Source organism: Panulirus ornatus, chromosome 2, assembly GCF_036320965.1.
Source record: "Panulirus ornatus isolate Po-2019 chromosome 2, ASM3632096v1, whole genome shotgun sequence".
Classification (NCBI taxonomy): Eukaryota; Metazoa; Arthropoda; class Malacostraca; order Decapoda; family Palinuridae; genus Panulirus; species Panulirus ornatus.
In genome coordinates this window covers 65,805,129-65,922,975 of record NC_092225.1, presented here as the reverse complement: position 1 = coordinate 65,922,975, position 117,847 = coordinate 65,805,129, and the positions used below count along the sequence as shown (strand labels likewise).

The window sequence follows — 117,847 nt, the reverse complement described above, 5'->3', positions numbered from 1 at the left end:
CCCTCCCTGGCCACCACACCCTCCCTCACTATCACCACTACCTCCCTCCCTAGCTACTAGCTACCATACTCTCCTTCACTATCACCAAGCCCTCACTCCTTGGCCACCACACTCTCACTATCATCAACCCCTCCATTCCTGTCTATTGCACTCTCCCTCAAAACCAGCACTCTCTCCCTCCCTGGCCACTACACTCTTCTTCACAATCACCACTCCCTCCCTCCCTGGCTTTTATACTCTCCGTCACTATCGCCACTTTCCCTCCATGACCACCACACCCTCCTTTACAATAAACATCCCCCCACCCCACCCTCCCTGGCTTCTACACTCTCTCTCATTATCATTACTCCCTCCCTGGCTCTTACACCCTCTCTCACTGTTACCAATCCCTCTTTCCCTGGGCACAGCACTTTACCTCACTATCACCAATACCTCCTTCCCTGCCTACTACACTCTCCATCACAATCAACACTCCCTCCCCTTGCCACCACACTCTCCTTCACAATCACCACTCCCTCCTTCCCTGGCTTTTACAACCTCCCTCACTATCACCACGCCCTCCATTACTGACATCCACACTCTCCATCACTGTCACCACTCCCTCCCTCCCTCCCTCCCTCCCTCCCTCTCTGGCCACCACACTCTCCCTCGCTATCACCACTCCCTCTCTCCCTTGCTAATACACTCTCACCAATACACTCTCACCAATCCCTAGTTTTCTGTTATCTACACACTACCTCACTATCATCACTCCCTCCCTCCCAAGCCACCACACTCCCTCACTATCACCACTCCCTCTCTCCATGGCCAACACTCTCTCCCTCACTATCACCACACCATACCTCCCTGGCCAACATACTCTCCCTCATTATCTCCACTCCCTCCCTCCCTCCTTGGCCACCACACTCTCCCTCACTATAACCACTCCCTTCCTCCCTATCTAACAGACTCTCCCTCATTATCTCCCTCCCTCCCTGTCAACCACACTCCTTCACTATCACCACTCCCTCCTCTCCGGCTACCACACTCTCCCCCATTATCAGCACTCCCTCCCTGCCTGGCAACCATACTCTCCCTCATTATCACCAACCCTGCCAGGCAACGGTCTGGACATCAGTGTCAGCCAGTCAAGTAACATGGAAAAGAATATGTTTATCATGTATTTTTGCACGCTGAAGCCAAATATATTTTCAGACTTTCTGTATCACCCATAGCTATTTTGTTCCAGCATACTCGCATATCATTACGTGCAGTATATATATATATACCAATACTCTACAGAGCATTTGAAACATAAGGTTTTACAAACAGCTGTTTTCATCGTAAAAGTTACTCTGAGCATGCGCAAAAGGTAGAACTTACTCTGAGCAAGTGCTAAAGGAAACTTTTGGCCAGGCTTGCACTAGAGGTGAAGCTTTCTTTGAGCATAGGCGAAAGTGAAATTTTGGCCGAGCCTGCGCAAAAGAGGATTTCTTCCTGTAATATTTCACCAGTTACTGTATTTTACACTATATCTTTTTTTGTGATGTCTTAAGGGAGTCTTATGATTGATATTTTTTTTTTGTTTTTTAGAAATTAAATGTAAGGCTGGTTCTAAGTAGACTTGTATTGGAAGACATCCTGTTTTGCACAAACTCGTCGAAAATTTTTCTTTAGCACATAGAGTAAGATTCACCCCTTGCGCATGCTCAGATTGTGATTCACCCCTTGCGCATGCTCAGATTGTGATTCACCCCTTGCGCATGCTCAGATTGTGATTCACCCCTTGCGCATGCTCAGATTGTGATTCACCCCTTGCGCATGCTCAGATTGTGATTCACCCCTTGCGCATGCTCAGATTGTGATTCACCCCTTGCGCATGCTCAGATTGTGATTCACCCCTTGCGCATGCTCAGATTGTGATTCACCCCTTGCGCATGCTCAGATTGTGATTCACCCCTTGCGCATGCTCAGATTGTGATTCACCCCTTGCGCATGCTCAGATTGTGATTCACCCCTTGCGCATGCTCAGATTGTGATTCACCCCTTGCGCATGCTCAGATTGTGATTCACCCCTTGCGCATGCTCAGATTGTGATTCACCCCTTGCGCATGCTCAGATTGTGATTCACCCCTTGCGCATGCTCAGATTGTGATTCACCCCTTGCGCATGCTCAGATTGTGATTCACCCCTTGCGCATGCTCAGATTGTGATTCACCCCTTGCGCATGCTCAGATTGTGATTCACCCCTTGCGCATGCTCAGATTGTGATTCACCCCTTGCGCATGCTCAGATTGTGATTCACCCCTTGCGCATGCTCAGATTGTGATTCACCCCTTGCGCATGCTCAGATTGTGATTCACCCCTTGCGCATGCTCAGATTGTGATTCACCCCTTGCGCATGCTCAGATTGTGATTCACCCCTTGCGCATGCTCAGATTGTGATTCACCCCTTGCGCATGCTCAGATTGTGATTCACCCCTTGCGCATGCTCAGATTGTGATTCACCCCTTGCGCATGCTCAGATTGTGATTCACCCCTTGCGCATGCTCAGATTGTGATTCACCCCTTGCGCATGCTCAGATTGTGATTCACCCCTTGCGCATGCTCAGATTGTGATTCACCCCTTGCGCATGCTCAGATTGTGATTCACCCCTTGCGCATGCTCAGATTGTGATTCACCCCTTGCGCATGCTCAGATTGTGATTCACCCCTTGCGCATGCTCAGATTGTGATTCACCCCTTGCGCATGCTCAGATTGTGATTCACCCCTTGCGCATGCTCAGATTGTGATTCACCCCTTGCGCATGCTCAGATTGTGATTCACCCCTTGCGCATGCTCAGATTGTGATTCACCCCTTGCGCATGCTCAGATTGTGATTCACCCCTTGCGCATGCTCAGATTGTGATTCACCCCTTGCGCATGCTCAGATTGTGATTCACCCCTTGCGCATGCTCAGATTGTGATTCACCCCTTGCGCATGCTCAGATTGTGATTCACCCCTTGCGCATGCTCAGATTGTGATTCACCCCTTGCGCATGCTCAGATTGTGATTCACCCCTTGCGCATGCTCAGATTGTGATTCACCCCTTGCGCATGCTCAGATTGTGATTCACCCCTTGCGCATGCTCAGATTGTGATTCACCCCTTGCGCATGCTCAGATTGTGATTCACCCCTTGCGCATGCTCAGATTGTGATTCACCCCTTGCGCATGCTCAGATTGTGATTCACCCCTTGCGCATGCTCAGATTGTGATTCACCCCTTGCGCATGCTCAGATTGTGATTCACCCCTTGCGCATGCTCAGATTGTGATTCACCCCTTGCGCATGCTCAGATTGTGATTCACCCCTTGCGCATGCTCAGATTGTGATTCACCCCTTGCGCATGCTCAGATTGTGATTCACCCCTTGCGCATGCTCAGATTGTGATTCACCCCTTGCGCATGCTCAGATTGTGATTCACCCCTTGCGCATGCTCAGATTGTGATTCACCCCTTGCGCATGCTCAGATTGTGATTCACCCCTTGCGCATGCTCAGATTGTGATTCACCCCTTGCGCATGCTCAGATTGTGATTCACCCCTTGCGCATGCTCAGATTGTGATTCACCCCTTGCGCATGCTCAGATTGTGATTCACCCCTTGCGCATGCTCAGATTGTGATTCACCCCTTGCGCATGCTCAGATTGTGATTCACCCCTTGCGCATGCTCAGATTGTGATTCACCCCTTGCGCATGCTCAGATTGTGATTCACCCCTTGCGCATGCTCAGATTGTGATTCACCCCTTGCGCATGCTCAGATTGTGATTCACCCCTTGCGCATGCTCAGATTGTGATTCACCCCTTGCGCATGCTCAGATTGTGATTCACCCCTTGCGCATGCTCAGATTGTGATTCACCCCTTGCGCATGCTCAGATTGTGATTCACCCCTTGCGCATGCTCAGATTGTGATTCACCCCTTGCGCATGCTCAGATTGTGATTCACCCCTTGCGCATGCTCAGATTGTGATTCACCCCTTGCGCATGCTCAGATTGTGATTCACCCCTTGCGCATGCTCAGATTGTGATTCACCCCTTGCGCATGCTCAGATTGTGATTCACCCCTTGCGCATGCTCAGATTGTGATTCACCCCTTGCGCATGCTCAGATTGTGATTCACCCCTTGCGCATGCTCAGATTGTGATTCACCCCTTGCGCATGCTCAGATTGTGATTCACCCCTTGCGCATGCTCAGATTGTGATTCACCCCTTGCGCATGCTCAGATTGTGATTCACCCCTTGCGCATGCTCAGATTGTGATTCACCCCTTGCGCATGCTCAGATTGTGATTCACCCCTTGCGCATGCTCAGATTGTGATTCACCCCTTGCGCATGCTCAGATTGTGATTCACCCCTTGCGCATGCTCAGATTGTGATTCACCCCTTGCGCATGCTCAGATTGTGATTCACCCCTTGCGCATGCTCAGATTGTGATTCACCCCTTGCGCATGCTCAGATTGTGATTCACCCCTTGCGCATGCTCAGATTGTGATTCACCCCTTGCGCATGCTCAGATTGTGATTCACCCCTTGCGCATGCTCAGATTGTGATTCACCCCTTGCGCATGCTCAGATTGTGATTCACCCCTTGCGCATGCTCAGATTGTGATTCACCCCTTGCGCATGCTCAGATTGTGATTCACCCCTTGCGCATGCTCAGATTGTGATTCACCCCTTGCGCATGCTCAGATTGTGATTCACCCCTTGCGCATGCTCAGATTGTGATTCACCCCTTGCGCATGCTCAGATTGTGATTCACCCCTTGCGCATGCTCAGATTGTGATTCACCCCTTGCGCATGCTCAGATTGTGATTCACCCCTTGCGCATGCTCAGATTGTGATTCACCCCTTGCGCATGCTCAGATTGTGATTCACCCCTTGCGCATGCTCAGATTGTGATTCACCCCTTGCGCATGCTCAGATTGTGATTCACCCCTTGCGCATGCTCAGATTGTGATTCACCCCTTGCGCATGCTCAGATTGTGATTCACCCCTTGCGCATGCTCAGATTGTGATTCACCCCTTGCGCATGCTCAGATTGTGATTCACCCCTTGCGCATGCTCAGATTGTGATTCACCCCTTGCGCATGCTCAGATTGTGATTCACCCCTTGCGCATGCTCAGATTGTGATTCACCCCTTGCGCATGCTCAGATTGTGATTCACCCCTTGCGCATGCTCAGATTGTGATTCACCCCTTGCGCATGCTCAGATTGTGATTCACCCCTTGCGCATGCTCAGATTGTGATTCACCCCTTGCGCATGCTCAGATTGTGATTCACCCCTTGCGCATGCTCAGATTGTGATTCACCCCTTGCGCATGCTCAGATTGTGATTCACCCCTTGCGCATGCTCAGATTGTGATTCACCCCTTGCGCATGCTCAGATTGTGATTCACCCCTTGCGCATGCTCAGATTGTGATTCACCCCTTGCGCATGCTCAGATTGTGATTCACCCCTTGCGCATGCTCAGATTGTGATTCACCCCTTGCGCATGCTCAGATTGTGATTCACCCCTTGCGCATGCTCAGATTGTGATTCACCCCTTGCGCATGCTCAGATTGTGATTCACCCCTTGCGCATGCTCAGATTGTGATTCACCCCTTGCGCATGCTCAGATTGTGATTCACCCCTTGCGCATGCTCAGATTGTGATTCACCCCTTGCGCATGCTCAGATTGTGATTCACCCCTTGCGCATGCTCAGATTGTGATTCACCCCTTGCGCATGCTCAGATTGTGATTCACCCCTTGCGCATGCTCAGATTGTGATTCACCCCTTGCGCATGCTCAGATTGTGATTCACCCCTTGCGCATGCTCAGATTGTGATTCACCCCTTGCGCATGCTCAGATTGTGATTCACCCCTTGCGCATGCTCAGATTGTGATTCACCCCTTGCGCATGCTCAGATTGTGATTCACCCCTTGCGCATGCTCAGATTGTGATTCACCCCTTGCGCATGCTCAGATTGTGATTCACCCCTTGCGCATGCTCAGATTGTGATTCACCCCTTGCGCATGCTCAGATTGTGATTCACCCCTTGCGCATGCTCAGATTGTGATTCACCCCTTGCGCATGCTCAGATTGTGATTCACCCCTTGCGCATGCTCAGATTGTGATTCACCCCTTGCGCATGCTCAGATTGTGATTCACCCCTTGCGCATGCTCAGATTGTGATTCACCCCTTGCGCATGCTCAGATTGTGATTCACCCCTTGCGCATGCTCAGATTGTGATTCACCCCTTGCGCATGCTCAGATTGTGATTCACCCCTTGCGCATGCTCAGATTGTGATTCACCCCTTGCGCATGCTCAGATTGTGATTCACCCCTTGCGCATGCTCAGATTGTGATTCACCCCTTGCGCATGCTCAGATTGTGATTCACCCCTTGCGCATGCTCAGATTGTGATTCACCCCTTGCGCATGCTCAGATTGTGATTCACCCCTTGCGCATGCTCAGATTGTGATTCACCCCTTGCGCATGCTCAGATTGTGATTCACCCCTTGCGCATGCTCAGATTGTGATTCACCCCTTGCGCATGCTCAGATTGTGATTCACCCCTTGCGCATGCTCAGATTGTGATTCACCCCTTGCGCATGCTCAGATTGTGATTCACCCCTTGCGCATGCTCAGATTGTGATTCACCCCTTGCGCATGCTCAGATTGTGATTCACCCCTTGCGCATGCTCAGATTGTGATTCACCCCTTGCGCATGCTCAGATTGTGATTCACCCCTTGCGCATGCTCAGATTGTGATTCACCCCTTGCGCATGCTCAGATTGTGATTCACCCCTTGCGCATGCTCAGATTGTGATTCACCCCTTGCGCATGCTCAGATTGTGATCCACCCATTACTAAATAGTGGAGAGTATTTTGATCCATCCCTGCCTTTATTGTGGAGTGCGATGTGACCCGCCCCTGCCTATATCGTGCAGTGTAGTGTGATCCGTCCCTGCCTTTACCGTAGAATGTGATGTGATCCGTTCCTACTTTTATCGTGGAGTGTTGTGTGATCCGCCACTGCCCCCATCGTGGACTGTGCTGTGGTCTATCTATGTCTCAATCGTGGAGTAGGTTGTGATCTGTCCCTGCCTCTATCATGAAGTTTGGTGTGATCCTTGTCTCTATCATGGAATGGTGTGTGATCCTTCCCTGCCTTTATCGAGGATTATAGTGTGATTCGTCCCTGCCTCTATCGTGGACTGTGCTGTCATCCACCCACGCCTCAATCGTGGAGTGTGCTTGATCCGTCCCCTACTCTATGGTGGGGTGTGTTGTGATTCGCCCCTGCCTCTATCGTGCAGCGTGTTGTGGTCCGTTCCTGCCTCTATCGTGGTGCGGTGTGATCTGTCCCTGTACTGTGATCGGCCCTTGCCTCTATCGTGAACTTGGCTGTGATCGGCCAATGACTTAATCGTGGACTGTGCTGTGATCCACCTATGCCGCAGTCGTGGAGAGTGTTGTGATCCGTCCCTGCCTCCATAGTGGAGTGCGGTGTGATCCACCCTTGCCTCTATCGTGGAGTATTGTGTGATCCGTCCTTGCCTTTATTGTGGGGTGTGGTGCGATTCTTCCCTTCCTCTAGTGTGGTCTCGTGTGATCTGTCCCTGACTCTATGGTCGAGTGCCGTGTCATCCACCACTGTCTCTATCGTAAAGTGCTGTGTGATCCGTCCATGCCATTATCGTGGAGGGTGGTGTGATCCGTCCCTTCCTCATGCGTGGGGTGTGGTTTGAATTGTCCCTGCCTCTATCCTGGATTGCGGTGTTATCCGTCCCTTCCTCATGCGTAGGGTGTGTTTTGATCTGTCCCTGCCTCTATCCTGGATTGTGGTGTGATCCGTACTTGCCTCTGTCGTAGAAAATGGTGCGATCCGTACCTGCCTCTATCATTGAACGTGTTGTGATCTGTCCTTGCCTCTATCGTGGACTGTGCCGTGATCGACCCTTTCCTAAATCGCGGAGTATGTTTGTAATCCGTCCTTGCATCCATTATAGTGTTTGGTGTGATTCGTCCACGCCTCTTTCGTAGAATGTTGTATGATCCATCCCTGCTTCTACCGGGGATGTGGTGTGATCCGTTCCTGTCTCTATCGTGGACTGTGCTGTGATTTACCCACGTCTCTATAGTGAAGTGTGGTGTGATCCACCCTGCCTCTGTCGTGGACTGCGTTGTGATCCACCCATGGTTCAATCGTGGAGTGTGTTGTGATCCGTCCATGCCTCAATCGTTGAGTGTGATGTGATTTTACCCTGCCTCTATCGTGGAGGGTGGTGTGATCCGAACCTGCTTCTATCATGAAGTGTGGTGTGGTCTTTCCCTGCCTTTATTGTGGACTGTGTTGTGATTCACCCGTGACTCAATCGTAGAGAGTGTTGTGACCTATCCTTGCCTCTATTGTGGAGTGCGGTGTATCGTGAGGTGTAGTGTGATCTGTCCCTGCTTCTATCGTGAGTTGTTGTGTGATCCGTCCCTGCCTCTGTCGTGGAGTGTGTTGTAATCCGCCCCTGCCACTATCGTTGAGTGAGGTGTGACCTGTCCCTGCTTCTATAGTGGAGTGTGGTGTGATTTGTCCCTGCCTCTATCGTCGAATGTGGTGTGATCCATCATTACCTCTATTGTGAAATGAAGTGTGAATTGCCCCTTCCTCTACCGTGGGGTGTAGTGTGATCCGTCCGTGTCACTATCGTGTCGTGTGGTGTGATCCGTCCCTGCCTTTATCGTAGACAGTGTTGTGATCCCTCCCTCCCTCTATCAATGAGTGCGGTATGATCCGCCCCGCCTCTATCGTGGGGTGTGGTGTAAACCGTTCCTACCTCTATCTTGGGGTGTGATGTGATCCGTCCCTGTCTCTATCTTGCGGTGTAATGTGATCCGTCGCTGCCTGGATCTTGGATTATTGTGTCATCCGGTCCTGACTCTACTGTGAAGTGCTGTGTTATCCGCCCCTGCCTCTATCGGAAAGTTTGGTGTGATCCGTCCCTGCCTCTATCGTGGGGTTTGGTGTGATCCATCCCTGCCTCTGTCATGGAGTGTGGTGTAATCCGCCCCTGCCACTATCGTTGAGTGAGGTATGATCTGTCCCTGCCTTTATCGTGGACTATGCTGTGGTTCATCTAAGCCTTTATCGTGGAGTTTGGTGTGATCCGGCTCTGCCTTTATCGTGGTGTGTGGCGTAATCCGCCATGCCTCTGTCGTGTATCCTGCTGTGATCCACCCACGCCTCAATCGAGGAGTGTTTTGTGATTCGTCTCTACCCCTACGGTGGAGTGTGATGTGATTCGTCCCTGCCTTTACTGTGGAGTGAGGTTTGATCCACCCCTTCTCTATTGTAGAGTGTGATGTGATCCGTCCTTGCCTATATTGTCGAATGTGATGTGATCCGTCACTACCTCTATCATGAAATGAAGTGTGATCCGCCCCTTCCTCTACAGTGGTGTGTGGTGTGATCCGTCCCCACCTTTATCGTGGAGTGTTGTGTGGTCCGTCCCTGACTCTATCGGGTACTGTGCTGTGATCTGTCCCTGCCTCTATTTTGGGGTGTGGTGTGATCCGTCCCTGTTTCTATCTTGGACTCTGCTGTGATCCATCCCTGACTTTGTCGTAAGATGTGGTGTGATCCGTCCCTACATTTATCGTGGGGTGTGGTGTAATCAGCCCCTGCCTCTATCGTGGAGTTTAATCCGTCCCTGCCTCTATCGTGGAGTGTGCTGTGCTCTGCTTCTGTCTCTATCGTGGAGTGTGATGTGATCCGCCACTGCCTCTATTGTGGACTATTCTATGATTCGCCTAAGCCTCAAGGAGTTTTGTGTGATCGGTCTCTGCCTCTATCGTGGAGTGTGGTGTGATCCACCATTTCCTCAATCGCGGAGTATGTTGTGATCCACCCCTGCATCTATCATGGAGTTTGGTGTGATTCGTCCATGCTGCTTTCGTGAAATTTTGTGTGATCCGTTAATAGCCTCTACCTGGGATTGTGGTGTGATCCGTCCCTGCCTCTACTGTGGGGTGTGGTGTGATCCATCCCAGCTTCTATCGTGAGGTGTGGTGTGATCCGCCCCTGCTTCTATTATGGGTTGTGGTGTGATCCGTCCCTACCTCTATCGTAGGATGTGGTGTGATCCGTCCCTGCCTATATCGTGGGGTGCCGTATGATCCGTTCCAGATTCTATCTTACAGTGTGGTGTCATCTGCCCCTGCCTATATCGTGAAGTGTAGTGTGATCCGTCCCTGTCTTTATCATGGAGTGCGATGTTATCCGCGCCTGCCTCTCGTTGAGTGAAGTGTCATCTGCCCCTGCCTCTATCGTGGACTATGCTGTGATCCACCTAAGCCTCTAAAGTGGACTTTGGTGTGATCTGTCTCTGCCTTTATCGTGGAGTGTGGTGTAGTGTGATCCGCCCCTGCCTCTATCGTGTATTCCGCTGTGATCCACTCACGCCTCAATCGTGGAGTGTGTTGTGACACGTCCCTGGATCTACGATGGATGCCTCCATCATCGAATGTGACGTGATCCGTCCCTGCTTCTATCGTGGAGTGTGTTGTGATCCATCCTTGCCTCTATCGTGGAGCGTGTTGTGATTCGTCCCTGCCTCTATCATGAGGTGTGGTGTGATTCGTCCATGCCTCTATCGTGGGGTGTGGTGTCAACCGTTCCTACCTTTGTCTTGGGGTGTGGTGCGATCCGTCGCTGCCTTTATCGTGGACTCAGCTGTGATCCATCCCTTCCTCTGTCGTAGGGTATGATGTGATCCGTCCCTGCCTCTATCTTGGAGTGCGGTGTTATCAGCCCCTGCCTACACCGTGGAGTGTGGTGTGATCCGTCCTTGTCTCTATCGTGGAGTGTGGCGTGATATACCACTGTCTCTATCTTGGACTATAGCGTTTTCCCTCCCTTCCACTATCGTGGATTGTGTGATCCGTTCCAGCCTATATCGTGGATTTTGGTGACTCCGTTCCTGCCTCTATATTGGGGTGTGGTGTGGTTCGTCCCTGCCTCTATCGTCGTGTGCGATCTGTCCCTGACTCTATCATGCAGTGCCTGTATCATGGGATTTGGTGTGATCCTTGACAACCTCTATCGTGGAGTGTGGTGTTATCCGTCCCTGCTTCTATCACTGAGTCTATCGGGGACTGTTCTGTGATCAGTCCTTGTCCCTATACGGGAGTGTGGTATGTTCTGTCCCGTCCTCCATCGTGGAGTATGTTGTGATCCCTCTCTTCCCCTATCGTGGAGTATGCTGTAATCCCTCTCTTTCAGTATCGTTGGGTGTGGTGTGATCCGTCCCTGCCTCTATCGTCTAGTGTGGTGTGATCCGTTCCTGCCTCTATCGTGGGGTGTGGTGTTATCTGTCCCTGCCTCTATCGTGGTGTATGATCCGTCCCTGCCTCTGTCGAGTGTGGTGTGATCCGTCCCTTCCTAAATCGTAGAGTGTGATGTGATCCGTCCCTGCCTCTATCGTGGAGTGTAGCATGATCCGTCTCTGCCTCTATCGTGGAGTGTGGTGTTATCCGTCCCTGCTTCTATCGTGGGCTGTGGTGTGATTCGTTCGTGCCTTTATCGTGGGGTGTGATGTGATCCATCCCTGCCTCTATCGTGGAAAGTCGTGTGATCCTTCTCTGACACTGTCGGGGACTGTCTGTGACCCGTCCCTACCTCTGCCTTGGGGTGTAGTGTGATCTGTCCTTGCCTCTATCATGGACTGTGCTGTGATCCGTCCCTGCCTCTGTCATGAGGTATGGTGCGATCCGTCCCTGCCTCAGTTATGGGGTATGGTGCGATCTGTCCCTGCCTCTATCGCGAACTGTGCTGTGATCCGCCTATGCCTCTATCATGGAGTGTGGTGTGATCCGTCCCTGCCTCTTTCGTGGACTATGCTGTGATCCCTCCTTTCCTCTATCGTTGAGTGTGGTCTTACCCGCTATTCCCTCTATAGGAGAGGTGGTGCATTATGTCCCTGCCTCCATCGTGGACTATGGTGTGGTCCCTCTCTAACCCTATCGTGGAGTGTGGTGTGATCTGTCCCAACCTCTATCGTGGAGTGTGGTGTGATCTGCCCCTGCGTCTTCTGTGAGGTGTGATGTGATCCGTCCCTGCCTCTATTGTGGTGTGGTGCGATCCGTCCACGACTCCATCTTGGAGTGCGGTGTTATCCGACCCTGCCTTTATCATGGACTGTGTTGTGATCCGCTTATGCCTATATCGTGGAGTGTGGTGTAATCTATTCCTTTCTCTATCGTGGGGTGTGGCCTTATCTGTCCCTGCCTCTATCGTGGATTGTGCTGTGATCCGCCCATGCCTCTTTTATGAAGTTGGGTATGATCCGTCTCTGCCTGTATTGTGGAGTACGGTGTGATCCTTCCCTGGCTTTATCCGTCCCTGCCTGTATTGTGGAGTACGGTGTGATCCTTCCCTGCCTCTATCGAAGTGTGGTGTGATCCGTTCCTTACTCTATCGTGGGGTGTGGTCTGCTCCGTCCTGCCTCTATCGTGGGGTGTGGTGTGATTCATCCCTGCCTCTTTTGTGGTGTGGTGTGATTCGTCCCCGCCCCTATCGTTGGTTGTGGCGTGAATTGTCCCTGCCTCTAATCTGGATTGTGGTGTGATCCATCCTTGCCTCTGTCGTAGAATGTGGTGTGATCCGTCCCTTCCTCTATCGTAAAGTGTGTTGTGATTCGACCCTGCCTCTATCGTTGAGGGTGATGTGATCCATCCCTGCATCTATAGTGGAGTGTCCTGTTATCCGTCCCTGTCTCAATCGAGGAATGTTCTGTGATCCGCCCATTCCTCTATCGGGAAGTTGGCTATTACCCGCCCATGCCTTTATCGGGAAGTTGGCTGTGATCCACCCATGCCTCTATCGTGGAATGTTCAGTGATCTACCCAAGCCTCAATCGTGGAGAGTGTTGTGATCCGCCCCTGCCTCTGTCTTTAAGTGTTGTGTGAACCGTCCTACCTCTATCGTGGGATGTGGTGTGATCTGTCCCTGCCTATATCGTGGAGTGTGGTGTGATCTGTCCACTTGCTCTAGCGTGGAGTTTCGTGCGATCAGTCCCTGTTTAACTGGGGGTTCTGTGTCATCCACCACAGCCTCTATCGTGGGATGTGTTGTGATCCGTCCCTATTTCTATCGCGGAGTGCAGTGTTATCCGTCCATGCCTTTATCGTTGAGTGAGATGTGATCCGTCCCATCCTCTATCGTGGACTATGCTGTGATCCGCCTAAGCCTCTTTCGTGGAGTTTGATGTGATCCGTCCTGCCTCTGTCGTGAAGTCTGGTGTGATCCGTCTCTTTCTTTATCGTGTATTCTGCTGTGATTCACCCACACTTCGATCGTGAAGTGTATTGTGATCCGTCCCTGCCTCTACGTTGGAATGTCCCTGCCTCTGTCATGGAGTATGATGTGATCCGTCCTTGCCTTTATTGTGGAATGCGGTTTGATCCGCCCCTCCTCTATCGTGGGATGTGGCGTGATTCGTCCCTGTCTCTATCGTGGGGCGTGGTGTGATCCGTCTCTATCTCTATCGTGGAGTATTGTGTGGTCCGTCCCTAACTCTATCGTGGACTCTGCTGTGATCCGTCCCAGCTTCTATTCTAGAGTGTGGTTTGATCTGTCTCTGCCTCTACCCTGGATTGTGGTATATTCCGTACTTGCTTCTACCGCGGAACATGGTATGATCTGTCCCTGCCTCTGTCGTGTAACGTGTTGTAATCCGCCCTTGCCTATGTCGTGGACTGTACTGTGATCCACCTTTTCCTCAATAGCGAAGTATGTCGTGATCCACCCCTGCATCTATCATGGAGTTTGGTGTTATTCGTCCTTTCCTCTTTCGTGGAATGCTGTGTGATCCGTTCCTGACTCAAATGGGGAGTGTGATGTGATCCGTCCCTGCCTCTATAGAGGACTGTGCTGTGATCCGTCCCTGCCTCTATAGAGGACTGTGCTGTGATCCGCTTGAGCCTCTATAGCTGAGTGTGGTGTGATCCGTCCTTGCCTCTATCGTGGACTGTGCCGTGATCCCTCCCTTCCTCTATCGTAAAGTGCGGTGTTATCCGACCCTACCTCTATCGTGGAGTGTAGTGCAATCCGTTCCTGTCTCGATTGTGGGATGTGGTGTGATCCGTCCCTGCTTCTATAGTGTGGTGTGGTGTGATCCGTCCCTGCCTCTATCGTAGAGTGCAGTGTTGTCTATCCTTGCCACTATAGGGGAGCGTGCTGTGTACTGACCTGGCCTTCATCGTGGAGTATGGTGTGATCCTTCTTTTACCCTATCGTGGAGTGCTAACACACGCACTCAGCTGCTCCCAAAACACTTGCCTCTCATGATCTTCCTTCTCATGACCAGGGGCATAAACACCAATAATCAACCATCCCTCTCGATCCACTTTCAGTTTTACCCACAACAATCTATAATTTACCTTCATACACTCTATCACATACTCACACAACTCCTGCTTTAGGAGTAGTACTCCTCCTCCATTAGATTTTGTCCTCTCCCCAACCCCTGATTTTACTCCCAAAACATTCCCAGACCACTCTTCCTCTTTACCCTTCAGCTTCATTTCACTCAGAGCCAAAACATCCAGGTGTCTTTCCTCAAATATACTACCTATCTCTCCCTTCTTTTAATCTTGGTTACATCCACACACATTCAGATACCCTAATCTGAGCCTTCGAGGAGGATGAGTACTCCCCTTTTACCTCCTTCTTTTGTTTTCCTTTTTTAGAAATTGAAATACAAGGAGGGAGGGTGGGGTGTTTCCTGCCCTCCGCTCCCGCTCCCTTTAGTCGCCTTCTCCGACACACGGGGAATACGTGGGAAGTATCTTTTCCCCCCTCTTCCCAGAGATAAAAGCACATTTATCATAACTTATTTCGCACACCTGTGCCCAAACAAATGTGTTAGGTTTTTCCATAGAGTTTTCCACATCCATCATATGGTGTCAAAAAAGAGTGATGATAATATTCCAGGAGTAGCCTGAACAATTTTCATTCTGGGAAGTTTTCGTACAGACCCCAACAGGAACCTTGTATCAAGAGTAAGGAGCATCATGGGATATAAAATATAAACCAGCAAATACTCTCAATATATTATAATTGTGAACATTTTCACGCCAATTTGCTCAATCAAATGTCTCATGAGATCCCTCCACTGATCACATCCAATTTTACAAATCATTGTGCACAAGCAAATGCTTCTGGAGATCACATTTCTGTGAATAAAGTTTCCCACATTCATCACATCCAAATTTTTTGACACCACTGTGGACAGAAAAATGTCTGTGAAGATTACTTTTCTGCGAAAACAGTTTCCCACACTCATCACATCCAAACTTTTTCTCACCACTGTGCACAGAAAAATGATCTTTAAGATGACTTTTCCGCAAAAATAGTTTCCCACATTCACTGCATCCAAACTTTTTCTCCCCACTGTGCACAGAATAATGATCTTTAAGGTGACCTTTCCTCAAAAATTGTTTCCCACATTCACTGCATCCAAACTTTTTAACACCACTGTGCACTGACAAATGTTGCTGAAGACCATATTTTGCTGAAAACTGTTTCCCACATTCATCACATCCATACTTTTTCACATCACTGTGCACAGATAAATGTTTTCGAAGATAACTTTTGTTCAAAAACAGTTTCCCACATTCATCACATCCAAACCTTTTCACTCCACTGTGCACAGAAAAATGATCTTTAAGCTGACCTTTCCGCAAAAACAGTTTCCCACATTCATCACATCTATACTTTTTCACACCATTGTGCACAAGTGAATGTTTCTGTAGATCACTTTTCCGCAAAAACAGTTTACCACATTCATCACATTCAAACTTTTTCACACCACTGTGTACGGGCAAATGTTCTTTAAGATGACTTTTCAACAAAAACAATTTCCCACATTCATCACACCCAAAGTTTTTCACACCACCGTGCACAGGTAAGTGATTTTTAAGATGACTTTTCCGCAAAAAAAATTTCCCACATTTACTGCATCCAAACTTTTTCACACCAGTGTGCACTGACAAATGTTTCTTAAGACTACCTTTCAGCAAAAACAATTTCCCACATTCATCACATTCAAAATTTTTCAAACCACTGTGCACAAGTAAATGTCTATCAAGATTACTCTTACATGAAAATAGTTTTCCACATTCCTGACATACAAAATTTTTCACACCACTGTGCATAAGCAAATGTTTATTGAGATTACTCTTACATGAAAACAGTTTCCCACACTCATCACATGTAAGTTTTTTCATTTTTCGTAAATCTTCCACATCACTGTGTACAAGATGCTTCTGAAGATCTGTTCTATGTGGAAATGATTTCCCAGTATCAGGACAGCTAATTTCTTTCTGACCACTGAGCAAAAACATATGCTTCTGGAGATGATCCTCCTGTGAATATATATTTATACATTTCTCAGATGGAAACTTTTCCTCTCCGCTGGACATTGTCAGTTTCTTATGTCTTTAGTCTTGAGATACAATTTTATGCAGTACCTGAAACAAGGGAGTAGTTTTCAGAAAGTGTTCTCACAATGTGTCACATTTCACATTCTGAACTAATGAGATATACATTTTGAGTTGTATCAGAGTGATAGCACAGAAAGAATAAATGATTAACTTTGGAATTCTGTAAAATACAATTAATTTCAGGGGCACAAGGTACACAAAGATACCTTCAAATTAATGATGCATGCAGGAATTCATCAGAACAAAGAATGAATGTATATACATGGGGCTGAATGTCATTTTGGTTGAAGGTAAATCTTTTAAGCACCACAAAAAGCAATGACATGTAGCGGGGGCCGGGAAAATGCCCTTACAAGACTTTTTCACATTTCATACATTATGCATCTCTAATAATATAAAGAGCTGTCAGGCATCTTGAAAGACAGATCAAATAATAATGTTATGATGGGCACTCTCACTAAAAGAAACATGGGTAACTTCGCTCTAAGCAGAGCAGTAGGAATAAATAAGGGACACTGACATCTGAGAAACTTCATAAGAGACAGTATAACAAAGACAGCCTTCACATTAGCAATAAAGGCTCCAAACTCTAAGCTGTACTGTATATTATTGTCAAGTGACCACACAGCCACACTTAGGATAGGGCACAGGTCATTTCATGTGGGTGGTCAGGTCAGGTCAGGTCAAACTATAAGTCTGGCAGATGAGGTCAGACAAAGCCTAATCCTACAACACCAACCACCAGCTTCTCGGGTGGGTATGGGGCGCAAACCTAAATTCATAGAAGAATCACATGGATAAATTAAAATGGCTCATATGATTACCAAATCCATCCCAAACAAAATAGCTGAATTGCAATACTTAGTGAAAAAAGAACACATAGATATCACTGGATTAACAGAAACATTTCTAAACAAGAAAGACAGCGATCTTATTCATAAGTAAAACTTATTGGAGTATACGTTGTTTGCAAAAGATAGAGATGGACAAGGAGGTGGAGTGGCCCTGTATGCTCAGTAAAGTCTAAACCCCATCATATTTAAAAACAACACTATTCCTTCAAACAACAAAAGTACTATTACACCTAATTTTCAAAGGGCACATTTTAATATGTTGTGTAATGTATTAACCTCACCTGAGATGGTTCAGACCCAAAGGAATCATGCACATGTTTTATGTAACAGTTTATGCACCAGTAAGACAGATACGTTCCTACACATGACAGACATAGATATAATCAACAATCAGCCACAATGGTTCACCTATCTATCTATCTATTTTTTAACGCCTGTTCCTCCGGGAATTACCATCAAGGGTATGGACATGACAGAAAAGTCTTCACTTATCCCTGTCCTTATATGTGCTTCCCTCGCATACACCTTTCCTCACATTCTTCCACCCATTTCTCTCCCACCAGTATTCTTCCACTCTCTTTCCCCACGCCAGAATGATATTTCTCAGATACTGCAAGGGCAGTAAAGCATGAAAATAAACTCTTAAGAAATCAGGCGATGACTCAAATCTTACAAAGCAATGTGATATACCTAAGTGAGAGATAATGACTCATTAAGCAAGCCAAGAGAAAGCACAAAACTAGTACTGAAAGAGATAACACTAAAGATTCTAAAAGATATTATAGGAAGGTCAACAACAAAAAAACCCACAAGAAGTGGAATAGGAACCTTAGTAAACAAAGATGGGAAACCTATTGTGGATGATGAAACCACAGCAACAACCTCATTTCTTTTTCAGTTTTGTCATTACAGTGGGAAGCAATAACACAAATTAAGAGACAGTGATATATAGCATACATATGATGCCAGAATTTACTTTTACAGTTAAAGAAGTACTTACAAAGGCATAAGATGAAGACTAATAGAAGTCCTGATCCTGGTCATTTCTATCGATAAGTAATTAATAACTTCAAACATAAAATTGCTAAGCCACTTAACTAAATTCTCAATAAATCTCTCCTGGTTGGCATAATATGACAAGACTGGAGACTGGCAGGCCATATATTCAAAAATGAAAGTTGTGAAGTGCCTGGCAATTTCAACGTAATCTCCATCCTATTGCCTTACATCAGTTATATGCAAACTTCTGGGGTCATTTATGAGAGATAAAATCAAAGCTTATCTTGAACAACACAGTCTGATCAACAATACACAACATGGATTTAGAAAGTATAAATCATGCCTCACAACTCCCCTTGACTTTTATCATACATCATTCAATATACACGACAAGATGACAACAATTGAATATCATATTCATTGACTTCCAAAAAGCATTCGACAGAGTCTCCCAACATGAACTGATGCTTAAAGTCAGGGCTTTGGGGATTACTGATAGCAGAGGAACTGGATAGAAACATGGTTATGTTGTAATGAATAAGGATTGTCACCTTGGTCACCAACGACTAGGTGTTGAGTATTCCTGGAAAATTATATGAGAGGGTATTGATTGAGAGGGTGAAGGCATGTACAAAGCATCAGATTGGGGAAGAGCAGTGTGGTTTCAGAAGTGGTAGAGGATGTGTGGATCAGGTGTTTGCTTTGAAGAAAGTATGTGAGAAATACTTAGAAAAACAAATGGATTTGTATGTAGCATTTATGGATCTGGAGAAGGCATATGATAGGGTTGATAGAGATGCTTTGTGGAGGGTTTTAAGAGTATATGGCATGGGATGTAACTTGCTGGAAGCAATGGAAAGTTTTTACCAAGGATGTAGGCATGTGTACAGGCAGGAAGAGAGGAAAGTGATTGGTTCCCAGTGAATGTCGGCTTACGGCAGGAGTGCGTGATTGTCTCTATGGTTGTTTAATTTGTTTATGGATGGGGTTGTTAGGGAGGTGAATGCAAAGAGTTTTAGAGAGAGGGGCAAGAATGCAGTCTGTTGTGGATGAGAGAGCTTGGGAAGTGAGTCAGTTGTTGTTCGGTGATGATAGAGCGCTGGTGGCTGATTCGGGTGAGAAACTGCAGTTGATATTTTTGTGTTTGGCCAACAAATGAAAATTTACAAATGTTTCTCCCCTTCCTTAACAATTTAGTACCTTCCATCAGATTTACTGTAGAAAATGAAAATAATGGTATGTTACATTTTTTTGACTGCATGATCCATAGGCAAAGAAATAAGTTTAAGTTTAGCATATACAGAAAACCTACCAATGTATGCTCATATATCCATTATTACTCATCTCAACATGACAGAGTTAAATTATCATTTCAATCTATGTTCCTTAGGGCATTACGTATTTGCAGTCCAGAGTTTATTGATAATGAGTTTGAGAAGATATATTCTATTGGATCTGTTAAAGTACCCTAGATCTTTCATTGATAAATCCCTTAAGTTAGCAAAGAAATCATTTCATAGAGTTGAGCCCAAACCTTCCATTGACACCAAGAATCTTTTAGCTTTTAGTTCTCCCTTTTAATAATGATTTTACTTTACTTCACATGTTGCTTTAATCCTATGATGTAAATGTTGCCTTCAGCAACAATAATACTATAAAGAATATCTCAATCAGGAACTCGCCAGAAAATATTCCTGAGTGCATCTATAAAGTGCCATGTAGAAATTGTGATAATTTTATGATGGGCAGACTGGTAAGGATCTTTCTGTTAGACTTAAGCAACATAAATATAGTATAAAAACAGGACAAGAATCAAATGCCTTGTATAATCACGTTAGAAACTGATCATTGTATTGACTGGAGTAATGCCATATCAGTCATTAACTCTAACTCAATTACCAAGAGAAATATCATTGAATCTTCTATTATTCAATACACAAAGAATCATAATCTTAATATCAGTGATGGTCTATACAAATTGGATAACTTTATTGTCGATAAAATCTGTAAACAATTCACCTTCTTGTCCACATAATAAGTTTATGATACGCTCGTTGTCTGTCTTGGACATTCGCATGTTTACCAAATGGCGTCCTAGCTACGTCTCTTCGTTGTATATCAAATGACAGTTATATTTCTCTCTTGTGTCTCCCCTGATGATGAGATTATTACACGAAAGTGCACTTGGGAACTTATCGTTTCATTTTCCCCGTGGAATATACTTGAATATACATGTATGTACATACATGTCCACACACGCACATATACAAACCTATACATTTCAACGTATACATTTATATACATACACAGACATATACATATATACACCTGTACATAATTCATACTTACTACCTTTATTCATTCCCGTCGCCACCCCCCCCCCACACATGAAATGACAACCCCTCCCCCCCATACGCGCGCAAGGTAGCGCTAGGAAAAGACAACAAAGGCACCATTCGTTCACACTCAGTCTCTAGCTGACATGTATAATGCACCGAAACCACAGCTCCCTTTCCACATCCAGGACCCACAAAACTTTCCATGGTTTACCCCAGACGCTTCACATGCCCTGGTTTCATTGACAGCACGTTGACCCTGGTATACCACATCGTTCCAATTCACTCTATTCCTTGCACCCTTTCACCCTCCTGCATGTTCAGGCCCCGATCACTCAAAATCTTTTTCACTCCATCCTTCCACCTCCAATTTGGTCTCCCACTTCTCCTCGTTCCCTTCACCTCTAACACATATATCCTTCGTCAATCTTTCCTCATTCATTCTCTCCATGTGACCAAACCATTTCAATACACCCTCTTCTGCTCTCTCAACCACACTCTTTCTATTACCACATATCTCTCTTATCCTTTTATTACTTACTCGATCAAACCACCTCACACCACATTGGTCACTAGACAACGCCGAGTATGCGGTCTCAGCCTAACCAACAAGGAGAGGACTCAACACAGTCGTCCAAGACGACTTCGGCCAAGAGAGCTGATGGGTAACCTGTTCAAACTTACGGAAAAATTTAGTCACGTCACTTTCACAGAACCTTGATACAAAATCTCAGGAATATGACACAAGATACACTTTATCGGTGGGCAATGCCATGGGACAAGCCACAATACACTGTGACACTCGGACCTAAATGATAGAGGCAGTGCAAGACCGCATGGCGCCACTTTACACAGCGATCGTAGGCTACGGGTTTGAAACAGATGGAAAACCCACTTACCTGCTGGGCCTGCGGGGTAACTAGGAATCGTGGCTCAGCTGGCATCAGAGGTCTTTATTGAAGGGGGAGCGAGCCAGGAGAGGCCTGACCCGCCCTGCTGCCCTAGTCTCGGGTGGGATTGAAAGAAGGGTGACCCAGAGTGCCATTCCTGATTGGTTAGAGGCCTAAAGTCCGGCCTTCATCTTGCCTCAGACTCGGCCCCCATTTTGCATATGGCCAGACATTCTCCTATCCTGACGGTAACGACGATATTTAAGAAGCCATATTCCCTAGCGATGACCTCTGCTCTTGACCTCAGCCGTCTGGCGCCTCGGACGTAGGAGAAATGACAGACCGAAGTGTTGATGACCCGGCCAGGGAAGTGAATTCCAAGCCGAGATAACGGAGGCCCTGGCCCCTACTCTGCCATTCTATAACAAAACATCACTTACACCATAAACACACATGGGGCACACACATGTTCGTTACTATATATATATATATATATATATATATATATATATATATATATATATATATATATATATATATATATATATATATATTATACTTTGTCGCTGTCTCCCGCGTTATCGGGGTAGCGCAAGGAAACAGACGAAAGAATGGCCCAACCCTCCTACATACACATGTATATACATACACGTCCACGTACGCACATATACATACCTATACATCTCAACGTATACATATATATATATATATATATATATATATATATATATATATATATATATATATATATATATATATATATACACACAGACATATACATATATACACCTGTACATAATTCATACTGTCTGCCCTTATTCATACCCGCATGGGAATGAAATGTCAACCCCCTCCCTCAGCATATGCGCGAGGTAGCGCTAGGAAAAGACAGTGTTTAATGCACCGAAACAACAGCTCCCTTTCCACATCCAGGCCCTAAAAAAACCTTCCATGGTTTACCCCAGAAGCTTCACATGTCCTGGTTCAATCCATTGACAGTACGTTGACCCCGGTATACCGCATCGTTCCAATTCACTCTATTCCTTGCACGTCTTTCACCCTCCTGCATGTTCAGGCCCCGATCACTCAAAATCTTTTTCACTCCATCTTTCCACCTCCAATTTGGTCTCCCACTTCTCCTCGTTCCCTCCACCTCTGACACATATATCCTCTTTGTCAATTTTTCCTCACTCATTCTCTCCATGTGACTAAACCATTTCAAAGCACCCTCTTCTGCTCTCTCAACCACACTCTTTTTATTACCACACATCTCTCTTACCCTTTCATTACTTACTCGATCAAACCACCTCACACCACATAATGCCCTCAAACATCTCGTTTCCAGCACATCCACCCTCCTCCGCATAACTCTATCTATAGCCCACGCCTCGCAACCGTATAACATTGTTAGAACCACTATTCCTTCAAACATACCCATTTTTGCTCTCCGAGATAACGTTCTCGCCTTCCACACATTTTTCAACGCTCCCAGAACTTTCGCCCCCTCCCCCACCCTATGACTCACTTCCGCTTCCATGTTTCCATCCGCTGCCAAATCCACTCCCAGATATCTATAAACTTCCTTCCTCCAATTTTTCTCCATTCAAACTTACATCCCAACTAACTACTCTCAACTTTCTCCTATTAATCTATCTATATCTCTGACGCCCGTTGCCTCTGAAAACTCCCATCAAGAGATGGCTACGACAAAATAGTCTCAACTTATCCGTGCCCTGACATGCCTCTTTCGTGCACAACAATCCACGCATTCTTCCACTATTTCTCTCCCTCCAGTATTCCTCCACTCTATCTGCCCATGTCGCAGGTGGTCTTCCACTCACACCAACCCCTTTAATTATACTATCATACAGTCTCCTTGTAAACTTCCTGTCTTGCATTCTTTCCACATGTCTTAACCACCTAAAAGCATTTCTTCAACCATTCTACTACTCCACAATTCACTACCTTTGCATTCCCGGCCATACCACTTTTTCCTATCACACACTTTCCCAGACTCAGTCACTACTTCTGCAGTTTCTCACTCGAATCAGCCAATAGTGCTGACTCACATCCCAGGTCCCTTCATCCCCAACAGACTGCATGCTCACCCTTTTCTCCAAAACTCTTGCATTTACCCCCCTAACCACTCCATCCATAAACAAATTAAACAACCTTGGTAACATCACACACACCTGCAGCACATCAACCTTTATTGGGAACCAATCACTCTCCTCTCTTCCTACTCGTACACATGCCTTACATCCTTGATAAAAACTCTGCTTCTAGCAGCTTACCTCTCTCACCATATTTTCTTTATACTTTTCTTAATAAATTCATTCCTTAATCAATTCAACTGCAATACCATCCATCCCCGCCGCTTTGCTGAATTTCATCTTCTGCAAGGCTTTCACTACCTCTTATCTCTTCATCAAACCACCTTCCCTGAGTCTCTCATTGTGCACACCACCCCGACCAAAACACCCTAAATCTGCAACTCTGTCATCTAACACATTCAACAATCCTTCAAAATATCCCATCTCTTCCGCACTCCATTACTACCTGTTATCACTTCCCCCCTTGCCCTCTCCCCCCTCAATTATGTTCCCATTTATTCTCTTGTCTTTTGCATGTCATTAACGTCCTTCCAAAACACCTTTCCATTCTACCTAAAGTTAAATGATATCTCACCCCAACTCTCATTTGCCCTCTTTTTCAACCCTTGCGCCTTCCTCTTGACCACCAGCCACTTTCTCTTATATATCTCCCTGTCATCCGCAATCCTTCCTTGTAAGTACCGCCCAAACGCTTCTATTTTCTCTTCCACTAGCAACTTTACTTCATCCCACTACTCACTATCCTCTCTAATCTGACCATCTCCCACTTTTCTTGCACATGCCATCACTCCTTCCCTAAATACATCCCATTCCTCACCTACTCCCTTCACTTCGTTTGCTCTCACCTTCTGCCATTCTAAACTCAATCCCTCCTGGTAATTCTTCACACAAGTCTCCTTTCCAAGCTCACTTACTCTCACCACTCTCTTCTCCCCAACATTTTCTCTTATGAAAACCTCTACAAATCTTCACCTTCGCCTTCACAAGATAGTGATCAGATATCCCACAAGCTACCTCTCTTAGCACATTTACGTCCAACAGTCTCTATTTTGCACACCTATCAATTAATAAGTAATCGAAATAATGTCCGTTGACTATCTCTCTTACTCACATACGTATACTTGTGTATATCTCTCTATTCAAACCAGGTATTCCCAATCACCAGTCTTTTTTCAGCACGTAAATCCAGAAGTTCTTCGACATTTCCATTCACAACACTATATACCCCATGCGCACCAATTATATTCTCAACTCCCACAGTACTCACCTTCGCATTCAAGTCATCCATCACTAATATGGGGTCTCACGCACCAAAAGTACTAACACACTCTCTCAGCTGCTCCCAAAACACTTGCCTCTCATGATCATTCTTTTCATGACCAGGTGCATAAACAACAATAATCACCCATCTCTTGTCATCCACTTTCAGTTTTACCCATATCAATCTAGAATTTACTTTCTTACACTCTATCACACACTCCCACAACTCCCTTTCCACATCCAGACCCCTCCAAACTTACCATGGTTTATCCCAGACGCTTCACATGCCCTGGTTCAATCCATTGACAGCACGTCGACCCCAGTATACCACATCGTTCCAATTCACTCTATTCGTTGCAAGCTTTTCATCCTCCTATATCTTCAGGCCCCGATCGCTCAAAGTATTTTTCACTCCATCCTTCTACCTTCAATTTGGTCTCCCGCTTCTCTTCGTTCCCTCCACCACTGACACATATATCCTCTTTGTCAATCTTTCCTCACTCATTCTCTCCATGTGACCAAACCATTTCAATACACCCTCTTCTGCTCTCTGAACCACACTCTTTTTATTACCACACATCTCTCTGATCCTTTCATTACTCGATCAAACCAGCTCACACCACATATTGTCCTCAAATATTTAATTTCTAACACATCCATCCTCCTCTGCACAACTCTATCTACAGCTTATGCCTCGCACCATATAACATTGTTGGAGCCAATATTCCTTCAAACATACCCATTTTTGCTCTCTGAGATAATGTTCTCGCCTTCCACACATTCTTCAACGCTATCAGAACCTTCGACCCCTCCCCCACCCTGTGACTCACCTCCGCTTCCATGGTTCCATCCGCTGCTAAATCCACTCCCAGATATCTGAAGCACCTCACTTCCTCCAGTTTTTCTCCATTCAAACTTACCTCCCAATTAAGTTGTCCTTCAACCCTACTGAACCTAATAACCTTGCTCTTATTCACATTTACTCTCAGCTTTCTTCTTTCACACGCTTTACCAAACTCAGTCACCAACTTTTGTAGTTTATCACCCGAATCACTCCAATCAGTCGGCAGTGCTGTATCATCAGCAAACAGCAAATTACTCACTTCCCAGGCCCTCACATCCCCCAAGGATTTCATACCTGTACTTTTCTCCAAGACTCGCATTTACCTCCCTCGCCACCCCATCCATAAATGAATTAAAGAACCATGGTGACATCCGTGCCACAGGCCAAACCTTTCTTGGAACCACTCCCTATCCTCTCTTCCTACGCGTACACACGCCTTAACCCTTGATAAAAACTTATTACTACTTCTAGCAGCTTATCTCCCACGCCATATATTCTTAAAAACTTACACAAAGCACCTCTATCAACCTTATCATAATCCTTTTCCACATCCATAAATGTCACATAGAAATCCATCTGTTTTCCTAAGTATTGTTCACATACTTTCTTTAAAGCAAACACTTGACCCACACCTCCGCTACCACTTCTGAAACAACTTTGCCCCTTCCCAATCTGATACTCTGAACATGGTTCACCCTCTTACTCAGTACCTTCCCATACAACTTACCAGACATAAACAACAAACTTATACATCTGTAGTCTGAACACTCACCTTTACCCCTTTTGACTTGTGCAATGACACTATGCATGCATTCCGCCACTCCTCAAGCACTTCACCATGATCCATACATACATCCAACCAATCAACAACACATTCACCCATTTCTTAATTATTCAATTCAGCTGCAATACCATCCACTACAAGCACCTTGCTGCATTTCATCTCACACAAGCTTTCACTACCTTTTCTCTCTCTTCACCAAACCACTCCCCATGACTCTCACTTTGCATACCATTCCGACAAAAACATCCTTTACTGCCACTCTATCATAAAACACACTTACCAATCCTTTCAAAATACACCATCTCTTCCTCACTTCATCACTACCTCTTGTCACTTCCTCTTATGTGCCCTCTTAACTGATGTTCCCTTTTCTTCTCGTCTTTCGCATAAAATTCGCCTTCTTCCAAAACATCTTTTTATACTCTAAAGTTTAATGATACTCTCTCACCCTACCTCTCGTTTGCCCTCTTTTCCAACCCCTGCACCTTCCTCTTGACCTCTTGCCGTTTTCTCTTATACATCTCCTAATCATTTACGCTCCTTCCCTGTAACTAAGCCCAAATACCTCTCTTTCCTCTTTCACTAGCAACTTTACTTATTCATCCCCACCCCCCTTTCTAATCTGTTTACCTCCCACCTTCTGGATGCTACATGCATCTGTTTCACATGCCATCACTCCTTCCCTAAGTACCTCCCAGTCTTTACCCACTCTCCTCTCTTCATGTACTCTTACCTTTTGCCATTCTACACTCAATCTCTCCTGGTGTTTCTTCACACAAGTCCAATGTCGAAGCTCACTTACTCTCACCGCTCTGTTTTCCCCGACACTGTTAAGTCTTTCTCGAAAACCTCAACAAATCTTCATCCTCGCCTCCACAAGATAGTGATCAGATATCCTATCAGCTGCTCCTCTCACCACATTTACATCCAAAAGTCTCTCTTTTTCAAGCGTATCAATTATATGTAAATCAATAATGTCCGTTGACCATCTCTCCTATTCACATACGTATACTTGTGTTTATCCCTCTTTTTAAACCAAGTATTCCCAATCACCAGTCTTTTTACAGCGCACAACTCTACAAGCTCTTCATCATTGCCATTCAAAACAATGAAAATCCCATGCCCCACAATTATACCCCAATTTCCACACTACTTACATTCGCATTTAAATCACCCATAACTGATACCCAGTCTCCTACATCAAAACTGTTGACACACTCACTCAGCTACTCCTAAAATCCTTGCCTCTCATCATCTTGCTTTTCATGGCCAGATATTTTTTTTTCTTTTATCACCGTTTCCCGTGTTAGCAAGGTAGTGCCAGGAAATAGATGAAGAAAGACCCATCCACTCATATACACATATATACACACACACATGAACATTATTTTATTCATTTATTTATTTTGCTTTGTCGCTGTCTCCCGCGTTAGCGAGGCAGCGCAAGGAAACAGACGAAAGAATGGCCCAACCCGCCCACATACACATGTATATACATACACGTCCACACACGCAAATATACATACCTATACATCTCATTGTACACATATATATACACACACAGACATATACATATATACACATGTACATAACTCATACTGTCTGCCTTTATTTGTTCCCATCGCCACCTCGCCACATATGGAATAACAACCCCCCTCCCCCCTCATGTGTGCGAGATAGCGCTAGGAAAAGACACCAAAGGCCCCAATCGTTCACACTCAGTCTCTAGCTGTCATGTAATAATGCACCGAAACCACAGCTCCCTTTCCACATCCAGGCCCCACACAACTTTCCATAGTTTACCCTAGACGCTTCACATGCCTTGGTTCAATCCATTGACAGCACGTCGACCCCGGTATACCACATCGTTCCAATTCACTCTATTCCTTGCACGTCTTTCACCCTCCTGCATGTTCAGGCCCCGATCACTCAAAATCTTTTTCACTCCATCTTTCCTCCTCCAATTTGGTCTCCCACTTCTCCTCGTTCCCTCCACCTCTGACACATATATCCTCTTGGTCAATCTTTCCTCACTCATTCTCTCCATATGACCAAACCATTTCAAAACACCCTCTTCTGCTCTCTCAACCACGCTCTTTTTATTTCCACATATCTCTCTTACCCTTACATTACTTACTCGATCAAACCACCTCACACCACATATTGTTCTCAAACATCTCATTTCCAGCACATCCACCCTCCTGCGTACAACTCTATCCATAGCCCACGCCTCGCAACCATACAACATTGTTGGAACCACTATTCCTTCAAACATACCCATTTTTGATTTCCGAGATAATGTTCTCGATTTCCACACATTCTTCAAGGCTCCCAGAATTTTCGCCCCCTCCCCCACCCTATGATCCACTTCCGCTTCCATGGTTCCATCCGCTGCCAGATCCACTCCCAGATATCTAAAACACTTTAATTCCTCCAGTTTTTCTCCATTCAAACTTACCTCCTAATTGACTTGACCCTCAACCCTACTGTACCTAATAACCTTGCTCTTATTCATATTTACTCTTAACTTTCTTCTTTCACACACTTTACCAAACTCAGTCACCAGCTTCTGCAGTTTCTTACATGAATCAGCCACCAGCGCTGTATCATCAGCGAACAACAACTGACTCACTTCCCAAGCTCTCTCATCCACAACAGACTGCATACTTGCCCCTCTTTCCAAAACTCTTGCATTCACCTCCCTAACAACCCCATCCATAAACAAATTAAACAACCATGGAGACATCACACACCCCTGCCGTAAACCTACATTCACTGAGAACCAATCACTTTCCTCTCTTCCTACACGTACACATGCCTTACATCCTCGATAAAAACTTTTCACTGCTTCTAACAACTTGCCTCCCACACCATATATTCTTAAAACCTTCCACAGAGCATCTCTATCAACTCTATCATATGCCTTCTCCAGATCCATAAATGCTACATACAAATCCATTTGTTTTTCTAAGTATTTCTCACATACATTCTGCAAAGCAAACACCTGATCCACACATCCTCTACCACTTCTGAAACCACACTGCTCTTCCCCAATCTGATGCTCTGTACATGCCTTCACCCTCTCAATCAATACCCTCCCATATAATTTCTCAGGAATACTCAACAAACTTATACCTCTGTAATTTGAGCACTCACTCTTATCCCCTTTGCCTTTGTACAATGGCACTATGCAAGCATTCCGCCAATCCTCAGGCACCTCACCATGAATCATACATACATTTAATATCCTTACCAACCAGTCAATAATACAGTCACCCCCTTTTTTAATCAATTTCACTGCAATACCATCCAAACCTGCTGCCTTGCCGGCTTTCATCTTCCGTAAAGTTTTTACTACCTCTTCTCTATTTACCAAATCATTTTCCCTAACCCTCTCACTTTGCACCCCACCTCGACCAAAACACCCTATATCTGCCACTCTATCATCAAACACATTCAACAAACCTTCAAAATACTCACTCCATCTCCTTCTCACATCACCACTACTTGTTATCACCTCCCCATTAGCCCCCTTCACTGAAGTTCCCATTTGCTCCCTTGTCTTACGCACTTTATTTACCTCCTTCCAGAACATCTTTTTATTCTCCCTGAAATTTAATGATACTCTCTCACCCCAACTCTCATTTGCCCTCTTTTTCACCTCTTGCACCTTTCTCTTGACCTCCTGCCTCTTTCTTTTATACCTCTCCCAGTCATTTGCATTTTTTCCCTGCAATAATCGTCCAAATGCCTCTCTCTTCTCTTTCACTAATAATCTTACTTCTTCATCCCACCACTCACTACCTTTTCTAATAAACCCACCTCCCACGCTTCTCATGCAACAAGCATCTTTTGCGCAAGCCATCATTGCATCCCTAAATATATCCCATTCCTCCCCCACTCCCCTTACCTCCTTTGTTCTCACCTTTTTCCATTCTGTACTCAGTCTCTCCTGGTACTTCCTCACACAAGTCTCCTCCCACGCTTCTTATGCCACAAGCATCTTTTGCGCAAGCCATCACTGCTTCCCTAAATACATCCCATTCCCCCCCCACTCCCCTTACCTCCTTTGTTCTCACCTTTTTCCATTCTGTACTCAGTCTCTCCTGGTACTTCCTCACACAAGTCTCCTTCCCAAGCTCACTTACTCTCACCACTCTCTTCACCCCAACATTCTCTTCTTTTTTGAAAACCCCCACAAATCTTCACCTTCGCTTCCACAAGATAATGGTCAGACATCCCTCCAGTTGCACCTCTCAGCACATTAACATTCAAAAGTCTCTCTTTCGTGCGTCTATCAATTAACACGTAATCCAATAACGCTCTCTGGCCATCTCTCCTACTTACATACGTATACTTATGTATATCTCTCTTTTTAAACCAGGTATTCCCAATCACCAGTCCTTTTTCAGCACATAAATCTACAAGCTCTTCACCATTATGTACATTGTTATTGTCATTATAATACTTGATCGTCGTTTCCCGCATCAGCTAGGTAGCGCCAGGAATAAGACAAAGACATATCCACCCACTAATATACATACGTATATACATACACGTACATATACATACGTATACATATCAATATATATACATATACATACACATACACAGATATATACATATTCATACTTGCTTGCCTTCATCCATTTCCGGAACTAGCCTGCCCCGCAGGATACAGCATCGCCACCCCCAGAGTCAATGAGGTAGCGCCAGAAAAACAGACAAAAAAAACCACATTCGTTCCAGCCGTCATGTATAATGTACCGAAACCACAGCTCCCAATCCAAATCAAGGATGAAATGTGGCAAGGCAGCTGGAGTGGATGGTATTTCTCTTAAATTTATCAAGAAAATGGGTGACTGTGCTGTTGACTGGCTAGATAGGATTTTCAATGCATGTATGGATCATGAGGTGCCTGACGATTGGTGGAATGCATGTATAGTGTCACTGTATAAAGGCAAGAAGGATAAAGGTGAGTGTTCAAACTACAGAGGTATAAGTTTCTTGAGTGTCCCTGGAGAGCTGTATAGGACAGCAGGGATTGAGAAAGCGAAGGCATGTACAGAGCATCAGACTGGAGTGGAACAGGGTGGATTCAGAAGTGATAAAGGATATGTGAATCAAGTATTTGTTGGAGAATGTGTAAAAAAAAAAACTTAGAGAAACAGATGAATTTGCACGTGGCATTCATGGATCTGGAGAAAGCGTATGATAGGGTTGACACAGATGCTTGTGGGAAGAAAGCTGCCAAAAGTGAGAAGTTGTTATCAAGGGTGTAAGGAATGTGTACAAGGGTAGAGGAGAGTGAATGCTTCCAAGGTAAGGTTTGTCTGTGGCAGGGGTGTGTGATGCCACCATTGTTGCTTAATTTGCTTATGGATGGGGAGGTTAGGGAGGTAAATGCAGGAGTTTTGGACAGAGGGCCAAGTATGTAGTCTATAAGGGATGAGAAGGCCTGGGAAGTGAGTCAGTTGTTCTTTGCTGATGATACTACATTGGTGGCTGATTCGCGAGTGAAACTGCAGAAACTGGTGACTGACTTTGGAAAGATGTGTAAAAGGAGGAAATTCAGAGTAAATATGAAAAAAGTAAGGTTATTAGGTTTAGGAGAGTTAAGGGAGAATTTAGCTGAAGTGTGAGTTTGAATGGAGACAAAGTGGAGGAAGTGAAGTGTTTTAGAAACCTTGGAATGGACATGGCAACAAATGGAACCGTGGAAGTAAGTCAGAGGGAGGGGGAGAAGCCAAAGGCTCTGGAAGCACTGAAAAACGCGTGGAAAAAGAAATAATCATCCGAGAGGGCAAAAATGGATATGCTTGAAGGTACAACAGTCCCAACATTTGTGTATCGATGTGAGGTATGGGCTATACATAGACTGCATAGCAGGGTGAGTGTGTTGGAAACGAAATTTTTGAGGACAATATGTGGTGTGAGGTGGTTTGACCGAATAAGTAATGAAAGGGTAAGGGAGATGTGCGGTAATAAAAAGAGTGTGGCTGAGAGAAGTGAAGATGGTTTGCTGAAATGTTTTGGACATACAGAGTTAATATGAATTTACATGAGAAAGACAAAAACAAGAGGCCTGATTGGCCCACTGCCGGGTTGTCTGGTAAAAGAAAAAAAAATAGTTGAACTTGACAAGAAAATGTAATTCCGCTCAGCAGTGTTCTACGCCATCACCGACTCCCTAGTGCTGCACATTAGCCTTCTAGTATCTCAGTTACCGCTGTCGTTTATACAGTTTATTCCTAGTGTTTTTCTCAGAGTATACATGAGTTTATAAGATATTTGTATAAACTACTTTTGAAGGTATTTATAGTCTTAGCGTTCACTACGTCTGACGGTATCTTATTCCAGTGCTCAACATATCTCAGGAAAACAAGCTTTTCCCACATCCGCACTACATCTTTTAGCTTTGAGTTTTATTTAATTTGTTTTGGTAACCGTATTTTCTTGTATTTCGAAAAGATGTTCGTGATTTACTTAGTCGAACTTGTTCAGAATCTGAACACTTGGATTGAGGCACCGCGAAGTCTACGCTCTTTAGAGGAGGAGAGTTCCAATCGTTTTAGCCTCTCTTCGTATGCCAGATTTCTAAGGGATGGGATAAATCTTTTCGCGATTCTTTGTATTTGCTCTAATTTTCCCTCATCTTTTTTATAGTCTGGGGACCAAAACTGGACTGCGTATTCAAGGTGTGGTCTTCCTAGAGTTAAAAAGTGTGAGAATTGTTTCTGATGTCTTGTAATCTATGTTCCTGGTTGCCTCTTTTACTTGCTGCTTGACACTATTGTTGCTAATGACTGCTCCAAGGTCCTTTTCTTCATTTAATTTAGAGAGTATCCGAATAATTTGTAGTAGTATTCCATTTGTCCAAGTTCATAACTTTACACTTATTCAAATTAGACGTCATTTGCCACCTGTCTGACCACTCTGCTAGTAAGTTAAGATCTCTCAATCATTTCGCAGTCCCGCCTGTTTACAGCGCTACCTCCTAGTTTAGTATCGTCAGCAAATTTGGAGATCTTAGATATGAGACCGAGTTCTAGGTCATCGATGTATATCATGAAAAGAATTGGGCCTAGGACCGACCCCTGTGGCACACCACTCGTTACGTCTAGTCAATCTGAGGCTTTGCCGTTTAATATTACACACTGCTTTCTTCCGTTAAGCCAGTTTCTGATTCATGTACAGAGTTCTTCACCGATTCCATGTGCTTTGAGTTTACGTAAAAGTCTCTTAAGAGGGACTTTATCGAAAGCCTTTTGGAAATCTAAATATACTACATCAGACGGTACATTTTCGTCCCAATTCCGATAACATTGAAAAATTCCAGAAAATTTGTCAGGCAGGATCTTCTATTGCGGAAACCGTGTTGGCTGTCTGATATAATTTTATCTAGAAACGTGACAATTTTATCTCGTATTATTTTTTTCATCGTTTTACCTAACACTACGTAAGGCTAATTTGGCGGTAGTTCAAGGAACACTTTCTATCACCTTTTCATATATATAGGAGTAACATTTGCTAGTTCCCATTAAGCTAGCACTGACCATTCGATAGAGATTTGTTGAATATCTTTATGGGGTATATCAGCTGTCTCTTGACCTCTTTTAAAAATCTTGGGGCCAAGTTATCTGGGCCGCTGAATTTGTTAGGATTTAAATGGTCCAGGTATTTAAGTACTTCAGGACTCTTTATCTCCCTAACCTTCAACTCTTCTTCATCAGATCCTTGAAACATTTTCATTGGTTGCGGTATTCGAGAAGTTTCTTCAACTGTGAATACGGAGTTAAAGGAATAATTTAGCGTGGAAGCCATTCCCTTGTCGTCAGTAGTTAATGTGTCATGTTCGTTTCGTAATGATCCAGTTCCTCATTCCACTGCCTTCCTTTGTTTTACATATTTGAAGAATTCCTTAGGATTATTCTCAACTTTCCAGGAAATTCTTTTTTCTTCGCGTTTACTGTGTCATATGACCTTACTCTCTTTGAATTTTGATGAATTCCTGGCGATTTTCATCGGTTCCCATTTATTTGAATTTCTCATATATCTTCTTTTGACAAATTAGTCCTTCAGTTTTCCTATTCATCCATGATGATCCATAAATATAGCAAGTTCTCTTCGTAATTCGTGGAATATGCTTATTTTCAGTCTTGTGTGTGTTTTGAAAGTCATTCCACATTTCCTCTACTGTGTGAACGTCATGAAGTCTTGTCCAACTGGTACTGCGAATTTTGTCTGTTTTCAAAATTTGCTCGTTTGTAATCTGAGATCAAGAGTTTGTTGTCATTTGTTTCATAATCTAAATCTATCTCTGATCAAACTGTGATCGCTGTTTGACAAACTCTTTCCTACTTCGCAAGAGTTGATTAAGTTTGTGTCACTGGTGAGGACAAGATCAAGAATGTTTTCACCTCCAGTTAGTTTTTTTAAGTAACTGTTCTAGAAAAGCGTCTTCAATCAGTTCCGTTAGTCTCGTTCCCTCTCGGTCACCTGTTAACGTGTTCCAGTTTATGTTTGGACTGTTGAAGTCTCTTACTTCTATAACCTCTTTACTGTTTACTATAGTTTTGATTTCGCTGTATAGGATCTTATCATCTTTTTGCTTAGGAGGTCTGTAATTAACGCCGAGACGTGGTGTACTTTTGAACTTGTCGGTAATGTCAATATAAAGAGAGTCGTAAGTGTGTGTGTGTGTGTGTGTGTGTGTGTGTGTGTGTGTGTGTGTGTGTGTGTGTGTGTGTGTGAGTATGTGTGTGTCTACTTTGCTTATCTTATCAGCACTTAAATTGTTATCAACGTAGATCAAAACCCCACCACCTACCATGTACATGCAATCTTTCGTAAATAGTTTGTATCCGGGTATTTCTAAATGTGCGATTAAGTGTTTATTCAGAGTTTACCCAGGTTTCTGAGATTGTAGTAATGTTCGGTTTTTCAGTAACTGTATAGGATATAAGTTCATCGCGTTTCGTAATGATGCTTCTGTTATTTGTGTATATCAAACTTATTTTCCTTGGAGTTGATTTTTGGACTGAATGTGCCTTCTTTTTATAGCCGGTATGTGTGTTTATCAGTGTTAATGTCTGCGGGTGCAGCAGCGGGAAGAGAGACAATTCTCTATCTGCTTTGGGTTCGCCGTCTTACTCTGACCCTCCCCACACTGGATCCTGCCAGCCTTGTTCCTAAAAGCTACCTGAGAATTGACCTATACCTGTGTTAACCCGCTACTTATACTGACTGACTTGTCCCCCAATTGAACCTACTTGACCTTTTCTGCTAATTCCTCTGCCCGTGAGGTTACCGCTACTCCCTGAGGATCCCTACTGCTAAGGTCCCATCAACCCTCTGCCGCTACCTTTATAGAGGTTAAACCGGACGCCTTGTTACTGAGATCCCGTTCACACTCAGATTTCCACAGCACCGACTTACCTTCCACAGACACCCCCTCACCTTCCCCCATTCTCCTACTTCCTTCGTTAGCTCGACCATGATTTGCTCTTCTGAGTAGTTTATCTCTGTCGAAAATAAGGCCTAATGTTCTCATCCAATAGTCTGTCAAGCCGGGCTTTCCCTATTCCATTTAAGTGAAGATTATCCGTGGCGTAAAGAGATCTATCATGACTAAAATGGTCCCACAGTATCTTCCTCCTTACAGAGAGCTTCGATTCTTCTGTTTATCCCCAGCATTATATTGAGGGTACACGAATCGACGTCATACCTTGGCGGCAATCCCGATAACATAAGCTTCCTACAACTTAATCTAAACTTGCTCATAAGTTCCTTATATTTTGCTAATATTTCTCCCGTTCTCCCATAAACTGACTATAGAGTTCCCGACCGGGTATTGCTACGATCATCCTGCACTTCATCATCAGTACGGTAAACCTATGGTGGTTGGAGAGTACGTTACTAGCAGGTTGTTCGGTAATGCGGCCACAAGTTCTCCTCACAGGTTGGAAGGTGGAAGTATCCTGCAACTTCGTCTCAGCGGTTGCTATCCTACTATCTAACCTATATATCCTGGATGATATACCTATACATCTATCTATCTATCTCTATCTGATGCCCGTTCCCTCCAAGAACTCCCGTCAAGAAGTGGATACGGCAAAAGTCTCCACTTATCCGTGTCCTTACATGCCTCCCTCGCGCACACCAATCCACGCATTCTTTCACTATTTTTCTCCCCCCAGTATTCTCCACCCTATTTGCCTATGTCACAGGTGGTCTTCCATTCACACCAATCCCCTTAATTTTACTATCATACACTCTCCTTGTACAGGTTGAGCATCTTTAAACCGGCAACCATGGGACCTAGCCATTGCCGGACCAAAGAATACGCCGGAAGACAGATTTTTACCCCTAAGAAAATCCCCCATGTAAATATATGCCCAACCCCTAGTCTTTCCGGCTCATTCCACATACATATAGCTGTGTTATCAAAGATGGAACTAAGCTTAAAATAGGAAATAATACAACCATTAATGCTCACTTACAAGGTTTTTATTGTTACAGCGGATTACATCAGAAGTACCCCTAGATAGAGACTCCGCAATCAATATCTTGGGCACGGGTTTTTCGTGGCACACGACACCAGTACTGGGCAGATTCGTCAGCATCATACACTTGTTCTGGGGCTAAGTTTCCGCTGCCACTAACTGTGCAAATTCATCCACAAACTTTGTCGCAGCTTTGTGACGAGTATTTAACGTAGCAAACTACCATAGGATGGAAGTTAGCTTTGGTCGAACCTTGTTACCATTGTTGTTTTATTGCTATCGTCAAGGCAGCCAGCCCGCGATGCGGCGTTAGTCCCAGCCAGGCAGCCAGCTCGTACACTCTCTCTCGCCCTGCACTTATTGTTGTTGGTTGCTTGATGGAGATTTGGAGTTTTTATCGATTCTTTTAATACGACCTTACACTACAAGCTTCTGCGTCAGCAGCACTACGCTTTTTTATCAATCATACTGTGTTCTGAAACTGCATGTCTCCACTTAAATTTGTGTAACCATCCTTGCAAATATTCACAGTCATAGTCTAGCTTTAGTTCTCGATGAAAAACTTTGCCAGCTCGATAAGCATCTCCCCAGAAATGCTTACACCTTCATTACGTCGGAGCTTAAACCACTTGATAAGTGCACTGTCTAATTCCGTACTCCTGACACCTTTCAAAGTTTTCCGAAACTTTAAACTTTTCTGGCTTTCATTTTCAGCAAAAATAATGAATATAAGAAATTAACAGGACTATCAATTTTGGCGCCTTAGCGCTACTAACAGCGCTGACCTGGCGGCAGGTCCACACTCTAATGGAGGCATCAGATTCAAAACGTGCCGGACCATGAGAGTTACACGACAACAGAGCTCCGGATTAGAGAGGTTCAACCTGTAATACATTACACCCATTCTAACACTCCACAATTCATTCCCTTTGCATTCCTTGCCATACCACATCTATAATACACCCTTTCATTTCCTTCTTCATTCCATCTAGTCAGATCACATGCTCTTCACTAATAGCTCATTTCCACAACCTGGATTCTTGTCCTCTGTGACTCATTCTACGTCCATGTTTCAGCTCTATAGGTTAGGATTGGGAGGACTGTGCTGTCCGTTAATCCTCTCTTCACTTCCATACTTACACCTCTATCATTCATTATTCTATTAAGGGACCCAGTGACTCTTCTACCCTGTACTGCTCTCTCCCTTATCTTTCATTCCATATCACCATACTTACCCCAGACAGCTCCAAGATACCAAATTCCCTCACTTCTTCCAGTCTTTCTCACAGCACAATTTAGTATACTTTCTTCTCGCACTCTCTATGGTCTTGCAAAATCTATACTTTCACTCCGTTTCCTTTCCAAAACCATTACTTTACTTTTACTTCCATTTACCTACGAATTCCTCCGCTTCCATCTTAAAACACGCTTACAACCATCTGCAACGCCTTCTCACTCTCCGCAAACAAAACAGTATCATCCGCAAACAGCCTTGCCACTAGCTACCGTATCTCCGCCATACTCCATCTCTACACCCCTTATCCCTATTTTTGCTTTCATCTCTTATCACTCCAACCATATATATATATATATATATCTTTCTTTTCAAACTATTCGCCATTTCCCGCGTTAGCGAGGTAGCGTTAAGAACAGAGGACTGGGCCTTTGAGGGAATATCCTCACCTGGCCCCCTTCTCTGTTCCTTCTTTTGGAAAATTATATATATATATATATATATATATATATATATATATATATATATATATATATATACATACATATATATATATATATATATATATATATATATATATATATATATATATATATATATATATATACATATATATTCCTATGAGTCCACGGGGAAAATGAAACACGATAAGTTCCCAAGTGCACTTTCGTGTAATAATCATATCATCAGGGGTGACACAAGAGAGAAATATAACAGTCAGCTGATATACAACGAAGAGACGTAGCTAGGATGCCATTTGGTAAACATGCGATTGTCCCGCGTTAGCGAGGTAACGCGAGGAAAATATGGCCCAACCCACCAAAATACACATGTATATACATAAAGGCCCACACATGCACATATACATACCTATACATTTCAACGTATACATATATACACATACACAGACATATACACATGTACATAATTTGGTAAACATGCGATTGTCCCGCGTTAGCGAGGTACCGCAAGGAAAATATGGCCCGACTCACCCAAATACACATGTATATACATAAAGGTCCATATACGCACATATACATACCGATATATTTCAACGTATACATATATATACATACACAGACATATACACATGTACATATTCATACTAGCTGCCTTCATCAATTCCTGCCGACCCCCCCCCCCCCCCCCAACACACACACACACACACACACACACACACACACATGAAATGGCACGCCCTCCTCCCGCGCGCGCGAGGTAGCTCTAGGAAAAGACAACAAAGGCCACATTTGTTCACACTCAGTCACTAGCTGCCATGTATAATGCACCGAAACCACAGCCCCCTTTCCACATCCAGGCCCTACAAAACTTTCTATGGTTTACCCCAGACGCTTAACATGCCCTACCTCAATCCACTGACAGCACGTCGACCCCGGTATACCACATCGTTCCAATTTACTGTATTCCTAGCACGCCTTTCAACCTCCTGTATGTTCAGTCCCCGATTGCTCAAAATCTTTTTCACTCCATCCTTCCACCTCCAATTTGGTCTCCCATTTCTCCTCGATCCCTCCAACTCTGACACATATATCTTCTTTGTCAATCTTTTCTCACTCATTCTCTCCATGTGACCAAACCATTTTAATACACCATCTTCTGCTTCCTCAACCACACTCTTTTTATTACCATACATCTCTCTTACCCTTTCATTACTTACTCGATCAATCCACCTCACACCACATATTGTCCTCAAACATTTTATTCCAAAACATCCGCCCTCCTCCGCACAACCCTATCTATTTCATAGCCCATGCCTCGCAACCATATAACATTGTTGGAACCACTATTCCTTCAAACATACCCATTTTTCCTCTCCGAGATAACGTTCTCGCCTTCCACACATTCTTAAGCGCTCCCAAAACCTTCGCCGCCTCCCCCACCCTGTGACTCACTTCCGCTTCCATGGTTCCATCCCCTGCTAAATTCACACCCAGATGTCTAAAACACTTCACTTCCTCCAGTTTTTCTCCATTCAAACTTACCTCCCAATTTGCTTGTCCCTCAACCCTACTGAACCTTGCTCTTATTCACATTTACTCTTGACTTTCTTCTTTCACACACTTTACCAAACTCAGTCACCAACTTCTGCAGTTTCTCACTCGAATCAGCCACAAGCGCTGTATCATCAGCGAACAACAGCTGACTCACTTCCCAAGCCCTCTCATCCATAACAGATTGCATACTTGTCCCTCTCTCCAAAACCTTGCATTCACTTCCCTAACAACCCCATCCATAAACAAATTAAACAACATACAGACATCACGCAAACCTGCCGCAAACCGACATTCACTGAGGACCAATCACTTTCCTCCCTTCCTACTCGTACACATGCCTTACATCCTTGATAAAAACATTTCACTGCTTCTTGCAACTTACCTCCCACACCATATACTCTTAACATCTTCCACAGAGCATCTCTATCAACTCTATCATATGCCTTCTCCAGATCCGTAAATGCTACGTACCAATACATATGTTTTTCTAAGTATTTCTCACATACATTCTTTAGAGCAAACACCTGATCCACACATCCTCAACCACTTCTGAAACCACACTGCTCTTCCCCAATCTGATGCTCTGTATATGCCTTTGCCCTTTCAATCAATACGCTCCCATCTAATTTCCTAGGAATACTCAGCAAACTTATACCTCTGTAATTTGAACACTCATCTTTATCCCCTTTGCCTCTGTACAATGGCACTATGTATGCATTCCACCAATCCCCAGGCACTTCACCATAAACCATCCATACATTTAATATCCTCACCAGCCAGTCAACAATACAGTCACCCCCTTTTTTAATAAATTCCACTGCAATACCATTCAAACCCGCCGCCTTGCCGGCTTTAATCTTCCGCAAAGCTTTCACTACCTCTCCTCTGTTTACCAAATCATTCTCCCTAACCCTCTCACTTCGCACACCACCTCAACCAAAACACCCTATATCTGCCACTCTATCATCAAACACATTCAACAAACCTTCAAAATACTCACTCCATCTCCTTCTCACTTCACCACTACTTGTTATTACCTCCCCATTAGCCCCCTTCACCGATGTTCCCATTTGTTCTCTTGTCTTACGCACGTTATTTACCTCCTTCCAAAACATATTTTTATTCTCCCTAAAATTTAATGATACTCTCTCACCCCTACTCTCATTTGCCCTCTTTTTCACCTCTTGCACCTTTCTCTTGACCTCCTGCCTCTTTCTTTTATACATCTCCCACTCATTCGCACTACTTCCCTGCAAAAATTGTCCAAACGCCTCTCTCTTCTTTTTCACTAACAATCTTACCTCTTCAGCCCACCACTCACTACCCCTCCTAATCTGCCCATCGCCCACCTTTCTCATGCCACAAGCATCTTTTGCAAAAACCCATCACTGCTTCACTAAATACATCCCATTCCTGCCCCAGTCCCCCTACGTCATTTGCTCTCACCTTTTTCCATTCTGCACTGTCTCTCCTGGTACTTCCTCGAACAAGTTTCCTTTCCAAGCTCACTCTCGCCACTCTCTTCACCCCAACATTCTCTCTTCTTTTCTGAAAATCTCTACAAATCTTCAACTTCGCCTCCAAAAGATAATGATCAGACATCCCTCCAGTTGCCCCTCTCAGCACATCAACAAACAAAATTCTCTTTCACGCGCCTATCAATTAACACATAATGCAATTATGCTCTCTGGCCATCTCTCCTGCTTACATAAATATACCTATATGAATCTCTCTTTTTAAACCAGGTATTCCCAATCACCAGTCGTTTTTCAGCACATAAATCTACAAGCTCTTCAACATTTCCATTTACAATACTTAACAACCCATGTATATCAATTATACCCTCAACTGCCACATTACTCACCTTTGCATTCAAACCGCGCATCAAAGCTACTAACGCACTCACTCAGCTGCTCCCAAATCACTTGCCTCTCACGATCTTTCTTCTCATGCCAAGGTGCATAGGCACCAATAATCACCCACCTCTCTCCATCAACTTTCAGTTTTACCCATATCAATCTACAGTTTACTTTCTTAAACTCTATCATATACTCCCACAACTGTTTCAGGAGTAGAGCTAATTCTTCCTTTGCTCTTGTCCTCTCACCAACCCCTAACTTTACTCCCAAGACATTCCCAAACCACTCATCCCCTTTACCCTTGAGCTTCGTTTCACTCAGAGCCAAAACATCCAGTTTCATTTCCTCAAACATGCTCCCTATCTCCTTTATTCTCATCTTGGTTACATCCACACACATTTAGACACCCCAATCTGAGCCTTGGAGGAGGATGAGCACTCCCCGCATGACTTCTTCTGTTTCCCCTTTTAGAAAGTTAAAAATACAAGGAAGGGAGGGTTTCCAGCCCCCCGCTCCCGTCCCCTTTAGTCGCCTTCTACGACACGCGGGGAATGCGTGGGAAGTATTCTTTCTCACCCAACCCCAGGGATAGGGGAATGCAAAGGTGTATATATATATATATATATATATATATATATATATATATATATATATATATATATATATATATATATATATATATATATATATTTATTTATCTATTTATTTTAATTATTTTGCTTTGGCTCTGTCTCCCGCGTTTGCGAGGTAGCGCAAGGAAACAGACGAAAAAAATGGCCCAACCCACCCCCATACACATGTATATACATACACGTCCACACACGCAAATATACATACCTATACATCTCAATGTACACATACATATACACACACATACACATACATATATACCCATGCACACAATTCACACTATCTGCCTTTATTCATTCCCATCGCCACCTCGCCACACATGGAATACCATCCCCCTCATGTGTGCGAGGTAGCGCTAGGAAAAGACAACAAAGGCACCATTCGCTCACACTCACTCTCTAGCTGTCATGCAATAATGCCCGAAACCACAGCTCCCTTTCCACATCCAGGCCCCACACAACTTTCCATGGTTTACCCCAGACGCTTCACATGCCCTGATTCAATCCACTGACAGCACGTCAACCCCGGTATACCACATCGATCCAATTCACTCTACTCCTTGCCCGCCTTTCACCCTCCTGCATGTTCAGGTCCCGATCACTCAAAATCTTTTTCACTCCATCTTTCCACCTCCAATTTGGTCTTCCACTTCTCCTCGTTCCCTCCACCTCCGACACATATATCCTCTTGGTCAATCTTTCCTCACTCATTCTCTCCATGTGCCCAAACCATTTCAAAACACCCTCTTCTGCTCTCTCAACCACGCTCTTTTTATTTCCACACATCTCTCTTACCCTTACGTTACTTACTCGATCAAACCACCTCACACCACACATTGTCCTCAAACATCTCATTTCCAGCACATCCACCCTCCTGCGCACAACTCTATCCATAGCCCACGCCTCGCAACCATACAACACTGCTGGAACCACTATTCCTTCAAACATACCCATTTTTGATTTCCGAGATAATGTTCTCGACTTCCACACATTCTTCAAGGCTCCCAGGATTTTCGCCCCCTCCCCCACCCTATGATCCACTTCCGCTTCCATGGTTCCATCCGCTGCCAGATCCACTCCCAGATATCTAAAACACTTTACTTCCTCCAGTTTTTCTCCATTCAAACTTACCTCCCAATTGACTTGACCCTCAACCCTACTGTACCTAATAACCTTGCTCTTATTCAAATTTACTCTTAACTTTCTTCTTTCACACACTTTACCAAACTCAGTCACCAGCTTCTGCAGTTTCTCACATGAATCAGCTACCAGCGCTGTATCATCAGCGAACAACTGACTCACTTCCCAAGCTCTCTCATCCACAACAGACTGCATACTTGCCCCTCTTTCCAAAACTCTTGCATTCACCTCCCTAACAACGCCATCCATAAACAAATTAAACAACCATGGAGACATCACACACCCCTGCCGCAAACCTACATTCACTGAGAACCAATCACTTTCCTCTCTTCCTACACGTACACATGCCTTACATCCTCGATAAAAACTTTTCACTGCTTCTAACAACTTGCCTCCCACACCATATATTCTTAATACCTTCCACATAGCATCTCTATCAACTCTATCATATGCCTTCTCCAGATCCATAAATGCTACATACAAATCCATTTGCTTTTCTAAGTATGTATATATATATATATATATATATATATATATATATATATATATATATATATATATATATATATATACAGATGCTCCTGACATACGTCCGAGTTTTGTTCTGACCAACCGGTTGGATCTCGAAATGGACGTAAGTCAGACTGCATGTAGAATTCGTATACCTGTACAGCATACTTTTTTCCTAATCAACTTCTATCACGATTATCTTGCTTCTTATTGACCATCTTTATTATTTCATTTTGTAGTTTCTTCGTACCTTTTATGAAAGATTCGTTAGTTCACTGATTGATTCATCTAAACTTTCAATAAACTTTACAGCAGCACCTCTGTCAGCACTTGCTGCCTCCCCTGCGACTCTAACTTTGTGCATGCTATATCTTCTTTAAAATCTACTGAACCAACCATGACTTGCAGTGAAGTTCTCGATGAATTCCTCTACCGCTCGCTCCTCCAAAGTCACAAAAGAACTTCTAGCCTTCGCCTGAATTGTTAGTAAGCTTAGGGGTACACATTTTTTTAATTTGATCTTCCATTCACAGTAGCAACAACTTTTCCATTCTGTGGATGGGCCCTTGTCATTGCTTTGTTATTATCGGGTACTTCATACTTGCCGAACCTTTCACTGCTTCACGTATCTATTCTTTGTCCTTTAAAAACAGTCGAATGGGAGAACTGTAGATCACTTGCAGTCACATTAGCTTTTTTCCTCCTTCATACTGAGAGATACCTTCATTTTCAACTCCAAATCGAGCCTCTTCCTCGGCTTCTTGCCAGATCTATCAACATAAGATGGTTTTTTTCCTCTTGCTCGTCATCTTCTTTGGGGTTTATTACAAAAATGGTTTAATCCAGTACGAAAATACATTAGATTCACTTGAATAAAGCGTACTTACTGAATGGTAGTTGAGAGCGAGAAAAAGAGAGAAATGCTGTGATGCAAACAACGCCGGGATCGTCTGACATTCACTATGGTACGCACGCAGCCGTTAACACTAAACAAGCGTAATTTCCATATTTACGTATATCTTTCATTTCATATTCTTTTCCGGTCGTATATACAGATGGTCATAAGTTCCATAGGTCCTAAGTCGGGAGCATCAAGTATAACAATTAAAATAATAATAATCATCATAAATTTTATATTCAATATACTTAACCGCCGTCTCCGGCTTTAGCAAGGTAGCGCAAGGAAACAGACGAAGAATGGCCCTACCCCACCCACATACACATGTATATACATAAACGCCCACACATGCACATATACATACATAGACATTTACATACATACACATGTCCATATCCATACTTGCTGCCGTCATCCATTCCCGTCACCACCCTGTCACACACGAAATAGCATCTCCCCCCCCCCCCCCCCCCTTAAGCAAGGCAGCGCCAAGAACAGACAAAAGGCCACATTCGTTCACACTCAGTCTCCAGCTTTCAAGTATAATGCACCGAATCCACAGCTCCTTTTCCACATCCAAGCTCCACAGACCTTTACATGGTTTACCCCAGACGCTTCACATGCCCTGGTTTAATCCATTGACAGCATGTCGACCCCGGTACACCATATCGCTCCAATTTGTTCTATTCCTTGCACGCCTTTCACTCTCCTGTATCGATCGCTTAAAATCTTTTTCACTCAATCGTTCCACCTTCAATTTGGTCTCCCGCTTCTCCTTCCCTCCACCTCTGACACTTATATCCTTTGTCAATCTTTTATCACTCATTCTCTCCATGTGTCCAAACCATTTCAACACGCCCGCTTCTGCTCTCTCAACCACATTCTTTTTATTACCACACATCTCTCTTACTCTTTCATTACTTACTCGATCAAACCACCTCACACCACATATTGTCCCCAAACATTTCATTTTCAACACATCCACCCTCCTCCGCACAACCCTATCTATAGCCCATGCCTCGCAATAACACTGTTGGAACTACTATTCCTTCAAACATAACCATTTTTGCTCATTTCTACTTCCATGGTTCCATCTGCTGCCAAGTCTACTCCCAGATATCTAAAACACTTCACTTCCTCCAGTTTTTCTCTATTCAAATTTATCTCCTAATTAACTTGTCCCTTAACTCTAAGGAACTTTCTTCTTTCACACACTTTACCAAACTCAGTCACCAGCTTCTGCAGTTTCTCACTCGAATCAGCCACCAGGGGTGTATCATCACCAAACAACAACTTACTCACTTCCCAAGCCCCCTCATCCACAACACCTTGCACACTTGCCCCTCTCCTCAAAACTCTTCCATTCATCTCCCTAACAACCCCATCCATAAACAAATTAAACAACCATGGAGACATCACGCACCCCTGTTGCAAACCGACATACACTGGAAACCAATTACTTTCCTCTCTTCCTACTCGTACACATGCATTACATCCTCGATGAAAACTTTTCACTCCTTCAAGCAGATTACCTCCCACACCATATACCTTCAAAATCTTCCACAAAGCATCTCTATCCACCCTATCATATGCCTTCTCCAGATCCATAAATGCCACATACAAATCCATCTGTTTTTCTAAGTATTTCTCACATACATTCTTTTTCAAAGCAAACACCTGATCCACACATCCTCAACCACTTCTGAAACCACACTGCTCTTCCCCAATCTGATGCTCTGTACATGCCTTTACCCTCTCAATCAATACCCTTCCATATAATTTCCCAGGAATACTCAACAAGTTCATGCCTCTGTAGTTTGAACACACATTTATCCCCTTTGCTTTTGCACAATGGCACTATGCATGCTTTCCGCTAATCCTCAGGCACTTCACCATGAACCATACATACACTGAATGTCCTTACAAACCATTTAACAACACAGTCACCCCCTTTTATAATAAATTCCACTGCAATACCATCCAAACCCGCCGCCTTGCCGGCTTTCATCTTTCGCAAAGCTTTCACTACCTTTTCTCTGTTCACGAAACTATTCTCCCTGACCCTCTTACTACGTACACCACCTCGACCAAAACAACCTATATCTGTCACTCTATCATCAAACACACTCAACAAGCCTTCAAAATATTCACTCAATCTCCTCACTTCGTCACTACTTGTTATTACCTTCCCTTTTGCCCCCTTCACCAATGTTCCTATTTGTTCTCTTCACTTACGCACTTTATATACCTCCTTCCAAAACATCTTCTTACTCTCCCTAAAATTTTACGATACTCTCTCATCCAAACTCTCATTTGCCCTCTTTTACACCTCTTGCACCTTTCTCTTGGCCTCCTACCGTTTTCTTTTATATGTCTCCCAGTCATTTGCACTACTTCCCTACAAAAATTGTCCTAAAGCCTCTCTCTTCTCTTTCACTAACAATCTTACTTCTTCATCCCATCTTCATCTGCTCACCTCCCACCTTTCTCATGTCACATGCATCTTTTGTGCAAACCATCACCGCTTCCCTAAATACATCCCATTCCTCTCCCACTCCCCTTACGACATTTGCTCGTACCTTTTTACCATTCTGCACTCAATTTCTCCTGGTACTTCCTCATACAAGTCACCTTTCCAAGCTCACTTACTCTCACCACTCTCTTCACCCCAACATTCTCTTCTTTTCTGAAAACCTTTCCAAATCTTCACCTTCGCCTCCACAAGATAGTGATCAGACATCCCTCCAGCTGCCTCCTCAGCACATTAACATCCAAAAGTCTCTCTTTTACACGCCTATCAATTAACACGTAATCCAATAACGTCCTCTGGCCATCTCTCCTACTCACATATGTATCCTTATGTATATCACTCTTTTTAAACGAGGTATTTCCAATCACAAGTCCTTTTTCAGCACACAAATCCACAAGCTCTTCACCATTTCCATTTATCACACTGAACACCCCATGTACACCAATTATATCCTTAACTGCCACATCGCTCACCTTTGCAAAATCATCCACTCAGCTGCTCCCAAAATACTTGCCTCTCAAGATTTTTCTTCTCATGACCAGGTGCATAGGCACCAATAACATCCATTCACTTTCAGTTTTATCCATATCAATCTAGAGTTTACTTTTCTATACTATCACATATTCCCATAACTCCTGCTTCAGGAGGAGTGCTACTCCTTCCTTTGCTCTTGTCCTCTCACTAACCCCTAACTTTACTCCTAAGACATTCTCAAATCATTCCTCCCCTTTACCCTTGAGCTTCGTTTCACTCAGAGAAAAAAACATCCAGGTTCCTTTCCACAAACATACTACTAATCTTTCGTTTTTTTTTCATCTTTGTTACATCCACATACATTTAGACACCCCAGTCTGAGCCTTCGAGGAGGATGTAAACTCCCCGCATGACTACTTCTTCTGTTTCCCCTTTTAGAAATTTAAATACAAGTAGGGGAGGTTCCAGCCCCCCGCTCCCGGCCCCTTTAGTCACCTTGTACGACACGCGGGGAGTACTTGGGAGGCGTTCTTTTTCCCATATCACCAGGGATAATAATAATAATAATATCAATAATAATTATAATAATAATTATAATAATAATAATAATAATAATAATAATAATAATAATAGTGATAATATACATGTACATATATATATATATATATATATATATATATATATATATATATATATATATATATATATATATATATATATGGATGTGCTGGAAATGAGATGTTTGAGGACAATGTGTGGTGTGAGGTGGTTTGATCGAGTGAGTAATGTAAGGGTAAGAGAGATGTGCGGAAATAAAAAGAGCGTGGTTGAGAGAGCAGAAGAGGGTGTTTTGGAATGGTTTGGACACATGGAGAGAATGAGTGAGGAAAGATTGACCAAGAGGATATATGTGTCGGAGGTGGAGGGAACTAGGAGAAGTGGGAGACCAAATTGGAGGTGGAAAGATGGAGTGAAAAAGATTTTGAGTGATCGGGGCCTGAACATGCAGGAGGGTGAAAGGCGGGCAAGGAATAGAGTGAATTGGATCGATGTGGTATACCGGGGTTGACGTGCTGTCAGTGGATTGAATCAGGGCATGTGAAGCGTCTAGGGTAAACCATGGAAAGCTGTGTGGGGCCTGGATGTGGAAAGGGAGCTGTGGTTTCGGGCATTATTGCATGACAGCTAGAGTCTGAGTGAGAACGAATGAGGCCTTTGTTGTCTTTTCCTTGCGCTACCCCGCACACATGAGGGGGGAGGGGGATGGTATTCCATGTGTGGCGAGGTGGCGATGGGAATGAATAAAGGCAGACAGTGTAAATTGTGTGCATGGGTATATATGTATGTGTCTGTGTGTGTATATATATGTGTACATTGAGATGTATAGGTATGTATATTTGCGTGTGTGGACGTGTGTGTATATACATGTGTATGGGGGTGGGTTTGGCCATTTCTCTCGTCTGTTTCCTTGCGCTACCTCGCAAACGCGGGAGACAGCGACAAAGCAAAATAAATAATATATATATATATATATATATATATATATATATATATATATATATATATATATATATATATATATATATATATGTGTGGGATGTATTTAGGGAAGCAGTGATTGCTTGCGCCAAAGATGCTTGTGGCATGAGAGGCGTGGGAGGTGGGCAGATTAGATAGGGTAGTGAGTGGTAGGATGAAGAAGTAAGATTATTAGTGAAAGAAAGAGAGAGGCATTTGGACGATTTTTGCAGGAAAATAATGCAAATGACTGGGAGATGTATAAAACAAAGAGGCAGTTGGTCGAGAAAGGTGCAAGAGGTGAAAAAGAGGGCAAATGAGAGTTGGGATGAGAGAGTATCATTAAATTTTAGGGAGAATAAAAAGATGTTTAGGAAGGAGGTAAATAAAGTGCGTAAGACAAGGAAACAAATGGGTACATCAGTGAAGGAGGCTAATGGGGAGGTGATAACAAGTAGTGGTGATGTGAGAAGGAGATGGAGTGAGTATTTTGAAGGTTTGTTGAATGTGTTTGGTGGCAGATATAGGGTGTTTTGGTCGAGGTGGTGTGCAAAGTGAGAGGATTAGGGAGAATGATTTGGTAAACAGAGAGGAGGTAGTAAAAGTTTTGCTGAAGATGAAAGCCGGCAAGGCAGCGGGTTTGGATGCTATTGCAGTGGAATTTATTAAAAAAGGGGGTGTCTGTATTGTTGACTGGTTGGTAAAGTTATTCAGTGTATGTATGACTCATGGTGAGGTGCCTGAGGATTGGCAGAATGCTTGCACAGTGCCATTGTACGAAGGCAAAGGGGATAAAGATGAGTGCTCAAATTACAGAGTATAAGTTTGTTGAGTATTCCTGGGAAATTATATGGGAGGGTATTGCTTGAGAGGGTGAAGGCATGTACAGAGCATCAGATTGGGGAAGAGCAGTGTGGCTTCAGAAGTGGTAGAGGATGTGTGGATGTGTGTGACAGCAAGTCCACCTCAGTACACAACATCGTTCCAATTCACTCTATTCCTTGCACACCTTTCACCATCCTGTATGTTCAGGCCCCGATCGCTTAAAATCTTTTTCACTCCATCCTTCCACCTCCAATATGATCTCCCACTTCTCCTCGTTCCCGTCACCTCTGAAACTTATATCCTCTTTGTCAATCTTTCCTCACTCATTCTCTCCATGTGACCAAACCATTTTAATACACCATCTTCTGCTCTCTCAAGCACACTCTTTTTATTACCACACATTTCTCTTACCCTTTCATTACTTACTCGATCAAACTAACTCACACCACATATTGTCCTTAATCATTTCATTTCCTACACATCCATCCTCCTCCGCACAACCCTATCTACAGCCCATGCCTCGCAACCATATAACATTGTTGGAATCACTATTCCTTCAAACATACCCATTTTTTGCCCTCCGAGAGAACGTTCTCGCTTTCCACACATTCTTCAACGCTCCCAAAGCCTTCGCCCCCTCCCCCACCCCGTGACTCACTTCCGCTTCCATGGTTCCATTCGCTGCTTATCCACTTCCCGATATCTAAGACACTTCACTTCCCTCAGTTTTTCTCCGTTCAAACTTACTTCCCAATTTACTTGTTCCTCAACCCTACTGAACCTAATAACCTTGCTCTTATTCACATTTACTCTCAGCTTTCTTCTTTCACACACTTATCCAAACTCAGTCACCAACTTATGCCTTTTCTCACCCGAATCGGCCACCAGCGATGTATCATCAGCGAACAATAAATAACTCACTCCCAAGCCTTCTCATCCACAACAGACTCCATACCTGCCCCTCTCTCCAAAACTCTTGCATTCACCTCCCTAACCACACCATCCATAAACAAATTAAACAACTATGGAGACATCACACACCCCTGCCGCAAACCGACGTTGACTGAGAGCCAATCACTTTTCTCTCTTCCTACTCGTACATATTCCTTACATCCTTGGTAAAAACTTTTCACTGCTTCTAGCAACTTACCTCCTACACCATATACTCTAAAACCTTCCACAAAGCATCTATATCAACTCTATCATATGCCTTCTCCAGATCCATAAATGCTATTTACAAATCCATCTGATTTTCTAAGTATTTCTCACATCCATTCTTCAAAGCAAACACCTGATCCACACATCCTCTACCTCTTCTGAAACCACACTGCTCTTCCCCAGTTTGATGCTCTGTACATGCCTTTACCCTCTCAATCAATACCCTCCCATATATGCTAGGAATACTCAACAAACTTATGCCTCTGTAATTTGAACACTCACTTTTATCCCCTTTGCCTTTGTACAATGGCACTATGCATGCATTTCACAATTCTCAGGCACTTCACCATGAGCCATACATACACAGAATATCCTTACCAACCAAACAACAGCACAGTCACCAACTGTTTGATGCATTACACTGCAATACCATCCAAACCCGCTGCCTTGCCGGCTTTCATCTTCAGCAAAGCTTTCACTACCTCTTCTCTTTTTACTAAACCATTCTCTCTGACCCTCTCACTTCGCACGCCAACCCGACCAAAACACCCTATATCTGTCACTGTATCATCAAACACATTCAACAAACCTTCAAATTACTCTCTCCATCTCCTTCTCACTTCATCACTACTTGTTATCACCTCCCCATTTGCCCCTTCACCGATGTTCCCATTTGTTCTCTTGTCTTACGCACTATATTTACCTTCCAAAACATCTTTTTATTCTCCCTAAAACTTAATGATACTCTCTCACCCCAAGTCTCATCTACCCTCTTTTTTACCTCTTGCACCTTTCTCTTGACCTCCTGCCTCTTTCTTTTATACATGTCCCAGTCATTTGCACTACTTTCCTGCAAAATTTGTCCAAATGCCTCTCTCTTCTCTTTCACTAACAATCTTACTTCTTCATCCCACCACTCACTACCCTTTCTAATCTGCCCAGCTCCCACCTTACTCATGCCACATGCATCTTTCGCGAAAGTCATCACTGCTTCCCTAAATACATCCCATTCCTCCTCCCACTCCCCTTACGTCATTTGCTCTCACCTTTTGCCATTCTACACTCAATCTCTCCTGATACTTCCTCACACAAGTCTCCTTACCAAGCTTACATACTCTTATCACTCTCTTCACCCCAACATTCTCTCTTCTCTTCCGAAAACCTCTACAAATCTTCCCCTTCGCCTCCATAAGACAGTGATCAGACATCCCTCCAGCACATTATTCAAAAGTCTCTCTTTTACATGCCTATCAATTAACACGTAATCCAATAACGTCCTCTGGCCATCTCTCCTACTCACATACGTATCCTTATGCATATCTCTCTTTTTAAAACAGGTACTTCCAATCACCAGTCCTTTTTCAGCACACAAATCCACAAGCTCTTCGCCATTTCCATTTAAAACACTGAACACCCCATATACACCAATATACCCTCAACTGCCGCATTACTCACCTTTGCACTGAAATCACCCATCACTATAACCCAGACTCGTGCATTAAAGCTGTTAACACATTCATTCAGCTGCTCTCAAAACACTTGCCTCTCATGATCTTTCTTCTCATAACCTGGGCAACAATAATCACCCATCTCTCTCTATCCATATCAATCTAGAGTCATGCCGGGAATGCTCATTCTCCTCGAAGGCTGAGACTGGGGAGTCTAAGTCTGTGTGGATGTAATCAAGATGAGAAAAAAGGAGAGACTGGTAGTACATTAGAGGGAGGGAACCTGGATGTTTTGGCTCTGAGTGAAACGAAGCTCAAGGGTAAAGAGGAAGAGTGGTTTGGGAATGTTTTGGGAGTAAAGTCAGGGGATGGTGAGAGAACAAGAGCAAAGAAAAGAGTAGCCCTCTGAAGCAGCAGTTGTGGGAGTATGTGATAAGGGTGTGTGTGTGTGTGTGTGTGTGTGTGTGTAAGGCGAGAACATTATGTTTTAATGAGTAGTGGTTCCAACAATGTTATATGGTTGCGAGGCGTGGGCTATGGATAGGATTGGGCGGAGGAGGGTGGATGTGTTGGAAATGAGATGTTTGAGGACAATATGTGGCGTGAGGTAGTTTGATCGAGTAAGTAATAATAGGGTAAGAGAGATGTGTGGTAATAAAAAGAGTGTGGTTGAGAGAGCAGAAGAGGGTGTATTGAAATGGTTTGGTCACATGGAGAGAATGAGTGAGGAAAGACCAAATTGGAGGTGGAAGGACGGAGTGAAAAAGATTTTGAGCGATCGGGGCCTGAACATGCAGGAGGGTGAAAGGGGTGCAAGGAATTGAGTGAACTGGAACGATGTGGTATACCGGGGTCGACGTGCAGTGGAACCAAGGCATGTGAAGCATCTGGGGTAAACCATGGAAAGTTTTGTAGGGCCTGGATGTGGAAAGGGGGCTGTGGTTTCGGTGCATTATGCATGACAGCTAGAAACTGAGTGTGAACGAATGTGGCCTTTGTTGTCTTTTCCTAGCGCTACCTCGCGCGAGTGCGGGGGGAGGGGTTGTCATTTCATGGGTGGCAGGGTGGCGATGGGAATGAATAACGGCAGCAAGTATGAATTATGTACATGTGTATATATGTATATGTCTGCGTATATATATATATATGTATACGTTGAAATGTATAGGTATGTATATGTGCGTGTGTGGACGTGTGTGTATAAACATGTGTACGTGGGTGGGTTGGGCAATTCTTTCATCAGTTTCCTTGCGATACCTCGCTAACGAGGGAGACAGCGACAAAGCATAATATATATAAAAAAAGAAAGAAAACAAAAAAAAAAAAAAAAATATATATATATATATATATATATATATATATATATATATATATATATATATATTTCTTTTTCTTTCATACTATTCGCCATTCCCGCATAAGCGAGGTAGCATTAAGAACAACAGAGGACTGGGCCTCTGAGGGAATATCCTCACCTAGCCCCCTTCTCTGTTCCTTCTTTTGGAAAATTAAAGAAAAAAAAATGAGAGTCACCTTCTACGACACGCAGGGAATACGTGAGAAGGGAGCGGGGGGCTGGAAATCCTCCCCTCTCGTTTTTTTTTTTTCTAATTTTCCAAAATAAGGAACAGAGAAGGGGGCCAGGTGAGGATATTCACTCAAAGGCCCAGTCCTCTGTTCTTAACGCTACCTCACTAATGCGGGAAATGGCAAATAGTTTGAAAAAAAAAATATATACATATATATATATATTATCCCTGGGGATAGGGGAGAAAGAATACTTCCCACGTATTCCCTGCGTGTCGTAGAAGGCGACTAAAAGGGGAGGGAGCGGGGGGCTGGAAATCCTCCCCTCTCACTTTTTTTTTTCTTTTTTTTTTTTTCTTTTTTTTTTTTTTTTTCCAAAAGAGGGAACAGAGAAGGGGCCCAGGTGAGGATATTCCCTCAAGGGCCTAGTCCTCTGTTCTCAACGCTACCTCGCTAATGCGGGAAATGGCGAATAGTATGAAAGAAAAGAAAGAAATATATATATATATATATATATATATATATATATATATATATATATATATATATATATATATATCTTTCTGGGAGTGGATCTGGCAGCGGATGGAACCATGGAAGCGGAAGTGAATCATAAGGTGGGGGAGGGGGCGAAAATACTGGGAGCCTTGAAGAATGTGTGGAAGTCGAGTACATTATCTCGGAAAGCAAAAATGGGTCTGTTTGAAGGAACAGTGGTTCCAACAATGTTGTATGGTTGCGAGGCGTGGGCTATGGATAGAGTTGTGCGCAGGAGGGTGGATGTGCTGGAAATGAGATGTTTGAGGACAATGTGTGGTGTGAGGTGGTTTGATCGAGTAAGTAATGTAAGGGTAAGAGAGATGTGTGAAAATAAAAAGAGCATGGTTGAGAGAGCAGAAGAGGATGTTTTGAAATGGTTTGGGCACATGGAGAGAATGAGTGAGGAAAGATTGACCAAGAGGATATATGTGTCGGAGGTGGAGGGAACGAGGAGAAGAGGGAGACCAAATTGAAGGTGGAAAGATGGAGTGAAAAAGATTTTGTGTGATCGGGGCCTGAACATGCAGGAGGGTGAAAGGAGAGCAAAGAATAGAGTGAATTGGAGCGATGTGGTATACCGGGGTTGACGTGCTGTCAGTGGATTGAATCAAGGCATGTGTATGGGGGTGGGTTGGGCCATTTCATTCGTTTGTTTCCTTGTGCTACCTCGCAAACGCGGGAGACAGCGACAAAGCAAAAGAAAAAAAAAAAATATATATATATATATATATATATATATATATATATATATATATATATATATATATATATATATATATGGGTATATTTGAAGGAATAGTGGTTCCAACAATGTTGTATGGTTGCGAGGCGTGGGCTATGGATAGAGTTGTGCGCAGGAGGGTGGATGTGCTGGAAATGAGATGTTTGAGGACAATGTGTGGTGTGAGGTGGTTTGATCGAGTAAGTAACGTAAGGGTAAGAGAGATGTGTGGAAATAAAAAGAGCGTGGTTGAGAGAGCAGAAGAGGGTGTTTTGAAATGGTTTGGGCACATGGAGAGAATGAGTGAGGAAAGATTGACAAAGAGGATATATGTGTCAGAGGTGGAGGGAACGAGGAGAAGTGGGAGACCAAATTGGAGGTGGAAAGATGGAGTGAAAAAGATTTTGAGTGATCGGGGCCTGAACATGCAGGAGGGTGAAAGGCAGGCAAAGAATAGAGTGAATTGGATCGATGTGGTATACCGGGGTTGACGTGCTGTCACTGTATTGAATCAGGGCATGTGAAGCGTCTGGGGTAAACCATGGAAAGTTGTGTGGGGCCTGGATGTGGAAAGGGAGCTGTGGTTTCGGGCATTATTGCATGACAGCTAGAGACTGAGTGTGAACGAATGAGGCCTTTGTTGTCTTTTCCTAGCGTTACCTCGCACACATGAGGGGGGGAGGGGGATGGTATTCCATGTGTGGCGTGGTGGCAATGGGAATGAATAAAGGCAGACAGTGTGATTGTGTATGGGGATGGGTTGGGCCATTTCTTTCGTCTGTTTCCTTGCGCTACTTCGCAAACGCGGGAGACAGCGACAAAGCAAAATAAATAAAAATAAATAATCTTTCTTTCATGCTATTTGCCATTTCCCGCGTTAGCATTAAGAACAGAGGACTGAGCTTCTGAGGGACCATCCCCACCCAGCCCCCCTCTCTCTGTGTATGTATATATACACAAATGTACATATTTATACTTGCTTGCCTTCATCCATTTCCGGGGCCACCCCTGGGTCAGCGAGGTATCACTAAGAAACAAGATGAAGAAAAGCCATATCCACTCTCACTCATTCTCTTGCTTTCACATAACACCGAAACCACACCTCCCTATCCACATCAAGGCCCCACAGACCTTTCCATGGTTTACCCCAGACGTTTTACATGTCCTGGTTCAGTCTATTGACAGCACGTTGACCCAAGTATACCACATCGTTCCAATGCACTCTTTTCTGTGTAAGCTGCCTTTCATCGTCCTGCATGTTCAGGCCTCGATCGCTCAAAATCTTTTTCACTCCATTCTTCCACCTCCAAATTGGTCTCCCGCATCGCCTTGCTCCCTCCACCTCTGACATATATCCTATTTGTCAACCTTTCCTCAGTCATTCTCTCTATACAGATGCTCCTCGACTTGCGATTGGGGTTCTTCCGATAAACCTATCTAAGTTCAAAATATCATAAGTCGAAAATACATTTAATACTGTACACCAACCTACCGAACATCATCGCTTAGCCTAGCCTACTTTAAACGTTCTCAGAACACTTACATAAGCCCACAATTGGAAAAAAAAATCTAACACAAAGCCTATTTCATAATAAAGTGTTTCTCTGCTGTGAACTTTCTTGGTGCCCCAGAAATAACTTCATGCTGGACAATTATCTTTAATTTCATCTCGAGTAAATGCATGGGCGCTTTGTAAATATGACGAGATGCAAAATCACAAAACACAAAATCCAAAACATGATGGCAACACAGTATCATGTAGAGTAATGGTTGTTTACACTCAGGATCGCGTGACTAACTGGAAGCTGCGGCTTGCTGCCACTGCGAAGCATCATGTTAGAGGATTGTACCACACATCGCTAGCCCGAAAAAGGATTAAAATTCAAAATTCAAAGTAGATGGTTTCTACTGAATGTGTATCGCCATTGCATCATCATCAAGTCGAAAAATCTTAAGTCGAACCATCATAAGTCGGGGAGCATCTGTACGTCACAAACCATATCAACACACCCTCATCTGCTTTCTCAACCACACTCTTTTCATTACCACATATCTCTGTCACCATTTCTTTAATTACTCGATCAAATCACCTCACACCACATACTGTCCTCAAACGTTTCATTTCCAACACATCCACTCCCTCCGCGCAATCCTATCTATAGCCCATGCCTCACAACCATATAACATTGTTGGAACTACTATTCCTTCAAACATACTCATTTTTGCTCTCCGAGAGAGCGTTCTCTCTTTCTATACATTCTTCATCAATCCCAAAACCTTCCCCCTCCCCTACCCGATGACTCACTTCTGTTTCCATGGTTCCATTCGCTGCCAAGTCCACTCCCAGATATCTAAACCACTTCCCTTCCTCCAACTAGCTTGTCCCTTAACCCTACTGAACCTAATAACCTTGCTCTTATTCATATTTACTCTCAACTTTCTCCTTTCACACATTTTTCCAAACTAAATTACCGACTTCAGCAGTTTCTCACTCAAATCAGCCACCAGTGCTGTATCATCGGCAAACAACTGACTTACTTCTCAGGCCCTCTCCCCTCCAACATACTGCAAACTCGCCCAGTCCAAAACTCTCGCATTTACATCCTTAACAACCACATCCATAAACAAATTAAACAACCGTAGACCACCCTTCACTGGGAACCAATTACTCTCCTCTCTTCCTACTCATACAAATGCTTTACACCCTTGATTAAAACTTCTCACTGCTTCTACCAATTTACCTTCCACAAAGCATCTCTATCAACCCTATCATATGCCTTCTGATATATAAATGTGACATACAAATCCATCTTTTTTTTCTAAGTATTTCTTCAAAGCAAACACCTCAGGTAGGGGAGAAAAAATTCTACCTCCGTATTCCCTGCGTGTCATAGAAGACAACTAACAGGGGCAGAGGCGGGGCTTTGGAAACCTCCCCTTCTTGTATTTCAATTTCTAAAAGAGGAAACAGAATGAGTCAAGTGATGAGCGCTCATCCTCCTCGAAGACTTAGACTGAGGTGTCTGAATGTGTGTGGATGTAACCAAGATGAGAAGGGAGAGATAGGCAGTATGTCTGAGACAAGAAACCTGGATGTTCTGGCTCTGAGTGAAACGAGGCTCAAGGTTGAAGGGGAAGGATGGTTTGGAAACGTCTTAGGAGTAAAGTCAGGAGTTGGTGAGAGGACAAGAGATAAGGAAGGAGTAGCACTACTGCTGAAACAGTTGTGGGAGTGTGTGACAGAGTGTATGAAAGAAAATTCTAGACTGATGTAAGTGAAAATAAAAGTGGATGGCGAGAGATGGGTGATTATTGGTGCTTATGTATTGGGGCATGAGAAGAAACATTATGAGAGGCAAGTGTTTTGGGAACAGCTGAGTGAGTGTGTTAGCAGTTTTCGTGCACGAGACAGGGTATTAGTGATGGGTGATTTGAATGCAAAGGTGAGTAATGTGGGAGTTGCAAGTATAACTGGTGTGCATGAGGTATTCAGTGATGAGAATGGAAATGGTAAAGAGATTGTGGATTTGTGTGCTGAAAAAAGACTGATGATTGGGAATACCTGGTTTAAAAAGAGAGATGTAAGTGAGTAGGAAAGATGGTCAACGAGCATTATTAGATTATGTATTAATTGACAGGCATGTAAAAGAGTGACTTCTGGATGTAAATGTGCTGAGAGGGGCGGCAGGTGGGATGTCTGATTACTATCTTGTGGAGGTAAAGGAGAAAATCTGCATAGGTTTTCAAAAATAAGAGAGAATAGCAGGGAGAAGACTGGTGACAGTAAGTGAGCTTGAAAAGGAGACGTGTGAAAAAGTACCAGGAAAGATTGAGTGTAAAATGGCAAAAGGTAAGCGCAAGTGAAGTGAGGGGGGGTGGGTGAGGAATGAGATGTATTTAGGGAAGCAGTGATGGAATGTGCAAGAGATTGTGTGGTATGAGAAAGGTGGGAGATGGGCAAATTAGAAAGGTTGAGTGGTGGGATGAGGAAATAAAGCTACTAGTGAACTATTGAAAAAGAAAAGAGGCATTTGGCCAGTGCTTACAAGAGAGAGTGCAAATGATTGGGAGATGTACATGATAAAGTGGCAGGAGATCAAGATGACGGTGTAAGGTCTGAAAAAGAAGGCAAATGAGAGTCAGGGTGAAAGAGTATCATTAAACTTTAGGGAGAATACGATGTTTTAGAAAAAAGGTAAGTAATGTGCGAAATATAAGAAAACAGATGGGAACGTCTGTGAAGGTGGCAAAGGAGGGTAGTGATAATAGGTGGTGATGGAGTGAGTATTTTGAAGGATTGCTCAATGTACCTGATGATATAGTTGCAGATGTAGGGTGCTCTGGTCGAGATGGTGTGCGAAGTGAGAGAGTTAGAGAGGGTGGTTTGGTGAAGAGAGAAGAGGAAGTGAAAGCTTTGCGTAACATGAAATCGGGCAAGGCGGCAGGAGTGGATGGTACTGCAGCTGAATTTAAGAAAGGGGGTGAATGTGTTGTTGACTGGTTGGAAAGGATATTCAGTGTATGTCTAGATCACGGTAAAGTGCCTGAGGATTGGTGGAATGCAATTACAGTGCCCTTGTACAAAGGCAAAGGGGATGGGGGTGAGTGTTCAAACCAAAGAGGCATAAGTTTGCTGAGTATGCCAAGAAAATTGTATGGGAGGGTATTGACTGATAGGGTGAAAGCATGTACAGGGCATCAGATTGGGTTGGAGCAGTGTGGTTTCAGAAGTGGTTGAGGATGTGTGGATCAGGCATTTACTTTGAAGAATGTGAGAAATACTTGGAAAATCAGATGGATTTCAATGTGGCATTTATGGATCCGGAGTAGGCATATAATAGGATTGATAGAGATGCTTTGTGGAAGGTCTCAAGAATGCACGGTGAGGGAGGTAAGCAACTAGATGCAGTGAGTTTTTATCAAAGCTGTAAGGCATGTGTACAAGTGGGAAGAGAGGAGGGTGATTGGTTCCCAGTGAAGGTCAGTCTACAGGTGTGAGGTCACCATGAATGTTTAATTTGTTTATGGATGGGGTGGTTAGGGAGGCAAATACAAGAGTTTTGGAGCGAGGGGCAAGCATGCAGTCTGTTGGGTATGAGAGGGCCTAGAAAGTAAGTCAATTGTTGTTTACTGATGATACAGCACTTGTGGCCGATTCAAAAACTGCAGAATTTGATGACTGAGTTTTGGAAAGTGGGTGAAAGGAGAAAGTTGAGAGTAAATGTGAATAAGAGCAAGGTTATTCCGTTCACCGGGGTTGAGGTTTAAGTAAGTTGAGATGTAAGTTTGAATGGAGAAAAATTTGAGTAAGGGAAATGTTTTTCATATCTGGGAGGGCACTTGGCAGTAAATGGAGTCATGGAAGCAGAAGTGAGTCATGGTGGGGAGAAGGCAAAAGTTTTGGGAGCGATGAAGAATCTGTGGAAAGGGAGAACGTTATCTAAAAGAGCAATAAAGGGCATGTTTGAAGGAATAATAGTTCCAACAATATCATATGGTTGTGAGGTATGGGATGTGGATAGGGTTGTGTGGAGGAGGGTGGATGTGTTGAAAATGGAGTGTCTGACGACAATATGTGGTGTGAGACAGTTGATCGATTAAGTAATGAAAGGGAGAGAGAGATGTGTGATAATGAAAAGAGTACGGGTGAGAAAGCAGAAGAGGGGGGTGTTGTATTGGTTTGGATGTACGGAGAGAATGAGTGAGGAAAGGTTGACAAAGAAGATATAAGTATCAGAGGTGGAGGGAATATGAAGCGGGACACCAAATTAGAGGTGGAAGGATGGAGTGAAAAAGATTTTGAGTGATCGGGGCCTGAACAAGCAGGAGGGTGCAATGCATGTACAGAATAAAGTGAATTGAACCACTGTGGTATACTGGGGTTGACACACTGTCCGGAGTAAACCAAGGCAAGATCTGAGGGTCCTGGATATGAATAGGGAGCTGTGATTTCAGTGCATTACACTTGAAAGCTAAAGAATTAGTGTAAGTGGATGTGGCCTTTTTTGTCTGCTTCCTGGTGCTACCTTGCTGATGCAGGAGGGTGATGATGTTGTTTTCTGTGGAGCACAGTGGCGCTGGGATGGTTAAAGGCAAGTAAGTATATGCATGTGTATGTATATGTATGTAGTGCAAGAGGTGACAGTGGTGCGCATGATCTAGTATATGCATAAAACTACAAGGAAAATGAAACACGATAAGTTCCAAGTCCACTTTCATGTAATGACTACATCGTCAAGGGAGATACAAGAATGAGATAAATGTAAAACAGCCAGTTGATATAAAAGGAAGAGACATAGCTAAGACATCATTGGTAAATAAGCATTACCGGATGGTGGTGTCTGAGTTGGTGATGTTCGGGTTAGGCATCATGCCAAATTTTGCCTACGACAAAGCTATCCAATCTGTATAGACCTTTACTAATATTAAAGTTACAATCCTTTGTTTATTTAATAATAGAAGATTCAATGATATTTCTCATGGTAAAGGAGTTACAGTTAACTGAATTGGCATTACTCCTGTCAGTACAGAGGTCATAATCTTTAACATGATTAAACAAAACATTTGATTCTTGTCCTGTTCTAATATCTATTTTGCTTAAGTATAACATAGAGATCCTTACCAGTATGCCCAACATAAAACATATCACAATTCTTACAAGGTACTCTGTAAACAGCCTGCAGAAATTTCTAGTGTTTTTGATTAAGATATTCTGTATAGTATTATTACTGCTGAATGTTACATCAATATTAAAGGATTTAAGCAGCCTTGGAAGTAATGTAAAATTATCACTAAAAGGGACAACCAGGAGATTCTTGGTATCAAGGGGAGGTTTGGGTTTATCTCTATAAAATGACTTCTTTGCCAACTTAAGGGATTTAACAATGAAAGATCTGAGATACTTTAACTTGGATCCAATAGAATAAATCTTCTCAACACATCATCAATAAATTCCAGACTGCATGTACTTAATGTCCTAAGGAACATCAACTGGAATGATGATAATTTAACTCTGTCATGTAGACCTTAGTAATAATGAACATATGAATAAACGTTGATGGGTTTTCTGTATATGCTACACTTAATCATGTTTCTGTCCCTATTGTGCATGCAATCTAAAAATGGTAGGATACAATTAATTTCCACTTCCACAGTAAAATTGATAGAAGGTACTAAATTGTCAAGTAACGGGAGAAATGTTTGTAAATTTTTGTATGCTGGCCAAACAAAAGATCATCATCTACTTACCTAAACAAAATTGCCTTACATGGTAAGATATCCCTTAGTAATTATGTTTCAGAGAATCCCATGTAAAAATTACTTAACAATAGTGAAAGAGGGTTACCCATTATCATACCAAATTTCTGGGCATGATATTCACCATCAAATTGAAATACAGTTTTTATACGCAATTTTATTATGTCAATAAACACAGAATTTGAAACAGGTAAATCAATATCATCCAAGATATCAACCAAATATTCTAAGAGGTCATCCACAGGAACTTTTGTGAACAAGGATGAAACATCAAAACTTACCAGTTTGAAATCAAAATCAACATGGATATCATTAAGCTTGATATCAGAATTTGATACCTTGTCCACTAGTGGACTTAATAAAGAAACTAACCATCTTGATTATCTATCTCTGATGAAGCCCAATGAACTCACTATGGGTCTTGCTGGAAAGTTTGGCTTATGTGATGAGAAAGGTTGATCAAGTAAGTGAGGACAGGATAATAGAAAGGTGTGGTAAGAAGAGTATGGTTGACAAAGCTGAAGAGGGTGTGCCAAAATGGTTTGTGCATATGGACAGAATGAGCAAAGAGAGGATGACATAGATGATAAGAATGTCAGAAGTAGAGAGGATAAGGCCTGAACATGTAAGATGGTGAAAGCTGTGCATAGGATAGTTAAGTGGAGCAAAGTGGTATACAGGGGGCCATGTGCTGTCAATGGACTGAGCCAGGGCATGTGAAGCAGTTGAAGTAAACCACAGAAAGGTCTGTGGGGCCTGGTCGTGGATAGGGGGCCGTGTTTTTGGTGCATTACACATGACAATTAAGAGGACAAATGAGATCAAATGAGGCCTTTTCTTAATCAGTTCCTGGTTCTACTCTGCTAATGCAGGAAACAGCAAACAAGTATAAAAGGTACATTTTCTTTTCCATCTTTAAATAAATAAATAAATAAATAAATAAATGAATAAATAAATAAATACGTAATAAACAAATGATGGTTTATTGGATGTAGGTAGCCATGGTGATCAGAGAGAAGACTGAGATTCAAAACATCTACAGATATGGGAGCTGAGGACAGACTCAAAGACTCTGAAAATGGTATATGTCAAAGCAACAAGACAATGGTCAGAGGGGTCAGAACAGTCATCCTTCTTATCGCCAAACTGCCATATAAGCCGCCGGTGTTGGTCGAAAATGGTGGACAGGTTCAGCGAAATGAGGGCCTCTTAGTAGGTGGTATAAGAAAGGCTCAGGGTGATTCTGCATGCCCATTTCTGCACTCATTCTAGTTGGTCCATCTGTGTAGCTGTTAGTGGAGAAGGTGCACACAGTACGAGGAAGATTTGATAAAAGTAATGACATGACTCTCCCAGTTAAAACCAGTGTATATAGTGACACCCTGATATCAGGGGACAGGATGTTGATATGCATCATCACAGTCTTGGTGTGGTTGATAGTGATGTCATTGGCCGTAGTCCACTCCACTTCAGGGCTTCATGGATAAGGATAAGGGAGCACTGTGCCCCCATCTTGGTGCTCTAAGCTACACCACATTTTGGGTAGTGTTGCCAATGTGGCTTCCAGAAAGCAAAGTTTGGTATCGGCCGGTAATGAAGTCTGCCAGCCATGAGACAAAACACTCACAAGTTCCAGGTCCTTAGCTTTCTTTATGATGATGGTTATGGTTTCCTAAGTCAAAGGACTTGGCAAAGTCCACAAAAGGTGAGTGCCACTGAGGTCTTATATTTCTCCAAATTGTGGTAAACGAAGTCTGGGAAGCTGACAAGGCAGTGAGTGGTTGAGGAAGTCTTCAAGATTCCAAACTGCCGAGGGTCTACAGAATCAGCAGTGTTAGCATAGAGTCAAACACAAAACTGTCACAAATTAAGACTGGGGATTGGATAGACTGCAACAGGTCATAAGCTATTAAGAAACTCTGGGTTGGTAGATTTGGGTATTGGAGTGACATAGGATGTCTTCCAAGCTGAGGGGCTTTTAGGTTGTTTGAGTGAAGAATCAATTATAGTGGTAAGCAGTGTAGCTAATTCATAGGAGAATTCCTTGTATAAATTCACAACTCTGCATTTTACTTTATTGTGAAATTGTTAGTGCAGGTTGTTGTGCAACTGTTGAAAGTTCAACTTCACTGTTGCATGATTCGTTCAATGCAGTGGGTGATCGAGGAAGCATTAGCCAGGTAGAGTGTTACCGTCTTCTGGGGAAGAAGTCGTGGTAGGCTATTTCCTAAGTCAACGAGGAAGCACTATGAACAGACAAATAAAAGACCTCAATTACTCACATCCATTCTCCAGCTGCCTCAAGCACTCAAACTGTTTTTCACTCCATCCATCCACCACCAATTTGGTCTCCCCCTTCTCCTTTAACCCTCCGCTTCTGACACATATAGTCTCTTTGTCAATCTCTCCTCACTCATTCTCTCTATTTGTCAATCTCTCCTCACTCATTCTCTCTATTTGTCAATCTCTCCTCGCTCATTCTCTCTATTTGTCAATCTCTCCTCACTCATTCTCTCTATATGTCCAAACCATTTCAGCACACCCTTTTCAGCACTCTCAACCACACTGTTATTATTACCACACCTCCCTTTTACCCTTCCATTACTTACTCAATCAAAACATGTCCCACCACAGATGGACTTCAAACATTTCATTTCCAACACATCCACCCTTCTGCGAACACACTCGTCTACTGCCCATGCCTCAAATCCATACAATAATGTTGGTACTACTGTACCTTCAAACATCTCCATTTTCATCCTCCCACATAAGGATCTCTCTTTCCAAACATTCCTCAATGCTCCCAGAACTTTCGCCCCCATACCTAACCTGAAACTCAATTCTGCTTCTATGGTTCCGATTGCTGTCAAGTCCACTGCCAAGTATCCAAAACACTCCACTTCCTCCATTTTTTCTCCACTGAAACTCACACTCACTAACCTCTCCATCTGCACTGCTAAACCTAATAACCCTATTTTTATTCATATTCACCCTCAACTTCCTCCTCTCACACACTCTCCTAAACTTAGACACTAACTCCTGCAGCTCTTTTTTACTCAAATTTACCACTAGTGCTGCATCATCAGCAAATAACTGACTCACTTCCTAGGCCTCCTTACCCTCCTACACACTGAATACTCACTCCTCTCTCCCCAAGACTCTTGCATTTACCACCCTCACCACACCATCCATAAGCAAATTCAACAGCCATGGAGACATCACACGCCCATTCCACAGACCCAGCATCACCTGGAACCACTCAACCTCCTCTATACCCTTGAAAACATGCCTTACACTCCTAATAAAAACTTATCACTGTTACTAGTAGTTTTCCTCCCATACCATATATTCACAGAGCCTTCTACATTGTATCTTTATCAACCCCATCACATTCTTTCTCCAGATCCACAAATGCCACATACAGATTCTTTTGTTTCTCTAAGTATTTCTAAAACACATTCTTCACACAAACACATGATCCATACATTCTCTACCACGAAACTACATTGTTTCTCCCAATCTGATGCTCAGCACATACCTTCACTATCTTACTCATCACTCTCCCATACAGCTTACCAGGTACACCTGAAAAACTTATAATTCTGTAGTTTGAACACTCATCTTTATCCCCCTTACCTTTATACAATAGTACTATACACATATTCCACCAATGATTCATACTTATATTGAAAATCTTAACTAAGAAATTCAACTGCAATGATTTCCACTTCAGTCGCCTTACCACACATCATCTTACGCAAGGCTTTCACCAACTCTTCTTTTCATGACTCTCTTACCTCACATGACTCTCAATCCAAACACCCTACATCTGCCACCCTATCATCAAACACATTCAACAATCCTTCAAAATACTCTCTCCATCTCCTCTTCACCTCATCATTACCAGTAACCACTTTCCCATTTGTTTTCTTATTTTTCTCACATTATCAATCTTTTTCAAAAATACCTCTTATTCTCCCTGAAGTTTACTGATAATCGTGCACCCCTACACTCATATGCCCTATTTTTTCTTTTTTTTCAATGCCTGCACCCTGATATCTTGCCTTTTTCTCTTGTACATCTCCCAATCATCTGCACTTTCCAATCAATACCCCACATACACCTGATTTCTCTCACTAGCAACTTTACTCCATTATCCCACCATTTACTACCCTTTCTCACCTGCCAATCTTCCACATACTGATACTTGCTCCCCCAAAGTCTCATATGACCTCTTTCACAAACCTGCACCTTCTCAGATGGGATCATCTTAGCTAAGATAGAAGCTTCTTTGCCAAAGATAGACTCCACCTGAATGGAATAAGGAAAGCCTGACTTAAAGGAGTGTTTGATGAGAATAGTAGGAATTTTCACAATAGGTCTAAACTATCTAGCGAGACAGAACATAGGAAAACCAAATGAGATATTCAGGATAAAAGGGAACAAGGCAGGAAAGGTAAACCAGAAGTCAGAGACATGATGCAGGAAAGGAACAAGGAAGGCAAGGAACATTGAAAAATAGAACATCTAGAGGTCAACTCTCTAGTAGTAAAGGTCACTTCATGGTTAGCAGTGGGGAACAAGCAAGCAGGAGTATAGAGCAGGAAGGATCAGTTGGCACTGTTTGAAAATAAGGCAGGTAGGGGGAATTACAAATTACACCCAGCATGAGATCAATGTCCAGGAACAAGCAGGAAACAAAGTAGGAACTGAATAAGGCAGGAAGGTCAAATTGAGCTTTTGAACCATTTTCAAACAGAGAAGCTCCCCACTGCCATTGCAGCATACACATACCAACAAAAAAGTCTCAGTTGAGTAACAGAATACTTTATATTGACACATGGATCATGCATAACAAATTTTACGAGTCAGAGACAACTGCAACGGAAGAAAATTATGATATAATTGGTATTTCAGAACTAGTTAAGGTACTAAAATCAAAACTTTTCCTGATGACTGCACCATTCCTTGGGTACTCTCTTTTTAACAATGAAGGAAAAAATAAAGTAAGCAGCTGTGTCTTGCTCTCTGTTGAAGCTTATCTCAGTACTGCGCTAAAAAAATGTTGTAGCTGTTGATAAAATCGACTTCATTTATGTAGAAATCAAAGATAAGTTTCATATGAAAATAAAAGTGGGATTAGTTTATAGTCCTAAAGCACAGATGCCAGAGGTAGATAAGATTCTTTATGATTAGACAGCAGAAATTAACTATGAAAATGATTCGATCATAGTAGGAGACTTTAACATACCATTATCTAAGGAGAGAACCTCCTTCCAGTAACAGATACCTAATGCAAAAACTTAATTTTGACACGATTATATTAGATTTAGTTCAAGCTACAAATGAGGTTTCATCAAAAATAAAGTCTTGAGAAAAGTTTGTTGCAAGTGATCATCTGCAAATCATTTTCAATTTACCTCTCAGCATTGCCTTTAATACTAGTCAACATGAGAGTCATGTTTGCTCTTGACAGGTAGACATGAGATGATATCATTAATGAAAACAAAATGGAGGTAGCTTGGGAGAGCTTCAGTAAAATATCCAGAGCCGTAGAGGGAACATACGTGCCAATGGGTAGCAAACACTCTTTTTCCAATGTGAAGCCAGAATTGTGGAACAATAACATAAACAAGTGTCTATTCTCTAAAAAAAGTAGTACTTAGGAAAATCAAAGAGACCAATAACCAAATTGATAAAGCAAAGTATGTGAGTGTGTGTTGAGAAACTAAGAGACATACATCAAAGTAAACATCAGCATAAAGCTTATATTGCTGAAAATAGCAAAAGAATCCCTATGGAGTTTTACAGATAAGTCAGAAGTAAGAGAGCCATTACCCAGTCAACTGGTCCATTAACAACTGAAAATAGTCACTTGGTTTAAAACAATGAAGACTTGGTAAAGGTTTTAAATTATTTTTCTGCACCTGTATCTACAATTAAAGATACTGTACAGCTCATGTCCCAAATCCAGTTCCACAGCTACGAGAAGAAAATGTCTTGAGTACTAGTAATACTGGTAATATACCCCCTGGTCACTGGCTGCATACCAACTACTATCTACAATACTATGTTGGGAAATAAATATACAACAGAAATTGAACACCTGCAGCTTTAAAAGAACATAAACAAACTGATGGAGTGTCTGCACAGGTGACAAATGAATTCTAATATAGATAAGTGCAAAGTATTAAGTTTCAGTAGGAAAAATTAATACGAAAGCAGTGGTATGACTTTTCTTGAACCCTAAAAGGTAAATGAGGACAAAGACTTGGATGTAATAATCTCTGGTGAATATTAGCCAAGTAAACAGTGCACTGAAGCAGTTAAATGGGTGAATAAAATTCTTGAATTTATAGGTAAGGTTATCAAATCTAAATCCAAGGAAATTATTCTTACTCTTTACAAGTCGCTGTTGCATCTCCATCCGGAATACTGTGTTCAGTGTCAGTCACCCTACTTGAAAAATTAGAAAAAATATGGAGATAGTGTATAGGCAAGCTGCTAAGATGATTCCTCGACGGAAAAAAAAATCTTATGACACCTGATTAAATAATTCAAATGTATCTAGTTTAGAAAAGAGAAGGTTAAGAGGTGATCTAATATATGAAATCAAAATTATCAAGGACTTTGATAATCTTGATCCAAAATCTTGATAAGTAAATCCCCAGTTTTCTAACTTTAACCATTCCTCCAAATAATTCTGCCATATTGTTACAAACTGAAAAGCAGTCTCACCTTTCTTAGGTCTTGAAGAATGAAGTTTCAGGTGATAACCTTCACCCATGAGGTTGAAACTCTCCAGTAGTGCTTCCTTGGTGGTGTTGTATACTGCTGGTTCTGCATCATCCAAACAACAAATTTCCACTGCTTTACCTGCCAATGAAGAACTCAAAGAAGTTACCCTCTTTAAGCCTTGTGAAGTTGCATAATACTTAAATTTATATCAGTACGACTCTAAGTCATCTACCTTCTGAAATTTAGGTAGTTAGATACTTTCATCTCACATGTCCCTTCAATGAACACTACTGTTACCTCATTATTTCTTTATTTTTTCTATCTGGTAAAGCTAATTGCAATCTTGTTAATTCTGCATGCTCTTTGGCAAATTCTGCCTGCTCGTTGGTTAAATCCTGTGGTCTAATCTGCTCTTTCACAAAAGAATTCTTACGACCTTCATCTGAATAGCTAAAAAATTGTCCTAGCATAAATAATTTACCAACATCCATGAGCTTCTCAGCTGTTAGCACATACTAAGTACCAAAAGAAAGACTAAGTAAAGTGGTTGCAGCCCAGGACCTGTATTATGAGAGAAAAAATTGTAAATGCCACCACGTCACACCAGCAAAACAACCTACCTTTAAAGTTTACCACTCTAAGAAGGATGGTTTTGCATCCTGGTGAGGTCGCCAACACCAGTGTCGTAAGCAGACTTACATTCCCAAGGATCATTAAGTGCCCTGTTTTTGCTTGATGTGAAGCAGTATTAGAAAAGTTAAACAAACACTTAACAAATTCAATAAATCACCATATTGCTTGCATATAAGATACACTTTTTTCTTAAAATTGTCTCTAACAGTCACTCTGAATCTTACATGCTAAAGGCTACCCTAGGAGTTATCTACAAGTCAGGCAACTAGCAAGATGAGGCTTTAAGTTGCAATGAGATGTAATATCATGTGTGCTATATACAGCATATACACCTTTCCCTTGTACTTGGGCTTGTGTTCCTAGAGAATCGTGTACAACTGAAATTCAAGTAAATTATACCTATAATTACATACAATGGGCCAGTCCCAGCAGATCTTACCAGCTAAGAGAGTATCAGTGATAGGAAAGCTGTATAAGTGATTTCTTTTTAAATATTTCTGTGGCACAGATTGAGGAAAAGGTCAGCTCAAAGCATGCAAAATTGATACTCTTATTTTGATGATGGTAAGAGTAAACGTCAAATACTCGTATGATTTTTTAAAATCAGGGTGTCTCATGTGCCAGAAAATACAGAACTTATCCCACAAAAGCAATAATTATGCATTATACAGAGGTCCTTTGCCTACCATAATTCTACTAACCAAAGTTTTGATTTGCACACTTAGAACAATGTATATCATTTTACCATCCACAGCATCAAGTTTTGAGTGTCCATGGTTTCCTATGGCACACTCTAAATTTCTTCCACACATTGGTCCAGTGTCAAGTGGCTGTGGGCTACTTGTAGCACAGCTCAGCAGATCACAACAGCTAGAGAGAAGCTGAGAGTCACAAGAGGTGGTTTTTGTAGAGCAAGAGTCAAGGTAGTCTATTGCCATCATATCATTACTATACAGTTTTTGTATCAGTTATTGGTACTTTCATAGAATAAACATGTTGTTTTTGAAGTCAACTTGATCACTTTTAACCCTGAAGTATTCATTATAGTTTCTCGACTGCAGTCTGGGATGCTGGGTATCAGGAAAACATTTGATAGCTTGTTGCACACACCTCAGCGAATTTGACTCTTTTATTTTCCTAATATACAATGTTCTCTCTTCAAATATATGCACACACACTGATTTACGATGACTTAATGATACAATATCATCTCTAGGGCATTTACACCTACAAAGATAATCTAGGTACAAATTTCAAGACAAAACAAGACTTAGTTTGGTCGCCACCCCACACGTGCTTGATCAACGTATAATCAATCTCAACGCCCATGTTTTCATGCAACTGCAGTATTTTTCAGTAGTAAACAATTCATATATTTAATCAAGGGATACATGAGTGCTATCAGTGCTGTATATGCTAAGAGATGCAAGAAATATCTCAGCATTGCTTGAAGGCTGAAAACTGCTGAGCACCCTGAGCAAAGGGAGAGTAGCTTGCATCTCATGCAAACCCTATTCTGATCAAGAGGTGCCTTGAGGTGGTCCTGAAGCTATTTTCTTCTGATACAGAGTACTCTTTACTCCCCGAACACCTCCAGCCTTTAAAGGGCAAGAAAGTTTTCATCACAATTCTTGATATTTCAATTATTAATGTTCCTTAGAAAAATTCTGGTTGTAACAAAATTTTGCTTCTACCGGACCATCTTTCCTCCCAATTAGTCCATTAGAATGAATTTTACTATAATATGCTGAAGGATGTCAAGACAACGGATGATAGCCTTTCAATGATTTATTAACTCCAGTAGTCAATACATACGTACAAAAGAATGAGCATATATAATCATCTAGGCAAATACTTATCACATACCATGTATACCTTAGCCAATCCTCATTATCAGTATACTGAACACCTCCAGCCCTGAAAGGGCAAGGTAGTTTTCATCACAGTTCTTGATATCTCAATTATTAATGTTCCTTGGAAAAATTCAGGTTGTAACAAAATTTTGCTTCTAACAGACCATTCTTCCCCCCAATTAGTTCATTAGAATGGATTATACTGTAACATGCTGAATGATGTCAAGACAATGGATAATAGCTTTTTCAATGATTTATTAACTCCAATAGTCAATACATACATACAAAAAATGTGCATATATAATTATCTACGCAATATTGATCAGGAACCATGTATATCTTAGCACATCCTCATTATCAGTATACTTGAGTGATGATGAAATAATGAATAACAGCCTATTCAATGATTTAAATAACATCAGTAGTTAATATATACATATACACACACAATTAACTGCATATCAAATTATCAGTCAACATCCATCTTCATCCACCCTTATCATTACTAATAATGTAATTATCTTGAGTGATGATGAGGCAGTGACTGACAGTGGTCAATAAATGCAGTGACAGACTCATGAAATAATAAGTATCTCAATGATGATCTTGGCCCACCCTTACTATTACCGATAATGTATCTACATTGAGTGATGATGAGAAAATGATTGATAGCAAGTTTAATGATATATCTAACTTTATTGGTCAATACAAAAAATAGACCAATGCTGATCTTAGCCCATCTGAGCCATGTAATACAACAATGATGACTGATGATGAGATGATGACTGAGAGCTTGTCTAATAATATGTTCAACTTTCAGAACATACATAGACAAAAATTGCATAAATTTTGCAAATGCAAAATGGTGGACAGATCTTATCAACTGGTGATATTCACTGCTGATTGATACTGGATGGATTATGTGAACTCTATAGATGAATAAGAGTAATACATATATTATTCATATAATCCACATTCTCCTCAGTACCAGTTATCATTAATCATCACTCAACAATACATAATTATATCAGTTATATGGATGGACCAAGACTGTTGGGTTGATATTCATTTCTCTATCATTTCACTTATTTGAATGCTACATGTAAAGTTTTATGTGTATACAGTGCAGATGTACTGATGTTAAATAAATCATCAAATAAGCTTTCATTATCTGATCACTACTCAACAACAGTCACATCAATAATAAGAAAGGCCCAGCATTGCTGGATTGAAATGGAAGTCATTTCCCTTGTCTGTAGATTTTTCATCCTATCATTATCATACTTGATTGCCATTTCCTATGTTAGCGAGGTAGTGCCAGGAAATATGAAGAATGGCCCATCCACTCATATACATATATATATATATATATATATATATATATTTTTTTTTTTTCATACTATCCGCCATTTCCCGCGACAGCGAGGTAGCGTTAAGAACAGAGGACTGGGCCTTTGAGGAAATATCCTCACCTGGCCCTCTTCTCTGTTCCTTCTTTTGGAAAATTAAAAAAAAGAAAAATATATATATATATATATATATATATATATATATATATATATATATATATATATTTTTCTTTTTTTTAATTTTTTTTTTTTTTTTTTTTTTTTTTTTTTTTTTTTTCCAAAAGAAGGAACAGAGAAGAGGGCCAGGTGAGGATATTTCCTCAAAGGCCCAGTCCTCTGTATATATATATATATATATATATATATTATCCCTGGGGATAGGGGATTAAGAATACTTCCCACGTATTCCCTGCGTGTCGTAGAAGGCGACTAAAAGGGGAGGGAGCGGGTGGCTGGAAATCCTCCCCTCTCATTTTTTTTTAATTTTCCAAAAGAAGGAACAGAGAAGGGGGCCAGGTGAGGGTATTCCCTCAAAGGCCCAGTCCTCTGTTCTTAATGCTACCTCGCTAACGCGGGAAATGGCGAATAGTTTAAAAGAAAAGAATATATATATATATATATATATATATATATTCCTATGAGTCAATGGGGAAAATGAAACACGATAAGTTTCCAAGTGCACTTTCGTGTAATAATCACATCATCAGGGGAGACACAAGAGAGAAAATATGAGTCAGTTGATATACATCAAAGAGACGAAGCTAGGACACCATTTGGTAAACATGCGATTGTCCAAGACATACAACGAGCGTTCATAAACTTATCATTTTACAAATCTTATCAACAATAAAGTTATCTAATTTGTAGAGACCGTCACTAATATAAAGATTATAATTCTCTGTGTATCTAATAATAAAAGCTTCAATGATATTTCTCATGGTAATAGAGTTAGAGTTAATAACTGAGATAGCATTACTCAAGTCAATACAATGATCAAAGTTTTTAACGTGATTAAATAAGGCATCTGAATCTTGTCCTGTTCTTATACTATATTTATGTTGCTCAAGTCTAACAGAAAGATCCTTACCAGTCTACCCAACATAAGATTTATCACAATTTCCACATGGCACCTTGAAGATGCATCCAAAAGAATAATCTGGTGAATTCCTGATTAAGATATTCTTTATAGTATCATTGTTCCTGAAGGCAACATTTACATTAAAGGATTTAAGCAACATGGGAAGTAAAGTAAAATTATTATTAAAAGGGAGAACTAAAAGATTCTTGGTATCAATGGGAGGTTTGGGCTCAACTCTATAAAATGATTTCTTTGCTAACTTAATTAAGGGATTTATCAATAAAAGATCTAGGGTAAATTAACTTATATCCAACAGAATATATCTTCTCAAACTCATCACCAATAAACTCTGTACTACAAATACGTAATGCCCTAAGGAACATAGATTGAAATGATGATAATTTAACTCTGTCATGTTGAGATGAGTAACAATGGATATATGAAGATACATTGGTAGGTTTTCTGTATATGCTAAACTTAAACTTGTTTCCTTGCCTATGGATCATGCAATCTAAAAATGGTAACATACAATTACTTTCATTCTCTACAGTAAATTTGATGGAAGGAACTAAATTGTTAAGCAAGGGGAGAAATATTTGTAAATTTTCATTTGTTGGCCAAACACAAAGGAAATCATCTACATACCTAAACCAAATTGCATTAGAAGGTAAGATATCCTTTAGTAATTTTGTTTCAAAAATTCCATATAAAGATTACTTAGTACAGGTGAAAGAGGGTTACCCATTGCCATACCAAATCTTTTAGCATAATAATCTCCATCGAATTGAAATACACAGTGTTTTATACACAATTTTATCAGTTCAATGAAATCAGACTTTGAAACAGGTAAATGAATATCATCCAAGACATCAAATAAATATTCTAAAAGGTCATCAACTGGAACTTTAGTGAAAAGTGAGGAAACATCAAAGCTAACTAGTTTGAAATCAAAATTAACATTGATATTGTTTAACTTGTTGACTAAATCTACATTGTTCATATAGAATTTGATACCTTACCCACTAAAGGGCTTAATAAAGAAACTAACCATTTTGACAATTTATATGTGATGGAGCCTATTGAACTCACTATAGGTCTTGCAGGAAAGTTCTATTCATGTGTTTTAATAAGTCCATACATATATGGCAATGAAGGGGACAAAGGTGACAAACTTTTGATAAGAGAACCATTACCTTACATCAACAACTTCATTTCTTTATTGAAATGGGTATTAACTGCTTCTAAAGGATTTTTACTGAGTTTAGAATATGTTGTGTCATCATCTAAAAGATCATTCATTTTAGATAAATAGTTACTTTTGTCTAAAATCACAACAGGGTTAGCCTTATCTGCTTTAGTAATATGTATATCCTTGTCTTTTTTAAGGTGTTAATAGCTCTTATGAACCTTTCAGGGCAATTAGGTTCCACTGGTTTTGACAAACTGGCATACATTAAACCCTTACAGATATTAATTTCATCATTAGTTAAATTACTGTAATTCTCTAAATTACAAAGACTTTGTGACATCAACACAGCTGGCTTCCCTGTTAGAGCACACAAAACTTAGACCATAGCCTAAAGCACACAAGTTATCTAGCTGTTTATCAGACAGGTTTATCACAAAAGAAGGGTTTGTGTTCTTAGTCCACTCGTTGTTTTTAATAAGATGGTCCAACTTACAATTTAGTGTCATTTGTAGCCTATTGCGTTCTTTCCTTAATCTATTACAGCAATAGTCCAACATCCGGTTCTTCAAGTATGTCGGTATTGCCATTTGAAAGGCACATTTCTTCTCTCTTGTAACGCAAAAAGCCTCCTCCATTTCAAGTTTCTTTAATTCAACGTGTTTCTTTCAAATAATGTTTTGGAATTGGTCAAATGGTTGACCAGACAGCTGCAACAATCGTTGAGGTAGGACAGATCTTGGCATCACTTGTTCATCAAGGCATTTCCTAGGGAATCCAAATCGTAACTTCAGTTGGTGGGCCTTGATTAACGATTTGGAGAAAGCAGTAACAAAGTAAGAAAGTCCAGGACAGCTTGTAAAGACGTAACAGAAGAGCTGTGTCTTCTATTATTAAATGCACAAAGAATTATAATCTTAATATTAGTGATGGTCTATACAAATTAGATAAGTTTATTGCAGATAAGATTTGCAAAATAATATGTTTATGAACACTCGTTGTATGTCTTGGACAATCGAATGTTTACCAAATGGCGTCCTAGCTTTGTCTCTTCGATGTATATCAACTGACTTATATTTCTCTCTTGTGTCTCCCCAGATGGTGTGATCGTTAGATGAAAGTGCACTTGGGAACTTATCTTGTTTCATTTTCCCCGTGGACTCGTAGGAATATCTTGATCACGCACAAAATTGTGATCCTCTCCAACACATATATTTATTTTGCTTTGTTACTGTCTCCTGTGTTAGCGAGGTAGCGCAAGGAAACAGATGAAAGAATAGCCTAACTCACCCATATACACGATGTATATACATACAAATCCACACATGCAAATATACATACCTATACATCTCAATGTATATATATATATATATATATATATATATATATATATATATATTTTTGCTGTCGCTGCCTCCCGCGTTTGCGAGGCAGCGCAAGGAAACAGACGAAAGAAATGGCCCAACCCACCCCCATACACATGTATATACATACACGTCCACACACGCAAATATACATACCTACACAGCTTTCCATGGTTTACCCCACACGCTTCACATGCCCTGATTCAATCCACTGACAGCACGTCAACCCCGGTATACCGCATCGATCCAATTCACTCGATTCCTTGCCCTCCTTTCACCCTCCTGCATGTTCAGGCCCCAATCACACAAAATCTTTTTCACTCCATCTTTCCACCTCCAATTTGGTCTCCCACTTCTCGTTCCCTCCACCTCCGACACATATATCCTCTTGGTCAATCTTTCCTCACTCATTCTCTCCATGTGCCCAAACCATTTCAAAACATCCTCTTCTGCTCTCTCAACCACGCTCTTTTTATTTCCACACATCTCTCTTACCCTTACGTTACTTACTCGATCAAACCACCTCACACCACACATTGTCCTCAAACATCTCATTTCCAGCACATCCACCCTCCTGTGCACAACTCTATCCATAGCCCACGCCTCGCAACCATACAACATTGTTGGAACCACTATTTCTTCAAACATACCCATTTTTGCTTTACGAGATAATGTTCTCAGCTTCCACACATTCTTCAAGGCTCCCAGGATTTTCGCCCCCTCCCCCACCCTATGATCCACTTCCGCTTCCATGGTTCCATCCGCTGCCAGATCCACTCCCAGATATCTAAAACACTTTACTTCCTCCAGTTTTTCTCTATTCAAACTTACCTCCCAATTGACTTGACCCTCAACCCTACTGTACCTAATAACCTTGCTCTTATTCACATTTACTCTTAACTTTCTTATTTCACACACTTTACCAAACTCAATCACCAGCTACTGCAGTTTCTCACATGAATCAGCCACCAGCGCTGTATCATCAGCGAACAACAACTGACTCACTTCCCAAGCTCTCTCATCCACAACAGACTTCATACTTGCCCCTCTTTCCAAAACTCTTGCATTCACCTTCCTAACAACCCCATCCATAAACAAATTTTGCTTTGTCACTGTCTCCTGCGCCTGCGAGGTACTGCAAGGAAACAGACGAAAGAAATGGCCTAACCAACCCCCATACACATGCACACACACATACACGTCCACACACGCAAACATACACACCCACACATCCCAACGTACACACATATATACACACACAGACACACACATATACACACATGCACACAATTCACACTGTCTGCCCCTACTCACCCCCATTGCCACCCCGCCACACATGGAATAACATCCCCCTCCCCCCTCATGTGTGCGAGGCAGCGCCAGGAAAAGACAACAAAGGCCCCATTTGCTCACACTTAGTCTCCAGCTGTCATGCAATAATGCCCGAAACCACAGCTCCCTTTCCACATCCAGGCCCCACACAACTTTCCATGGTTTACCCCAGACGCTTCACATGCCCTGATTCAATCCACTGGCAGCACGTCAACCCCGGTATACCACATCGATCCAATTCACTCTATTCCTTGACCTCCTTTCACCCTCCTGCATGTTCAGGCCCCAATCACACAAAATCTTTTTCACTCCATCTTTCCACATCCAATTTGGTCTCCCACTTCTCCTCGTTCCCTCCACCTCTGACACATATATCCTCTTGGTCAACCTTTCCTCACTCATTCTCTCCATGTGCCTAAACCATTTCAAAACACCCTATTCTGCTCTCTCAACCACGCTCTTTTTATTTCCACACATCTCTCTTACCCTTACGTTACTTACTCGATCAAACCACCTCACACCACACATTGTCCTCAAACATCTCATTTCCAGCACATCCATCCTCCTGCGCACAACTCTATCCATAGCCCACGCCTCGCAACCATACAACATTGTTGAAACCACTATTCCATCAAACATACCCATTTTTGCTTTCCGATATAATGTTCTCGACTTCCACACATTCTTCAAAGCTCCCAGAATTTTCGCCCCCTCCCCCACCCTATGATACACTTCCACTTCCATGGTTCCATCCGCTGCCAGATCCACTCCCAGATATCTAAAACACTTTACTTCCTCCAGTTTTTCTCCATTCAAACTTACCTCCCAATTGACTTGACCCTCAACCCTACTGTACCTAATAACCTTGCTCTTATTCACATTTACTCTTAACTTTCTTCTTTCACACACTTTACCAAACTCAGTCACCAGCTTCTGCAGTTTCTCACATGAATCAGCCACCAGCGCTGTATCATCAGCGAACAACAACTGATTCACTTCCCAAGCTCTCTCATCCACAACAGACTTCATACTTGCCCCTCTTTCCAAAACTCTTGCATTCACCTCCCTAACAACCCCATCCATAAACAAATTAAACAACCATGGTGACATCACACACCCCTGCCGCACACCTACATTCACTGAGAACCAATCACTTTCCTCTCTTCCTACACGTACACATGCCTTACATCCTCGATAAAAACTTTTCACTGCTTCTAACAACTTGCCTCCCACACCATATATTCTTAATACCTTCCACAGAGCATCTCTATCAACTCTATCATATGCCTTCTCCAGATCCATAAATGCTACATACAAATCCATTTGCTTTTCTAAGTATTTCTCACATACATTCTTCAAAGCAAACACCTGATCTACACATCCTCTACCACCTCTGAAACCACACTGCTCTTCCCCAATCTGATGCTCTGTACATGCCTTCACCCTCTCAATCAATACCCTCCCATATAATTTACCAGGAATAATCAACAAACTTATACCTCTGTAATTTGAGCACTCACTCTTATCCCCTTTGCCTTTGTACAATGGCACTATGCACGCATTCCGCTAATCCTCAGGCACCTCACCATGAGTCATACATACATTAAATAACCTTACCAACCAGTCAATAATACAGTCACCCCCTTTTTTAATAAATTCCACTGAAATACCATCCAAACCTGCTGCCTTGCCGGCTTTCATCTTCCGCAAAGCCTTTACTACCTCTTCTCTGTTTACCAAATCATTTTCCCTAACCCTCTCACTTTGCACAACACCTCGACCAAAACACCCTATATCTGCCACTCTATCATCAAACACATTCAACAAACCTTCAAAATACTCACTCCATCTCCTTCTCACATCACCACTACTTGTTATCACCTCCCCATTTGCGCCCTTCACTGAAGTTCCCATTTGCTCCCTTGTCTTACGCACTTTATTTACCTCCTTCCAGAACATCTTTTTATTCTCCCTAAAATTTAATGATACTCTCTCACCCCAACTCTCATTTGCCCTCTTTTTCACCTCTTGCACCTTTCTCTTGACCTCCTGTCTCTTTCTTTTATACATCTCCCACTCAATTGCATTTTTTCCCTGCAAAAATCGTCCAAATGCCTCTCTCTTCTCTTTCACTAATAATCTTACTTCTTCATCCCACCACTCACTACCCTTTCTAATCAACCCACCTCCCACTCTTCTCATGCCACAAGCATCTTTTGCGCAATCCATCACTGATTCCCTAAATATATCCCATTCCTCCCCCACTCCCCTTACTTCCATTGTTCTCACCTTTTTCCATTCTGTACTCAGTCTCTCCTGGTACTTCCTCACACAAGTCTCCTTCCCAAGCTCGCTCACTCTCACCACCCTCTTCACCCCAACATTCACTCTTCTCATATATTTTTTTTTTTTTTTTTTTTCAAACTATTCGCCATTTCCTGCATTAGCAAGGTAGCGTTAAGAATAGAGGACTGGGCCTTTGAGGGAATATCCTCACCTGGCCCCCTTCTCTGTTCCTTCTTTTGGAAAAAAAAAAAAAGAAAAAAAAAATATATATATATATATATATATATATATATATATATATTCGGTGCATTATTACATGACAGCTAGAGACTGAGTGTGTACGAATGGGGCCTTTGTTGTCTTTTCCTAGTGCTACCTCGCACACATGAGGGGGGAGGGGGTTGTTATTCCATGTGTGCCGAGGTGGCGATGGGAATAAATAAAGGCAGACAGTATGAATTATGTACGTGTATATATGTATATGTCTGCGTGTGTATATATATGTGTACACTGAGATTTATAGGTATATATATTTGCGTGTGTGGACGTGTATGTATATACATGTGTATGTGGTTGGGTTGGGCCATTGTTTCGTCTGTTTCCATGCGCTACCTCGCTAATGCGGGAGACAGCGACAAAGCAAAATAAAATAAAATAAATAAATAATATATATATATATATATATATATATATATATATATATATATATATATATATATATATATATATACATATATATATATATACATATATATATATAGATATATATATATATAGATATATATATATATATATATATATATATATATATATATATATATATATATATATATATATATATATATATATATATACATATATATATATATCTTATCCCTGGATATAGGGGAGAAAGAATACTTCCCATGCATTCCTCACGTGTCGTAGAAGGCGACTAAAGGGGACGGGAGCGGGGGGCTGGAAACCTTACCCTCCTTGTATTTTAACTTTCTAAAAGGGGAAACAGAAGGAGGAGTCAGGCAGGGAGTGCTCACCCTCCTCGAAGGCTCAGATTGGTGTGTTTGAATGTGTGTGGATGTAACCAACATGAGAAAAAAGGAGAGACAGGTAGTATGTTTGAGGAAAGGAACAGGCAGATTAGAAAGGGTAGTGAGTGGTGGGATGAAGAAGAAAGATTGTTAGTGAAAGAGAAGTGGGATGAAGAAGTAAGATTGTTAGTGAAAGAGAAGAGAGAGGCATTTGGACGATTTTTGAAGGGAAATAATGCAAATGAGTGGGAGATGTATAAAAGAAAGAGGCAGGAGGTCAAGAGAAAGGTGCACGAGGTGAAAAAGAGGGCAAATGAGAGTTGGGGTGAGAGAGTATCATTAAATTCTAGGGAGAATAAAAAGATGTTTTGGAAGGAGGTAAATAAAGTGCGTAAGACACAGGAACAAATGGGAACTTCAGTGAAGGGGGCTAATGGGGAGGTGACAAGTAGTGGTGATGTGAGATGGAGATGGAGTGAGTATTTTGAAGGTTTGCTGAATGTGTTTGATGGATGATAAGAGTGGCAGATATAGGGTGTTTTGGTCCAGGTGGTGTGCAAAGTGAGAGGGTAAGAGAGTATGATTTGGTAAACAGAGAAGAGGTAGTAAAAGCTTTGCGGAGGATGAAAGCAGGCAAGGCAGCGGGTTTGGATGGTACTGCAGTGGAATTTATTAAAAAAGGGGGTGACTGTATTGTTGACTGGTTGGTAAGGTCATTTAATGTATGCATGACTCATGGTGAGGTGCCTGAGGATTGGCGGAATGCTTGTATAGTGCCACTGTACAAAGGCAAAGGGGATAAAAGTGAGTGCTCAAATTACATAGGTATAAGTTTGTTGAGTATTCCTGGGAAATTATATGGGAGGGTATTGATTGAGAGGGTGAAGGCATGTACAGAGCATCAGACTGGGGAAGAGTAGTGAGGTTCCAGAAGTGGTAGAGGATGTGTGGATCAGGTATTTGCTTTGAAGAATGTATGTGAGAAATACTTAGAAAAACAAATGGATTTGTGTGTAGCAATTATGGATCTGGAGAAGGTATATGATAGAGTTGATAGAGATGCTCTGTGGATGGTATTAAGAATATATGGTGTGGGAGGAAAGTTGTTAGAAGCAGTGAAAAGTTTTTATCGAGGATGTAAGGCATGTGTACGTGTAGGAAGAGAGGAAAGTGATTGGTTCTCAGTGAATGTTGGTTTGCAGCAGGGGTGTGTGATGTCTCCATGGTTGTTTAATTTGTTTATGGATGGGGTTGTTAGGGAGGTGAATGCAAGAGTTTTGGAAAGTTGGGCAAGTATGCAGTCTGTTGTGGATGAGAGAGCTTGGGATGTGAGTCAGTTGTTGTTCACTGATGATACAGCGCTGGTGGTTGATTCATGTGAGAAACTGCAGAAGCTGGTGATTGAGTTTGGTAAAGAGTGTGAAATAAGAAAGCTGAGAGTAAATGTGAATAAGAGCAAGGTTATTAGGTACAGTAGGGTTGAGGGACAAGACAATTGGGAGGTAAATCTGAATGGAGAAAAACTGGAGGAAGTGAAGTGTTTTAGATATCTTGGAGTGGATTTGGCAGCGAATGGAACCATGGAAGCGGAAGTGAATCATAGGGTGGGGGAGGGGGCAAAAGTTCTAGGAGCGTTGAAGAATGTGTGGAAGTCGAGAACGTTATCTCGGAAAGGAAAAATGGGTATGTTTGAAGGAATAGTGATTCCAACAATGTTATATGGTTGCGAGGTGTGGTCTATAGATAGAGTTATGCGGAAGAGGGTGGATGTGCTGGAAATGAGATGTTTGAGGACAATATGTGGTGTGAGGTGGTTTGAAGGAGTAACTAATAATAGGGTAGAGAGATGTGTGGTAATAAAAGGAGTGTGGTTGACAGAGCAGAAGAGGGTGTTTTGAAGTGGTTTGGTCACATGGAGAGAATGAGTGAGGAAAGATTGACAAAGAGGATATATGTGTCAGAGGTGGAGGGAACGAGGAGAAGTGGCTGACCCAATTGGAGGTGGAAAGATGGAGTACAAAAGATTTTGAGTGATCGGGGCCTCAACATGCAGGACGGTGAAAGGCGTGCAAGGAATAGAGTGAATTGGAATAATGTGGTATACCGGGGTCGATGTGCTGTCAATGGATTGAACCAGGGCATGTAAAGCGTCAGAGGTAAACCATGGAAAGTTCTGTGAAGCCTGGATGTGGAAAGGGAGCTGTGGTTTCAGTGCATTATTACATGACAGCAAGAGACTGAGTGTGAACGAATGTGGAATTTGTTGTCTTTTCCTAGGGCTACCTCGCGCACATGAGGGGGGAGGGGGTTGTTATTTCATGTGTGGCAGGGTGGCGATGGGAATGAATAAGGGCAGACAGTATGATTTATGTACGTCTGTGTGTGTATATATATGTATACGTTGAGATGTATAGGTATGTATATTTGTGTGTGTGGACGTGTATGTATATACATGTGTATAGATATATACATATATATGTATATGTATATATGTATATATATTTATGTATATGTATATACATATACATATATATGTATATGTATATACAGGCATATACATATATACACGTGTACATATTAATACTTGCTGCCTTCATTCATTCCCGTCACCACCCCGCCAGACATGAAATGGCATCCCCCTCCTCCCGCGCGTGTATGAGGAAGCACTAGGAAAAGACAACAAAGGCCACATTCATTCACACTCAGTCTCTAGCTGTCATGTGTAATGCACCAAAACCACAGCTCCCTTTCTACATCTAGGCCCCACAAAACTTTCCATGGTTTACCCAGATGCTTCACATGCCCTGGTTCAATGCAATGACAGCATGTCGACCCCAATATACCACATCACTCGAATCCACTCTATTCCTTGCACACCTTTCACCCTCCTGTATGTTCAGGCCCCAATCATGCAAAATATTTTTCAATCCATCCTTCCACCTCTAATTTGGTCTCCCACTTCTCCTCATTCCCTCCACGTACGACACATATATCCTCTTTGTCATTCTTTCCTCACTCATTCTCACTGACATTCATTGGGAACCAATCACTTTCCTCTCTTCCTACTCGTACACATGCCTTACATCTTCGATAAAAACTTTTCACTGATTCTAGCATCTTTACAGTTACAGGGTGATGGAGGGCGCAAAGGTTCTAGGAGCGTTGAAGAATGTGTGGAAGACGAGAACATTATCTCGGAAAGCAAAAACGGGTATGTTTGAAACAATGTTCCAACAATGTTATATGATTGCGAGGCATGGGCGATAGATTGCGTTGTGTGGAGGAGGGTGGATGTGTTGGAAATCAGATATGTGAGGACAATACGTGGTGTGAGGTGGTTTGATCGAGTAAGTAATGAAAGGGTACGAGTGATTTTTTTTTTTTTTTTTTTTTGCTTTGTCGCTGTCTCCCGCGTTTGCGAGGTAGCGCAAGGAAACAGACGAAAGAAATGGCCCAACCCACCCCCATACACATGTATATACATACGTCCACACACGCAAATATACATACCTACACAGATTTCCATGGTTTACCCCAGACGCTTCACATGCCTTGATTCAATCCACTGACAGCACGTCAACCCCGGTATACCACATCGCTCCAATTCACTCTATTCCTTGCCCTCCTTTCACCCTCCTGCATGTTCAGGCCCCGATCACACAAAATCTTTTTCACTCCATCTTTCCACCTCCAATTTGGTCTCCCTCTTCTCCTCGTTCCCTCCACCTCCGACACATATATCCTCTTGGTCAATCTTTCCTCACTCATTCTCTCCGTGTGACCAAACCATTTCAAAACACCCTCCTCTGCTCTCTCAACCACGCTCTTTTTATTTCCACACATCTCTCTTACCCTTACGTTACTTACTCGATCAAACCACCTCACACCGCACATTGTCCTCAAACATCTCATTTCCAGCACATCCATCCTCCTGCGCACAACTCTATCCATAGTCCACGCCTCGCAACCATACAACATTGTTGGAACCACTATTCCTTCAAACATACCCATTTTTGCTTTCCGAGATAATGTTCTCGACTTCCACACATTCTTCAAGGCTCCCAGAATTTTCGTCCCCTCCCCCACCCTATGATCCACTTCCGCTTCCATGTTTCCATCCGCTGCCAGATCCACTCCCAGATATCTAAAACACTTCACTTCCTCCAGTTTTTCTCCATTCAAACTCACCTCCCAATTGACTTGACCCTCAACCCTACTGTACCTAATAACCTTGCTCTTATTCACATTTACTCTTAACTTTCTTCTTTCACACACTTTACCAAACTCAGTCACCAGCTTCTGCAGTTTCTCACATGAATCAGCCACCAGCGCTGTATCATCAGCGAACAACAACTGACTCACTTCCCAAGCTCTCTCATCCCCAACAGACTTCATACTTGCCCCTCTTTCCAAAACTCTTGCATTCACCTCCCTAACAACCCCATCCATAAACAAATTAAACAACCATGGAGACATCACACACCCCTGCCGCAAACCTACATTCACTGAGAACCAATCACTTTCCTCTCTTCCTACACGTACACATGCCTTATATCCTCGATAAAAACTTTTCACTGCTTCTAACAACTTGCCTCCCACACCATATATTCTTAATACCTTCCACAGAGCATCTCTATCAACTCTATCATATGCCTTCTCCAGATCCATAAATGCTACGAGTGATCTGTATTAATAAAAAGAGTGTAGTTGAGAGAGCAGAAGAGGGTGTATTGAAATGGTTTAGTAACATGGAGAGAATGAGTGAGGAAAGATTGACAACGAGGATATATGTGTCAGAGGTGGAGGGAACAAGAAGTGGGACACCAAATTGGAGGTGGAAGGATGGGGTGAAAAAGATTTTGAGCAATCAGGGCCTCAACATACAGAAGGGCGAAAGGCGTGCAAGCAATAGAGTGAATTGGAACGATGTGGTATAGTGGGGTCGACGTGCTGTCAATGGATTGAACCAGGGCATGTGAAGTGTCTGGGTAAACTATAGAAAGTTTTGTATGGCCTGGATGTGGAAAGGGAGCTGTGGTTTCGTTGCATTACACATGACAGCTAGAGACTAAGCATGAACGTATGTGGCCTTTGTTGTCCTTTCTTAGCATTACCTCACCCACACGCGGGGGAGGCAGGGTGTCATTTTATGTGTGGCGGGGTGGTGGCCGGAACGGATAAAGGCAGCAAGTATGAATATGTGTATGCGTATATATGTATACGTCAGTGGATGTATATGCATATGTCTGTGTATGTATAGGTATGTATATGTTTGTGAGTGGGCATTTATGTATATACATGTGTATGTGGGTGGGTTGGGCCATTCTTTCGTCTGTTTCCTTATGCTACCTCACTAACAAAGGAGACAGCGGCAAAGCATAATGAAAAAACAACAATAAGAATGGACTAGATCCATATTGGTCAAGTCTAGCCATGATAATAAACTAATAAATTCTTATCATAATCCACAATGTCTTAATGAAACTATCCACACATCTTTAGAGGCAAAAATGATTGGTTGGTTGGTTATTTGGGCTTTATTTAGAATAAGTCAACTGTCAGTGTCATTAAGACCATTAATATAGAGTTATGATCATCAAACACCTTTTAACACCTTCCTTAAATCATAAACACTCTTTACACACTACTCATGAAGACATGGAAATATATAACACAAAAGTAGAAGGAGAGGCTGTAGCATCAGCTGGGAGCTGAAATAGTCATTTGGTAGGGGACCAAGGTGTTGGTAAATACAAAGGCAAAAACTGCTAATAGAGGCCAGAGTTTCAATAAATATGAAGGCACAAATTGTTAGCAGGGGCTAAATCGTTAAAGCTCTTGAATTTTGGTAAGAAATAAAGAGTTACATCTTTAGGAGGGTCAGCAAAATCCTCATATGATATAGTAGTAGACCCAGTCAACTAATGTACTTTATATCAGCAGCCTATTGCTTTTTCTGTATAGCACTTTATGACCTACAATCCACTGAAATCTAGAAGGATTGCAATAGAAATCAAGTACCCCTAGACAACAAAATTCAAGAGGATTGCATAAAGATCCATAGAATACACCTGTAAATCTGTATGAGACTCAGTTGGCTAATGAATCTTTTGAATCTCAATGGATTTCACGGAAGAGACCAAAACTAAATGTGAAGGGATTACCTCTACCGAGTAGAATGCATCGTGTTGCATCATCAGGAGAGAGGTCACAGAATAAAATCATAAAAATACATACAGAACAGCAATACACCAATAATTCTACCATTCCCAATGCAGTCCTCTTAGATTTTACAGAGAGTCAGTTTTTACTATGTGTATAAACACCTAAACTCAGTTTACTTCACAAACCAATTGACCTATGGTATCGTCAAGTAGAGTACCTGAACATGCAGGAGGGTGAAAGGAGGGCAAGGAATAGAGTGAATTGGAGCGATGTGGTATACCGGGGATGACGTGCTGTCAGTGGATTGAATCAAGGCATGTGAAGCGTCTGGGGTAAACCATGGAAAGCTGTGTAGGTATGTATATTTGCGTGTGTGGACGTATGTATATACATGTGTATGGGGGGGGGGTTGGGCCATTTCTTTCGTCTGTTTCCTTGTGCTACCTCGCAAACGCGGGAGACAGCGACAAAGTATAATAAATATAAATAAATATAATAATAATAATAATAATAAAATAATAATAATAATAATAATAATCATAATAATAATAATAAATAATCACTAGTATTATAATTATTTTATTATCATCATTATCATTATTATTATACATAATCGCAGTTTCCTGCATCAGCGAGGTAGCGCCAGGAAACAGATGAAGAATGGCCCATCCACTAATACACATCGACCCCGGTATACCATTCCAATTCACTTTATTCCTTGCACACCTTTCACCCTCCTGTATGTTCATGCCCCAATCACTCAAAATCTTTTTTCACTCCATCTTTCCACCTCCAATTTGGTCTCCCACTTCTCCTCGTTCCCTCCACCTCCGACACATATATCCTCTTTGTCAATCTTTCCTCATTCATTCTCTCCATGTGACCAAACCATTTCAAAACACCCTCTTCTGCTCTCTCAACCACACTCTTTTTATTACCACACATCTCTCAACCTTTCATTACTTTCTCGTTCAAACCATCTCACACAACATATATACATAAATGGCTTGACATATTAGTTTTTCTCCTATTTTACTATTGGCAAAATTTCAACACATGTGTTACAACAGCCGCACTTAAACTGTTGACTGATGATTTATGTTTTTACACCATAATTTCCCTCCACTTCAAAACCCTGCTCACTTTACAATACCTTACAGGTGCTACATTTCAATTCCCATATCCTAAAACACATCTACCAGCTGAAAAGATAACTTGAGAGAAATCACGCCACAAAGGTGGCGACTTATTTCAATAGAATTTCGAGATATCTATAGATTCATGGATTTTCACTAGGATCACCTGTTCTAACAATTATCCCCTGTTTCTCTGATACACTAAAATCGCCTTATTTGGTATCGTTCAATAAGAAAGTTTGTACAGCGGTCCCGTGTAAGTCCTTCTATAAACTACAAGCACAGCGAAGTACATAAAACAGCACAAGAACCAGGCCAATTTCCCAAAGCTTATTTCGAGCGGAGATAAAACTGACTTTTTAACGCAATGCGGAGTTAATCTGGTACACTGTCAATCAAGGTTTTTATTAATGTTTTGTGAATTGAGCTTTAAGGAAAGTTACTACAGTTGCATATCATACCTGGCTTGCATATCATGTAATAGGTGAGGAAAACTACAAACAACAACTTTAGTAGACTGCTGTCAAACCAGCGAACAACTGCATCAGTATACAAATACATCCAGCGCATCTATCATACAGCACACAAACATCTCTAGCGTATCTATAAACCAACACACAAACATATCCAGCGTATCTATCATACAGCACACAAACATTTCTAACGCATATATGAAGCAACACACAAACATATCCAGCGCATCCAACAACAAAATATCGAGCTGCGCATCCAACAGACGGAACACAGACATCCAATAAATCCAGTAAACTAACACATCCACTGCATGCAATAGCCATAACAAAGACATACTCAGTGCATCCAGTGCACGAACATATCTAGTGTATCTAGGAAGCTGTACATAAACTTTATATGGTAACTTCCTGTAGCTGAAATGTATAATCTACCAGACTCAGCCAAAAGATATGTTTAGTACATCCAGCAAGCGGGTCACAGTATCCAGAGCGCATCCGGCAGGCAGCATTGTAACATATTTAACGTATCCAGTTGTAAGTTCACAAGCATTATCAACGCGTGCAACACACAAACGTATCTAATGAAACCAACAACCATCACATCAAACATATCTAAAAGCATTTTACATCAACATCCACCATACAAACATAATTAGGCAACACAAACTTATCCAATCTTCAGAGCGCGGCACACACATATCCAGTTCATCGAGCAGGCAGTACAATGACGTTCAGTTAATCCAGTACGCTGTACACAAACATATCTATCAGTTACTCCCATGAATCGTGTAAAGCTATTCACAAACTCCGACGCAGTGGGAAAAACAGGGATGGGGGAATATGTTTCCTCTTTAAAACAGCTCATACATTGATTTCTTAACAACAGAGTCGAACAAGTTATTTGCAAGAGCGATGATGATAGAGACTTCAATAATAAATATTTGATTACCATTTCCCGCGTTAGCAAGGAAGCGCCAGGAACAGACGAAGAAAAAGCCACATCCCCATAAAGCCACAGTTCCCTATCTACAATCAGGCCCCATAAATCTATCTATGGTTTACACCAGATGCATCACATGCCTTGCTTCATTCCATCGACAGTATACCAAATCGTTCTAATTCACTCAATCCTGTGCACACAGTTCACCCTCCATTTTTAATTTGGTCTCCCCGTTCTTTTTGTTCCCTCCACTTCTAACTTTTAAAACATGTCCTCTTTATCTACCTTTCCTCGCTCATTCTTATCAAATGTCCAAAACACTTCAACATACCCTCTTCTGTTCTCTCAATCACGCTCTTTTCATTTTCACACATCTCTCTTGCCCTTCATTTCTTACTCGATCATACTACCTTACAACACATTTTGTTCTAAAGCATTTCATTTCCAGCACATCCATCCTCCTTCGTACAACCCCAGCCATAGCCCATGCTCGCATTCATATAACATTGTCGGAACTATTATACCTTCAAACATTCCTACTTTTGTCCTCCCAGAGAGCGTTCTCTCTTTCCACACATTCTTCATCGTTCCCAGAACTTTCGCCCCCTCCCCCATCCTATGACTCACATCCACTTCGAAAGTTCCATTCCCTGCCAAGTCCACTCCAAGATATCTAAAACACTTTGCTTACTCCAATTTTTCTCAGTTCAAACTAGCACCCCAGCCAACGTGTCCCTCAACCCTAATGAACCGGAGAACCTTGCTTTTATTTACACTCACTCTTAACTTTCTCCTTTCACACACTCTTCCAAACTCAGTCTCCCACCTCTACTGTTTCTCACTCGAATCTGAGAGCAACGATGTATCATAAGCAAACAACAACTGACTCACTTCAAAGGCCTTCTCATCTCCCACAGACTGCATACTCGCCTTTCTCTCCAAAACTCTTGCATTTACCTCCCTAAACACCCCATCCATAAACAAATTGAACAACCATGGGGATATCACACACCCCTACCGCAGACCGACCTTCATTTGGAAAGATTCGCCTTCCTCTCTTCCTACTCATACACAAGCCCTTCACCCTTGCTTAGAACTTTCACAGCTTCTAGCAGCCTCCCTCCCGCACCAAATATTCTTGAGACCTTCCAAAAAGAATCTCTATCAACCCTATCATATGCCCTCTCCAGGCCCAAAAATGTCACATAAAAATCCATCAGTTTTTCTAAGTATTTATCATATAAATTCTTTAAAGCAAACAATTGATCCATGCTCTGTATATTCCTTTACCTTTTCAATCACTACCCTCCCAAACAACTTACCAGGTATACTTAACAAACTTATACTTCGTATGCCTCTGTAATTTGAACACTCACCTTTATCCCCTTTGCCTTTGTACAATGCCACTATGCACGCATTCCGCCAGTCTCCAGGCATTTCACCATGAGCCATATTAATAGTGAATATCCTTACCAACCAATCAACGACACAGTTACCTCCTTTTCTTTATGAATTCCACTGCAATACCATCGAAACCCGACGCCTCACGGGCTTTCTTCTTCCGCAAAGCTATCACTACCTCTCTTTCTTTACCAAACCATCATCCCTGACCCTCTCGCTTCGTACACGACGATCAAAACATCGTATATTTGCCACTCTATCCTCAAACACATTCAGGAAACCTTCAAAGTACTCATTCTATCTCCTCACTTCATCACTACTTCTTATTACCCCCCATTTGCTCCCTTCACCGATGTTCCCATTTATTCTCGTGTCTTCGGCACTTTATTTAACTCCTTCCAAAACATCTTATTATTCGGTCTAAAATCTCATCCCAACTCTCAACTGTCCTCTTTTTTACCTCTTGCACCTTTCTCTTGACCTCCTATAACTTTTATACATCTCCCAGTAATTTGCACTACTTCCCTGCAAAAATCGTCCAAACCCCTCTCTCATCTCTTTCACTAACAATATTACTTCTTCATCCCACCACTCACTACCCTTTCTAATCTGCACACCTTACACCTTTCTCATACCACATGCATCTTTTGAGCAAGCCATCACTACTTTCCTAAATACATCCCATTCCTCCACCACTACCCTTACGTCATTTACTCTCACCTTTTGCCATACTGCACTGAGTCTCTCCTGGTACCTCCTACCACAAGTCTCCTTTCCAAGTTAACTTACTCTCACCACTCTCTTCTCACCGACATACTCTCTTTCTTTCTGAAAACCTCTACAGATCTTGACCTTCGCCTCCACAAGATAGTGATCAGACATCCCTCCAGCTCCCCCTCTAAGCATATTAACATCCAAAAGTCTCTCTTTCACGCACCTATCAATTAACACGTAATCCAATAGCGCTCTCTGGCCAACTCTCTTACTCATATACGTATACGTATGTATATCTTTTTTTTAAACCAGTTATTCCCAATCACCAGTCCTTTTTCAGCACATAAATCCACAAGCTCTTCACCATTTCCATTTACAACACTGAACACCCCATGTGCACCAATTATACCCTAAACTACCACATTCCTCACCTTTCCATTCAAATCGCCCATCACTATAACCCGGTCTCGTGCATCAAAGTTGCGAACACACTCACCTGCTGCCAAAACAATTGGCTCACGATCTTTCTTCTCATGACCAGGTCCATAGGCACCAATAATCACCAGTCTCTCTCCATCCACTTTCAGTTGTACGCATATCAATCTAGAGTCTACTTTCTTACATTCTATCACATACTCCCACAACTCCTACTTCAGGAGTAGTGATAGTTACTCCTTTCCTCTTGTCCTCTCACCAACCCCTGACTTTACTCAAAAGACATTCCCAAACTACTCTTCCCTTTTACACTTGAGCTTCGTTTTACTCAGAGCCAAAACATCCAGGTACTTTTCCTCAAAATAACTACATATCTCTCCTTTTTTGTTATCTTGCTTACATAAACAGAAATTTATAAACCCCAATCTTAGCCTTCGAAGACATTATATGTATATATATATATATATATATATATATATATATATATATATATATATATATATATATATATATATATATATATATATATATATTTTTTTTTTTTTTTTTTCCTTTTTTTTTGTCGCTGTCTCCCGCGTTTGCGAGGTAGCGCAAGGAAACAGACGAAAGAAATGGCCCAACCCACCCCCATACACATGTATATACATACGTCCACACACGCAAATATACATACCTACCCAGCTTTCCATGGTTTACCCCAGACGCTTCACATGCCCTGATTCAATCCACTGACAGCACGTCAACCCCGGTATACCACATCGATCCAATTCACTCTATTCCTTGCCCGCCTTTCACCCTCCTGCATGTTCAGGCCCCGATCACACAAAATCTTTTTCACTCCATCTTTCCACCTCCAATTTGGTCTCCCACTTCTCCTCGTTCCCTCCACCTCCGACACATATATCCTCTTGGTCAATCTTTCCTCACTCATTCTCTCCATGTGCCCAAACCATTTCAAAACACCCTCTTCTGCTCTCTCAACCACGCTCTTTTTATTTCCACACATCTCTCTTACCCTTACGTTACTTACTCGATATAACCACCTCACACCACACATTGTCCTCAAACATCTCATTTCCAGCACATCCATCCTCCTGCGCACAACTCTATCCATAGCCCACGCCTCGCAACCATACAACAGTGTTGGAACCACTATTCCTTTCAAACATACCCATTTTTGCTTTCCGAGATAATGTTCTCGACTTGCACACATTCTTCAAGGCTCCCAGGATTTTCGCCCCCTCCCCCACCCTATGATCCACTTCCGCTTCCATGGTTCCATCCGCTACCAGATCCACTCCCAGATATCTAAAACACTTTACTTCCTCCAGTTTTACTCCATTCAAACTTACCTCCCAATTGACTTGACCCTTAACCCTACTGTACCTAATTACCTTGCTCTTATTCACATATACTCTTAACTTTCTTCTTTCACACACTTTACCAAACTCAGTCACCAGCTTCTGCAGTTTCTCACATGAATCAGCCACCAGCGCTGTATCATCAGCGAACAACAACTGACTCACTTCCCAAGCTCTCTCATCCCCAACAGACTTCATACTTGCCCCTCTTTCCAAAACTCTTGCATTCACCTCCCTAACAACCCCATCCATAAACGAATTAAACAATCATGGAGACATCACACACCCCTGCCGCAAACCTACATTCACTGAGAACCAATCACTTTCCTCTCTTCCTACACGTACACATGCCTTACATCCTCGATAGAAACTTTTCACTGTTTCTAACAACTTGCCTCCCACACCATATATTCTTAGTCTTAGTACATTCCACAGAGCATCTCTATCAACTCTATCATATGCGTTTTCTCCAGATCCATAAATGCTACATACAAATCCATTTGCTTTTCTAAGTATTTCTCACATATATTCTTCAAAGCAAACACCTGATCGACGCATCCTGTACCACTTCTGAAACCACACTGCTCTTCCCCAATCTGATGCTCTGTACATGCCTTCACCCTCTCAATCAATACCCTCCCAGCTTTGGATGGTATTGCAGTGGAATTTATTAAAAAAAAGGGGGTGACTGTACTGTTGACTGGTTGGTAAGGTTATTTAATGTATGTATGATTCATGGTGAGGTGCCTGAGGATTGGTGGAATGCTTGCATAGTGCCATTGTACAAAGGCAAGGGGATAAGAGTGAGTGCTCAAATTACAGAGGTATAAGTTTGTTGAGTATTCCTGGTATATATATATATATATATATATATATATATATATATATATATATATATATATATATATATATATATATATATATATTCCCGTCGCCACCCCGCCAAAAATGAAATGACAACCCCCTTCCCCTGCATGTGCGCGAGGTAACGTTAGGAAAAGACAGCAAAGGCCACATTCGTTCACATTCAGTCTCTACTGTCATGTTTAATGCACCGAAACCACAGCTCCCTTTCCACATCTACGCCCCACAAAACTTTCCATGGTTTACCCTAGACGCTTCACATGCCCTGGTTCAATCCATTGACAGCACGTTTACCCCGATATACCATATCGTTCCAGTTCACTGTATTCCTTGGATGCATTTCACCCTCCTGCATTTTCAGGCCCCAATCACTCAGAATCTTTTTCACTCCATCTTTCCACCTCCAATTTGGTCTCCCACTTCTCCTCGTTCCCTCCACATCTGACACATATATCCTCTTGGTCAATCTTTCCTCACTCATTCTCTCCATGTGACCAAACCATTTCAAAACACCCTCTTCTGCTCTCTCAACCACACTCTTTTTATTACCACACATCTCTCTTACCCTTTCATTACTTACTCGATCAAGGTACCTCACACCACATATTGTCCTGAAACATCTCATTTCCAGCACATCAACCCTCCTTCGCACAACTCTATATATAGCCCACGCCTCGTAACCATATAAGATTGTTGGAACCACTATTCCTTCAAACATACCCATTTTTGCTTTCCGAGATGATGTTCTCGACTTCCGCACATTCTTCAAGGCTCCCAGAACTTTCGCCCCCTCCCCCACCCTATGACTCACTTAGGCTTCCATGGTTCCATCCGCTACCAAATCCACTCCCATATATCTAAAACACTTCACTTCCTCCAGGTTTTCTCCATTCAAACTTACCTCCCAATTGACTTGTCCCTCAACCCTACGATACCTAATAACCTTGATGCTATTCACATTTACTCGCACCTTTCTTCTTTCACACACTTTACCAAACTCAGTCACCAGCTTCTGCAGTTTCTCACCCGAATCAGCCACCAGCGCTGTATCATCAACGAACAACAACTGACTTACCAAGCTCTCTCATTCACAACAGACTGCATACTTGCCCCTCTTTCCAAAACTCTTGCATTCACCTCCCTAACAACCCCATCCATAAACAAATTAAACAACCAGGGAGTCATCACGCACCCCTGCCACAAACCGACATTCACTGAGAACCAATCACTTTCCTCTCTTCCTACTCGTACACATGCCTTACATGCTCGATAAAAACTTTTTACTGTTTCTAACAACTTGCCTCCCACACCATATATTCTTAATACCGTCCACAGAGCATCTCTATCAAATCTATCATACGCATTCTCCAGATCCATAAATGTTACATACAAATCCATTTGCTTTTCTAAGTATTTCTCACATACATTCTTCAAAGCAAAAACCTGATTCACACATCCTTTACCACTTCTGAAACCACACTGTTTTTCCCGAATCTGATGCTCAGTACATGCCTTCACCCTCTCAATCAATACCCTCCTATATAATTTCCCAGGAACACTTAACAAACTTACACCGCTGTAATTTGAGCATTCACCTGTATCCCCCTTGCCTGTGTAGAATGGCACTATGGAAGCATTCCGCCAATCCTCAGGTACCTCACCATGAGTCATACATAGATTGAATAACCTTACCAATCAGTCACCAACAGAGTCACCCCCCTTTTTAATAAATTCCACTGCAATACCATCCAAACCCGCTGCCTTGCCGGCTTTCATCTTCCGCAAAGCTTTTACTACCTCTTCTCTGTTTACCAAATCATTCTCCCTAACCCTCTAACTTTGCACACCACCTCGACCAAAACACCCTATATCTGCCACTCTATCCTCCAACACATTAAACAAACCTTCAAAATCTCCACCTCCTTCTCACATCACCACTACTTGTTATCACCTCCCCATTAGCCCCCTTCACTGATGTTCTCATTTGTTCCCTTGTCTTACGCACTTTATTTACCTCCTTCCGAAACATCTTTTAATTCTCCCTAAAATTTTACGATACTCTCTCACCCCAACTCTCATTTGCCCTCTTTTTCACCTCTTGCACCTTTCTCTTGACCTCCTGCCTCTATTTTATACATCCTTGGGGATAGGGGAGAGAGAATACTTCCCACGCATTCCCCACGTGTCGTGGAAGGCGAATAAAGGGGACGGGAGCGGGGGGGCTAGAAATCCTCCCCTCCTTGTAAGTTAACTTTCTAAAAGGGGAAACAGAAGGAGTCACGTGGAGACTGCTCATCCTCCTCGAAGGCTGATAAGGGGTGTTTAAATGTTTGTGGTTGTAACCAAGATGAGAAAAAAGGAGAGTTAGGTAGTATGTTTGAGGAAAGGAACCTGGATGTTTTGGCTCTGAGTGAAACGAAGCTCAAGGGTAAAGGGGAAGAGTGGTTTGGAAATGTTTTGGGATTAAGGTCAGGGGCTGGTGAGAGGACAAGAACAAGGGAAGGAGTAGCAATACTCCTGAAACAGGAGTGGTAGGAATAAGTGATACACTGTAAGAAAGTAAATTCTAGATTGATATGGGTAAAACTGAAAGTGGATAGAGGAGAGATGGGTGATTATTGGTGTATATGCACCTGGGCATGAGAAGAAAGATCATGAGAGGCAAGTGATTTGGGAGAAGTTGATTGAGTGTGTTAGTAGTTTTGATGCACGAAACCGGGTTATACTGATGGGTGATTTGAATGCAAAGGTGAGTAATGTGGCAGTTCAGGGAATAATTGGTGTACATCGGGTGGTCAGTGTTGTAAATGGAAATGGTGAAGAGCTTGTAGATTTATGCGCTGAAAATAGGACTAGTGATTGGAAATACCTGGTTTAAAAAGAGAGATATACATAAGTATAATACGTATGTAAGTAAGAGAGATGGCCAGAGAGCATTATTGGATTACGTGTTAACTGATAGGTGAGCGAAAGAGAAACTTTCGGATGTTAACGTATGAGATGTGCAACTGGAGGGATGTCTGATCATTATTTTGTGGAGGCGACGGTGAAGATTTGTAGAGGCTTTCAGAAAAGAAGAGAAAATATTGGGGTGAAGAGAGTGGTGAAAGTAAGTGAGCTCGGGAAGGAGACTTGTGTGAGGAAGTACCAGGAGAGACTGAGTATAGAGTGGAAAAAGGTGAGAACAAAAGACGTAAGGAGAGTTGGGGAGGAATGGGATGTATTTAGGGAAGCAGTGATGGCTTGCGCAAAACATGCTTGTATCATGAGAAAGATGGGAGGTGGGCAGATTAGAAAGGGTAGTGAGTGGTGGGATGAAGAAGTAAGATTATTAGTGAAAGAGAAGAGAGAGGCATTTACAAGATTTTTGCAGGGAAATAATGCAAATGACTGGGAGATGATATATAAATAAAACAAATAAATAATATATATCTATTATACTTTGTCGCTGTCTCCCGCTGCATATATATATATATATATATATATATATATATATATATATATATATATATATATATTTTTTTTTTTTTTTTTTTTATACCTCGTCGCTGTCTCCCGCGTTTGCGAGGTAGCGCAAGGAAACAGACGAAAGAAATGGCCCAACCCCCCCCCATACACATGTACATACACACGTCCACACACGCAAATATACATACCTACACAGCTTTCCATGGTTTACCCAGGACGCTTCACATGCCTTGATTCAATCCACTGACAGCACGTCAACCCCTGTATACCACATCGCTCCAATTCACTCTATTCCTTGCCCTCCTTTCACCCTCCTGCATGTTCAGGCCCCGATCACACAAAATCCTTTTCACTCCATCTTTCCACCTCCAATTTGGTCTCCCTCTTCTCCTCGTTCCCTTCACCTCCGACACATATATCCTCTTGGTCAATCTTTCCTCACTCATTCTCTCCATGTGCCAAAACCATTTCAAAACACCCTCTTCTGCTCTCTCAACCACGCTCTTTTTATTTCCACACATCTCTCTTACCCTTACGTTACTTACTCGATCAAACCACCTCACACCACACATTGTCCTCAAACATCTCATTTCCAGCACATCCATCCTCCTGCGCACAACTCTATCCATAGCCCACGCCTCGCAACCATACAACATTGTTGGAACCACTATTCCTTCAAACATACCCATTTTTGCTTTCCGGGATAATGTTCTCGACTTCCACACATTTTTCAAGGCTCCCAAAATTTTCGCCCCCTCCCCCACCCTATGATCCACTTCCGCTTCCATGGTTCCATCCGCTGACAGATCCACTCCCAGATATCTAAAACACTTCACTTCCTCCAGTTTTTCTCCATTCAAACTCACCTCCCAATTGACTTGACCCTCAACCCTACTGTACCTAATAACCTTGCTCTTATTCACATTTACTCTTAACTTTCTTCTTCCACACACTTTACCAAACTCCGTCACCAGCTTCTGCAGTTTCTCACATGAATCCGCCACCAGCGCTGTATCATCAGCGAACAACAACTGACTCACTTCCCAAGCTCTCTCATCCCCAACAGACTTCATACTTGCCCCTCTTTCCAAGACTCTTGCATTTACCTCCCTAACAACCCCATCCATAAACAAATTAAACAACCATGGAGACATCACACACCCCTGCCGCAAACCTACATTCACTGAGAACCAATCACTTTCCTCTCTTCCTACACGTACACATGCCTTACATCCTCGATAAAAACTTTTCACTGCTTCTAACAACTTGCCTCCCACACCATATATTCTTAATACCTTCCACAGAGCATCTCTATCAACTCTATCATATGCCTTCTCCAGATCCATAAATGCTACATACAAATCCATTTGCTTTTCTAAGTATTTCTCACGGAATGCGTGCATAGTGCCATTGTACAAAGGCAAAGGGGATAAGAGTGAGTGCTCAAATTACAGAGGTATAAGTTTGTTGAGTATTCCTGGTAAATTATATGGGAGGGTATTGATTGAGAGGGTGAAGGCATGTACAGAGCATCAGATATATATATATATATATATATATATATATATATATATATATATATATATATATATATATATATATATATATATATATACATATGATACAGCGCTGGTGGCTGATTCATGTGAGAAACTGCAGAAGCTGGTGACTGAGTTTGGTAAAGTGTGTGAAAGAAGAAAGTTAAGAGTATATGTGAATAAGAGCAAGGTTATTAGGTACAGTAGGGTTGAGGGTCAAGTCAATGGGGAGGTAAGTTTGAATGGAGAAAAACTGGAGGAAGTAAAGTGTTTTAGATATCTGGGAGTGGATCTGGCAGCGGATGGAACCATGGAAGCGGAAGTGAATCATACGGTGGGGGAGGGGGCGAAAATCCTGGGAGCCTTGAAGAATGTGTGCAAGTCGAGAACATTATCTCGGAAAGCAAAAATGGGTATATTTGAAGGAATAGTGGTTCCAACAATGTTGTATGGTTGCGAGGCGCGGGCTATGGATAGAGTTGTGCGCAGGATGGTGGATGTGCTGGAAATGAGATGTTTGAGGACAATGTGTGGTGTGAGGTGGTTTGATAGAGTAAGTAATGTAATGGTTTGAAATGGTTTGGGCACATGGAGAGAATGAGTGAGGAAAGATTGACCAAGAGGATATATGTGTCGGAGGTGGAGGGAACGAGGAGAAGTTGGAGACCAAATTGGAGGTGGAAAGATGGAGTGAAAAAGATTTTGTGTGATCGGGGCCTGAACATGCAGGAGGGTGAAAGGAGGGCAAGGAATAGAGTGAATTGGATCGATGTGGTATACCGGGTTGACGTGCTGTCAGTGGATTGAATCAGGGCATGTGAAGCGTCTGGGGTAAACCATGGAAAGTTGTGTGGGGCCTGGATGTGGAAAGGGAGTTGTGGTTTCGGGCATTATTGCATGACAGCTAGAGACTGAGTGTGAACGAATGGGGCCTTTGTTGTCTTTTCCTAGTGCTACCTCGCACACACGAGGGGGGAGGGGGATGGTATTCCATGTGTGGCGAGGTGGTGATGGGAATGAATAAAGGCAGACAGTGTGAATTGTGTGCATGGGTATATATGTATGTGTCTGTGTGTGTATATATATGTGTACATTGAGATGTATAGGTATGTATATTTGCGTGTGTGGACGTGTATGTATATACATTGTGTATGGGGGTGGGTTGGGCCATTTCTTTCGTCTGTTTCCTTGTGCTACCTCGCAAACGCGGGAGACAGCGACAAAGCAAAATAAAATAAATAAATAAATATATATATATATATATATATATATATATATATATATATATATATATATATATATATATATATATATATATATATATATATATATATATATTTTTTTTTTTTTTTTTTTTTTTTTTTCTTTGTCGCTGTCTCCCGCGTTTGCGAGGCAGCGCAAGGAAACAGACGAAAGAAATGGCCCAACCCACCACCCACCACCAGGAGAGACTGAGTACAGAATGGAAAAAAGTGAGAACAATGGAGGTAAGGGGAGTGGGGGTAGATTGGGATGTATTTAGGGAAGCAGTGATGGATTGCGCAAAAGATGCTTGTGGCATGAAATGCGTGGTAGGTAGGCAGATTAGAAAGGGTAGTGAGTGGTGGGATAAAGAAGTAAGATTATTAGTGAAAGAGAAGAGAGAGGCATTTGGACGATTTTTGCAAGGAAATAATGCAAATGAGTGGGAAATGTATAAAAGAAAGAGGCAGGAGGTGACAAAGGTGCAAGAGGTGAAAAAGAAGGCAAATGAGAGTTCAGGTGTAAGAGTATTATTAAATTTTAGGGAGAATAAAAAGATGTTTTGGAAAGAGGTAAATAAAGAGCGTAAGACAAGGGAACAAATGGAAACTTCAGTGAAGGGGGCTAATGGGGAGGTGATAACAAGTAGTGGTGATGTGAGAAGAAAATGGAGAGAGTATTTTGAAGGTTTGTTGAATGTGTTGGAGGATAGAGTGGCAGATATAGGGTGTTTTGGTCGAGGTGGTGTGCAAAGTGAGAGGATTAGGGAAAATGATTTGGTAAACAGAGAAGAGGTAGTAAAACCCTTCCGGAAGATGAAAGCCGGCAAGGCAGCGGGTTTGGATGGTATTGCAGTGGAATCTATTAAAAAAAGGGGGTGACTGTATTGTTGACGGGTTGGTAAGGTTATTTAATGTATGTATGACTCATGGTGAGGTGCCTGAGGATTGGCGGAATGCATGCATAGTGCCATTGTACAAAGGCAAAGGGGATAACAGTGAGTGCTCAAATGACAGAGGTATAAGTTTGTTGAGTATTCCTGGTAAATTATATGGGATGATATTGATTGAGAGGGTGAAGGCATGTACAGAGCATCAAATTGGGAAAGAGCAGTGTGGTTTCAAAGGTGGTACAGGATGTGTGGATCAGGTGTTTGCTTTGAAGAATGTATGCGAGAAATACTTAGAAAAGCAAATGGATTTGTATGTAGCATTTATGGAGAAGGCATATGATAGAGTTGATAGAGATGCTCTGTGGAAGGTACTAAGAATATATGGTGTGGGAGGCAAGTTGTTAGAAGCAGTGAAAAGTTTTTATCGAGGATGTAAGGCATGTGTACGTGTAGGAAGAGAGGAAAGTGATTGGTTCTCAGTGAATGTAGGTTTGCGGCAGGGGTGTGTGATGTCTCCATGGTTGTTTAATTTGTTTATGGATGGGGTTGTTAGGGAGGTGAATGCAAGAGTTTTGGAAAGAGGGGCAAGTATGAAGTCTGTTGGGGATGAGAGAGCTTGGGAAGTGAGTCAGTTGTTGTTCGCTGATGATACAGCGCTGGTGGCTAATTCATATGAGAAACTGCAGAAGCTGGTGACTGAGCTTGGTAAAGTGTGTGAAAGAAGAAAGTTAAGAGTAAATGTGAATAACAGCAAGTTCATTAGGTACAGTAGAGTTGAGGGTCAAGTCAATTGGGAGGTAAGTTTGAATGGAGAAAAACTGGAGGAAGTAAAGTGTTTTAGATATCTGGGAGTGGATCTGGCAGCGGATGGAACCATGGAAGCAGAAGTGAATCATAGAGTGGGGGAGGGGGCGAAAATCCTGGGAGCCGTGAAGAATGTGTGGAAGTCGAAAACATTATCTCCGAAAGCAAAAATGGGTATGTTTGAAGGAATAGTAGTTCCAACAATGTTGTATGGTTGCGAGGCGCGGGCTATGGATAGAGTTGTGCGCAGGAGGGTGGATGTGCTGGAAATGAGATGTTTGACGACAATATGTGGTGTGAGGTGGTTTGATCGAGTAAGTAATGTAAGGGTAAGAGAGATGTGTGGAAATAAAAAGAGCGTGGTTGAGAGAGCAGAAGAGGGTGTTTTGAAATGGTTTTGGCACATGGAGAGAATGAGTGAGGAAAGATTGACCAAGAGGATATATGTGTCAGAGATGGAGGAAACGAGGAGAAGTGGGAGACCAAATTGGAGGTGGAAAGATGTCTTTTTATTTCCACACATCTCTCTTACCCTTACGCTACTTACTCGATCAAACCACCTCACACCACACATTGTCCTCAAACATCTCATTTCCAGCACATCCATCCTCCTGCGCACAACTCTATCCATAGCCCACGCCTCGCAACCATACAACATTGTTGGAACCACTATTCCTTCAAACATACCCATTTTTGCTTTCCGAGATAATGTTCTCGATTTCCACACATTCTTCAAGGCTCCCAGGATTTTCGCCCCCTCCCCCACCCTATGATCCACTTCCGCTTCCATGGTTCCATCCACTGCCAGATCCACTCCCAGATATCTAAAAGACTTTACTTCCTCCAGTTTTTCTCCATTCAAACTTACCTCCCAATTGACTTGACCCTCAACCCTACTGTACCCAATAACCTTGCTCTTATTCACATTTACTCTTAACTTTCTTCTTTCACACACTTTACCAAACTCAGTCACCAGCTTCTGCAGTTTCTCACATGAATCAGCCACCAGCGATGTATCATCAGCGAACAACAACTGACTCACTTCCCAAGCTCTCTCATCCCCAACAGACTTCATACTTGCCTCTCTTTCCAAAACTCTTGCATTCACCTCCCTAACAACCCCATCCATAAACAAATTAAACAACCATGGAGACATCACACACCCCTGCCGCAAACCTTCATTCACTGAGAACCAATCACTTTCCTCTCTTCCTACACGTACACATGCCTTACATCCTCGATAAAAACTTTTCACTGCTTCTAACAACTTGCCTCCCACACCATATATTCTTAATACCGTCCACAGAGCATCTCTATCAACTCTATCATATGCCTTCTCCAGATCCATAAATGCTACATACAAATCCATTTGCTTTTCTAAGTATTTCTCACATACATTCTTCAAAGCAAACACCTGATCCACACATCCTGTACCACTTCTGAAACCACACTGCTCTTCCCCAATCTGATGCTCTGTACATGCCTTCACCCTCTCAATCAATACCCTCCCATATAATTTACCAGGAATACTCAACAGACTTATACCTCTGTAATTTGAGCACTCACTCTTATCCCCTTTGCCTTTGTACAATGGCACTATGCACGCATTCCGCCAATCCTCAGGCACCTCACCATGAGTCATACATACATTAAATAACCTTACCAACCAGTCAATAATACAGTCACCCCCTTTTTTAATAGATTCCACTGCAATTCCATCCAAACCTGCTGCCTTGCCGGCTTTCATCTTCCGCAAAGCTTTTACTACCTCTTCTCTGTTTACCAAATCATTTTCCCTAACCCTCTCACTTTGCACACCACCTCGACCAAAACACCCTGTATCTGCCACTCTATCATCAAACACATTCAACAAACCTTCAAAATACTCACTCCATTTTCTTCTCACATCACCACTACTTGTTATCACCTCCCCATTTGCGCCCTTCACTGAAGTTCCCATTTGCTCCCTTGTCTTACGCACTTTATTTACCTCCTTCCAGAACATCTTTTTATTCTCCTTAAAATTTAATGATACTCTCTCACCCCAACTCTCATTTGCCCTCTTTTTCACCTCTTGCACCTTTCTCTTGACCTCCTGTCTCTTTCTTTTATACATCTCCCACTCAATTGCATTTTTTCCCTGCAAAAATCCTCCAAATGCCTCTCTCTTCTCTTTCACTAATAATCTTACTTCTTCATCCCACCACTCACTACCCTTTCTAATCAACCCACCTCCCACGCTTCTCATGCCACAAGCATCTTTTGCTCAATCCATCACTGATTCCCTAAATACATCCCATTCCTCCCCCACTCCCCTTACTTCCATTGTTCTCACCTTTTTCCATTCTGTACTCAGTCTCTCCTGGTACTTCCTCACACAAGTCTCCTTCCCAAGCTCACTTACTCTCACCACCCTCTTCACCCCAACATTCACTCTTCTTTTCTGAAAACCCATACAAATCTTCACCTTAGCATCCACAAGATAATGATCAGACATCCCTCCAGTTGCACCTCTCAGCACATTAACATCCAAAAGTCTCTTTCGCGCGCCTGTCAATTAACACGTAATCCAATAACGCTCTCTGGCCATCTCTCCTACTTACATACGTATACTTATGTATATCTCGCTTTTTAAACCAGGTATTCCCAATCACCAGTCCTTTTTCAGCATATAAGTCTACAAGTTCTTCACCATTTCCATTTATATATCCCTGGGGATAGGGGAGAAAGAATACTTCCCACGCATTCCTCACGTGTCGTAAAAGGCGACTAAAGGGGAAGGGAGCGGGGGGTAGAAACCCTCCCCTCCTTGTATTTCAACTTCCTAAAAGTGGAAACAGTAGAAGGAGTCACCCGGGGAGTGCTCATCCTCCTCGAAGGCTCAGATTGGGGTGTCTAAATGTGTGTGGATGTAACCGATATGAGAAAGAAGGAGAGATAGGTAGTATGTTTGAGGAAAGGAATCTGGATGTTTTGGCTCTGAGTGAAACGAAGCTCAAGGGTAAAGGGGAAGAGTGGTTTCGGAATATCTTGGGAGTAAAGTCAGGGGTTAATGGAAGGAGAAGAGCAAGGGAAGGAGTACCACTGTTCCTGAAATAAGAGTGGTGGGAGTATGTGATAGAGTGTAAGAAAGTAAACTCTAGATTGATATGGGTAAAACTGAAAGTGGATGGAGAGAGGTGGGTGATCATTGGTGCATATGCACTTGGGCATGAGAAGAAAGATCATGAGAGGCAAGTGTTTTGGGAGCAGAGGAGTGAGTGTGTTAGTAGATTTGATGCACGAGACCGGTTGATGGGTGACTTGAATGCAAAGGTGAGTAATGTGGCAGTTAATGGAATAATTGGTGTCCATGGGGTGTTCAGTGTTGTAAATGGAAATGGTGAAGAGCTTGTAGATTTATGTGCTGAAAAAGGACTGGTGATTGGGAATACCTGGTTTAAAAAGAGAGATATACATAAGTATACGTATGTAAGTAGGAGAGATGGCCAGATAGCGTTATTGGATTACGTGTTAATTGATAGGCGCGCGAAAAAGAGACTTTTGGATGTTAATATACTGAAAGGTGCAACTGGAGGGATGTCTGATCATTATCTTGTGGCGGCGAAGGTGAAAATTTGTAGAGGTTTTCAGAAAAGAAGAGAGAATGTTGGGGTGAAAAGAGTGGTGAGAGTAAGTGAGCTTGGGAAGGAGACTTGTGTGAGGAAGTACAAGGAGAGACTGAGTACAGAATGGAAAAAGTTGAGAACAAAGGACGTAAGGGGAGTGGGGGAGGAATGGGATGAATTTAGGGAAGCAGTGATGGCTTGCGCAAAAGATGCTTGTGGCATGAAATGCGTGGGAGGTGGGCAGATTAGAAAGGGTAGTGAGTGGTGGGATGAAGAAGTAAGATTATTAGTGAAAGAGAAGAGACAGGCATTTGGACGATGTTTGCAGGGAAATAATGCAAATGACTGGGAGATGTATAAAAGAAAGAGGCAGGAGGTCAAGAGAAAGGTGCAAGAGGTGAAGAGGAGGAAAATAAGAGTTGGGACGAGAGAGTATCATTATATTTTAGGGAAAATAAAAAGATGTTTTGGAACGAGGTAAATAAAGAGCGTAAGACAAGGGAACAAATGGGAACTTCAGTGAAGGGGGAGAATGGGGAGGTGATAACAAGTTGTGGTGATGTGAGAAGGAGATGGAGTGAGTATTTTGAAGGTTTGTTTAATGTGTTTGATGACAGATTGGCAGATATAGGGTCTTTTGGTCGAGGTGGTGTGCAAAGTTAGAGGGTTAGGGAGAATGATTTGGTAAACAGAGAGGAGGTAGTAAGACCGTTCCGAAAGATGAAAGCCGGCAAGGGATCGGGTTTGGATGGTATTGCAGTGGAATTTATTAAAAAAGGGGGTGACTGTATTGTTGATTGGTTGGTAAGGTTATCTAATGAATGTATGACTCATGGTGAGGTGCCAGAGGATTGGCGGAATGCTTGCATAGTGCCATTGTACAAAGGCAAAGGGGATAAAAGTGAGTGCTCAAATTACAGAGGTATAAGTTTGTTGAGTATTCCTGGTAAATTATATGGGAGGGTACTGATTGAGAGGGTGAGGGCATGTACAGAGCATCAGATTGGGGAAGAGCAGTGTGATTTCAGAAGTGGTAGAGGATGTGTGGATCAGGTGTTTGCTTTGAAGAATGTATGTGAGAAATACTTAGAAAAGCAAATGGATTTGGATGTAGCATTTATGGATCTGGAGAAAGCATATGATAGAGTTGATAGAGATGCTCTGTGGAAGGTATTAAGAATATATGGTATCGGAGGTAAGTTGTTAGGAGTTAAATGTTTTTACCGAGGATGTAAGGCATGTGTACGTGTAGGAAGAGAGGAAAGTGATTGGTTCTCAGTGAATGTAGGTTTGCGGCAGGGGTGTGTGATGTCTCCATGGTTGTCTAATTTGTTTATGGATGGGGTTGTTAGGGAGGTGAATGCAAGAGTTTTGGAGAGAGGGGAAAGTATGCAGTCTGTTGTGGATGAGAGAGCTTGGGAAGAGTCAGTTGTTGGTCGCTGATAATACAGCGATGGTGACTAATTCGGGAGAGAAACTGCAGAAACTGGTGACTGAGTTTGGTAAAGTGTGTGAAAGAAGAAAGCTGAGAGTAAATGTGAATGAGAGCAAGGTTATTAGGTACAGTGGGGTTGAGAGACAAGTCAATTGGGAGGTACGTTTGAATGGAGAAAAACTGGAGGAAGTGAAGTGTTTTAGATATCTGGGAGTGGATTTGGAAGCGGATGGAACCATGGAAGCGGAAGTGAGTCATAGGGTGGGGGAGGGGGCAAAAGTTCTGGGAGCGTTGAAAAATGTGTGGAAGGCGAGAATGTTATCTCGGAAAGCAAAAATGGGTATGTTTGAAGGAATAGTGGTTCCAACAATGTTATATGGTTGCAATGCCTGGGCTATAGATAAAGTTGTGCGGAGGAGGGTGGATGTGTTGGAAATGAGATGTTTGAGGACAATATGTGGTGTGAGGCGATTTGATCGCGTAAGTAATGAAAGGGTAAGAGAGATGTGTGGTAATAAAAAGAGTGTGGTTGAGAGAGCAGAAGAGGGTGTTTTGAAATGGTTTGGTCACATGGAGAGAATGAGTGAGGAAAGATTGACAGAGAGGGTATATGTGTCAGAGGTGGGGGGACCAAGGAGAAGTGGGAGACTAAATTGGAGGTGAAAAGATGAAGGGAAAAAGATTTTGAGTGATCAGGGCCTTAACATGCAAGAGGGTGAAAGGGGTGCAAGGAAGAGAGCGAATTGGAACGACGTGGTGTACCGGGGTCGATGTCCTGTCAATGGATTGAACCAGTGCATGTGAAGCGTCTGGGGTAAACCATGGAAAGTTCTGTGGGGCCTGGATGTGGAAATGGAGCTGTCGTTTCGGTGAATTATACATGACAGCTAGAGACTGAGTGTGAACGAATCTGGCCTTTGTTGTCTTTTCCTAGTGTTACCTCGCACACATGCGAGGGGAGGGGGTTGTCATTTTCATGTGTGGCAGGGTGGCGATAGGAAATAATAAGGGCAGACAGTTTGAATTATGTACATGTGTATATATGTATATGTCTGTGTGTGTATGTATATGTATACGTTGAGATGTACAGGTATGTATATGTGCGTGTATGGACGCGTATGTATATACATGTGTATGTTGGTGGTTGGGCCATTATTTCGTCTGTTTCCTTGCGCTCCCTCGCTAACGCGGGAGACAGCGACAAAGTATAATAATAATAATAATAATAATAATAATAATAATAATAATATATGTAATATATATATTCGGGCATTATTGCATGACAGCTAGAAACTGTGTGAACGAATGGGGCCTTTGTTGCCTTTTCATAGCGCTACCTCGCACACATGAGGGGGGAGGGGGATGGTATTCCATGTGTGGCGAGGTGGCGATGGGAATGAATAAAGGCAGACAGTGTGAATTGTGTGCATGGGTATATATGTATGTGTCTGTGTGTGTATATATATGTGTACATTGAGATGTATAGGTATGTATATTTGCGTGTGTGGACGTGTATGTATATACATGTGTATGGGGGTGGGTTGGGCCATTTCTTTCGTCTGTTTCCTTGCGCTACCTCGCAAACGCGGGAGACAACGACAATGCAAAATAAATAAATATATATATATATATATATATATATATATATATATATATATATATATATATATATATATATATATATATATATATATATATATTTTCCCCTTGTGTCGTAGAAGGCAATTAAAGGGATGGGCATGCGAAGCTAGAAACCCTTCCCTCGTTGTGTTTTAGTTTTCTAAATGGGGAGACAGAAGGAGATATGCATAGAGCGCTCATCCTCCTAGAAGGCTCAGATTAGGGTGTTTAAATGTGTTTGGCTGTAAACAAGATGAGAAAAAAAGGAGATATACGTAGTATGTTTGAGGAAAGGACCCTGGATGTTTTGGAGTGAAGTGAAGCTCAAGGTTAAAGGGGAAGAGTACTTTGGGAATGTCTTGGGAGTAAAGTCTGGGGTTGGTGAAAGGACAAGAGCAAAGGAAGTAGTACTGCTTCTGAAGCAGTTGTTGTGGGAGGATGTGATAAGAGTGTAAATAAGTAAACTCTAGATTGATATGGGTAAAACTGATAAAGTATGGAGAGAGATGGGTGATTATTGCTGCCTATGCACCTGGTCATATGAAAGATCATGAGAGGCAAGTGTTGTGGGAGCAGCTGAGTGAGTGTGTTAGCAGCTTTGATGCACGAGACCGAGTTATAGTGATGGGTGATTTGAATGCAAATGTGAGTAATGTGGCATTTAGAGGTATAATTGGTGTGTATGGGGTGTTCATTGTTGTAAATGGAAATGGTGAAGAGCTTGTAGATTTGTTTGCTGAAAAAAGAACTGGTGATTGGGAACACCTGGTTTAAAAAGATATACACATAAGTATGCGTATGTAAGTAGAAGAGATGCCCAGATAGCGTTATTGGATTACGTGTTAATTGATAGGCGCGGGAAAGAGAGACTTTTGGTTGTTAATGCGCTGAGAGGGACAACTGGAGGGATGTATGATCATTACCTTGTGGAGGCGAAGGTGAAGATATGTTGAGGTTTTCAGAAAAGAGGAGAGAATTTTGGAGCAAAGAGAGTGGTGAGAATAAGTGAGCTTGGAAGGGAGACTTGTGTGAGGAAGTACCACGAGAGATTGAGTGCAAAATGGAAAAAGGTGAGAGCAAATGACGTAAGGGGAATGTGGGAGGAATGCGATGTATTCAGGGAAGCAGTGATGGCTTGCTCAAAAGATGCCTGTGGCATGAGAAAGGTGGGCGGTGGGGAGATTAGAAAGGGTAGTGAGTGGTGTGATGAAGAAGTAAGATTGTTAGTGAAAGAGAAGAGAGAGGCATTTAGACGGTTTTGCAGGGAAATAGTGCAAATGACTGGGAGATGTATAAAAGAAAGAGGCAAAAGGTCAAGAGAAAGGTACAACAGGTGAAAAAGAGGGCAAATGAGAGTTGGGGTGAAAGAGTATCATTAAAGTTTAGGGAGAATAAAAAGATGTTTTGGAAGGAAGTAAATAAAGTGCGTAAGACAAGAGAACAAATAGGAACATCGGTGAAGGGGGCAAATGTGGAGGTAATAACAAGTAGTGGTGAAGTGAGAGGAAGATGGAGTGAGAATTTTGAAGGTTTGTTGAATATGTTTGATGATAGAGTGGCAGATATAGGGTGTTTTGGTTGAGGTGGCGTGTGAAGTAAGAGGGTCAGAGAGAATGACTTGGTTAACAGAGAAGAGGTAGAGAAAGCTTTGTGGAAGATGAAAGCCGGGAAGGCAGGGCCGGTTTGGATGGTAATGCTGTGGAATTTATTAAAAAAGGGGGTGACTGTGATGTTGATTGGATGGTAAAGATATTCAATGTGTGTATGGTTCATGGTGAAATGGCTGAGGACTGGCGGAATGCATGCATAGTGCCACTGTACAAAGGCAAAGGGGATAAAGGTGAGTGTTCAAATTACAGAGGTATAAGTTTGTTGAGTATTCATGGGAAATCATATGGGAAGGTATTGATTGAGAGGGTTAAGGCATGTACAGAGCATCAGATTGGGGAAGAGCAGTGTGGTTTCAGAAGTGGTAGAGGATGTGAGGATCAGGTGTTTGCTTTGAAGAATGTATGTGAGAAATACTTAGAAAAGCAAACGGATTTGTATGTAGCATTATGGATCTGGAGAAGGCATATGACAGAGTTGATTGAGGTGCTCTATGGAAGGCATTAAGAGTATATGATGTGGGAGGCAAGTTGCTAGACGCAGTGAAAAGTTTTTATCGAGAATGGAAGGCATGTGTACAAATAGGAAGAGAGGAAAGTGATTGGTTCCCTGTGAATGTCGATGGTGTGGTTAGGGAGGTGATTTTAAGAGTTTTGGAGGGAGGGGCAAGTATGCAGTCTGTTGTGGATGAGAGGGCTTGGGAAGCGAGTCAGCTGTCGTTGGCTGATGATATAGCGCTGGTGGCTGATTTGGGTGAGAAACTGCCAAAGTTGGTAACTGAGCTTGGTAAAGTGTGTGAAAGAAGAAAGCTGGGAATCCCTCAACCCAACTGAACTTAATAACCTTAATAACCTTGCTCTTATTCACATCTACTCTCAACTTTCTTCTTTCACACACTTTACCAAACTCAGTCACCAACTACTGCAGTTTCTCACCCGAATCAGCCACCAGCACTGTATCATCAGCCAACAACAACTGACTCACTTCCCAAGCCCCCTCATCCATAACAGACTGCATACTTCCCCCTGTCTCCAAAACTCTTGGATTCACCTCCCTAACAACCCCATCCATAAACAAAGTAAACAACCATGGAGATATCACACACCCCTGCCACAAACCAACATTCATGGGAACCAATCACTTTCCTCTCTTCCTACTCTTTCATATGCCTTACATCCTTGGTAAAAACTTTTCAATGCTTCTAGCAACTTACCTTCCACATCATATACTCTTAAAACCTTCCACAAAGCATCTTAATCCACCCTATCATATGCCATCTCTAGATCCATAATTGTTACTTACAAATCTGTCTGCTTTTCTAAGTATATCTCACATACATTCTTCAAAGCAAACACCTGATCCACACATCCCCTACCACTTCTGAAACCACACTGCTCTTCCCCAATCTGATGCTCTGTACATGTCTTCACCCTCTCAATCAATACCCTTCCATATAATTTACCTGGAACACTCAACAAACTTATACCTCTGTAATTTGAACGCACACCTTTATCCCCTTTGCCTTTGTGGAATGGCACTATGCATGCATTTTGCCAATCCTCAGGCACTTCACCATATCCTTACCAACCAATCAACAATACAGTCACCCCCCCCTTCTTTTTTTTTTTTTAAATAAAATCCACTCTAATACCATCGAAACCCGCCGCCTTGCCAGCTTTCATCTTCTGCAAAGCTTTCACCACCTCTTCTCTGTTCACCAAAACCTTGTCTCTGACCCTCTCACTTTGCACAACACCTCATTCAAAACACCCAATATTTGCCACACTATCATCAAACGCATTCAACAAACCTTCAAAATATTCACTCCATCTCCTTCTAACTTCACACTACTTGTTATTACCTCTCTATTTGCCCCTTCACCAAAGTTCCCATTTATTCTCTTGTCTTACGCACTTTATTTACCTCCTTCCAAAACATCTTTTTATTCTCCCTAAAATTTAATCATACTCTCTCACCCCAACTCTCATTTGCCCTCCTCACCTGTTGCACCTTTCTCTTGACCTCCTGCCACTTTCTTTCATACATCTCCTAGTGATTTGCACTACTTCCCTGCGAATATCTTCCACACGCCTTTCTATTTTTTCTTTCACTAACAATCTTACTTCATCAAACTATTCACTACCCTGTCTAATCTGCCCACCTTCTACCTTTCTCATGCCACACGCATCTTTTGCGCAACCCATCACTGCTTCCCTAAATACATCCCATTCCTCCCCCCCAATCCCCTTACGTCATCTGCTCTCACCTTTTGCCATTCTGCAATTAATTCTCTCCTGGTACTTCCTCACACAAATCTCCTTTCCAAGCTCACTTACTCTCACCACTCTCTTCTCCCCAATATTCTCTCTTCTTTCCTGATAAGCTCTACAAATATTCACCTTCGCCTCCACAAGATAGTGATCAGATATCCCTGCAACTGCCCCTCTCAGCACATTAATATCCAAAAGTCTCTCTTTTCCATGTCTACCAATTAATAATGCCCTCTGGCCATCTCTCCTACTCACATACGTATACTTTTGTATATCTCTCTCTTTTTAAGACAGGTATTCCCAATCTCCAGTCCTTGTTCAGCACACAAATCCACAAGCTCTTCACCATTTCCATTTACAACACTGAGCACCCCATGTAAACCAATTATACCCTCAACTGCCACATTACTCACCTTTGCATTCAAATCACCCATCATCATAACCCGGTCTAGTGCATCAAAGCTACTAACACACTCACTCAGTTGCTCCCAAAACACTTGCCTCTCATGATCTTTCTTCTCATGCCCAGGTGCATAGGTACCAATAATCACCCATATCTCTCCATGCACTCTCAGTTTCACCCATATCAATCTAAAGTTCACTTTCTTACACTCTATCACATATTCCCTCAACTCCTGCTTCAGGAAGAGTGCTACTCCTTCCTTTGCTCTTGTCCTCTCACTAACCCCTGGTTTTACTCCCAAGACATTCCCTAACCATCCTTCTCCTATACCCTTGAGCTTCGTTTCACTCAGAGCCAAAACATCCAGGTTCTTTCCTCAAATATACTACCTTTCTCTCCTGTCTTCTCATCTTGGTTACTTCCACACACATTCAGACAACCTAATCTGTGCTTTCGAGGAGGATGAGCACTCCCTGCTTGACTCCCTCTGTTTCCCTTTTAGAAATTGAAATACAAGCAGGGGAGGCTTTCCAGCCCCCAGCTCCCACCCCCTTTAGTCACCTTCTACTACATGCGGGGAATACATGGGAAGTATTTTTTCTTTCCTACATATACATATACTTACAATATTCAGAAGACTAAGTACTCTTTTTTCTTTAAATGTTTAGTAAAACAATTCTTTTTAAACAACACAGGGAACTCATTATTGGACAGTAATCCTTGTTAAGCTGCTTGAATCCTAACAAAATATAGTTACATACATCATGTGATTTACCTGTCTATCTATATATCTGATGCCTGTTCCCTCCTGCAACTCCCTCGATAGTCTACATAACAAAAGAACTCCATTGCTGCTTCTTAGCCTTTAGAGCCTCATCCTTCAAAGGACACTGGCAGAAGGCAACTCTAGTGCAGTGTTTGCAGGGGCTCCAACCTAAATGTTCCTACCCACTACTTCTATCTATTGCTCTTACCATTTTACCACATGGCAGGGCTAGCACATAGTGCCTAACCCTGGAAAATCTAGAGTTACGAAGAATGAGCTGTGTGAGCTAAGTGTTGTCAAGTGCTATGTATTTTAAGGAGAGACTGTATAACTGAGACAGAAAGAAAAGACAGCTACATGAGTCAGAGGAGTGCAATCTGACAACCACTGAAGTGTTGACTCACTACACAGCCATCATTAGCCCTCCTGATACCCAAGTGGGTAGTATTGGTAATATGCCTCCCTCGTCGTTGGCTGCCTACCAACTACCTACTTCATGTGATTTTCCTTGAGTAATAAAAAGGTCTAACAAGTAAAGTATCTTTACCATTTGGATCATCATTTGGCAGCTGAAGACTTTTGCAACTTCTTAAAAATGAAAAAAGTCTAGTATTGAACCTTCAATGTAAAAATTAATAAAAGTTTTATTATAAACATGTATACATCTATACAATCATAAATAACAACGTGCAATTTACAATACAGAGCACTATGATTGGATATGGCTCTGAAAAATTTATCAATTTACATGTGCAGTCAGTGAAAGTTTATCAACATATACTACATTCTTCAGTAATTTTGCTTATTCTTTAGAAGCAAGCTATTTCCTGAGTAACTTAGCTTCTTTCTTCTCTTGTATCTCTTTTAGCTGTTGTTCAACAATTAACTTACGTTCTTCAAGAAATTCTCCATATTCCTTTGGGTCTAACTCTTTCACAACCTGAAAATAATATGCAATTTTCAGTGCAAATTATAGGATACTGAACTGGAACAATAAAAACCTATCAGCGAAATACAATCATTACTATGAGAGAAATTAGTTGAAGTTCGTGTGATAGCGAAGAAGAAGAAGAAGAAGAAGAAGAAGAAGAATAAGAATAAGAATAAGAAGAAGAATAAGAATAAGAATAAGAATAAGAAGAAGAATAAGAATAAGAAGAAGAAGAAGAAGAATAAGAAGAATAAGAATAAGAATAAGAATAAGAATAAGAATAAGAAGAATAAGAAGAATAAGAATAAGAAGAATAAGAATAAGAAGAATAAGAATAAGAAGAATAAGAATAAGAAGAATAAGAATAAGAAGAATAAGAATAAGAAGAATAAGAATAAGAAGAATAAGAAGAAGAAGAATAAGAAGAAGAAGAATAAGAAGAAGAATAAGAATAAGAATAATAATAATAATAAGAATAATAATAAGAATAATAATAATAATAATAAGAAGAATAAGAATAAGAAGAATAAGAATAAGAAGAATAAGAATAAGAAGAATAAGAAGAATAAGAATAAGAAGAATAAGAATAAGAAGAATAAGAATAAGAAGAATAAGAATAAGAAGAATAAGAATAAGAAGAAGAAGAATAAGAATAAGAAGAATAAGAATAAGAAGAATAAGAATAAGAAGAAGAAGAATAAGAAGAAGAAGAATAAGAAGAATAAGAATAAGAAGAATAAGAATAAGAAGAATAAGAAGAATAAGAATAAGAAGAAGAAGAAGAAGAAGAAGAAGAAGAAGAAGAAGAAGAAGAAGAAGAAGAAGAAGAAGAAGAAGAAGAAGAAGAAGAAGAAGAAGAAGAAGAAGAAGAAGAAGAAGAAGAAGAAGAAGAAGAAGAAGAAGAAGAAGAAGAAGAAGAAGAAGAAGAAGAAGAAGAAGAAGAAGAAGAAGAAGAAGAAGAAGAAGAAGAAGAAGAAGAAGAAGAAGAAGAAGAAGAAGAAGAAGAAGAAGAAGAAGAAGAAGAAGAAGAAGAAGAAGAAGAAGAAGAAGAAGAAGAAGAAGAAGAAGAAGAAGAAGAAGAAGAAGAAGAAGAAGAAGAAGAAGAAGAAGAAGAAGAAGAAGAAGAAGAAGAAGAAGAAGAAGAAGAAGAAGAAGAAGAAGAAGAAGAAGAAGAAGAAGAAGAAGAAGAAGAAGAAGAAGAAGAAGAAGAAGAAGAAGAAGAAGAAGAAGAAGAAGAAGAAGAAGAAGAAGAAGAAGAAGAAGAAGAAGAAGAAGAAGAAGAAGAAGAAGAAGAAGAAGAAGAAGAAGAAGAAGAAGAAGAAGAAGAAGAAGAAGAAGAAGAAGAAGAAGAAGAAGAAGAAGAAGAAGAAGAAGAAGAAGAAGAAGAAGAAGAAGAAGAAGAAGAAGAAGAAGAAGAAGAAGAAGAAGAAGAAGAAGAAGAAGAAGAAGAAGAAGAAGAAGAAGAAGAAGAAGAAGAAGAAGAAGAAGAAGAAGAAGAAGAAGAAGAAGAAGAAGAAGAAGAAGAAGAAGAAGAAGAAGAAGAAGAAGAAGAAGAAG

The 117,847-nt window shown here is 42.1% G+C and overlaps 2 protein-coding genes across 6 annotated transcripts in view; both read right to left on the bottom strand.

The window, feature by feature from the left end:
* Window positions 1-15,096: 15,096 nt before the first annotated feature.
* On the bottom strand, window positions 15,097-90,088 carry LOC139756825 (uncharacterized). 3 transcript variants are annotated; one of them, XM_071676658.1, is made up of 4 exons: window positions 89,979-90,046; window positions 76,703-76,974; window positions 70,108-70,245; window positions 15,097-16,527 (listed from the first exon to the last, which is right to left on the bottom strand). In XM_071676658.1, the coding sequence occupies exon 4, from the start codon at window positions 16,477-16,479 to the stop codon at window positions 15,187-15,189; it is 1,293 nt and encodes a 430-aa protein (XP_071532759.1). In that variant the 5' UTR covers window positions 16,480-16,527; window positions 70,108-70,245; window positions 76,703-76,974; window positions 89,979-90,046; the 3' UTR covers window positions 15,097-15,186. The 3 variants fall into 3 exon arrangements, with proteins under 3 accessions (XP_071532759.1, XP_071532752.1, XP_071532765.1); XM_071676651.1 differs by lacking the exon at window positions 76,703-76,974 and having other exon boundaries at window positions 89,979-90,088; XM_071676664.1 differs by lacking the exons at window positions 15,097-16,527; window positions 76,703-76,974 and adding an exon at window positions 62,167-64,658 and having other exon boundaries at window positions 89,979-90,082.
* Window positions 90,089-115,985: 25,897 nt separating this feature from the next.
* mRpL11 (mitochondrial ribosomal protein L11) overlaps window positions 115,986-117,847 on the bottom strand; it is a 130,273-nt gene continuing 128,411 nt past the window's right edge. For all 3 annotated transcript variants that reach the window (XM_071676622.1, XM_071676631.1, XM_071676638.1), the window contains exon 5: window positions 115,986-116,299. In XM_071676622.1, the coding sequence (XP_071532723.1) occupies window positions 116,180-116,299 (120 nt within the window). In that variant the 3' untranslated portion in view covers window positions 115,986-116,179. The remainder of the gene's footprint in view (window positions 116,300-117,847) is intronic.

Excerpts from the sequence above, each read along its gene's own strand:
- LOC139756825 (XM_071676651.1), bottom strand. The coding sequence starts at position 16,479 with ATGTCCAGCGGAGAGGAAAAGTTTCCATCTGAGAAATGTATAAATATA.